The 128,966-nt window shown below is 30.6% G+C and overlaps 10 protein-coding genes and 1 non-coding gene across 21 annotated transcripts; 3 read left to right on the top strand and 8 right to left on the bottom strand.

The window, feature by feature from the left end:
- Positions 1–15,368: 15,368 nt before the first annotated feature.
- On the bottom strand, positions 15,369–17,286 carry LOC101209391 (BOI-related E3 ubiquitin-protein ligase 1). Its single transcript, XM_004147201.3, has 4 exons — positions 16,821–17,286; positions 16,606–16,703; positions 16,195–16,526; positions 15,369–16,099 (listed from the first exon to the last, which is right to left on the bottom strand). Exons 1-4 carry the CDS (start codon positions 16,865–16,867, stop codon positions 15,581–15,583), a joined length of 996 nt encoding a protein of 331 aa, XP_004147249.1. The 5' UTR covers positions 16,868–17,286; the 3' UTR covers positions 15,369–15,580.
- A 27,601-nt stretch (positions 17,287–44,887) lies between these two features.
- On the bottom strand, positions 44,888–44,961 carry TRNAV-CAC. The gene has a single exon. It is a non-coding gene; the product is annotated as a tRNA-Val (tRNA).
- Positions 44,962–49,155: 4,194 nt separating this feature from the next.
- On the bottom strand, positions 49,156–55,930 carry LOC101215791. The gene is made up of 5 exons (XM_004150127.3): positions 55,499–55,930; positions 55,141–55,202; positions 50,895–50,985; positions 50,307–50,409; positions 49,156–50,219 (listed from the first exon to the last, which is right to left on the bottom strand). Exons 1-5 carry the CDS (start codon positions 55,684–55,686, stop codon positions 49,497–49,499), a joined length of 1,167 nt encoding a protein of 388 aa, XP_004150175.1. The 5' UTR covers positions 55,687–55,930; the 3' UTR covers positions 49,156–49,496.
- A 5,500-nt stretch (positions 55,931–61,430) lies between these two features.
- Positions 61,431–72,791, top strand: LOC101213865 (lon protease homolog 2, peroxisomal). Of its 2 annotated transcripts, XM_004150119.3 has the most exons (17): positions 61,431–61,735; positions 62,257–62,369; positions 62,543–62,651; positions 62,871–63,040; positions 64,482–64,573; positions 65,663–65,842; positions 65,937–66,020; positions 66,888–67,012; positions 67,718–67,919; positions 68,008–68,214; positions 68,634–68,764; positions 69,541–69,754; positions 70,627–70,926; positions 71,242–71,436; positions 71,525–71,770; positions 72,062–72,163; positions 72,333–72,791. In XM_004150119.3, exons 1-17 carry the CDS (start codon positions 61,629–61,631, stop codon positions 72,414–72,416), a joined length of 2,661 nt encoding a protein of 886 aa, XP_004150167.1. In that variant the 5' UTR covers positions 61,431–61,628; the 3' UTR covers positions 72,417–72,791. The 2 variants fall into 2 exon arrangements, with proteins under 2 accessions (XP_004150167.1, XP_011650367.1); XM_011652065.2 differs by lacking the exons at positions 61,431–61,735; positions 62,257–62,369; positions 62,543–62,651 and having other exon boundaries at positions 62,902–63,036.
- Positions 72,792–75,510: 2,719 nt separating this feature from the next.
- LOC101216031 (protein N-lysine methyltransferase METTL21A) lies at positions 75,511–76,386 on the top strand. Its single transcript, XM_004150128.3, has one exon. It carries the CDS (start codon positions 75,536–75,538, stop codon positions 76,199–76,201), a length of 666 nt encoding a protein of 221 aa, XP_004150176.1. The 5' UTR covers positions 75,511–75,535; the 3' UTR covers positions 76,202–76,386.
- A 55-nt stretch (positions 76,387–76,441) lies between these two features.
- On the bottom strand, positions 76,442–87,423 carry LOC101214107 (regulator of nonsense transcripts 1 homolog). Of its 2 annotated transcripts, none has more exons than XM_011652064.2 (29): positions 86,723–87,423; positions 85,793–86,044; positions 85,532–85,702; positions 85,376–85,426; positions 85,027–85,119; positions 84,833–84,928; positions 84,323–84,373; positions 84,117–84,235; positions 83,801–83,909; positions 83,030–83,152; positions 82,867–82,938; positions 82,605–82,676; positions 82,437–82,503; positions 81,538–81,680; positions 81,386–81,457; positions 81,178–81,306; positions 80,805–80,960; positions 80,261–80,374; positions 80,083–80,181; positions 79,922–79,999; positions 79,324–79,458; positions 79,108–79,182; positions 78,906–79,023; positions 78,406–78,776; positions 78,252–78,314; positions 78,095–78,166; positions 77,778–77,909; positions 77,573–77,692; positions 76,442–77,392 (listed from the first exon to the last, which is right to left on the bottom strand). In XM_011652064.2, exons 1-29 carry the CDS (start codon positions 87,239–87,241, stop codon positions 77,258–77,260), a joined length of 3,807 nt encoding a protein of 1,268 aa, XP_011650366.1. In that variant the 5' UTR covers positions 87,242–87,423; the 3' UTR covers positions 76,442–77,257. The 2 variants fall into 2 exon arrangements, with proteins under 2 accessions (XP_011650366.1, XP_011650365.1); XM_011652063.2 differs by having other exon boundaries at positions 76,442–77,395; positions 86,723–87,422.
- A 2,306-nt stretch (positions 87,424–89,729) lies between these two features.
- Positions 89,730–93,104, bottom strand: LOC101214348 (haloacid dehalogenase-like hydrolase domain-containing protein Sgpp). Its single transcript, XM_004150121.3, has 5 exons — positions 92,863–93,104; positions 91,186–91,300; positions 90,841–90,992; positions 90,499–90,760; positions 89,730–90,407 (listed from the first exon to the last, which is right to left on the bottom strand). Exons 1-5 carry the CDS (start codon positions 92,895–92,897, stop codon positions 90,219–90,221), a joined length of 753 nt encoding a protein of 250 aa, XP_004150169.1. The 5' UTR covers positions 92,898–93,104; the 3' UTR covers positions 89,730–90,218.
- Positions 93,105–95,319: 2,215 nt separating this feature from the next.
- Positions 95,320–99,373, bottom strand: LOC101216269 (haloacid dehalogenase-like hydrolase domain-containing protein Sgpp). 3 transcript variants are annotated; one of them, XM_031881923.1, is made up of 5 exons: positions 99,224–99,373; positions 97,860–97,965; positions 97,186–97,337; positions 95,886–96,147; positions 95,320–95,809 (listed from the first exon to the last, which is right to left on the bottom strand). In XM_031881923.1, exons 1-5 carry the CDS (start codon positions 99,256–99,258, stop codon positions 95,621–95,623), a joined length of 744 nt encoding a protein of 247 aa, XP_031737783.1. In that variant the 5' UTR covers positions 99,259–99,373; the 3' UTR covers positions 95,320–95,620. The 3 variants fall into 3 exon arrangements, with proteins under 3 accessions (XP_031737783.1, XP_031737784.1, XP_004150177.1); XM_031881924.1 differs by having other exon boundaries at positions 95,320–95,796; positions 97,860–97,974; positions 99,224–99,367; XM_004150129.3 differs by having other exon boundaries at positions 97,860–97,974; positions 99,224–99,366.
- A 4,750-nt stretch (positions 99,374–104,123) lies between these two features.
- LOC101214587 (vacuolar protein sorting-associated protein 55 homolog) lies at positions 104,124–107,968 on the bottom strand. 3 transcript variants are annotated; one of them, XM_031883588.1, is made up of 6 exons: positions 107,654–107,882; positions 106,596–106,646; positions 106,359–106,491; positions 106,213–106,252; positions 104,833–104,917; positions 104,124–104,667 (listed from the first exon to the last, which is right to left on the bottom strand). In XM_031883588.1, exons 3-6 carry the CDS (start codon positions 106,455–106,457, stop codon positions 104,475–104,477), a joined length of 417 nt encoding a protein of 138 aa, XP_031739448.1. In that variant the 5' UTR covers positions 106,458–106,491; positions 106,596–106,646; positions 107,654–107,882; the 3' UTR covers positions 104,124–104,474. The 3 variants fall into 3 exon arrangements, with proteins under 3 accessions (XP_031739448.1, XP_004150170.1, XP_031739449.1); XM_004150122.3 differs by lacking the exon at positions 106,596–106,646 and having other exon boundaries at positions 107,654–107,968; XM_031883589.1 differs by lacking the exons at positions 106,596–106,646; positions 107,654–107,882 and having other exon boundaries at positions 106,359–106,510.
- A 2,088-nt stretch (positions 107,969–110,056) lies between these two features.
- LOC101214832 (probable methyltransferase PMT14) lies at positions 110,057–115,645 on the top strand. The gene is made up of 7 exons (XM_004150123.3): positions 110,057–110,376; positions 111,193–111,857; positions 112,080–112,290; positions 112,813–113,095; positions 113,682–114,068; positions 114,667–114,744; positions 115,076–115,645. The coding sequence occupies exons 2-7, from the start codon at positions 111,219–111,221 to the stop codon at positions 115,320–115,322; spliced, it is 1,845 nt and encodes a 614-aa protein (XP_004150171.1). The 5' UTR covers positions 110,057–110,376; positions 111,193–111,218; the 3' UTR covers positions 115,323–115,645.
- Positions 115,646–118,565: 2,920 nt separating this feature from the next.
- Positions 118,566–123,957, bottom strand: LOC101215069 (two-component response regulator-like APRR2). 5 transcript variants are annotated; one of them, XM_031882748.1, is made up of 12 exons: positions 123,744–123,957; positions 122,837–123,049; positions 122,291–122,370; positions 122,069–122,135; positions 121,944–121,990; positions 121,781–121,858; positions 121,147–121,692; positions 120,890–121,030; positions 120,403–120,678; positions 120,211–120,279; positions 120,044–120,124; positions 118,566–119,312 (listed from the first exon to the last, which is right to left on the bottom strand). In XM_031882748.1, the coding sequence occupies exons 2-12, from the start codon at positions 122,964–122,966 to the stop codon at positions 119,145–119,147; spliced, it is 1,683 nt and encodes a 560-aa protein (XP_031738608.1). In that variant the 5' UTR covers positions 122,967–123,049; positions 123,744–123,957; the 3' UTR covers positions 118,566–119,144. The 5 variants fall into 5 exon arrangements, with proteins under 5 accessions (XP_031738608.1, XP_031738610.1, XP_011650360.1 ...); XM_031882750.1 differs by having other exon boundaries at positions 120,044–120,121; positions 123,744–123,956; XM_011652058.2 differs by having other exon boundaries at positions 120,403–120,675; positions 123,744–123,951.
- Between the last annotated feature and the right edge of the window lie 5,009 nt (positions 123,958–128,966).

Here is a 128,966-nt window from a genome sequence, read left to right as displayed (position 1 = left end):
TCCAAAGGGATTCAAATTTGAAAGCGCAAGGTAACGACACAAGGCTACCATACCCATGGAAGTTCCCACACGAGAGGGATGTCTTTCCTTCTTCTTAGTCTTTGCTCCAAATCAAAACACTCTTTCCCCCCATATTCACACAATCTTAAATCTTTCATCAAATAAACATTTAGTTTTACCTTACACAAAAACTACGCAAAACTGACACCAATTCCTCTAAATATTCTACCTTCCTACCTTCAAGAAAGAAGTATAGAAGGGGTTAGACTTGTTCTTCATATCTCATAAATGTGTGTTTCTAGATATTCTTTCTCCCAGTAATTCATCCACATTTTCTTGTATCTAAACCATAATTTCACACCATCTTTTTTATTATCAATTATGAAAACAAGTTTCTTCTTTTTTTCTAATCAACTTAATATCAATTAAATAAATCAAATTAGATGTGCGTAATTCATATAAATTGATTTTTGGATGATTTAAAAAACCCAATTTATTCAATGTTGTAATTATAGTTTTCTTTTTTACTATGCTACTTTCAACTAACTTTGACATTTTGGCATTGTGGAAAATTCTTCTTTGGATTATTCTCAGTCAATACAAGAAGAAACTTAGTCTACACACAAAAGAGAAGTATATATATATTTATATATATATATAGGTCCACCAGGAATCATTTATTATTTTCAAATTTGAGTTTATTACTTTCATACCGTAATTCATTTTAGAAAATTCCAACCATAAATTCACAAAAAATGGCTTTGTTTTTCTTGTTTATAAAATGGTCCCTATTATTCATGGGTCCTAAACAAGTGTTGACCCCATCAAAATTACTTTAATGTTTCTTAATTTTATATCATAGTTAATCTTATAATATAACATTTCTCATTTATGTTTATTAGCTAATACAATCATGACTCTTAGTAATATCGGATTATTATTATAGTTTGTATTTGGTGTATATACTATTTTAGTTTGATAAAAAAATATATATAGTAAAGAATAAAAAAAAATGATAAAGGTTAGGAGTTTTGAAGATGTAGTGTCGGATTCTGTTTTAAAAAATTCAATTTTTTTTTCTTTTGAAAGGGAGCTAGTTGATATCAAATAAGTTGCATATGAATTTAACTTATTCAAAGTCTTAATTATTGTTGAGAAAGCAAGATCGAGCTTTTTCAACTATATCATTGTAGAAGCATGAGACATTTAACATGATCAATACTTTGACTCGTAACACATACGATACCTTCTTCGTTAAACCATCCCTCACACTTTTTTTATGAAAAAGAAAAACAAGAAAAGTTATATTTTTATTTTGTTTAAACACTTGCCTTTGAATTTAAATTACATGAAATTATTTAATACCCTTCTTTAATTAATTAAATGTCGTTTTTTTTTTCTTTCTAAAGATGTGTTATTGAGTGTAAGCTCTTGTGTGAGTGTTGATTTTTAGATGAATTGATTTTATTATTTTTCTTTTTTGTGGGGCAATTTTTTTCCACAACTTTGATCTGTGGCTAAAATTAAATATGATTTGAAGTGTACATTAAAATCTTAATATCTAAACTTTTATGATGTGTACATCCAAAGTATATATGATGTATAAAAAAATATCTAAGGTTTATAATATCGCATCCAATACAATTTGTATATTTGAATTTTGAATTTTAAATTTGTGTTACGATCGTCATTTTAGGAAATAATAATACAAAGTTTGAAAGTTTGGGTGAGTTTGATAGCTATTTGGTTAGAAGTTTTATTAAAATTTAATTAAACTTGTTTTCTCTAATTTATTTATAATATTTTATATTCTGTAATAAAACATTTGAAATTATTTTCCAAAAAAAAAGTGTCTAAAGTTAAAGTATCCATCCATTAATGCTTAATAAAAAGTTTAAATTACAAATTTAGTATATAAACTTTAAAGTTATAGTTTTACTTAATGTTAAATTTTTTATAAAAAAACCTTGAATATATACTAATTATTTTTTATAAAAAAGATATAATATATAATTTAAAAGAGAGAAAGAGAGAAAAAGGGTAATGAGTTGGGAGTGAAAGAAGAAAAGAGAGAGGTGGGGAAGGTGAAGGAGTGTAAAGGCGTAGACTTTGATGAAATGAAGAAAAAGACTAAATAAAAGAGTTGGTTTTTTCTTTTTAATTGAGTTCACGGGGTCTCAATTAATGCTCTTTAATACCATCTTCCCTTTTAACTATACCTTAGCTTCTATAATAATAATAATATCATATCATATCATCACCACTTTCCATGCTTCCCTTCCACTTTTTCTTTTTTTATTATTTCAACTTTTCTTTTCCATCTAAAATTTTGTTTCTCTTCTTAAACATCACAAAAATCAATTAATATATTTTTAAAAAATGGCAAAATTAAAAAAAAAAAGATCATATAACATTGTTGGTGTATGTTTATTTGATTTTGGTGTGTTGCTATATTTTATAAATACATCTTCTATCATATAAAATAATTTTTTTATTATTTTCTTCTTTTATATACTTTTATTTTTTTCAAAAAAGTAGTAAATTAGTTAATGTATGGAGTAGAAGAATTGAAGTTATGACTTTAAGAGTTAATTGAGTTGTTTTCTATACTACTTGTTAAATCTTGAAATATTTTTAAAAGTTATTTATACTATTTTCTTTATAAATTTTGAAAATATATTATTTACGTGGGGTTGTTTCAAATTATTTTTTATTTTAAAAAGTTTCTGTCATTTAAAATAATTTTTATTTTTATTGAATTAATTTACTTAATGACTAAGTTAAAATGTATGGAGTAAAATGGAATTAAATGAAATGTAAAGAATATGGACTTAAAAAAACATTTTAACTTAAAATTTCTTCTATGTTTTTAAATAGGATCAAATTGTATCTTAAATTTATGAATTTGTTTGAAAATGCTAATTATTATTTATAGTACAACAAGTGTGGATGGAGATATAAAATGTCAATTTCAAATAAATGAGTAGATGTGTTAAGAGCTAAACCGTTAATTAAAAAGGCTATTAATTAGAGAAAATTGTCAAACATATATGTGTAGTATGAAAGTCTCACCTTGTTGACATTTGGTTGTTTATCATATTCAATATTTGGGATATTTAAGTTGTATCATTAAATTTTGTTTCATTACTCTTTCATATTTGAGAAAAATATTTAACTCATAAACCTACAAAATTCTTATCTTACAAGAACTCAATCAATGGACAAATTCATGACAAACTTTGGAATTTAAAAGAGAACATTTTTTATAACACATGGATGGTGGGCGGATTATTGTTTCCTAAACTAGTTTGTTACAATTTAGTAAGAAATTATCAAATTCACGTGTAAAAATTTTATTACTTTGTGATACATAATGTATATAGTAAAAAATACTAAGAATATGTTGGAATGGCTTGAGAAATAAAAATGTTTTCTAAAAAATCCATTTTCATTTAAACATTTTTTAAAAAACACTCCTTAAAAGAAATACACATATGTTTGACAAATTTTTTTTCTTTCTAAAACTGTTATTTGGTAAAAACGTGTTTGATTTGTAATAAAGTAAAAGATTATATATATATATAACTTATCATTTGAGATTTTGATAGAAGTTCGACAATGACCATCGAGAATGGTGGTTTGAGGTGGTCAGGAACCATCACTGTAAAATGATAACTAGAGGATGGTGTCATTAAAATTCGAATGATGACAATAAAAAATGGTTGTTAGTCATTGGCCAATAATCGTCATAGAAAAACGATTAACAAAAGTTAATAATTGAGAAAGGTAATTATTGTCTCCTCAAAAGTTGGTTGGTAAAAATAAGGAAAGAAATTGGCCAAGACTTGATAATGTAATGCAAATACATGTCTCTTATTAGTTTTATCTCCTTAGTTATACAAGAAATTTCATTGGAAAGTGTAACGAAGTTGTGATGCAATTTGGATGGGAGGGGAGGTGTAGTACACGCTCTAGGAAGTGCAAATGGGAAGAAAATAAAATAAGTAACAAAATAATAACGATAATAAATAAATAAAATGGACCCCACAACCCCGGGTTTCACTCTTCCCAGATTCTTTTGTCCTCTTCTTCTCCTTCAAACGACACGTCGCCCACTCCCATTCTTTTCCCAGACGATTTGTCGTACGTCACTCTCTCCTGCCCGTTGTTGCCCGCTACCCGCTTCATGTCCTTTTCCGATTGCTCCTTACTTTACCAGGTGGCACACAGTTTTGATGCCACCGCTGCCTTGGAGGTCCCTCATCCATCGCCACCTGGATGTTGGACAGCCACGTCAGTTAACCGCGAACTCCCTTGCCACTTATCAAATTAATCCCATTTTTATTATATGTTTCTTCCTTTCCAGATTCGTCCAATTTCAGTTTTTTTCTTTTTTCTTTTATTTTTCTGATTAAAATGACCTAAATTTCCTAAACTTTCACATTTTTAAATAGTATAATTATGAGGTTTAAAAAAAAACAACAAACTACAAACAAAATTTAATTTTGTTGGATATTGACAATAAAATTAGTATTTAGACAAATAACAACTTTAAAAAATATAAATTTTAAAATATGGAGATGGGAAATTTAATAATCCCATGTCAATAGAAATGAATATTTTGCACCTCCCTTCAAATTTTAGTTATCTAATTTGAATTTGAATTAAAATTTTGTAAATTAAAAACGATCTTATAAACATTTTCAAACTTAGTAAATTAAAAGATTAATATTTCTAAAATGTAGAAATCAAAAGTAAATAATTTGAACATTCCACAAGTAAGATGATATATCATACTATGTACTAACATGCAACTCAACGCATAAATTGTTAAATGTAAGAAGTTTATTGTTAAACTTGAAAGAAGCTAAACACAAACACTGCCACCAAATTTCATTATCATAAAAACTTAACTTTTGAACAAAATAAAGTCGACTTTAAATAGTCTTATTTAAAAAGACTAAATCACTATAAATGGAAGACAAAAGAAATTTTAAAATTAAATTAAAGTTATAAAATAAAATATAAATAATAATTTAAGGTTCGCGAGTTGAACTCGTTTTTGGTATGAAAATTTTCATTAAATTTTGCAATTGGTCCCCATGATGTGGTCCTCAAGAGGGACCGAGTAGCAATATTTTCTTTTCATCACTAATTTTCAATAAAGGACATAATTAGAGAAAACATTAATGTTCTAACTCCATTTCTTTTTATAATAATGTTTCATGTAAGGTGATAATGACTTGTATAACATCTATTCCTCAAAGAAAAAAATAATAATTTGTACAATATTTCATTCATATTATATCAAACAATCTTTAGAGGTTATATATATTATAGAAAAATGACATTTAATTTTATCACTTAAAAAAATTAAATAGAGTAAAACCATTATTAAATTTAAACGAAACTTGAGATTTGAAAGGGCATGATAATAAAATAAAAAAGAAACTAATCATCACATCATTTTAGATATTCAAAAGATGTCTCGATCTTTGTTTAAAGATTTAAAAATTTTATATATTCTAAAAATAATTTATAAATATTTATTAAGTTTAAGAACGATGTAACAATATTTTAAATAATTTTTCAATAATAATTTAAAATATAAACTATTTACACTCTAAAAAAAATCAAATACATTTAACTATTTTTCTTTTTAAAACAAAAATAAATCTATGATAAAATTTATATTTTTTTAAATATTTTCAACCATTTTATATTGGTTGTAATAATTGATTCTATTATTATTATTTACATATATGTATATATATATACACATATGTACACATATATTCCCTATTTTCTTTAACAAATTTGATTGAATCGATAAAAATGAAATAAAACAAAGATATCAAATCACATTTAAACTATAGGATAACATAAATTATTTTGATACATTTTCAACAAATATATATACACAAATAGTTTGATTTTTAAATCCTATGATGTGCGACATTTTTTTTGACCAAATTCGTAGTTCCAATAATAATATTATTATTTTCAGTAAAATATGAAAATAGGGTTTTCTTCAAATAAATGTATAATAATTTATAACTTAAGCTATATATATACACACATATAAAACAAAATACCCTTATAAATTTGCCTCAAATGAATACTGAATCTTACCTTGTAATAATTGAAAATTAGATCACTACTATACTAAGATTAATTTCAGAGTTTATGAATATTATTGAAAATTTTGAAAATATATAGGAATATTTTTGTAAAACGAATGTCAAATTTTAAAATTACTTTTATAATTTAGTCTAAACGTGTAAGAAAAATTGTCCCTCTACCGTATTTAATATGAACTTTTTAATACAAATTATGCGAAGCCTTGAAAAAAAATTAGGGTAGTTTTATCTCGTTTTTGAAAGATAGGATAAAATGAAAGTAGTCCAAAATGTATTTTTGAATAATGCACGAATCAAACCAAACATTTTAAATTTAAAAGAAACAAAGTGAACAAACTCTACCAAAACTTGAGTATAAAAGGTAGGTTACGTATCGATTTAGTTTATGTTTGATTCATTACGAGTCTAGCATTTTAAATCAAAATTAGTAGTATAAGAACTAAAATGATCGAGTAGGACGGTAGTTAATTAAACTTTAAAATAACGGAATTATTATAGATATTTGATTTGAATTGATTTTGGTGGGGGAAACCCTAATTGAAGAATGTATAATAATGGAATGGAATAGGCCTTGGCTTGGGTTAGCTGTTTAGAAAGAGACATAAAATTGACTAGAGAAAAAAAAAAGAAGAGAGAGTGGGAATGGATGTGATAATTTGGCCCACATATATATCTTTGTCACATAAATAATAAAAGCAATAACAAAAAAAGAAAAGAAGAAAGGGACCAAATAGCAAAAGCTAAATGGGATCAATTTGCACAAAGAGACATTGCTTTATTAATTTGAATTTCCCTTTCACTCCCCATTCAATTATGTCACCAAAATAAGACAAGTTGGAAACCTCAAGAACAACCCATTTCCCCATTTCTTTAACCAAAACCATGGGTTAGGAATGGGGGAGAGCAACTCAAGTCTATGGGTCTCTCTAAACTTTTTATTTCAACTATTTTAATATATTCTAGTATAGACAGTTCATTTTCTTTATTATTATAAAAACATTATCGGCTATTACCCTTGAAGATGGAAAGCAGTACACTTCTTTCTACCAAAATTGTTGGCCACTCCCTCGGGTAAGTGAGAATGATATTAGGGACTAACTAGCTAGGGTCACCCATCTAAGACTTCAACGAACAAAATCATCACATAATTTTGTTAATTAACGATGGTCCCATGACAGGTGTACGAATTAGATCAACGTGTGGTCCAAGAGGTCGGGAGAGATGTTTCTTAATGCTTCTACTCCTTTCGTTCTATGAATCTCGACTAACATGGCTATGCAATAATGAATTTGCACATAGATATTAGAGTGAAAAGACCACTCCAGATAGATAAAGCTAATGATTTTCTCTTATAGATTATTTAATTTTATTTATTGTTATTCATTTAATTTTACGAAAATTATTGGTGAGTTTTGGGAGACATCCATTCATGGTTATTGGTCCTGTTGCACTTGATTCACTAAGTCGAGCAACAAATTTTTTAAAAACTCGTTCTTTTATGTAAAAGTTATTTATTAACTATAGATTTTAAAATAAATTTATAACGATAAGTCTAAATTGACCGACTTATAAAAATTATAAGTGATACAATTAAAAAACTTAGAAACTCTCTTTCTCTTTTTTTTTTCTCCACCAAAAATTTGTACTCTTCAAAAGTTTTCTTCAATCTCTCAAAAGTTTCTATATCAAAATGATGTGTGTTATTCAAGGGATAGGAAGAAAAACAATCAATAAGAATCGTCGGAGCAACTAGTATTGAAAGAGGGTCCGTAGGGATGGTGATGGTGAAGTAGTAATCATCATAGTGGTCCTTGCGTTGAGGAAATTCAATATCAAGATAGCAATAAGCAGAGACTAATGTGACTATTGTGTCGTTTAACGCATAGTGAGGCGTTAAGGCATTTATGAAAATAAGAAATCTTTTATTTTATGCAATTATATTCCTCAAAACATATTTTATTGTCATTCACTAAGCTATTAGCTTACATTGTAAGTTTTCTTTCCCTAGGTTAAGCGAAGAGGTGTCATCTGACAAGACGAGAAGGAGTTCGTTGCAAGTATACTTGATTGATGTGCTGAATAGTAGTAGTTAGGTTAAGTTTTGTAATTCTTTAAATTATAAGTTATACGATTATGTTGTAGCAAGTTATTAATATAAAATGACTAATAATTTTTTATATCGTCTGATGTTCTACTGCATAGTAGAATTAACTTTCACTAGCATGATCAAGTTTAAGATTTAAGTTACGTGTAAAAAAGTGCCTAGTCATTCTGATGTTTCACTTCAAAACGTCGGTTCATCCAAGTCATGTTCATACTCGGTACATAGAGGACACACGTTCCAAGTGAGGGCGTGACACAAGCTCCAACAAAGTCCCAATTTATTCTTATGCTTAATTTCATTAATAAGCTCAATACAATCAAACTCCACATGAATTGAGAAGAAGACTAACCAAACACAACAAGAAAATTAAAAACTTCCAAACCACACACTAAAACTAGGGTTTCGAGGATCTTGATCGACCACTTAGAACACGATGTTTACGAAAAATATTATACATGATAATTACTAAAAACAACCGTAAAAATGAACTGAAACATAATAATTAAAGTAAAAAAACATAATTATTATATAAATTAAAAGAACCCATGATAAAGAGAGAATAATTAATTCCCTTTAAGTAATTGATATTTTATATTCATAGGCCAACCTGTTTTTCCTTTTCTTATAAAACAAATAGGAATTACGTTTTATAAATTTATTGTCAAATTATTTAGAAATGTAGTAGAATATTATTCTATTTTGCTATCTTTCATCTATAGACAGTAAAATTTTAAATATTTTCAATTGATTTTGTCAACCACTGTTTTTAAAATAAAGAAATGGATAGTTAATTACAAATTTAATCTTTTAATCTTAAATAATGCTAGGACAAAAGAAAAAAAAGTTAAGGTATGTAAAACAATTATTAGAATTATGAGATTCATGAAAAAGATGGATGCCAAAATAAAGTCAAAGTAAACTTTGATTATTATATTTGTTTTTTAATTAAAAATTTCAAAACCTATAAATACAAAGTTACAAATAACACAATAAATATATATGAGATCCAAATTTTAAGATTTTTTAAATAAAACAATAACCTACACATTATTTATTGAATAAATATACAGAGAGACTGTTCAAAAACCAAAAATTTGAAAAACTACTTACACCCTCTAAAACAAAATCATTAAAATTTAAAACTTATTATCCTCCATGTTTGATCAAATTTTATATATTTTTCTACCATTTTTCTAATTGAAAAAATATAATTTACAGTATTTTTTAAAAATAGAAAACTTTATATATTTTAATATATATATATTCGTTGGAGTCGACCTAACAGTTGTTGTTTAATTAAATTTTAGTCTTCTCAACTAGAAAATAACTTCTTTAATAATGTTTCCTATTGAAAAAAGTAATTTATCTAAATGGTCCACACTAATAGTCGATGTGAATATATTTCATATTGCTGATGGATAAATCTTTTCAATTTATCTAAAATACATTTTTTAAACAACATATAAGAGAAAATTTTGAATCTTCAATCTCTCACAGAAGATATTACTATAGATTTATGTTCAATACTTTGTTTAAAATGTACTTCACAGATATAATTTCAGATCTAGGTCTTGACATGAGGTGATAATATTAGCTCTTCCATGAGCCTCTTTGAAAGAGAGTCTTCTTTGCCTTTTACCTAAACGGTACAGAAAAGGTCTAGAACCAACCAGCTCACTCCTTTCTATGCATATGATAACAATCATTTATTGGTTATTTGAATACCATGGTACTTCATTACGATTAGGTGCATGTACATCTCGATCTATACTAGTCCATTTATCATTATTTTAGTATTGATCTTTCTCTTATTGAGCATTAGATTGAACGTTGTAAAATACTATGACAATGTGTCAAATATAATCACTCCTATCAACATTTTCTCCCTTTTCATATAAACAATAAAAATAATCGATTTCTTATAGACAATTGGTGTTTACACAGGTTGAAATCTATTTTTTATTCTACTTAAGAAATTTCTAAACATAATTTTTATATCTATTTTTTATTCTATTTAACGATCAACTTCAGACTATGACAATTTATTTATTTAGAAAATGCATTTATTGAGATGTGAACATTTTTGAAATAGTCCAATGACTTTGGAGTCTTGTATAATGCAATGCAAGTGGTCTAACAACTACAATTTTTCTTTAGTGGTTTACCTAAGATACCAACTATGATATATAATAATGAAACTATATATATATATATATATATATATATATATATATATATATATATATATATATATATATATATAATCATCATTTTTATTGGGTCAAATTTGTAAACTATAATATTATTATTGATACCGTAATTTGATAACAATACTTAGTTTAAAATAATAAAAGTTACTAAGTAGTGTTATTTTTTTAAGACATTGCATGCATGTTTAAACAAACGAAAAAAAAGTTAAAGTGTGCTTTTACACAATTCGAGTTCGTAATATTTTATTTTATTTATTTGGTGTGATTCTTCTAAATATATTTAGATTGAATCAATCATAATTTAATGGTATAAATTTTAGAAAAAACAAACAAATTCACAGGTTTTTAATTTTGATAAGATTTATTTTTAGTGAAAACGAAATTAACATAATATTAAATATGGTGTTAAATATCTTTACAAAAAAAACTTATAAATTTAAATGAAAATCAAGTACATTTTAAATATTATTTGTATCAATCAAACGTAAGATTGTTTTTTAATGAATTAATAAAAGCTATCTTAGTGTAAAAAGTTTAGTTTGAAGTAAAAATTAGAAGTTAAATTTGTTAAAGGAGAGTGAAACTAGTTACTTCTTTCCAACATATAGTACACATTCAAATTTGCATGGTATAATAACCATATCTTAAAATATTCCATGAGTAAAAATATACCTTCTAAAAATATAAGGACTAAAAACCATATTCTATATTTAGAGTATTTACTTTATAACTTTTGGTAGGAATTAATATACATTTTATCAACAACAGTCCCTTGAAATGAGTGGAGAATCTGTATAAAAGGGAGTAAGCATTTTTTTTCCCTTTCTATTTTATAGATTTTATTTTATTCTTTCTATTTTATAAATATGAATATTAAATATTTGAGTGTTAAATAGACGTGATTAAATGTGCATGAGAGAACTATATTCTAAGCATTAGATGCTTGTATTTCTATATACACAAATATATTTGTTTGGTTTAGTTATATGGTTTTGTTGGCTCATGAGAATCAATTTTGGTTAATTATTAAATTAGGTATATGGAATAATAATAATAATCCAATGTTAATTAATACATATATATGATTTGATATTATAATGCGATATTATCATTAAATAAATACAAGTAGCACCTCTTTTAACTTAAAATTAAATTTATATTTTCGAAAGTTTAAAATCTTTTTTAATAATTTTTTATATTAAGTGGCAAATTATTTTTTAAAATTTTTGAATAAATGAAGACTTTGAGATTAAAGAAAAAAAAAAGTCCTACGTGGTAGTGATCACGTGATTTATCACGTGTCTCACACGTGTGTTTCCGATGGAGAAGCATGTCCTTCAGATGTGAAACACTTTGTACACAGTGACAAAATTACAGCTTTTTAACTTTTATTTTTCCTAGAAAAATATATTTATTTGTTTCTTTTGAAAAAGACAGAAATTCAACTCCAAAGTAAAATAAAAGCAAATTTTCAAATAAAATAAAAACAATTTAATATTTAATACTTTATACATTACCAAGACCCAAAACCCAAAAAATACAAAATCACCTTATTGGTTAGTTATATCAAAAATAAAAATAAAAAATTCCATGTTTGAAGGAATAGCATTATTGGCTCTTAAAACAAAAAAGGAAAAAATAAGAAAAAGTTTCCCTAATATTATTATATTGAAAGAAAAAAAATCCCCTTATTGGTTGATTTTTTCTATATACTAATGTATATATATAAAAATATATATATTTGTTTTGTATGTAATCAAGGAGACACCAAGAACCAAAAGCAATGAACCTAAATATACCTTGCTTTTGTCCTTATATTAATTATTTAATTAAAAGATATCATAATGTTGATTCTTTTTAATTAAACAAATCAATCAATCAATTAATTTAGGGTTTCCAATGAAAGCTTCAAATAAAGCATCTAGAGATTAGGGATAATTAAATAAAATAATAATAGTAATAGGAATTGCATCATTTGTGTTATGTTTTTAAAATACAACTAAAGATGTGTCACCCCAACTACCCTAAACTATAACCTTATTTAAATAATGCTATTTATAAGATTCATTTAATTAAAGTATAGTCTTTCTTAATATTATAAAACTTTACGTCTCATTCAACCATTATCATCTTTATCTTTTGTTCTTGTTTATTCAACACTTTAAAACTAGTTTTGTAGTAGCTAGTTTTATTTGGTTATATGAAAATTTTATTTCATTGATGTGTGGTTAAAAATGTGTTTAGAGGTGATTTTTTTTTTACAATTTTAAAATTATTCCTTCCATTCATATATAACTTTACACTTTTAAATTCAATTTTTATTTATTAAAATTGGTATGAAAGGTTAAATTTCAGTTCATTTTAAAAACGATAAGAGTGATTTTAACCATTTTAAAATAAAATAAAAGTAAAGTTTTTTTCTTTAAAATTTTAATTCTCTTAAATTAACTTTTTTAATTAAAAGAAAAAAAAATGAACAATCTCTATCAATAGGACCATAAATAATTTTTGTGTACCACATGCATCTCTCCCAATCATTTCTATCCTATATCATATGCATCCTTTTGTATACTTTTCATTAATAATGCAATGATGATAATCATTGTAAAGCTAATATAAAAACTTTTATTCAGTCTTTAATTTTAATTTAAATGATTAAAGTGCCTAAAGAAAAAAAAAAAGAGAAAAGAAAAGTGTACGTTGACAAGAAAGAAAAAAGGAAAAAGAGAGATGGAATTATCCAAACATTGTTGGAGGAACTTATCGTTTTAAATCTATCAAATTTAATCTTTACATTTTTAATAAATTTTAAATTTATTTAAAAGTTGAAAAATATAAAAAATTTACAAAAATTATCTTCATTTTTTATATATTTTAAAAAAAGTGTTTAATAAGTACTCCAGCGTATAACTTAATAGTCATATATTCACAATATTTTTGACTTGGCTAAATGATGGCATACTCAAAAACCGAGAAAACTCGTTATGTACAACAAATTCCATTAATATTTTTCTTTCCAAACACAAGCCTTCAAAACATGAAACTTCTCTTAAAAAAATCATCTTTAGGATTAAGAAGAAGTTTCAACATTTACACATTTACACTTTTAATGTTGATTTTTAATTGAATCAAACCTTTAAAAAATTGTTTATATCATATTGCCACCAACATTATTAGGCTAAAAGAAGTTTATTGGGCCTCTTTCTTTCTCACTATTAACCCAAAAACTTGCCAAGACTTGGGCCTGGCCCAATTAGAGAATCCTCTCTTCGAATTTTAACTTTCAAGGGTAAGAGAGATTGTGTTTTTTATTTAGGGAAAAAGAAAGAAGAAGTGAAAAGCTTTCTCTAAATTAACTTATTTTGTTAGTATCTATTTTTTTAGATACATCAATTATTAGTACCACAAAAATAGAAATAGTTTTCAATATTCAACGTCGAAATATATAATAAAATGTGAGAATCAAACCTCTAACTTTAAAGTTGATAGTGCAAATATTATACTCAATTCTCGTGAATTAGTAACACGTATTTAAAAAAAATTAAATTCAAAACAAATGATAGGCATTAAAAAGGAAAAGAAATGAAGAGATTGCCATGAAAGCACACATTGATTTTATAACCATTTGGTAGTTCCCATATGGTCTAAAATTTGACCTTGACTTTTTACATACTTTTATTTCTTGATCTTTGTTTTGCTTTTCTTCTCAATAAGCTCTTGGATTCTGAAACCTTCCTTCATTAATCACTAATTCATCAATATATTCCTAACTTCCTTTCCCTCTACTCTACTCCATCCCACCATTGTAATGTAACCATCACTGTGAAAATAAGTCTTAATTTTGTCATCTCTATCAATATGATTTTATCTAGACTTTTTCAATATTAGGTTAATTTGATTATCTCGATAGCTATAATTATGAAAGTGTATCGATGATTTGTTAGTTAGATTTTTTTTTGAAAAACTTAATGATTGAGTTAGGCTTTTAAAGAGCTACTCTGTCTTATCAAAAACCAAGGTGGACATTAAAAGGTATAATTGATTTGAAACGAAGATGTTTACTTCGCAACTAATACGACAAACCATGTTGAAGAAAAAAAACATAATAAATATTTGAAATGTATAGTAGCAGAAGTACCACAAGACAAAGTGGTATTAGCTAGGGTTTAGGTATCATTTTATCTTCTAGTACAACTTAGGTTGGGTATACCAAATTTTCTTTTTAACCAAACTTCAAATTAATAAATGATTAAACCCTATTGTACATCCCTCTAGTTAGGGATCACAAAGTTTTTGTCAAACTTGGCTTTCTAAAGATAACATTGAAGTGCAATGAAGTATATGATATTAATTAATGGTGTTGAATTTTTAAAGCTAGTTTTACCCCATTGTTTAAAGAAACTAAAAATGTACACCAGAATTTTGAAATGTTTACTTGATATTGATTTATATTTAAAGAAAAAGGAGTTTAATTTTGTGCTTGGAAATATCAAAAGGGCAGTGGCATGTGCAATGCACATGCATGATGCAGTTAGGATGTATTTGTGATTTGATCTCTACCAAGAAATTATTATTTAAAATGACTTCATTTTATTTTTTTAAAAAATAAAAAAAAGGAAGTTAAATGATAAAATGAAGATTTTAAGTAGGATTGTTATCAAAATATGAATGTAAAATAAAAAGGAAGGAAATAAACAGGAGTCAACCAACTGTATAAAGTGAAACAAGAATGCTAAAATAATTTATATGCAATTATTGAAAGCCAAAATTAGTAAATTAGGAAAATGAAAGGGTACCATATTAGTGATAAACATATATACCCCAAAATGATTCAAAATGAAATGAGACAGCAAATTATTTATAAAATAAAAGAATTTATATTTCAATTAAATGTGAACAACAAAAAAAAGGAAAAGAAAAACAATGGCAACATCAGTATGACCATTTACACCTCCAGGTATCAAAATGTATTTCCAGAAAAAGAAAAACCAAAAACAAAATGTGGTGTTGTGTAATTTTTTTCTTTTTTTTTCTTTTTTAAATAAAAAGTTTTTTTTGGGGGTATTTTTTGGGGTTTTACCATTGGGCCTGGGGGAGTGAGAAATGGGCCATGAGCCCAATGGGCTTCACGAGAGATAAACTTCAACACTTGAATTTCTCGAGGCCCGACAAAGCGGGCACGTGCGAACCACGTGATCACAAACCGAACAAACGCAGAAATGCCGACACGGCAACAAAACCACCGACGCGACTCGCTTCCGGCACGATTTGCAACTCGGTCCTGACTCGGCCAGTACTCGCTCTGGGTCAATGTAACCTGACTCAGCATCTTCCGCCGTGCAATCTCCTACTACACCACCATCTCCGCTCCCACCTATTCCGGTGCCCCTCATTATCGCTTGTTGCAGTTGAGCCTGCAGCGCCGCAGCCGCCGCCTCCTCCGCCCTAGCCTTCTCTTGCCACGCCGCCGCCTCCATGCTCAATCTGGCGGCACGTGCTTCCAACTCCGCGTGTCGTCGTGTAGCCTTCTCCACTTCCACTTCCTTCTCTCTCAACCTCCTTACCGCCCTCTCCTCCGCTGCAGCCAGTAGCTCCCGGTAATGCCTCTGCCGTTTCTCCGCCAGCGTCCTCCGCAGCTCTTCCTCCTAAAGAAAGAAAAAATCCGAATTTTTTTTATAAATAAAACAAAATCTCCACTCCTTTTTCTTCTCAATTCCATCTGGGTTTTCCAAATCCGTACCTGGGTTTGAAGGAATTGGTCAATTTCTTCACGGTGTTGTTTGATTTGAGAGGAAAAATCGTCGGAGATAAAAACAGAGGAAGAGAGAGAAACAAGACTGGCATGATTCTGCGACGACGGAGGCGGCGGTGGATGATGGTAAAGGTTAAGTGGTTGGTCACCGGAGGACAATCTGAGTCCGGTAGAAACGACATTGGAAGGATGGTGATGGTTATGAAGTTGAGAAAGATCAATAATCTGAGGTTGAAAACAGAGAGGATTGATTGTGGGAGGTGAAACTGAAACAGAGTTATCTCTTCCTCTTTTCCTTAAATTACTCAAATGATTCCCACCTGGATTTCAAATTCAAAAACCCATCATCAAAATCTCTTCAATTTCAATATTCAAAAACCAAAAACCAAAAACACCAACCTCCATTGTTGAACAGAGCATGAGACTGTTGAAGAATTCCTCCTCCTCCACCAGGTTGAGGTTGTAATGAATAATCATGCTCAGCATCTTGAATATTTCTACAAATTCCAACACAAGAAAAATTTTAAAAAAACCAAAAAAAAAAAAATCTCAAGAATTGAATTGAGAGAGAGAGAGAGAAAAAAACAGAAGAAAACAGAGAAAATTTAAGGAACCTGTTAAGAAGGAGGACATTGGAAGGGTATTGAGCTTGAACAGCCATTGAAATGAATCAAATCAATGAGAGGAAATGGAGTTTGTGATTGATTTTATTGGAGCCAAAATGAAAAAAAAATATGTATATATATATAAAGAGTGAGAATTGGTAGAGAGAGAAATGAGAGGAGAGAGAGATAGAGAGAGAGAGGGAGGCAAGAACAATAAAAGCTACCACAGAAGAAGCATGAAGGACACAAGGCGGACTCTTCAATGAGAGTTAAAGAAAAAAGAAAAGATTTTTTTTTTTAAAAAAAGGAGAATAGAGACAAAGATATATACTAGTATTTATAACGCCACCATGTGTGGTGGTTACCGGTGGCTGAGCCACCGTGAGTGGTGGTTGAGAGAGGAGTTATAGAGAACGAAAGTAAAGAAAGAAAATTTATGAGTGAGAGGCATTTTATATGGGTTTGGAGAGAAAGAGAGAGAGAGAGAGAATTGCTTATATTCTTTCATTTCTGTTTCTCTCTCATCAATGACTTTCTTTTAAAAAACAAAAAATAAAAAAAATGGAAATAAATTACTTTAACTTTAATCTCTTATGAATTTGAGTAGTTTGTTTGTTGTGTTCATGGGGGTGTGGGGTAGCCTTTTTCTTGACGACTCATCATTTTTTGTTTTCACCCATCCCAACTCCCAATTCCCAATTCCCAATTCCCAATTTATAATATTCATTTCTTTTTCTTTCTAAAATTATCTGTATTTGTTACTATAATATATGTACATTTTTACTATTTTTATCTTCATCTTTTCACTATTTAAATCTTCTCTCTCTCACATGTTTTTCAAATTTATTTGCAAATATCAAAATAATAATTATTGCCCTCCAAAATTCAAAACCTTGATTATTGTACAAAAAATGATAAGTTTTCTTATATATATTTATCATGAAAAACATATAATTGATACACTGTTTAACGGTCCATATATGTGATACTTCAAGTATATATATTGAATGGATACATTTAATTCATACATGGGATGGATTTTGCTTCTAAAATAATTGAAGCATTTACGTAGCTTTTCAACCCTCTCTCTTCTCTCTACAACCACAATTATCTACTTGTGAGCTATTGATCAATTTTCTACCAAAAAATTCGATTTATACCTCTAATTATTATATCAATTTTATCTACATTCGTAACGAATCCTTTAAATTTCGTTCAAAAAATATTGCGTAAAACTTACCGTTTGAGTCAATTAATTAAATTCATCAAATTTCATAAACAAATCAACTTATACCTGATTATGTAATTATCACTCAAAATCTCATGCAAAGGCAATCTAGAATTTTTTTTTACTAACAGTCTAAATCAATTCATTTATAAAAGTTAATTAGAAATTTAATTAATAATTCAATTTTTTGACCCATACAAAATACCATAATCGAATTCTTATATACTATATGTTTAGTATATATTGTTATTTTTGGTCGTTAACATTAAAGTTCTATAAAATGCATTTATAAATATAATTAATTTGTAGACCTAATATTTTTAGGGGCATGTTTATTGCATTTGGTATTTTGGGTCAAGAAAAAAATAATCTGACTTGAGATTTTTAATAAATGCAATAAATAAAGAAAATATGATTGTTTTGTTGATGTTGTTGTTAATGTTCATGAATAAAAATTGAACAGATTCAAATATAGAATAATTAATTTAATTAAACTCTTTATTTGAAAAAAAAGGATATTGAAGATTTTTAATTAATGGTTGGCTTTGAAATTTATGTGCTTAATTTATAATTATTAGTTAGGAGGTTGGGGGGGATGTATATATATATAATTTTTGGTTATCTGTCAATGACCTACAAATCCTCAACCAAATATATTGTAGTTTTATCTTAATTTATCCCTTTCATTTTTGTAAACACAAATATATTTTTGGTTCTCCCAACAATGCTTCTTCTAATTTCAATTTCAATTTCAAAACCAATTCTTAAACCTTAATCCCTAAGTTGTGTTTGCACGGTTGAACACAATTTCCTTCCATTTTAAATAGTGATTATTGTATTTTTAAGTGATTAGTAAGAATATTTTATCTAAATTTATTATACTAATTTGTTTTAGTAGCGAATCATTGGGGGTTCTTTGATAAAGAATGAAGTGGTTCGATATCAAATGTCACGTACGCTATTTTTGAATGGGTTATTAACATTTAAATCTAGATAATGGAGGCATGGATCATACACATTTTTGTTAATGAGTTGAACTTTCCTTCTTTTATAATAAAAAAATTTCCCATTTATTATTATTATTTTTGTGGTTGAAAATGAGAGATGTTAATTTAATTTATGTGAAATTGAAAGGGTGCCAAATGCAAATAAGATAATGGGAAACTCCAAAATACTTACGTATAATGGTGTGGCAATAATTAACAATAATAATAATAAAAAAGGAATAAAAAGGATGTTCACCAAAACCAACAACGAATTTGATATTAATCTAATGGAGAATGGTAAAAAATATAAGGGAATATAATAAAAACAAAGCTTTGTTTTCAATTTATACTTTCAAATGCTTTGGTGTTCTTCCTTTTATTATTATTATTTATGAATGTTTTAAGATATTTTCCAAAATTTGAAAGAAAAATTAAAGTTTGTTTTTGTTTTTGTTAATTTGGTTAAGATCATGAACACTATAGTAAAAGTTTGTAAGAAAACAAATACAATTTTTGAAAAATAAAAAGCCTATTTGAATTTTTCAAATTTAATTTCAGAAACTCTACTTACAAATTTCTATGTTTTGCTATCAATTCTCTACTAATGTTTTCTAAGAAATTAAACAAAAAAAGAAAATTAATTGATTTTTATTTCTATAATTATTTGATTGAATTAATTAATTAATTTTTATTTCTATAATTATTTGATTAGGAATTCATGTTTTCGTTTTTCAGAAAAAGAGGCGTAAATCATCACTAAAAATATTAAAATTTTGAAATAGTTATAAACACAATTTAAGACAAAAAATTTAGAAAGATTATTTAAATGGGACCTTTGAAGCTTTATATTTTTGTTAAAATATTAGACTAATAATTCAAATATATTCTGAGGAATACGAAAAAGAAAAGCTATTGTATAAGCAATAATAGCAATTATGAAAAAAAATTGGTAGATAGTTATGGAACGAGACACGAAATCATCAAAATATATAAAACCCTAGAAAAAAACAAAGTTTGGTTATACAATGAATTGAGGATTGAGATAAGAAGGTGTGTAAACAACTTAATGAAATATACAATTTATGAAAGAGAGAAAAAGAAAACAACAACAACAATAATAATTTTGAAAGAGAAATAATAATGGTTGGAATAGCATCTCCAATTTTTGTCTTTGCTTAAACCCCACAAAAGCAAAAACCCTCTTTTTCCTTTCTCTCTTCTTAACCCTTTTGTTTTCTTCTTCTTCTTCCTCTTCTTCTTTCTTTCCCTCTCTCTTTCACACCTCAAAGACAAACCCTTTCATTTTCTCCCATTGAATAATCCCTTTTTTCTTCCTTATGCATGGTCTCTTTTGCCTTTTCTCTTTAATGCTTTCTACCCTTCTCTCTTCTCTTTTTCCTTATCATAATAAATTGTCAAACATTTAAAACGCTAAAAAACGACTTCTTAACTTTCTTACCACGCCTAGTTACTTTCATGTAGAGAAGACAATTTTTCCCGTAATTATTAGGGAACAACCAGGACCAACCGTATTGTGGATATGCCTCGATCTATATTCAAAAGAATTTGAAATACGTTTCACTTTTTTTTTTAAGGTCCATATGTATATTGTATGAAATAAATAGAGAATAGAATAATGAATAATTTAGAAAAATAGTTGATGTCTATAATTTAAAAAAATAAAAAAAGAAAGCATTGAAAAAGATGTAGAATACAAGAATTTTGCTTGTGAGGACAAAGAATGAAATTCCTTTGTAGGGTCGGTGGGATGATGAAGGCCTTCCCATTGTTCTCATCTTCCTTCAATTACCATCCTCACTTTTATAAAAGCATTCTATTTTTAATAAATTATAAATAATAAATATGTAAATTACTATAATTTATAAGAAATATAATATTGGTGTTTCATGACTTTAAAATTAAATTACTTATTATTGAAAAAAAATACATATCTTTGTTTTTTTTATATTTTCTATTTGTTAGAAAGGTCTAAAATTGAAAAGAAAAAAAAGTAAAAGGTAAAAACGAAAAAGTAAAATTTATAAGATTACTAATCATGAAGAAATAGATACACAAATTTAACTAACTATTGTATTGTCTTTATGAAAAGAAGTTTAAGATTAAAAATGGTATAAAATAGTAAAAAAAAAAAAAGTACTAATGTTAAAAATATTTGTAAAATATAATAAAATTTAAAACTTTATCCCTATGAGTTTTAATAAGGATAGAATTTAAAATTTTAAATATTTTGATTCATTTGTACATGTAAAACTAAAAGTGACTTTAATTTGAAGAAAAGACAAATAATTAAAGGTGAGGGTATAATGAATATTTATTAGAAAGTGGAGTTCAAAATGAAGGGATAAAAATTCTCCTGCTTGTAACACCTCTTATTATAAATTATAGATTTATATGAGTTTTTTCTATTTTCTTTTTCTCAAATATATATATATATATACACACAATAAAATACATACATGTAATGAAATAAAACATATTAGAAATTGGTTCAAACATTAAGAAAGTTATTTGGATGATACAAGCTTCAAACATTTGAACTTGAAAAGTAAAATAGTCTCTATTGATCTTATTTAACGTAAGTTGACACATTTTACTCTAATACTACAATAATAATTTTAATCAAGATTTCTAACAGTTTAAATAAGACGTAATGAAAAACTGATCTCAAATGAGATAAATTATGAATTTTTAACAAAGGATTAACTTATAATCTAAACAACATTAATTCAGCTTAAAAAACAATTCGAAGTATCGTGATTTTATTTTTGAACTTTCACTCTCTTGATTATGGCTAGATATTGCTGAAGTAAATATAACTCAATGAAAAAAACAACATACATTTCTAACACTTGAGATTAGAGGTTTAAATTTGCAAACATATACGTAGTTTTATAATAGTTAATTAAAACTTGAAAATAATGAAAAAAATATGTATAATTTCTAGAATATGTATAACAATATTGCATTGAAAATACAAACAAAAAACTAAGACACAAAATACAAACAAACAGGATTGACATAAATGACCTTTGAAGGTTATCTATAAACAACAACCCTAGTGGATTAAGAGGGAAGAAGAAAAACAATCAAATTATTAAAATTGATACTTGAATGAATGACTTAATTAAGATTATTTGGATGAATATGCCGAATTGGTTGACCTTTAAAAATTGATATATATAGATATAGATATGAAAGATGTGTACATGTACCAAATTCAATTGAAGTTTTGTGTGTAAAGGGTAATTGGTGGGATTCTTTTTTTTTTAATTAAAACCTTTGAAATTATAACCTAATTCAAAAGAAGATAGAAGATGATCAATTGAGAGATTAAGATTGGGAATGCAAACTAAAGGTGTTTTCTATGACTATTTTTATATTTTTATTCTTTTTTTAATTTCAATAACCTACCAAGAAGAAGAATAATTATTTTAAACCATAAATTTCAAGTTCATTCTTGAAAATATATATGTTTTAACTAATTAAGTTAATTATTATTATAATTATTGTTTAAAAAGACTTAGTTTAAAGCTTCACATAAAAAAAATATTAAAACGAGTAAATTCTTTTAAATTTAAATTTAATTTCAAAATTAGCAAGTGAACTAGTAAGAAAGAAATCATTTAATACTAATCAAATTCTTTACTAAATTCTAACCTTAAAACTAAACTTGACTCATTCAACTAATTCTAGAGAGGATTAAAATAAATTGTGTTTTTCTTTTTTATTGTGAAAAAAAAAAGAGCACAAAAAACAAACATTTAATCATATTGGAGGAAAAATGAGGTTGAATATATATATGTGTGAAATTAGAGTAATGAATAAGAATATTGAGGCATATATATTTTGAAGTTTTATCAACACTTATTCAAGTCAACATATGATAAATGCCATGGCCGGCATTATTAAATTAACTTTGCTAAATGTGTCTATGTATCTTTTCTTTTAAATTTTTTATTTATTTTTCAACTTATTTTCTCAAATTTTCCTCATTTTTTTTTATCTCTATATATATCTCTATCATATTTTATAAATATTTCGGTTCATTTTGCTATATTTGAAAAATAGCCATCATTAAAAGATCATTTTCATCATTTAATTTTTATAGAAATAATACTTTAATTCTTAATCTTTAATTTTAAAAATTTATTTAGATTTTATATTTTAAAGAAAATTGATAAAAGAATATGACATTTGACAAAATATTATATAAAACTTAAATAGTTTGTCAATTGTTTTATTTTAAAAAAATCACTATTTTCGAACATATTAAAATATATAAACTATTTATGGTGAGAAATATCATAAAACTATGTGTTAATTTTTATTACATAATGACTTAATCATCATATTTGACAAAAAAAAATGATCCCTATCTATTTGTGATGCATGATAGTAATTTAATGATAGTAATTTAATAATGTCTATCATTTATAGATAATAACATTTTATTATATCCTGCATGATTTTATTATATCTCAAACAATTCTCAATTTCAATACTTTTTTTAAAAAAATCTTAATTTTAGTTTTTCAAAAGTAAATTTTAAGAAGTTGTTCAATAATAGAAAACTAAACTAACTATTTAACTTCATAGAAAAAGTCACTAAAAGACAAGTCTTTTTACTTTGCATTTGATTTTTTATAAAGGATAAATAATTTTAACTTTTTTTTATTTGTTTAAATAATGACAATAATTTTTCTTTAGAAAAAACATAAAATATTTGAATATTTATCCAAAATTTACAAACAAAATCTTAATCAAAGCTTTGTAATTATAAAGGAAAAAAAAACAACAACAAACTAACATCAAACACAAATTTAAGGATGTAAACTAAAATTACTTTTAGTGCAATTATTATACATTTACGTTCAAGATAGAAAGTATAAAGATTAAAACGATATTTTATAATCTTAAAAATATATGTGTATTATTTTTAATTAGTAAAATGAACCAAAATATTAAGAAAATATAATAAAATTTTTAAATCAATTAGTGAGACATTTTGATAAGTTTTTTTATTAGTACTTATTAAATATTACTTATAGACTTTGATGGAAGATTGTAAATTTATGCTCTTTTTGTAAATAATTATGACAGTTTTACCATTTACAATATTTTTTTTTTATATACAATTGATCTTTTAAAAATAAAAATAAAAATGAGAAGTAAATACCATAATCTTAAACAAAAAAGAAAAAAAACATCAAGACTTAACTCTATTTAAAAAAGAACAAGTAATATTGTTAGATCATTCCTCGTTTCTTTTGTAATTACAATATTTTTAGAAGGCTTTTTTCGAACCTCTTTTGTACTTTTCTCGTGAAGATTTTAGAACTTATCTTTTTATTAAAAGAAAAAAAAATACCACAATCATGACGTTAATTATTTTTATATATAACTTGTTTTCAAGTTTGAATTTTTTTTTTAAAAAAGTAGATTCATTATGTATTTACAATTCAAAATTTGTCAAAAAGAAAACAAAAGGTTTTCAAAAACACTTCTCTTGTTGATCACTTACCAATTCTCATATGGAACCCACTCTTCTTTTGTTTAATTCCCTCTTTTTTGGTGAGCCATTATTGGTAACCTAGAAAGAAAATTAATATGAATTAATAATTTTGGTTGCTTATTTTCAAGAATTTGCATTTTCATAAAACTAATTTTTAAAAAAATTAATCATAAACTTCTTCACATGCCAATTCCAAATTGAAATTATCATCTCTCCCATTTAATTCATTTTTTTTCCCCTTGATTGAAGGCACACCAACTTAGAACATTTCTTTAATTTCAATTCAATCAACTTCCCACTTCCTTGACCCACACTTTCTCATACACTTTGGTTTTAAATTTCTCTTAACCATTAATAAATTATTATATACTTCTTTCTCTTTAATAATAATTATGATTAAATTAGTTTTTAATAATTTGACTTTGTGTAACCCTAGCTAGTTTTGCTTACTCATCCCTATCCACCACCACCCTCTCCCCCTCTATACCCATTTTGTTTTTCATTACCCAAAAGCTAAACCCTAAATATTTGGTTCTAATTAATTATGTGTTTTTTTCTTCTTTTAACCAATGCTTAACCACACACTACCAAACAAATTAGGGTTGTGATCTTTTACCTTATTATATAGTTGGATATTATTATTATTTCCCCCCTTGGTCTTCTTTTTATCTTTCAATAATTCAATTATTGGGGTTTTCTTTTTATTTGTCATTTTTCAACTTAAAATATACTTTTTAGAAAGAGTGTGATGAGAGAAAGTAGATAGAGTCATATATATGCATGCCCTTTAGCTAGCCAATAGTTTTTTCACACCTAATTATCAAATATATATTTAGGTGTGTGTATAGCTATAGTGATATCTATCACCTTTCAATTGAATGGATGAGAATTATTTGAAAGGTTGGAATTAAGTAAATTAAAGAGTCATAAAATGTGTGAGGGTTTAATAGTTGATTAGACCTCTAAAGAGAGACCACAAACAATTTTTAATTTTCTATATATCTTTTCCAATTCAAGTGCCATAGCCATGAAAAGATTCTACATTTGTAATGATAATCAATAAATAAAAACATTAACACTTCTCTAGTAATTATTTGGTGTTTTTTTATATAAAAAAAATTAAGGTTATTTATTCTAAATACTCTTAGAATGGTTTACATTTTTATAAATAAAATAATTATGTTACATTTTAAACCAAATTTATATATAAAAAAGAAAAATAAAGATGTAATGGAATTATTGTTGTAGACTTAGCTTATGTCTACTACCAATCTGAAATCAAAATGAGTGGATTATAATGATATATAAGATGTAATGGAGTTCAATCATATGAATACTGAAATTGCTTTTAATCGGTTCACTTAAGTATGTTACAAATATAATCTTATTAGGATTGCAGCTGTCTACTTTGTACTTGTAATTGAATGCATAACATAATTTGACTGAAGTACCCCTTGGATTAAAAACAAAGGTGCATACGAAGAAGGAACTCTAGGTTTGCAAACATCAAAACTTTTAAAACCTCTTGATCGTTCTATAGATACTAAAGTTGATCATTTGACCATTTGATTAACAATAAGTACAACAATTTATATATTCATATATCATTGGTTACTCGCATAAAAAGAAACAAACAATAAAATGATTTTTTTGTTGAAGAGATTATTTCCCAGTCAACCCAAAGGTTGGAACGTTAACCGATGACATGTAAGGAAAAATATTGAAAAATTGTTCAAATGATGTAAAACAAACTAATAGGTCCCATGTAGTTTTCAAATACTAAAATCCAATTTATCATTCTTATATATGCAATCAAATTGCATTTATTACTATAGATTATTTAATCGTGAATCCTACACTTCGTTACAATTATATATATAAGTAACAACATAGACATAATAAAATGAGACCCACCTTTTAAATTACATTCTAAAATAAATAATATAAACTAAAAATCAAATGATAATTATTAAACAAGCTGCTTTCAGATTTTTAGTTGGATGTGTTTTACTGTTGAACATATATAATGTATATGACCCAAGTTTATACCGTCACTATTGTTCTATTTTGTAATTTAAAAATTAACAATACTTGAAAGATAGTTAGGTTGTTGTTAATTTTATATGATTTAATGACATATGAAAATGAACTCTATTATAAATTCAAAATTTCCTCTTGTTTGTATATGTGATTTCACGTTAAGATAAACGTTTTAGAGAGGAAAGAAAGAAAATAGTTGATACATGCTTTAATTTGCCCCATATATATAGTTTTAGCGAAAATTATTAATATTTAGGGACCTTAGTCGGTGATCAATCACTTTTCATTAAAGATAGACCTAAGGAGATGTCAATTTGAGTCCATGAAAAACATTGAGAGGTATATAGTAGTTGACGAGACATATAGGGCACTACAAATTCCCCTTTCCCTAGTTCAAACTCAAGTGTCACTTCATCAACGAAATAATAATCAACAAATTATGGATTAGATTCAAATACTTGATTAATTAAAATTAATATTAATTTGGTGATAAGATTTTATTATTGTTTCAAAAAACTAGTGGTTATTTTTGTTTTGTCACATTTAGTTTTAATCAATTTAAATGTAAATAAAGAACAACAAAATATCAACTTAATGAAATAATTCAATAACATACCTATTATTTTATCTCTTTTTAATTAAATGGAAAAAGTTGAATTTTTCCATTCTCATAATTATTTAACTAAAAAAACAAACTATGTACAACATATTGTCAAATCAATAATAGAGTTAATTTCAAACATCAAACACTGAAATATCAATCATTCACTAATCAATAGGGTTAATCAAGCATTCAAGACATAGAGGATCATCTTTGTCCACTTTACATTTAATACAACTATTCTTACCATTATAACACTAAACACCTTTCAGCCAACCACCCCTCTTCCTCCAAAACAAAAATAAAGAGGAGAGAAGAACATGTCATTGAAATTTTAAAAAATTAAATCAACAATTATAAGAGCACAAAAACAAAGAAATCATCCTAAAAAAGTAAAATAAAATAAAGAGAATATTGTTCGACTCAGTTGATCGTATTTTTGTTTTGAAAGATTTACTCGTGTTACAATGAAGAAAACTTACGAAGAATTCTTTAAAAGAGATGATCGATCTAGACAATAATGAATTTTTCATTCACACATTCATAAAAAAAAAGATAATTTAAAATTATGACTAAGAATAATAATGTTATAATTTTTTGAAGATTTTTTTTAGCTGCCTTCATTTAAATTTGTTTGAGTGGATGGCCTTTGGTGCCTTCAATTCTTATGATAATAATGCAAGTCACAAAGAAAAGTAGCTAACACACAAAGAAAAGAGGGAAAAAAAACTAATGAGGGTTAGATGAAGAAGCAACATCATAATGTGGGCAATATATATATATATTGCAGTTGGTGGGTCTCTCTTATTTTTTTGTTGCAAAGGAATCCTCTCTATGATCTTTTCTTTTATCTCCTCAACTCTCTCATTGATGATTGTGGGTTCAAACTTTTTGGATCTACTCCCTCTCAATTGACCCCATGCATATGGTTTTGCTTTCTAATGTTAATTACTATCAACAAAGTTGGACATCAACAGAATTTATTCTTGAGATAGAACCTTTCTCTACTTGAGGATTTGTTTGATAATGATTTAAGTTTTCATAAAAAGAGATTCATGTACTTCATCCTAATGATTTTCTCTAAACCTCTCAAAGTTTAAATTATAGCATGGTGTAATTAAGTCATATTTGGTAACATCTTAATAAACTATTTGTTAGGCCATATGTCTAAAATAAAAATATATTAAAGACGTTAAATTTGTGGTTAGGTTAAGACCCTCTTATAAGCGAAAAACCAATTAATTAAAAAGAAATTGATTTTCAAACTTTATTTTAAGTTGAACCATTTGAGAGGGTGGAGGTTGAAACCATTAGTATATGGTTTTGGAGATAAAATAATTTATGTTTCTTCCACTAAACTATATATATATATATATATATGCTCAAATATAATAGACTTATCGAGCAAGTTAGTAATAGAGACCGCACGATATATCGATTTTAAATCACATTGATACTTTGTACTTTGATAGGTCACCATTTAATATCATTGATTTTTCAAAAGATCATTCATTTCACATTAACGTATCAAATACTTTCCCATGGTTTGAGAGAAAGACGAATTCAAAGATATTATTCCTACTTGTTTGTATGTTTGCATGATTAAATCAAATTAACACGGATTTTGGTGTGAGTTTTAATTATGCGTGGTAAAATGGAGGGTCATAATTGCACAAAACGTATGAATCCCATTGATCCAATGGATCACACCATGGGACTTATCGCATTTATGATGGTAATGCACCCATCACATCATACCACTATCACAATGCATTAAACAAATCTCTTTTAAATATTTCTCTCTCTATGTATAAATCTAAGTCGACTAATCATGTTTGGTTAAAAGTTATAAATATATAATAATAGTGAATTATAGTTCAACTTCAACTAATGAAGGTTGAAATATGAGCAATCAACGTAGAGAAAAAGCTTAAATTGTAGATCAATAGATTAATGGGATTGTGATTGAAGTTTATACTTACAGAAGTTATATATTGATTTATATTTTCTTAAAAAAAATGTTTATGAGAATGTGCCTAACATACCAACTCTATTTTATTATTTTGCCCTATCATTACTCTCATGCAAAATTATACTTTCAGAATATTTGTAATTTAAATTTCAATTTTACGTTCAAAATATTTGTAATTTCAATTTTAATTTCACGTTCGGTTATAGTTTGTAAATATTTTAATTTATTTTACTATTTTTAAAAATACACCTAAAATCAATCTAAAATTTATTATAATTAGAAGTTAAATTAAGTTTAAGAGCCTTGTCTACGTGAGAGACTACTTTGAAACAATTTTTTTAGAATCAATATTATTTCAAGAACCATATAATATATTCGTACCATCGAAATCACTTTTCCACGCACACAATACACTCATAATTCTTTATATGAAAAATAGTTCAAGGTTAATTATTTTTAAAATCATCAACATTTAACTAAAAAACTAAAAGGGAAAAAAAGAAAAGAAAAGAAAAAGAGAGAAATGATAATGAAAGATGGAAGAGTTTGAGTTTTTTTGATGAGTTGCCATTGAAGAAGGCAAATGGGAGCATGTGGGTTTTTGCAGAAGAACAATAATGTATTCTTGTTAATGCTTAGAAGGTGATACACTTTTGATTTTGAAACAACACATGCTCCTTTTTTTCTTCTTCTTCTTTTTCCCATCATTTCATTCCATAGTTCCAACCCTATAACATTTATATATTCATCTTAGAAAAAGTAAACAATGCAGACTTTGGTAGAAAACGACTTAGTTCTTAGAATTTTAAACTTATAACAATTTAGACTAAATCATGTTGGTGTGTGAAATACATGTTAAGAATTGATACGTTGATGATTATCTAAAGCGATCTTTAAAATTATATGAACGATTGGTGGTGACAAATTTAAGTGATTTAAAGGGTTATTTAGTATAACAAATGAGTGTCAATTATGGTTAACTCATGTTTATGTAAACAATGATTTTGTGTTTATTTCAAATAGAATTAATTAGGTGAAAATAGTTAAAAACTCCAAACCAATAAATAGTTTAAATTTATCGTTCATCCAAAAAAAGTTTAGAATTTAAGTTATTGATGCAATTATTCGTTTGAAATTTTGATTAAGTTCGGTATATATAAATTGAGATGCATGTGATTAGTCCATTTCTAACCATTAGGATCGTTGTTGTTTTGTAATGCATATGTATTATATAATAAGACAATGCATGACTAGATGTAGGTTGAACCGTACCTAATTCCATGGATCGATCCTTTCTTTTGTACATAGTGAAACAAGAATTTTTTTTTCAAAATTTTACTATTGGACAACGATATATCTAAAATTGCACAAACAACACCCAAACAACACTTTTTTTTTTTTTTTTTTCATTAAGCCTTTCTCATTAAAAAATATATACTAATTTGCGTTGATGAGCTAATTTGAGGGAGAGATATAAATTAAGTTTAATATAATTTAGGTTTGAATTAGCTCTAGTCTCTTAATTTTTCTTTTATCTTCTAATTTTGTTTCTCAAAATATTTTACTTAATCTCCCCCATATTTTGATAAATATTCTTTTAAGTTTTTTAAACACCTATTTAAACTTTAACTCTAGTCACATTCAATGTTATGTTTTCTAGTATATATGTATGTATATGATTAATTTAATATTTACGAAGTTCAAATGGCTCTAAAGATTTCTCACTATTATTATTTGATACATATGAATGAAAACATAGATAATGGTGAAAAAGAGAAAAGAAGAAATTCATTTTGTTTAAAGTTTTAAAATAAGTGCAAAAGGAACCGATCATGACGAATATAAAACCCATCCCATGATTATGTTATTGATAAATGACCATAATTAAAGGCAACCTTGCGAGTAGCTCATAGTTGGTTGTTATAGCCAATTAAAAACCTTATTTAATTTCTTTTTCAACAAAACATTAAGAAAACACAAGATAAGTTGCACACGATTGACATCTTATCTGCCTACTTTTTTTTTAATCCACAATATGTTTCAATATCTAAAAATATTATTCGACATGATTAGCATAATAAATATATATGTTTGATAATTTTCCATGATAACACACGAGAGGCAGCAAAAATGATTCTTAATCATATAAACCTAATTTAAAGTTATAAATAGGTGACCAATTCCATTCATTATATCCATCTCTATTAAACAAATGCCAAACCATTAAGGCTTAGCTTGATGTATATATTACCCGATCTACATATATATATATATATATATATATATATATATATATATTTCATAATTTGATGCAATTAGATTCTATCTCTCATAAGTGCTTTTCAAAAAAGGAGTTTTGGATTGTCATTGGGGACCAATATGAAAAGGGAATCAAAGACAAGAGGGAGTTGGCATTATGTTTTTGAAAATGAATGAGTGGTAATGTTAATTGCCAAACCCAATTGACTTTGTACATACATATATATATATATACAAATGAATCAGTCCTCTCTTCCCCATCTTACAAAAAGATGTGTAATGCCAACACACCCATTAATTATTTCATATTTCATTAATTCACATCCTTAGCTTTATTTGTTGCTATTACTTAATTTTCTTTCTTTTTCCCTCCTATCACTTTCTTTTATTGTTTCTCTTTTGATGTTGAGTGAAGCAATAATTGTCACTTTCATATTTTCTCTTCCTTTGAACTTAAGAGAATGGTTTTGCACTCTCAATAAATAATACTCAAAATGGGGAGGGTTTCTCTCTCTCTTTTTTACCTCATTGTAAATTTAAATGTATTTAAGAGAATGGGTTGGAACTCTCTCATAAATAATGTAATTTCAATGCTACTTGATGAGCAACATTAATTCATGTTAGTGATTAAATTATGGCACTTGAATCTTAACCATTATTATTATTATTCCTTCTTGACAGAATAAATATATAAACTACTTTGATATAATTGGAAAAGTAGACCTTTGTAGTTTTTAATTTTTAATTTTTATGATTATGGGTCACAACTCTATAATTCAAAACACACTTTCAAATATTTATTTTATTTTAGTATGAAAATATAAAAAGACATACATTTAGCTAAATAATTATCCATATTCTTATTATATGGTCATCATATATAAAAATAAAACCAAGTGTTTAAATTTTAAATTTGGAAAAGAAAAAAATAATAATTGTAAAAACAATAAAAGGGTAGAAACTAGAAGGTGAATCTTGTAATTCTTATTAATTTTGTTGATGGACTTTTTACGTTACCTTTAATGATAAATTTATAATTTGAAGATCGAAAGAGGACGATGACTTATGCAAGACAAAAGAAGAAGAAGAAGAAAACACCGGTGTGGTGCATGCTTGCCACAAAATCTTTGATGTTTAAGTACTAAAAAGTCAAAAATAAGTTGGAATTAGGAAAAATGACTTTATTGTATGTTGGGTTGTCATGGTCTATTCGTAATAGAGTTCTGTTTGGGTGTTCCTCATTCCTTTAGGATTATGATTATTCTATCTCCTTTATCCATCGAAAATAGAATGCTTGAGGATTGGATTAATCCACTCAAAAAGGTTTCAATAAAAGATCTAGTATAGATGAGGCCTCATGTGCGGGATTTAATTTGTCAGCCTCAGGCTTGCCTCTAAGGAACTCGAATGAGTCATTAGTTTTCCACCAATTTTAAAAAAAATCATTTATGAAAATTAAAAGTAAACAAAACAAAAAAAGAGATGTTTGAGCTTGACCTTCTTTCACCTAAGGTAGAAATTTCAAGGTTTGCATGAGTCAATATCTCAATATTTCAATATGCTAATTAATAAATTTAAAGTTATGATTTTTCCCCTTTTCAACTTTTGTATATGATTTAATTAATGTGAGAAACAAAGGAATTTAAAATATCAATAGTCTTAAATCTTTTTATTCAATGCCAACTTAGATTAACGTGATTAATTACTACATAATAGTAATGGAAAGAAAAGGAAGAGAAGAAAAAAAAATAAATCAGAAAATGCATTTTTTATGTGTTCATACATATGTCACAACTTGTCGTTTATCATGTGTGATGTAAATTAATTAATCTCAAAAATTCTATTCAATTAAAACTTCCATAAACTCAATTCGTTTTTTATTTAATTTGAAATGGTTAGGAATGATTTTTTAACCGAAAGATATGATTGACATTTAGTGCAAATAAAAACAACAACAAAATCAAAAGTAAATCATGAATCAGTTCGAAAGTGACAAATAAGAACCAAAACGTGTCAAGGAAGGAGAGAATTGCCTCGGGCCTGATCCAAGCTATTATGTTTGACCTGAATTAGATTAAGGTTAAGGTTGAGGCCGAGCCTTGTCAAATGCATAACAAAACATGTTTTATAGAAGTTCGATCCAAGAGAGCATTTTAGGCTCGTGATATGGTCCAAAGAAGATGTTCCGTCTTAGCCAAGGTCGAGGTCAGCCCAAGCGAAAAGTAAAATTGAGTCCACTTTTAACTTGGTTATAAGTTATTTACTGATTTCAAGGTGATTCTAATATCCTTGGGAACAATCTAGATCAACTTTCTATTATGATTTAATATGAGGTAATTTAAGTTCTATTCACAAATGCTTTAGCTTCTTAGAAACAATCATGGTCAACTTTCACTCTAGACTTCATACACAGTAACTTGAGTCTTACTCTCAAACTCTCTAGCTTCTTAGGAACAATGAGGTAACTTGAGTCCTACTCTTAAACTCTCTAGCTTTCACATTCTTTCATTATCTAACTTAATTAAATTTAAGTATTCAAAGTGCGTAGTAAGCACCACACCAATAAGGCGGTAAGTATGTTTTTTCTTTTGCAAAAAGTCACGTTACTCTTATCTTCAAACAAACTCATTGCTGGTGTCACATGAAGAGGTTGTCATTTGCATTTTTCTCTATCCAAAAATTTGACATCAACAAAAGTATATATTTATAAAGTATTATAAAAAATATAGAGAAAATTTTACAAAATATTTACAATCTATAGTAAATTTTGTTACGGATAGTTATTGATATACTATAGTATTGATAGAAAAATATCATTGATAGAATCTAAAATTTTTGAATAGCTTGTAAATATGTTAATTGATTTTATTATTTTTTTAAATGCTTATAAACAAATAGAAAGACAACCAACCTATTTATTTATTTATTCTACAAAATCTTTTCTTTAATTTCTTTTTCTCTTTTAAACCAAAGTATAGGATCAAAACCTGTTTATTTGTTTGTTATTCAAACTTAGGCTATCAATAAAGTATCAATTAACATCATGAAAGTTTTGATGGTTTCATCCCCACCTTACCATTGTATTGATAAACTAAAAGGAATCAAATCATTTTTTAAAAGAAATTAAAGTGAATATTTAATTATATTTTCTAACCAAGAATATATATAGATAATTTTTTTTAAAAGATAGCTGTATAAAGAAAGAAACTAAACATTTGAGGTTATTTTCTTCAACAACCATTGACAATATGAATAGGGAGTATATGGCTGCCAATAATCCTAACCCTAATAATATAAGCTTGTTATATATGTGTTTCAGTTTTTCCAAAAATATAAAAAAATTAACAGATTATTTAAACTCAATCAAACAAAATCAATAACATTTATTACACTTCATATTTTATCAAAATGTTCTATTTTTTTTCTTTCTAATTTCTCTTTATTTTTGTTTTATAATTATCAATTCATTTTTTTATGTTCTATAATTTTAGTTTTAGTTTTCTAAAGCTAATGAATATTTAATAAAAATTATTTGACATCAATATTTAATTTAATAAAAGTCATTTTAATTAATTTTTAATTATAGTTTTCTAAAGTCAATGAATCGACCAAAATTTAGAAGACAAAAACGTTCTTTAAGTATTTAAATTTTCCATCCTACGCACTCAGAGATGTGCCTATTCTTCCTTCTTCCTCCTGTATCTATCTTGTTAAAAAAAAAAATATCTAATTGGAGTATATACTCAAACTAACTAAATTTTCTTCCCATTATATTTATTGATAATTTATGATATCAACCGAGGTCAAGATAAACTAAAATAGAGTAAAATAAATTGAAATATTTATGAAATAATATTATCGTCAATAATGAATCGTGATATATCTAAATAGACGGAGACATTTATTGTAATTCAATAAAATAATAAAATTTAAATAATGATTATCATCAATCTGACGTATATTATACAAAAACACTCACCATCTAAATCAACCCTAAGAAAACAAAATCCTACCATACTTAACACAAACAATCAACACATTGAAGCAAAAATAGTCACTCACACAGAAAAAATTAAAATTGAATCTCATCCATCCAATTTAATTTTTATTGTTAGAAGAAAAAAAAATATAATCACATATTATACACAAAAGCACTCACAACTTCTCTAATCTTCCATAAACCTCTAAGAAAACAAGCTAAGAAGGGTTTACTTTCCCATCCAAGTTTTGTGCATTTTGTTTTTCTTTTTCAGTCACTTTTATTAAATATTTTATATCTAATTAATTCTTTAAATTCATTAATCTTACTTTTTCTCTTAAGTTAAAAAAATATAAATTTTTTAAATAATTAAAATAATAATATGTTTAATATATGGGACGATTAAAAAAACACTATTAATAATCTGTTTGAACTTTCACATAATTATCAATTTAGCCTTGTATTGAAGCAATACAGTCAAAATTTAATAAAATTTCTTATAAAGATACAGAAAGAATTGATAAATATGTTTAATTAATTATAAACAACACTCAATAACAATTGTATAATAAATACCAAAAAGAAAAAAAGTTAATACATAATTTTGATGAAATTTGGCAGCAGTATATGCTTTGTCTTCTAACTCATTTTTATATTTTTGAAAAACAATTTCAAACTAAATAAATTTAGCTTGGATCGGAACTTCTTACAATTGAGATACTAAAAAGAAATATTCACTTTTATTCACCTTTTTGATGTTGTGTATATATATATATGTAGTATCTATCAGTTCTTGTAAGCTGCATTTTAAAACCATACGCATGCTTGTGTCTTTCCTACCCTTAACATATCTCTCATTCAAATTTGATCTGACTCTCCACTAAAATGTTACAGAAAGATCAATTCTGTAGTTGGACAAAAGTTCATGATCAAAATTGTTTTCTCTTTTAAACTATTTTATTAACTTAACATAAAATATCCTCTCTACATAGATGTAGTAAAACTCTCTTTTTCAATATATATGTGTGTGTGTGGGAAAAGGAGAGGAATTAACAACAATAATCATGAGTCAGAAACACACATGCAAATGTAAAAGCACTTTCTCTTTCTAACTTTTTTTTTCCTAAGAATAATCCAAAACCAAAGCTTCCAAACAAACAAACAACATATTGCTATAAAAAATAATAAAAGCATTTCCTCTCGTGCAGTATGAAACTTGATCAAACCCATCTTTTTCAATCTCTCTCATCTTCTATTAGAGTTCGGATCGAGATATGCACCTAAATATTCTAGGTTAACAAATCCATAGCATTCTTTTCGTATCTCTTTTCATTCGCTTCCAATATTCAATAATAAATTAAACACACATATGTAACATAACATGTGAAATTATGCACTAATAGTTTTAAAACCAACCTTTACTTAAGAGTTTAAATTGTTAATTTGGATGAGTGAAAGTTTTAATTTTAAACTAATATAATTATTAGTTTCGAGCTTTTAATTAATACATTACTTCACAAACCACACATGTAGGAGTAGAAATTGATTTTCCTTAAATTAGGGTTATATAAAATCAATTTTGATTGTTAAAAGTAGTACAAAATAATTCAGAGTTGAATTTTTAGAAAAGTGTAAAAACTAAAAGGGTATAAAACCAAAGTATATATAACCAAAATAATAAAATTCATTTTCTATATATTCTCTTCAATCATTGTCGAATGGGGTATGAGTTCATGAGATGTTTGGTTTTGGTCATTTTCTATCAAAAACTCTCTCTCTCTCTATTGAAAATGAATTACTATATAGTTTCAAAATTGAAGTAGGTTATATATGTATATATATATCTTGTTATATCCTTTGAAATTTAAATTAAATCTCTCTCTCTCTCTTTCTCTCATGATGTCTAGGCCTAGATGCTAATTCTATATCACAAAAATTCATAAGGGAATGGTCAATAGAGACCAAACTTTGTAAGGTCTTGTTTGGTTAAAAAGAAGTTATTTCAAAAGCCAATATCATTTTATTCTAATATTTATTATGTTGAATATCATCTCTAAACCCTAAAGTTGTCCAACAAAATAGGACCCATAGCCCTAGGAATAATTAATGGGGAAAGACCTAGCTACTTCACCCCTTTTAATTTTATTTTTTCCTATTTTCTTGTGAAATATCTAATTTAAAGTATACTATCATGATTTTTTTGAAATTGATATAGTTTTTTTTCTTCGTAAGACATTTATTATATAACTTTTACCAACACCTCAAAAAGAATGGGGGAAATTGCCTTAAAAAAGGGGAAAAAGAAATTAATTTCTATGCATCAAAATGTTGAAACCAAGATAGGAAAAGAGGCTCCCAATGTCACATGCATACCTTTACTTTAAGACTTGAGTGAAAATATTCAACAAATATTGCAAATGGTTGAATATGTACATGTAGGGTTAAATTAGTTTTCAAAGGAAGCATTTATGTACATACTAATCCTAATGCTAAAAAAAGATAAACTAAAATAGAAAATTATGAAAATTTTAAACTCGAAAGCGGGTTAATTGTTCGGTTTAAATATATTTTCATACTTAAATATTGATGTTTCATATCTTTTATCTAAATTACATTTGTACCGGAGATGTCTCGGTAATTTTTCATATTTATATAAATTAGACTCATACACGGAATGTGATAATTGATATATCATTTGGTCCAAATAGTTGTAACGGAAAAGAACATGAATATTCAAACATGTCTATACCATTTTTTTTTTCATTTGTGAATGTTCGGATCAGCTTACACGCATCTCGACTTATCTCACGAGATAACTCGCTTAATCCTACAACATTTAAGTGTCAAGAAAATTCATAGGATATTAAATATTAGAAAGATTTATGACCATATAGATTGAACTCATAATCTCTTAGCCACTTATCAAGGCAATGCTCCTTATTTACCACTAGATCGACTCACAATAGTTAAACATGTCTATAATATTATAGTTCACGGTGTTTCATCGCTACCGTCGATACCAAAGTTGTACATGTATAAAAGTATAAATTATATAAAGAAATATAAGGACAAAATAGAAATTTAAAAATTCTTTCCTCATAGTCCATTGTTTGTGTATATATAAATTATATCTCTCTTATCTCTCAAGGGACTTTTTTGGGTGTGGAATAAATTCTCACCAAGAAACCTAACATTCTATTTAAAGGGAATTCCTAGTGGTTCACAAGCAAACACTTTTTCATGTCAAACAATGCTTACAAAGCATTCTACTTTTCCCCACTTTGAGTATTTAGGGAAAATGAGGAGAAATTCATCACTTTCTTTTATGAAGTTCTAATTTTTTTCATTTAATATAAGTTTAACTGTAATTTATGAGAAAAAGAATAATTAAAAAACATAATGAAATGACACAAGATATACTTAATTGTGTTTCAATCTACGTGGGATGCGTTCGTATTTCGATGATCTTTATTTCTTCTATCTTTAGTATCTTGATAAAAATACATATCAATCATTTCGATAAAATAAAAATTAATTGTTGTACTACTATAACTTATTGATAACAAAACTATACATAAAAAAAAATTGTTCTTTCTCAATTATCAAATTTTAGTTCTTCAAAGTTAATTTTGACCTTCAATCATAATTTGCATGCAAATAAATATAATGTATGGATGGAGATGTTTTCAAAATTTATGGTAAAAATATTAATAGATAATTATTTTTAAAAAATTAAAAACAAATTAATTGTAAAATCAAATTTAATTGAAAAAGTATAGGGTGGAATTAAGATGATATTTTAATTTTTTTTTCAAAGGACATGAAATACAAACAAAATAAAGAGAGAGATGGATTCATGGAACTTAGTACAAAATATTGTTTCAATGATATCTATCATTTTTTAAGGAAAGAAAGAGAGGTAAAGGCATAATGAATGGATTGGGTTTTTTTGGGGTAATTTGTGTTTAATTTAAACATTGCTTATTTATTTCTTTAATTACAACACATAAATCTTAAGCATAAAACATAATTAATTAATTAATTATTATGGAATAATACTATTGTGTATAATAAAGGAAAGCATACTTTTGACTTTGAGAAATTAAAAACTTCCAAATTAAACACCATATCCCCTTTTTCCCACACCCATTTCAAAGCAATAAATTTAATTACTTTGTCAGTAATTTTCATTTCCTTTGCCTCTAAGTTGTCTTCTTGCTTTAATTTCTTGACCCCTCATTTTCACATGCTCTTCACACTCTTTTATTATATTATTCAATGTCCTTGGTCTATGTTTTCTTTAGGGTTTCTGGGATAATATTTCAAAGAATGCATATACATTGTATCTGACATATATAAAATTATATAGAAAAATGATAGTAAATGACACAACCCTAAAAAAAATATAACAACATTTGTTGTAAGATTTTTCGTAGCTAATTGTTGAAGAAAAATGTATAAATTTAATTAAATTTTTGGCTTTATATATGTATATCAAATCATTTATTTGTGTTATAGAAGTATAAGGGATAAATTGTTATATTTAAGATGTGCAAAGTTAAGATACTTATAGAAATATGACGTGTTCCAAAAGCACTCTAGTGGTTGGACTATTGTTAGGCAGTTTTATGTGTGTGGTTAAAAAAATCAATTTAATTTGCATTAAATTTAGAATTATGAATTAAATTAAATATTTAACTTATATAAGTAAGCTTATTTATGGGAGTAAAAAAATTTTTAGAGAAGGATACGAGATGGATCGGTAGTTGCACTCAACATTTTTACTAAACGAGCAATTTTTTAACATATGCATCGCCACTCTTCAAAATATATTCATTAATTAAAATAGATGATGAACGAGATAAGCTGTGAAAAACATAAGGAGACAATCCGTTTGTAAATATTCTTCCAAAATGTTATATATGGCTTTTTTTTAAAAAATGTATATTCGATGAATATTAAAGTAAGCTTGATTTGTTTAAATAGAAAGCAATCTTGAATGTTATTAATTTGTAATTATATGTATGTGTGTATTTATTACTTTTGAATTGATGTAAGAAATTATTTACTTTTGGATAAAAATATGCTATTATTTTTTTATTATTTAATGCTAATAGAAATCCTTATAACCTTTCTCTTCATCAACTTAGAGGAGCAATGAATTTGTCATGAAAGTTCATGCTTTAATTAATTATTTCATTTTTTATTTCAATCTTAATCTTCTTAGTTAATTGTCTTCCATTTTGAATCTTATCTAGTTCTCTCTTCTCTTTTTTTTTCTCTTCTCCATATATCCATTTAGAGTTTTCCATTGAATATCTTTCACAAAAACAAGTTTCCAAGAATTAAGCAACAAAATGTCCAAAAATTTGTAATGATAACTATTGATGATATATATATACACAATAAAATAATGAAGATATGGAAAGAGATTAGATTAATTGAACAGTCAAATGTTCCCTACTTTACAATCTCTTTAAGCCTTATTTTGTTTCTTCTTTGAAACAAAACTAATTAAAGTGAAATTCCTATCAAATATCCTCTTTATCAAGGAATCCAATAATGTCATCCACCTAAGTAAAAAAAATGTGTTTTTCTAGTTCAATTCGATTTACATCCAAATATTTTCAACCTTTAACTTCTAAAAACAAACATCTCAATACAATTTATTAAATATTTGCATATAAAATACCAATGGCTTTCTTGGGAGGGGGGATATTTCTCTAAATTTCTTTTAGCACATCTACTAGGAATGCAAGAAAAAAAACCCAAAAATCCATTTGAACTCGAAAACTTTATACAGATGACCAAAACACCACGTTGTTAAACCAAATTTTCTAATATATATTTTTGTTACATTAAATAACGTTAATAAATTTATTAAAAAAAACTTTTCAGCTTTGCTTCATGAATAAGACGATTCTACGTGGTTGAAATAGTGAGTCGTTTACACTGAGAAAGTTTTATTTAATTATTAATTAAAATTTTAATAAAAGAAAAAAGGTAATCAATCATATACTTGAATTGACTAATGAAACTAAATTCGTCACAAAAAAATATAAAACTAAATTTGTCACGTTAAATTATGGTTTAAACTAATTTGTAGTTTTTACGTGAAGGTTTTATTTAATTTTCATATATATATATATATGCTTTACATATCTACCTTTCTTTCTTTGATATATCAAATCAAAGATTTGAAATTCAAATTTTGAATTTGAAATATGAGAAGAATGAAGGTACTCATATATATATAACTTTCTATCATCCAAATGAATGCAACATTATAACTACCTTACTTTTCAAAAAATTTCCTAAATTCATAATAAATAGGTAAGATCATTTATAAAAGTATGTTCTTCTGGTCTCGTCATTCTCAATCAATTTGATTATCAAAATAAATATTTTGCATTTGTTTTTATTCACTTCTAATAACTATGCTAAGAAAATAAAGAATGTATCTTCTAAGTTATTCTTAAATTTTTTTCAATATCTAATATTTACATGTAGACGCACTCAAGCAAACTTGAAATAAATACGAATACAACTTAAAACATAATACAAATCTAGATCTCATCACTTCACTCATTTCTTTTCAATGGTAATGAGAATCAATTTCATCCTAAGGGCACACAAACTAAAACCCTATTTGTTGATCATATCCCACAAAGGCTTTTTCATAATTACTTAGAATGCTACATATCCCCATTTAATTTTTGTAGGGTTATTATTATTTTGAAATCTAGTTTTTAAAAAGGGGACAAAATGTTGTACCTTTATTAAAAAGACTTTGGGCAAATGATAAGAAAAAGTTTAGGGCCTACCTAAGGGCATTATTATTAATATTTAGCAAACAAACATGACCTTAAGACAAGGTACTATGGTACCCCAAAACCCATTTTATTTTACTATTATTATTCCATTAAATTGGATCTAAGTTGTCCTTATCATACACACACACCCACTTTGAAGAGAGGTTAAATTTAAAGGGTCCCAAATTCCCCACTTACCAATCCAATGGAAAACCATTACAAGGTGAGAAGATTTGTGAGATCAAGCACATCATGTGCTATAATGTGACTTTGGTCACAATTATTTCTCTCCTATATATATGTTTTCTTTTCATTAAATTGTTTCCTATTTGAACTTTTCATTCTTCTTATTACAAAAAAGAAAAATGTGGTGGATTAGAGATTCTAATTCAAAATGGATTTTTAAAATTATTTTCCTAAAAAACGAGGGAGGATGAAGTGCATTAAGACCTAAGTTAACTTATAATTTACCATCAAATTTATGTTGGGCATAACTGAATTTCAACCCAAATAGAATGATGGTAATCGGTTATAGAAACTTATAGAAATCTAACCTTCATATAAAGGTTAAAAGAAGTCTATCAATATCATCTATCAATGATAGAATTCGTAGAAGTCTATCGGTGTTTTGAAAATAGTTTGACACTTCATTATTGTAGTTTACATATGTCTTTTAACCTACGTAGTACAATAACAATAGGTGTGGATTTAAACTTTCAAGATCTATTGATCGTTAACACATATTATATGTCGGTTAAGTGTATGTTTGTTTAGATAGCGTACTATCATCTACGTTAGTCATCAACCGTTATTATATAATTAAATATATATTAATTATCAATATTTAATTTAATTTGTGATTAATATTTTCTTCAAAAGGAATTAAAATAGGCATATGGAAACTACAATATAATATTGTTTTTTTCCATTTTTCATGCAATGGATGTGATTAGTGAAATAACTCTTGTGAGAAAAGATTGAAAAGATTGGTTTTGGGACAAATTGAGTTAATGGAAAATTAATGAGGAAGACAGCTTGATTATGTTTTTTGTTTTTTTATGATTATAATTAAACAATATATATATTTAAAATGTCATAATCAAATATTTGTTTGAATTATAGCAAAATTAATTAATAGAAATTTTCAAACCTAATCAATGTTTTCTTTTTTTCCTTTTCATATGTATTCTAGATGAATGGATGGATTTGGCATTATCTTTTGTTTCACAATTTTTTTTCTTTGACATTTTTAATTTCTAGAAGAAAAAAATTGAGATTGATTTAGATGTCTAATTGTTGCTAATTTCCTTCACTAAATCCATTCATAATAGTGAAGTTTAATTATATTTAAATTTAAAACAAACTCCTAATTAATGCCATTATTAGAAATGTTTAATCAAATTTGATGATTTAAAATTTTGCGGATGATCGTAAGCTGTGAGCAATTCTTAATGTGACGTGTCTCGTACTTAATCATGTGTATAATGATGATTGATTAAATAAAACATAGGTTAATAACTTAAAAATTTTAAGCATAAAAGATTTTATATATTTATGTCTAATTGGTTCTTAAATTTGTTTAAAAAAATTATTTGTTAGGTCTTCAGGGTTTAAATTTCTTATCTAATAAATCTTCAAGTTTTAATTTATTTCTTCCCAACTTCTTAATTTTTCTTTTAAGTAAGATTTCAATTTTAAACCAAATTTAGAAAATTAAAACTATTTTTAAAATTTTCTTTTTTTGTTATTTTTTAATAGGACACTCTTGATTGAGGGACCAACTAATGTATTGGAATATCTTAACTAGGTCGATATATCTTTAGCAGTCTCATCGTTCCTTATTCTCTAAAGAAATATATTAGCATTAAAAGATATTGTGAAAAAGATATTACCGATCAGTAGGTGCATCCAAGCACGAGGGTGGATACCCCCTTAATACCATCATCATCCTCACTTCATTAATATATAGCAAAACAATATAGGAGAAGTGAGGCAAAAACGACCAACCAAAATACCAAGGGCTAGAGACAAGCCCAAAGCAAGAACAAAGAAATTAGAAAGCACTAAGATTGATGGCGACAAAGCTAAAGCTATAATTAGAAAAAAGAGAGGATCTGCTAGCCCAAAAACGGGATAGAGCACAAATGTCTTCCCAAAGGTTTATGGTAGAGTTGTTCTTGTCTTTGAAGATTCGATTATTTCTTTTCAACCATATTTTCCAAAGCACAGTCAAAATAGTGTTGAACTTGATGATACCTTTCTTGTGCTCTTGGTTAATAATGGTCAAAGCAAAGAGAAGAGACATTATTATGGTGCATTTTCCATCCAAGCAGATTTTCTATCTTCATTCACAAGCATTTGACATAACTATAGTTGGTAAATATATGGTCGATGTCTTTGGAGCTTTGATGGCATAATGAGCACCAATTTTTTAAAGTACATTTGACATTTGACGTAATTGCATTAAAATCCTTTTAACAGAAATAAGAGAGGTTAGTAAGTGCATTAGAATATTTCAACTAGAATGATTCTACAAGTTGTGGTTGTGCTTCTCTTTGTTTGTTTATGAAGTAATTAAAGGCATTTTGGATGAAATTGAAACTGCTACATTCAGTTACCCAATATCTTTATAGTAAAAAAAGAAAAATATTCATTAAAAAAAAAAATGTCTGAGCCCGGGTTCGAACCGGGGACCTCTAGTGTGTGAGACTAGCGTGATAACCAACTACACCACCCAGACAACTTGAGAGTCAATCTCCATTTTAAATACCAAACTTATTAGAAGTTCAAACTTAAGACGTAAATAAAAGAGAAGAAGAAGAAAAGGTATGAATTTACCCCAATTGTTTGAGTTGCTTGTTATATATTCTTTGGTACTTTGTAATTAAACATTACATCAATATAATATTTTTATAATTACTATTAGTACTACATCTAAAGCTTACAAAACTTAAACTTTACCTAAAACATCAAAAAGAAAAAAGAAAAAAAAAAGTCACAAAAACTCTCAATGAAATAATTTGAAATAAATCCAAAGAAACCCACCAATAAAGAATAAATCTTTGAGAAAAAAAAAAAAAAGTTTATGAATGTAAGCAACTTTTTTATTACAAAAGTTAGGGTTTCTTTCTTGGTGAATCTTTGATCCTATCCAAAATAGTTTCAAAGAATTACAATCACATTATTGCAAATGTGAGTTTAATTCATTTCTTAAAAATGGAGAGGGTAATCCCATTTCCATGGCCTCTCCCCACCTGCTTCTTTTAACCTAATCTTCAATTCCTTCAATTAATTAATGGATATGATATATAAATGCTTTTGTCAATTAACCATATTATATACATTGTCTCTAATCTTCTAAGGATAAGAAATATATATATATATATACACACACATACACACATTCATACACCTGTATGGAGAGGAAAAATTGCAATTTCTTTAGGGGAAAAAATTGAAGCATTTTTTGTGGAGTAGGGACCATATAATTATAACTGAGTTGCTAATGTGTGCTTATTGAATTATAAATTTGGTTTGTCTTTTTATCAAGATTTGGCCTAAACCAAACTTGTCATTTCATAATTATTCTATTTGTCATGTAAGTTTCTATTTTAAAATGAAGGGAAAAAAAGACAAAAGAATAATAGCACTTTGGTTTGAATTCTCTTGTATTGTACTAAAACTTAGAAATTGAAAAAATATGAAAGAAATTAGAACCAATACGTACCCACATTTAGGATGAGATCAGAATTTTCATACCTATCTAATATATATTTTAATGAGTTGAATTAGACCAATTATTTTAATACAATTTATGACCCATCAAAATTTGATAATGGAATGTTTATATTGAAACTAACATTTTTTTTAAAAAAATTTGAATTTAGTTTCAAATTTTGTTCATATTAGCAAAGTCAAGTTAGCCTGCATACTTAGAAATTAAGTGTAAATTTTCGATCAAATAAATATCAACCATATATATACACAAAACAAAACAAAAAATGGTGTCAAAGCTAGGGATTGCCTATTCTAGAATGTCCTCAATTTTTTAAATCCATTTTCCCAACAATTTTAGGCACCAAAATTGTTTTTTGTTTGGTATTAATAATAAAATGTACCCAAAAATAATCAATCATAAACCAAAATGTCGTAATTAAACATCAAAAGAACTAAATTTTTCCTCTCTTTTGAGTCTAACTAAAAGAAGAAAAGAACAAAACCCTAATCCAAGGCTATGGCTAATTCTCTCATGAAACAATGTCAACATAAACAATAATGGTTTTTTTTTTATGAAATTACCCTATTTCCTAACTTTCTACCTCACCTGTGATCTAGGAATGGAATGAGTTGAGTGATCTCCCCACAAAAATCATTGAATCAATCCAATCTACACGTTGATTTTTTTTATTTGTAATTGATTTTATATTGGACAACTCATCTAATAGAACGTTGATCTTTATAAAACAAAAAAATGTGATGGATGTCATTGGTGCATTTGCCAACGATATAGGCAAACGACTTCCTTTTATTACTGTAATCATTCTAGTAACTTTGTTGGCTATGCTCTAGCACTAAACTTTCCTAATCCAGGGCAGTGGAAATTGCATCAATCAGAAACTAACCCTAATAGTACAAACACACCCTCATTCCTGCTTCTAATTTTGCAAGACAAAACACATACTTCTCAACCAACCAATTATTATATTTTATATTTTATTTACAAATATATATATGTTAAAAAATAAAAACTACTAAACACTTCTTGGTTAAAATATCATTTTGATCGACATATTCAATTTATTTTACGATCACTCCTTAAAAGTACTTTTAGGTTAAAATCGACATATTCAATTTGTTTGAATTTATTTTATGCATTTTTAATTTTTCAATTTTTCATCTGCATATTCTTAATAAATTTTACTGAATTTGAAATCATATTCATATACTCTATTTTCTTGCATGATAGTAAATTATTATTGTTCTTTAATTAATTTTAGTACATATATTAACGTTCAAGAGAGAATTTAAGACGTATAGAGATTGAAATTAGACAATATTAGATGTTGAAAATTTAAATTAAACAATCTTTAAAGTATAAGAAAAGAATTGATATTTTAACCAAATTAAATTTATATATAATACATAGATATGTTATATATACACATTTAAAGGCTTTAATCCAACATAATTATAGCGAAACATTTGAAGAGATCAGAGGGACAGAGAGGGAGAGATTAGGTTGAAGGCAACAAAAGGAAAGCATGTGAGAAAGACATATTAGGAGTGAATAATTCATATAAATTAATTGTATTGTGGTTGTCCCATTTCCTTGACTTATTGATCATTATGAATAATAATAGTTTGTTCTTCAGAACGGTTTTATTTATTTATTTGTGTGTATGTGTGTAGTGAATTTAAACCATTCACTCAGAAATATAGAATCATATATAATGCCATGATAATGGGGTTTCATAAAAATGCCTAATGGCTTCTGAAAAAGTTAGATGTTGAGATGAGTAAAGCCATTGAAAACTTAAAGCATTTGACAGCTTTTTCTTCTTCCAAGCAAAAAATTAAAAAACAAAATTACTTACAAAAAAGTTTGAAAACCTCTATGAAATTTGTTCTTGGGTTTAGATTACACCTGTAATTGTGTAAAAGAAAAAACATAGCTAAAATTACAAAATTTTGGTCATAAAAAATTTATTCGATAATTTATGTAAAATGAATCAAAAAATTTATAAATATTTCAAAAAATTAATGATTAAGTAGTCTAAGACAGTGATGTTGAGTTATAAACGTTGATATTTATCAATTAAAGGAAGACAATAATAGATTGTTTATTAGAAAGTATTTCCCAACAATTGTTGAAAAAACAATTTCCCTTTATTTTAATTCCTTTCTCAAATTTCAAAATTATAAATTTAATTATTGGATACTAGAATTCATGAATCTATTAGAAACGTAGAGTTTATGGTTGGATTAAATTTCAAATTTATATCTAATAGTCAATTATCTTTTTAAAAGAAAATTATTGAAGAACTTTTAAGATAAAATTAAAAGTTTCTAAACCTATTAAGTTTTATTTTAGAACATTGAATTGATCATTATAATCTATTGGTTACAATAATTTATATTTGGAGTTCAAATTATTTGAATGTGGGATATAAAAGACGGTTACAAAATAGTAAGCAACGTAAACAATGAAGGTTTTTAAATAGTTTTATCGTAACTAAGTGTTTGAGAACTTCAAGAATTATAATGAAAAATTCGGATATTGAATCTGTTATGGCGAGTTAAGGATCAAAACAATATCTCAAATATTTACGATAGTTCAAGGTATTAAATAAGGGAAAGAAAAGTCGTGTTGGGGAACTAAACTTATAACTTGACCTAAAACATATTTGGAAGATTAAAGCAAAGAGAAAAGGCAATGCCCATCCCATTAAGAAACTCCAAATGCACACAATGGATGAGAAAAAGGATTTAAAAGATGGAATTCTTTGTCATAATTAGATCAATGTTTCCTATGGAACCCATATGGATTTTTTTTCCCTCTTTTCTATTTGGTCTTTGGTTGTTGGGTGGTGGGAATGTGCAAGCAACCCATCTGAAACAAATGACTTTGATTCAAAGATAAATAATGAATGAGATGTATGGTTGAGTTTGGCTGTCCCCATTAAAAAAACTTGCTAGTTTCAATTGTTTATCTTTAGCTATTGGAATGAACCAACATTACATAGCTATTAGTGGGAAGAAAAAATCATAGGAATTCCCTTTTCTTTGAGGCATCATAACAACCTCATTTTGTGACTAAACAAAAAGCCAAATATCTCTATTCTGTTGAAGAATAGCACATGTTGCAACTTTTGAAAAGAAATATCAATGATTAAGTCACAATGATACTATTTTAGGCCCATTTATTGCAATCTTATGGCCCAAAAAAACAGCCCATGTTACAAACTTTTCCTTTTCTTCAACATCCTTTTCACAAAGATCTAGCACATATCCTGATCTTTCTTTGAAAATTTTCAATCTCAAACACAAGTTCAAGGTTCACGATCCAACTGATCATTTCATAACAAATAAGGAAAGATCAGAAAAATGAGGTGTGGAATTTTGTGAAGAGACAATGCACATTTAATGCTGTTGCCATATAAACATCAATGGCTGTTGAGAGAATAAATTACATGAGGACATTACAGCATCATGTTTGGAGATTTTTAACCTAATGTCAATAGAGGGGTAAAAAAAAATAACAAGATCTGCATCAAATCATAGATTGCCTATCTGCTTGAGAGAAGAAAAGTGAGCATCAATTTGGTTCAGAGTTTGTTGATCAATGTTAGTTTTGTTAACCAACTTTGGCAATGAAAAACCCAATTCTTTCCTTGAGTCTAAATCTTTCTTTATAACTTGCTGCTCCTTGGACGTGTCAGTCTCTTCAGATTCTGCTTCACTGGATGTTGTTTTGTGTTGGTCAGAAAGCTGATGTTTCATTGCCAAGCAAGATTTTAAATCCTCCTCATTTCGGGCTTTGTTTAGCTTGTCGATGAGATCACCTAAAGCTCGAGTTCTTTTAGCATGCCAACCTTCTAGCATTTTGCATCCATCATTAGGATTTGTCTCGTCCTCACCCCTATCAGCTTGGGCATGGTCAGTGACCTCATCGACGTTATCAATTGTCTCGACTATTTTAATTTTTCTTAGTCCATCTTCAACAATTTTGCGTATCCTCTTTCTAGAATTGTCTGATGTCGATCCTAACTTTAACTTCAACCCAGGTGTCATTTCCTCGGGGTTGGCTTCTGTACCAGAGTTTACAGGGGGTCTGTCCTTAAGAGGCCTATCATCAATCATAGATTTTGTAGAAAAGACCTCTTCCAATAGATTAATATTCTTCATGTATCGATCAAAAGCTTCATTTTCTGCTTCAATATGCCTCTCCCGAAATTCCCTTAACTTGGAAAATCTCCATTCATTGATTGTGGCGGCATCCTAAAATCCTTCTCAAATTAGAATAAGGAAATTTACTTGTGTTCGATAACTACAAAGCAGAAGATAAATTGACAAATTATGAAACACCTTTCTGGTCAATGGCTTTGGTGAACGGATAGGGAGTCGCACATTGTTGAATTGGGAGAAGTTGCTAGAAAGTTGTCGAAGTGAAGCTACTCTATTTGAAGTCCTGAAACATAAAACCAACAAAAATGAAAATCTCAATGCCCAGAGCCAGAAGAAAAGCCTAAATATTGCTATTCAGACTATGGTAATGGTAGCCTAATTAAGCCTGGTCATGATTAGCACATGTTGAACAGTTGGCTGTAGGGGGTTGGATCCCAGAGAAGTAATCTGATATCAGGTTCAGGAAGGGAAGAATATTATCAAACTAACTTTAAAGGAGTTCACAAGACCCTAAAAATGAGTGAAAAAATCTCCACGATCTTTAGAACTCACAAATACAAATGTACAACGGCTGTAAAATCTTCCTTGATCTTAAACCAATAATATAATGACGAGTATATTGTTCAGTTGCCAGATGAAAAGACTTCAAGTTAAATAAAATAAGCAAGATTGTCAAAACCAATATCAGGAACAAAATTCATGGCAGCTGAGAAGACAAAATAAATAAAGGCATAAAGTGAAATCAAACGGTGTCTAGAACTCCCATACCCAGATGATGATGGATCTGGTGATTGCTTGTCAAATAGAGGAGAGCTAGAAGAAGGTGTCTTGTCTGGAAAAGTCGCATTTGCTTTTAACACTGCAGCATAAAATCAAAAATATCAGAATCATATAATAAGTCCTCAAACTAACAAAACCACAAGTCTTCCCTAACCTACCAGGCAAAACTGTCTGCAGACAGATCAACAACAAAATATGTACATAAGCCGATATTCCTATTCTAAATGCCCAGATTATATTTGATGAATGAGATAAATTTTCAAGGGGAAAGATCAATCTTTACCACTAACTTGACAAGACGCATCAAATTTTTACCACAAACTTTCAATGAATCAAATTTAACTTGACCTTTGAAAATTGTTGTAATTCTTATCTTAAAAGTTAATAGGTCTTGATGGACCATCAATAAAAATTTTGTCCAAACAAATATTCCATGTACCATTGATAAATCATATAAAATATAGGAGGCACAAAAGTTGATGAGACTTCTTAGGAAATCATCAAAAGTCAATGATCGTATTTAGCCAGTGTGGAACTTTATTACATTCTATTAGGATACCATCTAACAAGAAAATACTCGAGAACAAAACTACTCAAAAACTCTGAAATATGAAAATATATTGAAATAATCACCAGCCTTTCAAGAGGCCCTAGACTTTTCCAACATTCCCGAAGGAAATTACTATTTATAACTAAACCCTAACAAATTGTTGTCTAATTACTAATATGCTCCTCCTACAAACTATCTCCGTAACTAGGGGTCTTACACATTCCCAACAATCATCTCCTTGAACAAATGACCATCAAACCTCCCCTCAAATGGCCATCAATCCATCAAGCTCTTCAAGTCAACTCCTGTTGTCATTAGTATTCCACTATTCCTGTAGAGCTCTATCACAAATCTCCACCATAGCTATCTTTCAAGACACACTTCTTTATTTAGCACTCGAGAATTTTACCAGCATGGCTAGGTCAAAAGCATGACCCCGATACCACTTGTTAGAGACAACAACGTGTAAGGGCCCTAGTTATGGTTATATTAGGAATATTAATATGTTTATGAGTAAGGGCATATTAGTAATTAGCTAAGGACTTTATTGACGGTTTTAGTTATAAATAGAGGTAGTGAGTTTGGTTAGGGATTTCCCTTGTAGGAGTCTGGGAGAGTGTAGCCTCTCAAATGGCTATGATATATTGTAACTTCTCTTATATTTCAATACATTTTTATCTTTGAGAATTTTGTGCTCTTGAAACTTTCTTGTTAGATGGTATCCTAACACAACCCTCCAAATATCTCCATTGGTATGAGGTTTTTTGAATGAAACCAAAATCAAAGTCACGAGGAATTTTACTTCCTCTAAATCAAAACTAGAACTAAAGGGCATAGTTGTACAATCTTATTTTCATGGAAGATCAACATCTTCTTAGAATTCAAGGCAATAGTTGTACAATCTATAGAATAGAACAGATCTTGTACAAGTGAGGTCATGACATCTTCCTTCATCACCCAAGACTAGAGATGTTTGTATATGGACCACTTAATCCCACAGATTTCTCATAGTTCTTTTTCCTCTCCCCTATGTAATTCCCAGCCCCCACCCTACATTTATCCTCAGTTTGGAAGGTTAGAATTTCAGATAATGTCAAGTTTTTTGCCTGGCAATACATACACGACAGATTCAGTATAATTGAGCTTACCTAAAGATTGAACTCTTGCATCTCTTGGACCTCATTTGTGCCTCTTATGTAAGGGTGCTTCTGAACTGAAGCACGCTTTATAGAGATGTCAATTTTGAAATTAAAAATAAATAGATAGATAAAATAAAATAATGTGCATACCCACCCCAGGACTCTGACTTTGGAGATATTGAGGATTTGTCCTTATTTAAGCTCACTCAAAGCTTTGAACATGCAACCTCTAGGCAGGTGTTAGTGTTACTCAGAGATCGCAGGTCTTATAGAGATCAATTTTCAAGTCCAATTTGCAAGGTGGGGAATTTTAAAAGGGGCACAAAGCCCTTTTGAAGAGAAGCAAATCTTGATTAAGCCTAATGCCTACCTTTAGATGTCAATGAGTAAGGAGTTTAGTGATTACCTATCATCACTTTTCTAAATTATTACAGCCCTTTTGTTGTAATTTCTTTTATTTCGTTTCTCGCTTTTTTCTTGCAGTAAACATTTGTATTTTTTAATTAATCTTTAATGAAACTTCGGTTTATAATAAAAAGAGAGAAAGAGAAGCATAAAATACTCCACCCAATCAGTTATATAATGAGTTTAAACATTTCTAAGGAAAACTACGCAATTATTTCAAACCCCCTTTCCCTCCTATTTGCTAATAACCACCCCTTGGGGCAAGCCTAATATTACCCATTAACCATGCAACCTTTAAGGAGCCGTTTGGGCAAGCATATTCAAGACTATAATAACCATCTCTTGCTACAGTGAATACTATTTTATACTTTCCTATATTTCAAACCCCATTCCTCTCCTATTTGCTACCGTTTTTACTATTTTACATTCATTATTTCTTTTTCTTAAAATAGTTTACACCTCACATACATACTATTATAACTTAAACAAAAATAATCTACACCTAAAACACAAACTATTATAAACCAACTATAATAACCTAGGACTACGATAACCAACTTCTTGCCCTATAAGCCTCCTGAATATAAAGCCCTGTATTTATTACTTATGTGAGGAAATTGCCAAATGGAAATTTCAAGCTATCACAAATTCTCCTTAGTTCTTAGTAATAATGTCATATGGCGGTTTCATGCAGCCAACTTGTGTCTCGAATTAGACTCTCCTTCTACTGCCTTTCCTTCTTCTTTCTATTTATTATCAACTTTTCTGTAACTATTTACGTTCTTTTGTTCTCCTTCCAACCATTCTCTTCTTCTTTCTTTCTATTCCTTTGTCTTTTCTTTTATTAAAGAGGGAACTTCTTTCTATTCCTTTGTTTTTTTCTATACTTCTTTTTTTCTTGTCTCTTTCACTAGGCTTTTTTATTTCTCATGTTTTGATACATCAAAAGAAAAAAAAAAGGGAAACGAGGACAGGTGTTGATCTTATCTTAGGGAAAAGGCATATCAAGGCAACAACAGGGAACAGTTAGGCGAGCGTCTGGTTGAAGGAGCTTGCCTTAGCTGCATTCAAACCGCAACAACCAAAGATTGCCTCACCTCTCGCCTTAAGCGACCCAAGGCGCACGCCTTGAAACACTGTGTACAATTAGTGTCTAACACATTCATTGCACCAACAAGTGTCCAATATGTGTCCAACTAATGTCGGAGTGCTCAAGCGTCCAACACATGTTGGACTCAGACGCGCTAGCCAAACTTAGTATATGTGCTTCTTAGACGATAAGGATGAGCAAAGCAAAAGGCCCTAGGTGCACTTGATGGCTTTTGAATGTAAATCCATCTTTCACAAGAAAGATGATATATATTCTAGCTTCTATAGAAAGAAATAGAAGCATACAAGAGGCATTCCTCAAAATAGTTTAGCAAAAAAGCCAAACTAAAACAAAAAAAGGGAATCAGATCTCACAAAATAAGACCTAAAGAGTAATTACAAAATCATTGTACATCAAATCCAAAGAGAGACTATAGAACCTATCGAGGAACCATATATCTTCCAGGCAGTCTCAACCCCTCTAGAAATCAATCCAAATATAAAATTTGAATGTTTTAAATGGCTTAAAGCAATGTAAAGGATTTTTTATCCTAAGAGTGGTGCAATACATAAGCCTCAATTTAACTACAAAGAATTTATAAAAATCTTTAAGTGGACCAAAAATTACTGATCACAGTGATTACATAGAGAGAAGAAAATATCATCTCGAGTTTTCTTAAATCTTAACATCACCACTCTCATATACACATAAGCCTCTTTCAAACCAAAAAAATAGCAACTTTCAGTCCCTAATATGAGTTCCTTTCGAAACATTAAGTGAATATTGTGTTCTGAGAATCATTCGTTCCTTTTCTAGCTAGAGTGTTCCAAGGTTATAAGGGATGTATCCCCACCACAACCGCATAATCCCATCCCTATACTCAGAAAGGGCAGAGATGGAAGTGAAGATTCAACACACCACACATACACACACAAACACGAATAATCCATGATAGACAAATTGACATTCGCTAAAACTGATATCCCATGGCAAGAAATAAATAACAAAAACAGAGTAACAGTGTAGCCAATAGATAGATCAGTTTCTTACCGTGAATATAGCATGGGTTCTGGTTTCTCGCACAACAGCTCTTGCATGATTCATAAGGACACCTGCACGCACATTTCTGTTTAGGATAATATTGTTGGAGATTCTAAACAATGACTTGCAAATCAAATATCAAATCAGCTAATCAGCTAATGCAAGGGCCAAATAATATAACCAAATCTACTTATGAGAAAATGTAAGACAAGTAGACGTTAAATTCGAAAATTTCCCAAGTACCGTCCTATACATACTAAGCTGAAGAAAACAATCCACAAACAAAACAAATCTAGGGTTTCAAGCGCATGAGAGATGAAATTCAAGTCAAAAGGAGAGGAAGCAGCAAGTGAAGAGATTATTAAACCTGGAACGAGCAACATTCCCACAAACCCTACACTTGGGTTTGTTAAGGCCGCGGAGAGTCTTGGGCGGCGTTCCTGTACGGTTGGCCAAGTGATTGGGGGAAACAGCGACGTTAGCCGCAACCGCGCCGGCAGTGGTGGTGGCAGTGTCAGAGCTGTTGTTGCTAAGGGTTGGCGACGGAGCCGCCATGCAAGGGTTAGAGAAGAAGAAGAAAGAAGAGGAAAGGAGGGGGGATTTGGAGGGGAAGGGCTAGAAAGAGGATGGGAATTGGGAAATTGGTGAAGAATTTTTGAAAATTTGTTGAAAGGCGGGAGATTTTTGGGTTATTTGTTAGTGTTTTGTTTTGAGTTTGGCGGTAACAGATCGGGAAATCGGCGACGGTGGGAAACTGTAAAGAGATCCGGCGAGCATTCAGTCCCCCTTCCCTAAACGGTTTTCGTGGCATTTCCTATTTTTATTTTATGAAAATTAAATATAATCTTCCATTCGGCCCAACCCTTTGCTTTTGGGCTTCCTTTATTGGGCCTTCTCTATCGGCTCAACCTATATTGGGCCTCCGAGTTCGTTTCTCTTTCTTCTTCTTTTTTTCCTTTCCTTTTTGCATTTTAAACATATTCAGACTATACTACACAATTTAATTTGAGACTAAAATTACAAATGGTCCTAAGCATTTCAAATGAATTCTATTGCTTTATTGTTATCCTATTAAAAAATATACTTATTTAATATTATCACATTCTAGTTTTCAATTAATAAAAATCTCGATTATAAGTATATTAATAAATTTTTAACTTAAAAAAATATCCAAATTTTAAGGGCTTAACCGAAAGAAAATTCAATGTTGGCTTTGATGCCAAATAAACACTTCCAATCTAAAGAGTAAGTTAATCATAAAAGTTATAAATAAAATCATAATATTTTCCACATTTGCTTACTGTGTATGTATATGTAAATGTGTGTATATATAGAGAGAGATAGATATAATAATAATAATAATAATAATAATAATAGGGTATAGATAGGAATGAAAAATAAAGATGAGAATGGATAAGGGTTGGATAACATTTAATGCAAGAGAGATAAGAGCACCTCATTTTCATAAATCCATACATGTGGTAGATACTATTTAATTTATATATCCACATCTCTTTTTTCTTATTATTATTTTTATGTTTTATTATTATTATTATTATAAATTTTATTTTGGTTCAATTTATTGATTAGTTTAAATATTGCAAATTCATATTGTCTTAATGTTAAAATATTGAAATTGGAGGCTTGAAGAGGTTGGGTGCCTACCATCAATCAATGAATTAAATTGACGTCGAGTTTAAGTTTACTTAGCTTGGATAGTTTGATTCTGTCGAAAGTTTTGAGGTGATTTGAGATGAAAAAATGTTATGGAAGGTTGACGTTAATTTGGTGTTTTTGGTAGGGTTGAACTAAGCTTTAATTTGAGGATTTTTGTTATTAGCTCAAGGAAGATTTACTTGTTTGAATTATTTGAGTTAGAAAAATGTGTAAATGGAATTTTTTGAAAAAAGTAAAATGAATGGGGGAGTAGTTGGAGTGTCAATTAATTATTTCACCCAAATGAATTTAAATATACAAGATTTTGTAGTGTAATTACTTAGCAATTCAACTACTTCTAATTTATTTGTGTTTTTCATATAGGTCGATTACACATTTTTAATTTTTAAATGTAAAATTAATATAACTACATCACGAATTAGATCCGTGTATTTTGAAGGCAGTTTAAATAAAATAGAGATATATGTGTTATTGTTAATTAGGTTGATGCAATTCAATCATACCACATGTTTTCAATGATAACAAACATTTATTTATAAATGACTTAAGTGTTTTAAAACACTTTGAATCGCCCATATTTGACATTAAACGAATAAGTTGGTATCTAAAAGAGAAGTTTAGAATGAGAAATTTGATGTGGCATGCATTGACGAGTGATGGGTGGGTGGACGGTGGGCCGACCATATATAAAATGCCACATGATGGATTGTTGAAAAGTTGAAAATATTAACTTGAATAGGTTACTTAATTAATTTTTTAAATTCAAATTCAAGTTCAATTGTCACGTTTATATTCACGAGAATTTTAGAGTTAAAATTGGTAGACACTTATATATTTTTTAATATTAATAATAACTTTGAGTTATTTTAGGTAAACTTCATGAACTAACCTAATCGATAGGTTATCATTTATCTGAATCCAATCCAATTCAAATGAGTGGATAACTCAATCCAAACTGTACATCCATTTTTTTTTTTTTTATTGAAATCATAAAACTGAAAATATGCTTTAATCGAACTCAAGATCACACGTAAACATGAACTTAGACGTTCCTTTAAGTCGAGGTAGAATCTATAAACATTTAATTAATTGAAGAGTGGAAAATAGGTCCACCTAACTTCAAAAGTTTTCAAATAAAAAATAGGAATAAAATTTTCTTCTTCATTTATTAAGAGGAATAATACAAAAGCTAAGTAGGTCTAATTAATCACACACATGTTTACACGTACAAAGGCTTATCCAAGTCAACTTTAGAGAACCAAATAATTGACACACACATACAAGTTGCCATTATTTATATACATACATTTACTAATTTCTAGAAAAAGAGATTCAAACAAGAAAGTTATATTAAATATTGGTATATTTGATTGAGATATTTTTTCCAAAGTAGGCTTTGAAAAATGTGTAAGAAAATTATGATGGGGAGGTTGTTTGAAGTAATTTTAAAATAATTGTCCCCCAATCTTACAAAGTACATTCAAATATCGTGTAAAGATGAGACAAACCAAATTATATTATATGTTTAGTCTTTAAAAATTATTTATCTTCTATTCTTAAAATTTAAAAGAAAAAATATTATACGAAAGTATTTTATGCGGGTGTAGATATACATTTAAAATATTGCTCGACAAAAGAATACTAGAACGCTAGTATAATATAATGGTATGTGACATCCGACTAAATCATGATACTTGAAATAAAAACTCTATTATTTTTTTGAAAAGAAAAATCTCACTAATTAAACTATATGAGTTAAAATGTAGCTCTTAAAATTATATATTTGCATTTTAGGTTTAGGGTGGAATTGATGTTAGATTTTGGAAGAATCAAAATGTGATTGTGTAAGAAGTTTAATTGTTTTTCTCTTCTTTTTGTATTTGGTAAGATAAATTAAGATTAAATCTATTAAAATCACTTTTAAATACACATTCATTTCATACTCTTCCAGATAAGTTTTACTGTGAAATATATTCTTTTAGAAGAAATATTTTTAAAAATAGTAAAATAAATTAAAATATTTGCAAGTTATAGTAATATTTTGAATTTATAGTCACTGATGTATATCAATATCACTAATAGAAACATATTAGTGATTATTAATGTTTATTATTGATACAATCTGAAAATTCTGGTATATATTATAATTATTTTATTAAATTTTCTACTTTTTACGATTTTTTTATCTCTCACACATATATGTAATCTATAAAAAAGAAAAATTAAAAAGTGGAGTAAAATGAAAGAGAAAAAATGGGCATGATTAAAAAGTGATTTTCTTTAGACTAAACTAACCATTATATTTGACCAAAACCACCTCAAAATGATTAAAATCACTTTTAAACATTAACGGTAGAGAATTAGAGAATGAATTTGAATGTAACAAAATTAAAGTATAAAATAAAACATTTAATTAATTACGAAATTTAACAAAATTTAAAACGTAAAAAAAGAAGGAAAAAAAAGAACCCTTTAAATCAAATTGAAGTGGAAGTGGGCATAGAGTGATGTAGGAGTTGCTATGTCAGCAACTCCGATGATTGCCACGTAATCACCTGAAAGTCCAAGTAGGTATGAACTGAAGAGCCAAAACAAGGCGGCTGCCACCTGCTACACGTTATTTATTCTCTTTTTCCCTAATTTAAACTCCACGAAACTGTCTATGAAATTTCCTATATGGAAATATCATATTATCCATAAATCTACTAATCATTAAAACACATAATTATTCTCTTCCTTTTACTTTAAGTTATCCTAATTAAATGATAACAATAATTAATAGACTTTCGAGTGTAGTCTTTTCTTTAAAAAACTCTTCTTGCTTGTTCACCAACCCCAACTTTATTAACAAACCCTTGAGTATAATTTATTAAGAAATGTTCGAGTAAACTCCTGAAATACTATTTTCTACAACTTAACAATCATTTACGATTGTTTGATGTTTATTAATTTTTTTAAATATGGTTTAATATTTACTTTTTAAGCTAAAATAGCTTTTATAATGTAAACTATAATAATTTACCCAACGTTTCTAAATGTTTGATAAATGTCTAAACTTTTAAATTTGTAACTATTTAGTTACTTTAAAGGATTGTTTACTTGTGTTTTGTTATTTTAAGAAACTGTTTAGTTCAATCTGTTGAATGGTGTTACATGTAAATTACAAATAAAGTCAAATAAAATATATATTATATTTATTAATTAATTTGGATGAAAATCGATTTTAAAGAATTGACTGTTTTAAACAAATGAGAAATATGTTTTGAACAAACGAATTTTATTTTTTAAATCATCGGTCTCTTAGTTTATAATAATACAATGAAATCAGTTAAGCTGAATTTGACTTAAACAATTAAATTTATGGTTTATTAGAAACAAAAATACTGAAACTAAATACTAAAAGTGGTGCAAACAATTCAATTTTGATAATAGGTGCTAACACATTTATAAAAAGAAACTTAATCTTCCTATCTAGTTTTTTTCTTTCACATTTATCAAATAATTCTACCTTACGTTTTTTAATCTACATTTTACGATTATTGAGTAGGTAGGTCAAACATTTCATGAGTATCAATTGGTTGGAGTTGGCTTTCAAATTATCAAAGCGCTGCCAAACCAACAATGGTCAATTTAGTGATTGTCAATCAACCCAACTATGAAAAAGTACAAACTTTCAAAAAATTTAAAAAGTATTAGGATTAACCGCATTGTTGAATACTTTATCTCTGATCGACCACCTTCACTTTGGTTTATTTTGGTTGACCGACTCGATTTTTCGACTTATCACGCTCACTAGGTGTGATAGTTAGTTCAATATTGTCGAATTTAGAACTATCAAAAAAACAAATCAAATCAATTGATTTTAAACATAAAAAATATCCAAACCAATGTAAAAAAACAATAAAACAATCAATTGATTCTCGATTTTTGGCAATTCTATTTTTTCTTCCAAATTTTTATTGTTACTCTCCAATTTGTTTTGAATGCATCATTATTGCTAACTTTAAATTAAAACTGTCTATTTCTTTTTAATGTTGCTATTTGACATTTTTAATTTTTAACACTATTATAAATAAAAAGAACATGCATGTACATAATAATTGACCTTTTTTTTTACCCTAAAGATATAAATGCACCATAATAGTTGAAATACTAAAAACCACCTAATAAATAATTTAATTTTAAAAAGCATTCTCCAATCAAAATCGGATTCAAACCAATATTTTTCTGTTTCCTTCCAATACAAATGGAGAAATTCAATTTTAATACTAAAAAACCAACTATGATATGAATTTTAAATTAGTTTGTTTTCTTGTATGGCTCGTAATGGCTAATAATACGCACACGTAGCCAAAGGGTGCCCTAAAGGCTAAAACAAAAGGTGTACGGATAGGTTACTTATGGACCTAATAACAATAAATGAGAGGTGAGGGCAGCATTGAAGTTGGAGTTTGATCCAAAACTCCACAACCGCCTTATCAAGAAGATATTGTGTGTTTGTGTGTTCTCTTTTTTGTGGGGTCCGTTAAAGAAATTTCCAAAACAAACCGAGGTGAAAATCAAATTATGTAAGTCTTAAAGGGCTTTTCTACAAAACCCAACTCATTTTAAATAATTCCAACGACGAGAGGAAGAAAAAGAAAAAAACTGAATCGAAAGAGATTCAGAATGTTTTTGCAAACCTCAACGTCGTCGTTTTGATCCGTTAAACCTCCCCTACTCCATCTACACACCATTGCCACACACGTCTCTCTCTCTCTCTCTTAATTTCTTTGATTTTGTAAACTTCATTTTCTCTCTCTTCTTCATCAATTGCAATCATGGTGGAATCGGTTGAGTTACCGAGTCGACTCGGGATTCTTCCTTTCAGAAACAAGGTCCTTTTACCTGGCGCCATTATTCGGATTCGATGCACTTCATCCAGCAGGTATGTCTTAACAAATGCTACTGATTGCACCTTTATTTTTCTTTTTCTTGTGGTTGTTCCGGCGATGCATAATTTCAGTAATCATGATGTTGTTTTGTCGAGCTCCAAAAAAACTCTGATTGCCTTGGTTTCGGTTTCAGCGGTTTTGGCCTTTTTTTCTTTCCTGGTACTTTGGATCATCACTTAACTCCGTTGATATCAGTTTTTGGATTCTTGTTGAAATGAGATTGAGGAATTTGTTTGAACTGGAATTTTATTCTGGTCAATTTTCCTGTTTTTTTTTTTTTTCGTCTGTACGGTATAGCGTGGGAGAATTTTGTTTGTGTTTGACTTTTGTCTGTATCTTTTGATAATTAGTTCGTAGTTTAAGTTGGAGCTTAGTTTGAACCTTTTGAATTATTTTCTTTACTTTGAAAATCTGATGCTATCGGTCCTACTTTGATTCTTTTGTTGCGAAATTGTATACGTTTTATGGAAGTTGACTGAAGGTTGACTTGAAAAATGTTTTACTATGGATGCAGTGTGAAGTTGGTGGAGCAAGAGTTGTGGCAGCGAGAAGAGAAGGGATTAATTGGTATTCTTCCAGTTCGAGATGATGCTGATGCACCGGCAATTGTCCCTGTGTTATCTCAAGGTAGTCAAGTTCCTGGGTATTTTATGAATCATTTAGGCTTAGGTGGCTGCATTTTGGTTGGAAATCATGTTGTATGAGGAATTTTTTGTTTGTATGATCTGTTTGTATTGCTTGATTATGGCATGGCGGGGAATGAGTTATTAAACTGCTTCGGGAATAATTATAATGGTTAGGTGTGGGAAGTGATTCTGGAGATCGTAGCTCAAGGGTTCAATCTGGAACCTCTGACTCACAAAGAGTAGATGGGAAAAATCATCAGGAAGTTATTCAATGGCATTCAAGGTATAATGTCTATTTGTATTTTGTCATTTCATAATTTAGTTGTTTCTGTTTAAACCATCAGATAGGAGAATAAGTTATTTTCTCTTGCAACTTTTTCTCATTGTTTTGGATATCTCTCTTCTCCATATAATTCAATACACAATTCTGTATGTGTAATATTGCAAAATGAAAGATGGGGTAATAGTTGAGATGCTGGTTGTCTAAAATTCTTTCTATCAGGGGTGTTGCTGCTCGTGCCTTGCAGCTGTCTAGAGGAGTGGAGAAACCGAGTGGAAGGGTGACATATACCGTTGTGCTAGAAGGTTTATGTAGATTTACTGTTCAGGAACTTAGCACCAGAGGAACATATTATACTGCACGAATATCACCTTCAGAAATGACAAAGGCAGGTTGGTGGTTTAGTGCATTTTTATATGCTGTAAATTGATGGAAGGATGTAATTTTTTGGATCATTTTAATTGTTAGTGGAAATTTTAGTTTTCTTTTTTTTTCTTTTTTTTTTTTGCTCCATTTCAGTTTCTGCAATTTATTCATGTTGAAGCTTAAATCGCTTTTAGGTGATGCTATGGATATGTTATTATCATGTGAAACCCTTTTCTATTGTATTATAGCAAAGATGTCAGTCTTACACAACATTTATTTTTTGGGTCTGATATCATTTACTCTATGAGACAAGAACAGAATCCAGAGTCTTGGTTTGCAGAACTGTGTCCGGTTTTGATGTAAATTTTAGTTAAAGCTCAAGGATTTAACACATTACAAAGGCATATAATGAATTAGATTAACACAAGACAAGGGTATATAGTAAAGTGGACTTTATTCTTATTTTTGTATAACTGCTACTTTCTAAATATCAAGTATAAAATCCTAAAGCTTAAAGCTCGATTTAAAATTTGGGATCTCAATTTTTTGAAATCATCTTGGTGTTAGAATTTGAATCTCACAAGTTAAAGAAGGGAAATTGCGTTAGAAATACTAAACAATCACACACACTCACTGGATTTAAATCAAAAGCCCAAGGATGGTGTGTAGTTTTTCTTACCTAGGGGCTCTTGATTACAAGCAACCTTGACATAACAAATAAACATGCTGGAAAGTTATCAACTGCTAAATGAACATTAACACTGTAGCCAACTAATCGGACACTTCTTTAATCGTCAAAGTGCTTCCCCATTAGATAGACTGTTTTAAGCCAATAGCAGTTGAGAGTCTATATAAGTTTCATTTAGTATAACTTGTAAGAAAAAAATTGGAGATTTGATGTCATAATGAGTTTAAAAGTTCCGATATTTCAATTTGGAACCAAAAAACTTGATGAAAGTGTAATTTTAGTGCGTATACGTGAAAATTTTGAATCTTTATATATGGATCTGAAGAATTTACTGCCTTGAATGCATTACTAACGTTTAGATCCATATCTATGGATTTGCAGTATATATATATATATTCTGGTATTCCTATAATATATATCTATATATAATCTGGTATATATTGGACATCTCTCTTGTAATCACCTATAGGTGTTTTGGGTTTTTTTTTCTTTTCTCATTTATCAATGAAATGTTCCTTTATCCACAAAAAAAAAAAAGAAAAAAAAAGAAAATTGTATGACTAATATGGTCCATTGTCAGGAGGAGTCTGTAAAACACGTTAAGTGTTCTGGGTTCTAGTGTACAGTCCCTGAAACTTGCTTTGTTTTCTTGGCTTTATCATATACTTTTTCTTTGGAAGAGGTTTTCTATAGACTTTTTGAGTTTGTTGATTAAACAAATATGTTTGCCTTTTGAACTCATCTGCTGATGTTGCTTACTTCTTTCTCATCGTAATTAGAGATGGAGCAAGTGGAGCAAGATCCAGACTTTATTTCATTATCTCGACAATTCAAAGCTACTGCAATGGAGCTTATATCCGTTCTTGAACAGGTACCCGGTGATGCGATCTCTTTTGTTCTGTTACATGGTTATTATCTTTATTGAGGGTATTGAAAGATGGTGTGTTTCATGAAAGAAAGATATGGAATCAAATCATTAATTTTGTGGTCAGTTTGTATGGTGCCTAGAGGCAAAACTATTCCTAATGCTAATATTCTTTCAGACCGGACTTGCTATTTTTGTTGAAAGAATCCAACTGGTTATTCCTAGAACTGTATTTGATGAACAATTTGCTTTTGTTAGAGATGATGGGACTATTGAAGTTGTTTCTTTTTCTTCTTGAGACAATAAATGGAAGGCACATGGAAGGGCTATTTTTCTTTTTAACTCTTTACTGAATGCTGGTTCTATTTTCCTCAAAGTTAACAGGGTGTGGTTAAAGGCTGTTTGTAATCAAGATGTCCTGGAAAAGCTTATAATTTAGTTTGGTTTGTTCATTGGGTGGGGTTTAAATTTTTTAAATAGGTTATACAAGAAATGTCCTCACATAAATCTATCTTTCAATCTGCACTTTTGTTTTACAGCATAGGAAAGTCATGAATTTTTGTTCTTATAATATTGAATGTTAGACCCATACTATCACAATCTTTAGTGTTTCATGGGCTTTGATAAACGGTTAATGGGTAACACTTTCAGTTACTTTGAGAGCTGAAATTTAAAGGCAAAGCCAGGATTTTATGACTCATGTCATAATTGGAGTGGAAAAGAAAAAAACAAAAAGTTCTTTGAAGGGAGGTCATTGGAGTGAAGTGATAGGCGGGTCTAGTTGAAAGTTACTGGAGTGCAGTCACAATTTCTTTTGTAAATACTCTTCTAAAGTTGTGCTTCTTTTTTGGTTTAAATCTGTATGAGGAATTTTTTAACTGCTCTTGAAGGAAGTTACTAGTTGCTAGTTCTTTGTTAGTAACTGATTCAATGGAAAATTTTGTTTCTTTATCAAATGGAAATTTTACTTCTCTTGATTATATGTATTCCTCTATCTTTTAATATTGAGTCCATTCAATTTCATCATTTCTGTTATTACTATGCATATCTAAGTCATCCTTTGGAACAGTAATTCACACATTTTTCCGCTTCTAGAAACAAAAAACTGGAGGGCGGACAAAAGTTCTTTTGGAGACGGTTCCAGTTCATAAACTGGCTGATATATTTGTTGCCAGTTTTGAGATGAGTTTTGAAGAGCAACTATCTATGCTGGATTCAGTTGATTTAAGAGTAAGGCTTTCAAAAGCAATGGAGTTAGTTGACAGGCATTTACAGGCAAGTTTTGTATCAAAGAGTTAATGATAGTAAAAGTTCACCTGAATATTATCTTTTCTTCCTGTGAGGTCATGTTGTTATTAACTTGCAACAGTCGATACGTGTAGCAGAGAAGATTACGCAGAAAGTAGAAGGACAGTTATCAAAATCACAGAAAGAATTCCTTTTGCGTCAGCAGGTTAGCCTTCTCACAGCATTCAGCAATTATAGTTTATATGTAGTCAGACAGTAGAAATATAACAATATGTCCCAGGTTTTTGTTATTTTACAGTCTTGCTGAGTTTGTATTGATTATCACCTAAAGATGAAATGATGGGCTTTTGTTTCATGCTTTATCAATGGTGTCATGTCTAATGCCATGTTATTATATGCAATTGTAAAAATTCATAAGTATGTTGCATGGCTGTCAACCTACTATTTTAGCTATTCATGCATATGGTCTTATCTTTCACGTTATTAATTACCTTTGATAAGGGTTACAGACCTCCACATGTCTCCACAATTATATGATATTCTCTGATTTGGACATAAACCTTCATGGCTTTGCTTTTGGTACTACCTAAAAGACCTCACACCAATGGAGATAATTGTCCTCACTTATATACCCATACCCATGATCACTTCCTTAACCAATATAAGACTTTTTTTTGCACTCCTAACAACCTTTTATGTTGAATTCTATAGCGTTATTCAAATATTTGATGCATATCATTTCTACATTAGGACCAACTAATGATTGTTTCTAATAATTTAGTAACCTCCTTAACACTTTTAGTTTTAGCTGATTATTGTAATTGCTATGTTCATCAAATACAAATTGATTGTAGTATTGATTACTTGTTTGATCCAATATATTGTCATTCCCAAGTAATCTAATTTACCGTTCCTATTGTTGAGAACAATTTCATATTTCCTGAGATATCTGTTGTTGTGGAAAAGCACCTCCGTGAGAGGTCCAGGTTTCACCATGTGATTCAGTGGATGGTTGGGTAATACTATTTGTTCAATACCACCAGACCCTTCTCATTTATTGCATAATGTGTAGATGAGGGCCATAAAGGAGGAGCTTGGTGATGACGACGATGAAGATGATTTGGTTGCCCTAGAAAGAAAGATGCAAAGTGCTGAAATGCCTGCTAATATCTGGAAGCATGCCCAGAGGGAGTTGAGGTTTGACTTTCTGAGAAATATATTTAGTGTAGGATTTTTTGTGCAGTAAATGTATTAATTTGTTATCATAGTAAGCTAGCAGTTGCAAACCACGGGAAAAAATAGTGAAATAATATTTTTCTTTTTTGTTTTGTTTTTTCTAATTGTTGAAATGATGTTTATATCTAATCCTTTGGTGGATATATAGTGCTGAAATCTGTATAATGGCCTATTCTTATTATTGTTACTCAATTTGCTCGCTCTTATATTATTAGTCTGAAGTTACTTTGTTAAGTACTATTGTGTTGACTAACTGATAGCTTCTGTGGAGGGGATATTTTACCTCTCTAAACTCTTTAATATTAACACAATATCTTACAATATTATAATGGAATTATCAACTCAATATCTTTCAAAATGACGTCCTTATCTGGAGCAAATGATGCCACCAGTAGAGGTCAAAGAAAGATTATATGGACGGGTACCCTAGGAAGTAGGTTTGTGTTGCTATACACAAGATCAAACATGCACAATGAACCTTGAACGCTTGCTAGAAAAATTAATGTTTTAGGGGAAATTATCAATGACATCGGCGCATCTTTGATTTTGACATACTATATCATTGTTGGCAAACTCTTCTAGCTGATCAGATCTGACTTTTATGTGATCGGATTTGATTTTAACGTGTTGGCCAATTTTACACATTTAACTCTATAACCTTCATAGGAGCCTTAAAAAAATGCAACCTCAACAACCTGGGTATAACAGCTTGCGAGTTTACCTTGAGCTTCTTGCTGACCTTCCATGGAAGAAGGCTACTGAAGAAAATGAATTAGACTTGAAAGCCGCAAAGGAACGTCTTGACAGTGACCATTATGGTTTGGTCAAGGTCAAGCAACGAATTATAGAATATCTTGCTGTTCGGAAGGTAACTTGTTATATAATTTTTTTCCAACTCGGTATTTTCATATTTTAGTTCAAATGTGGTATTATATGACACCGTTCAACGTTTTCAGCTTAAGCCAGATGCAAGAGGACCTGTGCTGTGCTTTGTAGGGCCACCAGGTGTGGGAAAGACATCTTTGGCATCATCTATTGCTGCTGCTCTGGGCAGAAAGTTTGTACGTATATCCCTGGGTGGTGTTAAAGATGAGGCTGATATTAGAGGACATAGGAGGACCTACATTGGAAGCATGCCAGGGCGTCTTATTGATGGACTAAAGGTAGTCTTCTCCTCTTCTCTTTTTGGTCCAAATTTTAATTGCTCTTTCAGAATTCTTATTTAGCCAAAGCTTCGGTGTTTGTTTGCAGCAGATTCTTGGTAGATTAAAATATTGTTTTGGTGATCATTGTCTGTAGTGTTCAATGCTTCTTGTTCAATCCATTTTTATTTAGTATCATTTTTCTTTATCACCTTATGAACGTTAGTGTATGGGTGTTTTTCCTTTCATGAAGGTTAAGATGCTTATCAATGGTAAGAACCCTTTGTCAGTTATGGTTAGGAAGGAATAGGAAATCTTTAGTTGTTATTCCTTTCATCTAATTGCAGTTGATTGGAATTCTTTTATATCACTTGGCTTACTTAGTTTGACGCTTTATCTATCTTTCCCTTCCTTGAACTTTCTTCTTTGATATTCTACAGAGAGTATCTGTTTGCAACCCAGTCATGCTATTAGATGAGATTGACAAGACAGGTTCCGATGTGCGAGGCGATCCAGCTTCAGCTCTACTGGAGGTTCTTGACCCTGAACAGAACAAAAAGTTCAGTGATCAGTATCCTAATCTAATGGCTATTATTTTTATTTATTTGTAAACTGCTCGCATTTTGGTTATAGAGCTTGCTTTGGTGTTAAGCTTTTGTATGTATTCATGAAGGCAAGGATGAAGGTAAGGCTTATTTAAAAGGTTCTCAATAGATCAAAACATTAGGGGCGTTTGGGGGATGAAGTGATTTATGGGAGGGTTAGTGTTATGATAATCCTAGTATTATAATAGTTCTAGTGTTATGATAGTATGCCTTTGGGGGAAGGATTATGATAGTATGTGTTTGGGGGAGGATCGGGGAAGGAGTGGAATAGTGAAAAAGAGAGAAAGGAAGGATTATGGAAAACCTAAACGTGGAGTGAGTTAGTGTTCCTGAAATGCCACTCTCTCGGCATCAACTCTTGTTCTTCTGTTTGTGAAATTTGTTTGTGTGAATGGGCGGGAAGAAATAGAAGGTGCTTCAGGAACTAAATAATGTTTGAATGTCTATGTTTCATGGTTGGAAAGAAATATGTTACTTATTGAGAATGAGGTTGAAATATTTGAGTGGGTTGCAGTAATGATGTTCTTTTTTTGTAGGAATATTGTGTATATTAGCATTTTTTTCCCTTTATGTTGGGGTTTGTGCTGTTTAAATGTATAATTGGTGTTTGGCGTCTACTACTCCCATTCACACGTGACATCTAACATTTCTACGTATATAACTCTTCATGTTGTTTCAAATTCTAAAACTGCTTCTTTATCCTCGGGGTACTCATAGTGATTCCTTAACTAATGATCAATAGTTATTTGAATGTCCCATTTGACCTTTCAAAGGTCGTCTTTGTGGCCACTGCTAACAGAATGCAGCCCATACCTCCTCCTCTTCTAGATAGGATGGAAGTCATTGAGCTGCCCGGATACACACCAGAGGAAAAACTTAAGATTGCAATGCACCATTTGATTCCACGAGTTTTGGAACAGCATGGGCTAAGTGCTGAATTTCTTCAAATTCCAGAGGTAGTCAACTCTTAATGTAATGATTACAATTAATTGTTCTATTATTATGATGTAAATCAAAATATCCTTCTCATTGATATCAGAGCAAATACAAACTGGAAGACGTTTCAAGAGTATATTGATTATCTCTTCCTCGCTCTTTCCTTATCATTCCTTCTTGTACTGTCGTTTTCCCTACCCTGTGAATCGATTCCTACCCTCCCCCCACAAACCACACACTAACTCTGCATAATTACCATGTTCATTATTCCATGTTTCCCCTTTCCCTCTTCTTGTAGGAGTTTATATTTATGATCAGGAGCCTATTGCAATAGTATGTATCCTCTAAGAAATATCGTATTCTCTAAAATGTTTACTGCAACTACAAATAGTCTATAGAACTGTTGTCTTTGCTGTCTCTTAAGTCTTACATCTGGGTACTTCCCAGTTCCAATTTTACTGCTTTCCAGTATTTCTCTCTTCATCTCAGGCTAGGCATGCATGTGATGCAGTATGATTATGAGAAATCCATGTACCTTTGTACTATTCATGGTCAGGAATGTTTGAAGATTTTCAAGACAACATTTAGGGGCCGGGGGGAATTCTGTAACTGTTCTTTCCGTCTTCACCCAGGCTGTTTTTACTTTTCTCTTGTAGTATTTTCTTCATCAACAAGAATATCTGTTCTTTTCCTAATAATAATAATTTCTTAGGCTTGTTTGTTTCACATGATCCTACAGCAAGTGTAACTGCCTGTCTTCATGTAAAAAATGGGGTTCTTTCTATTTTTTCTCGACTTGCAGCATCAATGCTGTGCAGTTTCATATCTGATATAGAATTTGCTGATTCTCATTATATTTGAAAGCAATTTAAGAACCTGTTTGTTGTGATAGGCTATGGTTAAACTTGTGGTTCAAAGATACACTAGAGAGGCTGGTGTACGAAATCTTGAGAGGAATTTGGCTGCGTTGGCTCGTGCTGCTGCTGTTAGAGTTGTGGAAAGAGATCAAACTGTCCCATTGAATAAAGATGTGCATCAGGTTTCCTCTCCTCTGTTGGAAAACAGACTTTCTGATGGAGCTGAAGTAGATATGGAGGTCATCCCAATTGGAGCGGATCATGAGATACCGAACCAATTAAGGATAGCCTCTCCGTTGGTTGTCGACGAGGCTATGCTTGAAAAAGTGCTTGGGGTAATGATCCATGTCTCCTTCTTGCATGTGTTGTTAAATATGTGCCTATTACTTGAAACTATTACTGGCGTATTCGTCATGTCCATGAACTAATTGTGTCGTTTCCAGTTTTTTCTGCTTCACAAGTAGACATGCTAGGCTCTTTTCAACTGGTTAATGAATGTTTCTGCTCTAACTTAGACATTCAATTCAATTCAAAATTTAGTAGTTGACTCTGACCATTTAGTTGAACTCCCAAAATAGAAACCTTTTCTTATCCTTTCTTCTTCTCTCTTCCACGCATTTTAATCCTCTTTAGTTGTTACTGCAATGCAGCCTCCTAGGTTTGATGATAGAGAGGCAGCCGAGCGGGTTATATCACCTGGGATATCTGTTGGATTGGTTTGGACTGCCGTTGGGGGAGAGGTTCAGTTTGTGGAAGCCACAGCAATGTCCGGGAAGGGGGAATTGCATCTCACCGGCCAGCTTGGTGATGTCATTAAAGAATCAGCTCAGATAGCCCTTACCTGGGTGGGTACCTTATTCATCTTTCAAGTGTTTTCATGGATATAACTTTATCTCAACAATGTTCAACTTCTTCGCTGTTGCGTAATTACAGGTCCGAGCAAGGGCAACAGATCTGAAACTTGCATCAGCTTGTGAATCTAATCTTTTGGAGGGTCGTGATATTCATATACATTTTCCTGCTGGTGCGGTGCCTAAGGATGGGCCTTCAGCTGGTGTGACTCTTGTAACTGCCCTCGTCTCTTTGTTTGGTCAGAAGAGGGTTAGGGCCGATACTGCAATGACAGGAGAAATGACTCTGAGGGGTCTTGTTCTACCCGTTGGTGGCATCAAGGACAAGGTACATATCATCATCTCATCTCCCAAAAGTTAATGAATGTTTACAAATTTATTCCTTTAATGTTTAGTTTATTTTTATTTGGTTCAAGAAGTTCAAAAACTATAAATTTAATCGTTAAACTTTGATACTTGATTTTAAAACTTTTGTTTATTTACTAAACTTAAACACTAGACACTAAATTAAAGTATATTTTACAACTTTTTAGACACAAATTTGAAAGTTTGTTGTCATTTAACCTTATTTATACAATGAGAAGCATTCATGTTATAATGCAAGTGAGATGTCTTGCAGATATTAGCTGCACATCGTTATGGGATAAAGAGAGTTATTCTGCCAGAGAGAAATTTGAAAGATTTAGTGGAAGTTCCTTCGGGCGTGCTTGCTAGTTTGGAGGTAAGAAGATTAATGGCACTTTTCTGATTATTAACATCGGGTTTGGTAGCTTTGGTAGCTGTTTGGTTTATAAAAATAAAAAATCTGTACCAATGTAGATGAAGAAACAAAAAATATGGATACGGAGATGTTGTTCGATGTTTTTTACTTGTTTTCTTCATATATTTAGATATTACTAGCGAAGCGGATGGAAGATGTACTGGAGCAGGCTTTTGAAGGTGGATGTCCATGGAGACTACACTCCAAGTTATGACAAGCACAAATGGCACGAGCACTGTCGTCTAGAACCGAGTGATCGAGCACATTGCCATATCCATCGGGTAAACACTGCTAATTGATTTTGATCAGATTATTGTTGTGGAAGAAGGAAGATCAGCCCAATTCGCTGCAGAAAGTTACCATTGGTTTTGCACAAAAACCATGGTATGTAATATTATTATTCTTTCATCTTTTTCTTTTCTAAAATCTCATCGGCTACTGCAGTTTTTCCTTCTCGTGATTGTTCTTCATGTAATTATGAAAACAATTCTGTATTTATATATATATATATTAAAAAGAACAAAGATCACTTTTGCTTATAATCATAGTGATATGTATAGTTAATCTTACTGAGAATACTTCCTTTTCACTTCTGACTCTTTCATTTCCATTTGTAATCAACCTTTTTGCTTTCTTCCTTAATTTCTCCTCTTTCTTACTCTTTCTTCTAACGCCTTGAATTTGCTGCATGGGAATTGGCCTTACCATCCAACAATCAGAGCAATAATGTTGATAACAATAAAAGCATTCTTTTAAGAAAGGAAAAAAAAATAAAAAGCTGGTTTGAGATCTAAGGGATGTTGTTCTTTGAGTTCTCCCAGGGGAGTGTTTGATTATGTACTATTCATGATAAAAGGTAGTGTACTTATTATGAGATTTCATGGGTGGATCTATTGTTATTAGTCTCATTCGTAAGTGTGGTTAGATTTTTGAAAATTACTCAAACGTAATCTGTCTTCTTACTTGTACTGTTGGCGTTATTGTTTAGGACTATTATTATAATAAAAGAATTATGAACATTAGTAAGAGTCGTGAAAATGTCTTGGAGTACTGCTACCGTTATCGATTAGCGCTAATCATTATTGTGACATTTTCATAATACTAATATTGATCTTCATAATTCTTTTCCTCTAATAACAATAGTAACTATAACAATACACTCTTTGTCAATCAAAATGTAGGTTTTGATTATATACTTGGAAGTTGACCTTAAATCTCCAATTTAGAACGGTGCTAAAGGTTTCGAAAATTCACATCTAACCACTGGGTGGTCTCATTTTGAGTGACATTAATGTTTCTTGCCCATAAAAGTCGAATAAAAATATACGCAAGAGTCGGTTTTTATTTTCGTCCCAAAACGTTGAAAAAATGATCAATACTATAGCTTACGTAGAAAGGTCCCAATTTAGAACGGTGTTGAAGATCTCGAAAATTCACATCTAACTATTGAGTGGCCTTATTTTGACTGATGTTAAAGTTTCCTGCACATAAAATTTGAAAGGAGCATGCTCGAGAGTTAGTTTTTATTTTCCTCTCAAAACGTCGAAAAAATGGTCAATGTTATAGCTTATGAAAAAATAACCCAATTTCGAACGGTGTCGAACGTCTCGAAAATTCACATCTAACTATTGGGTGGTCTCATTTTGAGTGACATTAAAGTTTTTTGTCTATAAAAGTCGAAAAAAAAATGTCTGAGAGTCTGTTTTTATTTTCGTCCCAAAATGTTGAAAAAAATACTAATGGTATAGCTTACGAGAAAAGGACCCAATGTGAAATGTTAGGCTTATTTTTCATGTGACGTTTTTTTTTTTATTATGTTTCCACTAGGAGAAATGCAGGCATAATTAAAACGAAAGTGATGTAGGTATATGTGAAACTTAGTTGACAATTAGTCATGGCTCAAAGTGTTGGAACAAATTTGGGTAAGCACGTACAACTAACTATTTATCTCAAACAATGTTGTCATTATCAAATACAGCTATATTAACATTGCTCAAACAAGCAAACTACTTCAAGGTTAGTTAAGGACTAAACTATTAGTGTATTACACAGACTTGTTGGGATCACCACTCAATAGGCCTCTCTTTGGCCATATCTGCGGTGGGTGTTTCTGCTTCCTCACTGAGGTTCACGGTGATATACTTCTATTTTCATGTAGTTTCAACAACGAACATTTTTCTTTTATAAATGATCGGTTCTCTCTTAAGCACCTTATATGGGGAAAAATAGTAAATTAGTATCGAACTTTAAAGCAATTCATCTATTTGTTAGTTATTAGATACTCAGCAACACATTTTTTACATCTAAACGGCAGAAATACTTTGTTACTTCTATATTTCAAGACCTAAAGAAGAAAGGGAGAGACTATATTCCATGAAGATTAAAGAAGGGTACATTGTGTTTTTTCCACCCTTTAGTATGTCTAATATATATATATATATATAGACATTATATGTATATGTATATATATTAGTAATGTATTTAGAAGAGCATCATGAGATGCTAAATAGAAGAATAGTTATCCTCACCTTCGTAAAAGTAAAGAACCATGACAGAAGATGTTCTAAGGTATCAAATTTTTTATCTATAACCAAAATGCGGACAATTTTTTATATCTAAGAGAATCTTGAAATGTTGAAAACAGAAGAGTTTCCGAAGTAAAATATAAAAGAAATTCCCAAAGTAAAATATGATGCTATTGCATAAAGTGAAATAACTACGGAAGCTTCTCCCTTGAACCGTCCACCTCTCCAAGCATATTCCCCACCAATTCTAAATAACTCTTGTGATATCACAAATTGAAACGATTGAAAATATAACAAGGAACTACAAATATGACCATTTAGATTTGATTCTCAAAATAATAGTTGATATCACATCATTGAAAAAAGTCTAATAGCAGCGATTGAGTACAACACCATATATTTTGTTATATTTGCAATTATTTACAAATGATGTTTTACTCTCGGTTAATATTCTTTAAAAGTGGTACTTAATATAATTACCCTAATTTGTATTATTATAATAAATCAGAAATGGGAAAAGGACAATGGGTGCACAGTCACCAAAGGAATAAAGGAAACAAATTTGCCATATCTAAAATGGAAGAGGCAGATTCAATCCTCTTGTCGTTTTATTCTTCCTTCAACTTTGAGGTATCTTATTCCTACAAAACACTCTCGAAAAAGAGAGAATGGTATTTGATTCTTCAAAAATAAGACCAAAAAAGGACTTTCTTTTGTATGGAAGATTAAACGGTGGTTTGTCATATAAAAACAGTAAGGCTCAAAGAAAATTGGGGAAACAAAGGAAGAAGCGAAGAAAGGGAATACTATGGTTGTTAAAGAGTTCCAAATCAGTGATCGAAACATTGTAATCCATGAGCTTGACGACCTCTATGATTCCACAACTGGAAGAGTGCTCACCGGTTCCTGGGTCTGGAACTCGGCCTTCGTCCTAGCCAAGTGGATGGCAACTCAGTGCAACCTATTCGACTTCGACTTCCGGCAGAAGAACGTAATCGAGCTTGGCGCTGGGACTGGACTTCCTGGTTTGACAGCAGCTTTACTTGGTGCTAATCGTGTTCTACTTACCGATGTAGAGCCATTGCTTCCTGGGTTGTTGGAGAATGTAGATGCTAATGGAGTTGGCGATCGAGTGGAAGTAAGGGAACTCGTGTGGGGCTCAAACGACTTGCCAAGTCAAGCAAATGAGTTGGGGGAGTTTGACCTGATTTTGATGTCAGATTTGTTCTACAACTCGGAGGAAATGCCCCATCTAGCACAAGTACTAAAGATCATCTCTGGGACAGATACCAAAATATGGGCAGCATCGGAGATCCGACCATGGACTATTGAATGCATTACAGAGTTGATAAATCAAGGATTCAAGATCACAGAGTCCCCAGTTCAACATGATGAATCTCATGAGGAAGACAACCATAAGATTTTGGACTCGTTTTCTATATTCCATCTCAGACAAGAAGAAAGAAACCTTTAACTGTATCAATCCAATCCGAGTTCTGACCATCGACCATTAAGTGTAGAACAAAGCGAGTAACCAGTTCAACACAATGAACCTTGTGAGGACTCAACCCACATACCAATTTATACCCCTTTTCTATTTTTCATCTCAGAAGATCGAGATAGTTTCATAATGAATAGAAATTCAATTTTCAAAGCTCAGAAACATCGCAATAAACATAAAAAAAATGGCAATTGGGGCATGCAAGCTAAAAGATAGAACTGTTCAATAGCCTTCTCAATATTTCATTTCCAAGATGAGTTGAAACAAAATGGCATTAAAGATGGAGACATCAAGGTCTAGCTGAGTATGTGACGTATAATTCACTCTAACAAGCCCAAAGATGAAATATATATACCATATTCAAAATACATTCATTCCTGTGTGGGGGTGGTAGCAGCAATCACTAAGCAAAAGAAAAAATATATATAATAATTGTTCCTATAGTGTCAATGGCCATCCTCTACTTGATGAAATGATAAAGCAGAGTACAAAGGTACATGTCACGGGGAGGTGAAAGGATGATGATGATAAGGCAACTTTCACCAGCTTCTGCTGTACAAAAATGTCCATTTGATTGCTGTCTGCTTCGGTATTTTTTTTTAAAAAAAATGGAATCAGTTGCCCCAGAGTTATATCACACAAAATGTAGCTGATCCTACGTATTATGGAACCCTTCCGCCGAAACCATGCCATGGAGTGCTCCGTTGCACAAAATAACATTTCGTAGTTTTATTCATTAACACAAACCTCAAGTAGGAATTTATGGGTTTTCTTTTCTTTCTCAGCCCTGGATGTGCAGCCCTTGTTTTGCTGAAAGACGTGCCTTCGTCTTTTGTCCACTCTTTGAGTTATTAATGGATTGCCAAATCACATGTTACCAACAATTGTTGTGGATAGAATAATCATATTGACCAAAAAATGGCAAGGTTTTTTCTTCAACCAAGAGGTAGACAGTTGCATACAGATAGCACACACCAAGTTGCCGGATGCAAAGACTACCCATCACCGCTGTGAATCCTACACACTCTCTCAACCACTAAAGTGAATTTTCTGATTTTGGGAGCTCTGTCCCTGCTGAGGCTGCTGCTGTGGTGGGGCCTGCAGGGTTGAAGGCTGTGTATTGTAATGTGCAAAGGGCTGGGAGTAGAGAGAATTCATCATGCCCTGCTGTAAAATTATCATTTCTTCAGCAACAAAAGAAAAAGGCAACCAAAGAATTAAAATGATGCACGAATCCCCCCCCACCCGAAAGAAAAATGATAAAGCTATAACAAGCCAAGTGTTCCCACACCCTAACATTCAGAAAAATTTGACATTCGAAATCTGCAGAGCATTAAGAGAAACCTGAGACTGTAGTGGGTTTGCATTGGTCACATTGTAGTGACTTTGGGATGCTTCATCCAGTGAGGGATCGCTGAAACCAACTTGAGTAAATAAACCCTGTGAACCATGGTTCATGTAATCCTGTGTGATAGATGGGGATTAAATGTCAATGGAAACCTTCTGAAATAAAGCCAAGAAGAAAGGAAAAAGAAAAATAGTAGAAAACCTGTGACATGAAATCATTTCCTGTTCCAAAACGGGAATATCCAGATTGAGAATTCTGGTTCAGGAAGCTCCCTGGAAAGCCACCCTGCCCTCCTTGACCAACATAATCAATGGGATATCCAGTTTGAGATGCCTACGGATAAACCAAAAGAGAACGTTAATAGTTGATTGGATACATCCACCATCAGCCACAAACAGAAACAAAAGGAATCCAACTTATATATTAAGTATTAAACTTGCCCACTACTGCAAGGAAACAAATAAGAAATATTTGACAAGCGGGCATGGTCTAAAATAAGAATTAGGCTCTTGGGGTACCTGAGTGGAGAAATCAGTGACATTATAAGGAACATGTGATCCCTGGCTTTTAAAGTCATCGCCCAGGAAGTCCTGATTGCAATCATCAACATTACTTAAGAAAAGTAGATCGTGGATAAATATAGCAAAGCTAAACATATCATACACCCATAAGTACCTGGGAAATTCCTCCCATGGAGTACCCATCGCGAAATGTTTGAGTAGGTGGCTGAACAGGCATCTATTGGTTGAATAAAAAAAGATACTTTAGTGTTTTAGTACATAAGGTAACCGTCAAGGTGGATAGTCAGAGAGGGAGAAAAGATACACACGTTGTTAACAAACCCGAGTTGGGACAATGGACCACCCACTGATGGTTGGCTATTGGGACTCTCCAAACCAGGAAAGTTAAAAGTGGAACCGAGATTTCCAATATTTTGTTGAGAGCCTTGCTGATTTGGAAGCTGACTCCCAATAGGAGCACCTGCATTTCCCCGCCCTGCCCCGAAACCCCTACTTCCTGGTTGAGGAACATGAGGAACAGCACCAACTGGTCCATGTACAGCTCCACGAGTTGGAATTGCGTATGGCTGTGGGGGACCGCCGTGAAATGAGGGGAGGGGAACTCGAGGCATGGGATAACCAGATGCGTGCACACCAGGCTTTTGGGCACCATTCGGCAGGTGAGGAGGAAAGTACGAACCTGAATTAAGTGATTTCAGTGGTCAAATAAAATAAATTCCACATGTGCCCTTAAGAACATTTTCTGCAAAACAAAGTTGGGAGCTTGGAACTCATGAAATTGGTTAGATGTCAGGGATGAAAAACATACCTCTACCACGGCTACTTCTTCTATCAGCATTAGGGCCGGATGGAGCAACAGGTCCAAAATTATCATTTGGCACGACTCCAGGCCCACCAGCAAAGAAAAGACGTCGATCATTGTATATCTGAACCATAAAAGTAACCAATAAAAAACAAGACAATTAAAAAGTCCTCCCTCCCCCCCAAATGTCTTCCATCCAGTGGTCTACCTTTTTAGGCTTCTGAAACTGAATCATGCTTTGTTTCAAGTTATTCAGAGGGCCCTCAACCAAGCACTCGTGTTCCTACCAGACATTGATAGTAGTATAGTAAGCCAGAAATACAGCAAGTGCTTCGGATAGAAACAAAAGATGAAAGCATATCATAATAAATCAGGGATCTCAACTGCAGTGGTTTACAATAAATCATTAATTCATATAAAATACCTTGTAATGCGTCAATAAGCTATTCCACAGTGGTTGTTTGCTCAAAACCTTTGGGTTTCCTAGAATGACGATACCATATCGAGCTCGTGTTAAAGCCACATTGAGCCTGCGAGGATCATTAAGAAATCCAATGCCCTAAAAGGAATAGGCCTTTTCAGTTACTCCGAAATTATAACTTTATTTGAAAAAGAAATGAAAAGAATAACACAATAAATATTGCACAAGGCAAGTAAAATGTCAAACACCTTAAAGTCTGGGCCGTTGCTTTCTAGGATATATGTACAGCATCAACAAGTGTGCATTTTTAAAGTTTTCAAGTGAATTGGAGACAGATGATAAAAAAGACTAACAAGAAAAGGTACAAACTTAACAACCTTTTTCCAATAAGCATATAAACAAACCTTATATAAAAAAATATATTTACATGAGAACCCTCAAAAGAAACAATTTCAAGCACAGATGGAGGGAACAATTGTACCATACTTCATACGTTATCCTCCCTACAGGGAGAGAGAACCAAGGGGAAGAACAGGATGAAGTTGCATATATGATTTCAGTTAAAAAAAACAAAGCAACTACACCAGAAAATGTAACCAACCTGATGTTCATTGCTCCTCACACATGACAATATGATATAATCTTTTTCCCTTCCTTGAAATGAATCCACGCTTGCAACCTATTACCAAAACAGAGCTGAATTGCAGCTAGTAACAACAAACAAAACAAGGATATTGATGAACACTTTATGAGCAAAATTACCTCAATTTCTTTGTAAAGTTGCTGTCTGAGAGCACCATTTCTTGACATATAGTTAACGATGTAAGCTCTTTGCCCCTCATACGGTGTGATAACTCCAATCTGTAGCAATCAGGTTAATGACATAAAAAAATTGAGGGAAAGTATCATTCCTATTGCCGGAAGACTACAACCAATATACCTGACTAGGGACTACGCCACTCCTTAAAAAAGTGGTCACAATTTTTTCTACATTTGCTGCCTCAGTCCTATTTAGGTAGGAAGTTCCACTGGCACTTATCTCCTCTTGTCCCATCTATAAATATTTGATGTGAAAGTTCAGAACATGAATGCAAACACAACTAAAGACAAATACAACTTAGAAACACCAGACAAAAGGCAAGTTAGCTGATCATATGCTATGTAAAAACTGAAGAATTCTTTCACCTGTTTTTTTTCTTTTTTGCTTTTCTTAAACAACAGAATATGCATTTAAAAGTTTACAAACTCTGGACAATTCAAGTTAGAACATACATACAACTCAGGTTTTAGAAGGATGTGTACATCTCCAAACTCAGACCATGGGGCCATGGCCTCCTTTCAAAAGTATCAATTGTGATCTTTTAATTACTCATTTTTCCTATTGTTTATGATTGTACATTGTTTTGTAGCTCCTAGACTATGACCCACCCCCCACAGTTTGACAGTCCCTTTGCTCTCTTATTAACAAAACCAAAGACAAATACCTGAACATAGAAGAACATTGGACGGTTGGGAACAGGCCATGGGAAGTCAATGCCTGTTGATTGCCTTTCGTTGATGGTAACTCCATTTTGTAGTGTGCCCTCATAGAAGCTGTTAGAAGGAAATTCAGAAAGCGATGGGTGCATACGATATTGAACCTACAATAAAAGAGAAAAAACATAACATCAGCATATTCTAAGACAATTGGATGTTCATTACTATTTTGATAGCATAAATAAAACAAGATATAAAAAATGTAATGATTGTTGGATTCTAAGGCTTAAATTACAAATGTCAAAGTAGGATAAATTTACGTGGTGAAACTATTCTCATACATCCCTTGAATCATATGCAAGTAAAAACCATTTGTAATACCTGCAATCTAATTGGCTTCACACCAAGAAGAACAAGACGCTCAAAGAGGGATTGAGCCAGCCCTGCACGTGCCGCTTTTTTACACATAATGACAGGTCCCAGTTGGCAATGGTCACCAACAAGAACAGCCTAAAACAAGAAAAAAATCAGTATGAGAAAAGAAGCACAATTTAAATAGACGACAATGCGAATTGAAAACTCCACGTGCCTGCTTTGCTCCAAGAACAAGAGGAATGAGACATTCAGGTTCCGTGGCCTGAGTAGACTCATCAATAAGAACCTAAACCAAGATAGAATCTTTAAGTTTATAAGTTATTTGCTATTTCATATCAGTATGACAACAGCCAATATTGCTCTAACCTGACGAAATCTAAAATTTGACAAGCGTGGGTCTCCGGCACCAACACATGTGCAGCAAATAACATCTGCACTCTGTGAAATTTCCCTCTCTGTTGCTCTCTTAAGGGCCTTATATTTTTTCTCATCACTGCTGGACAACTCCCCTGTTTGGTTAAACAATGAGTATGCATTATTAAACAGCAAACTAGCATCTGAATCTTAAATGAAACAAGAGAAATAATGTCAACACACCAACCAATACAGCTGCTCACCAAGAAATACACCAAGGAACAATAATATTCATTGCGATAAGTAGACAGGAAGCGCTAACATTCAATGTACAACTTCTTTCGAAGCCTCTTTTCAATCTCTCACCGACAAGTAATTTTCAAAATCCCATTGCTTTATATAAGAAACCAACCTTTTCAATGAAAAGATGAAAGGACATACAAAGGCATACCATAAAAGAAGCCCAAAAAACAACCAGTCCTCACCCAATTACAAAAATGGGTCACAATCCACAAGAATATTAAGCAGATAAGAATAAAACACCCTATTAACAGACACCCTTAAAAGAACTAAATCTAATAAAATCCCAAATTTCCGGAATCCCTTTGTTCACTGTCAACTTAGGTAGAGCACAATGAAAAAGAACACTTGAGTCCAGTCCCAAGAATATCAACTTGTCAAAAAGGAATTCACAACTATGCACCTGTTTCGTGAAATGGAAAAGCAGGTGAGAGGTACTGAAGCCTAAAAAGACATGCAACTATTTGATATTTCATTGGGCTCCAAGACTAATCCACATACTCCAATCATTTTCTTACACAGACAATATTTCTACTTATAGACTATTTCAGAGAAATCAGAAAATGAAGAATGTCCTAATAAGAATATTAGTTAGAAAAAGCAAATCAGACCTTGCTCATCTTTCAATTGTTGCAGCTTATGAAGTTCACTTCTTTCCGATGTGTCAAGATGTCGAACCTATTAATAGATCAATCCATCAGACTTGACAATAAAACATGAAAATGAGCACAGTCACAGACTCAGTGCAGATGAGGACCCAAGTTACAATGATCAAATACCTGATAATGAAGGGTTAAGTGTTCCACAGGAGAACTTACAGCTTCCCTTGATTTTGCACATAGCCTAACAACCTTGATTCAGAAAGCAGTTATGAAATTGTGAATGATACTTCCAATAGCCTCAAATAGACAGTTGCAACAAAAAGTCATACTAGACATACCAAACGATAAACTTAAGAAACTAACTGTTACATGATACATCTGACAAACATAAGAGGCAATGTGGAAACCAAGGAGGAACTAGTAAATACTAATTCCTTACCTTCAATCCAGTTGCACTTATCTTCTCTGCCAGCTGATCCACAGCCACATTACTAGGGGCACAGACCAGTACCTGCGGAGTGGATGAACATCTTACATTCACAATCTGAAAGCTGAATATGAAAATTAACAAGCGAACTAGAAAAATGTATTTGAAGTGAAACCTGCCCTTGGCCTTGTTTGGCCATATGATACACAATGGCAGCAGAAGTTACAGTTTTTCCAGTGCCCGGAGGTCCCTGAATCAAGCTTATTGGCTTCTGAAGAACACTTTTGACAGCAAATACCTACAATAAATTTTAAGAAATGCCAATAAAAAATTTGTGGCCAAAATTGTAGATGTAAGATGGAGGGGGGGAACAACACAAATCCTACCAACTTTTCGTTCCAAGTTTGTCTAAAGGATTAAAAAAACAACAAATAGCATCATAAGAAGACATGCAAAAACTGTAGCTGTAAGAGTTCCCTCTATATAACTAACATGATTGGAAACCTGGAATAATTCCCAACTCCCGTAAACGGAAAAAAATAATAGTCACTCTAACTACGAAATGATCTAAAAGAATAATGGATTTTAAGAGATCATATTGGCACTGCTTATAAGAAAGGAAAAGAAAGCCCCCACTTATCATATTCAGTGTACACAAAGCAACAGCAACCGTGCCTTTCTACAAACAAATAAGTACATGGGCATCACAAAAAGAATACAAACATATTAATTGAAGAAGAGAAGAGATAACCAGCACCAATTACAAACCATTCCATACTACAAGAAGAACTCCCCCCAAAATAAAATGCTCCAGACTCTCAATTGCATTAAAAGAAGAATCAGATAATTTTATTCCGTGATTGGTAAACATATAGTTCGCAATTCAATATAGCATAGGAAATCCAAATCCAAACAAACTTGAGGTATTTTATTTCTAAGAGCATACTTGAGATGCATTGAGCTCTGGGAGACCAGGAGCACCAAAACGACGAGGAAGTGTATTGCGGACCATCTGGACCTCCACTTCATGTCCTAATAAGTGATGGTAGATATAACTGCACATAAAACATCAAAAAGTGCATTGTCATAGCTTGTTGAAATACATATATCAAGCAGCATTTCTTTTAGATAGAATCTCCGTAGGAAATTTACTAAAATGGGGAAGTGTTATCGCTGGACCCTAAAAAAGGCTCAGCTCGTTGAACCTAATAGAGCTATAAAAACTAATTTCCTCGTCCCCAAACAGTGCAGACAGTTCTTACCCACTAACACTGGTCTCATCAACAGCAAATGTCTTCATAGCTCCCTGCATTCGGTCGAAGCTTGTACTCTTCCACACAAAATCAACACTAAAACCATGGACTACATCAACTGGGACTCCCTATACACCGAAAAACAAAACAATCCTTAGCAAATGACTTAACCCAACAAAAATTAATAATAAATAACCACCAAAATCGGGTGCTACCTGGCTTGCACGAAGCTCAAGTGCAACCTCTTCCTGTGCAGTTAGCTTGATCTAACATGGCAAAACAAGATTATGTCAATATGATACAATCATTCTCAGTTTTTGAGACAATTCGGTTTCTCATTGTTCAATAATCACTAAAATCTCAGAAATGTCAAGAAAAATAAGCAGAAAAACTACGTAGGAAGAACCAAAATACTTCGACTGCAAAAATATCAAGCACTCCAGCTGTGAATTTAACAGAGCAAACTACTTATATCCAGTTTCTTTTCTTCCTGATTATTTTGCAACACAAAGGACCACCAGCATTTTACCCACTAGTATTTTGAAAAATAAGAATTGTCCAATAGAAAATAAGCAGCACTCAAGTAGGCAGCCCTCAAAAGATTTTAACCCACAACTATTTAAGGGATTCTTTTTGTTGGGCTACTTTCTAGCATGCCACTGTTAGTTATTACATATTTCTCCAGGAAAGTTAGGTTCCTCATCCCAAAAAAAAAAGGCACCTACCACATGACCAACAGAATGCCAAGCTGGATGAGCTGCATCACCAGAATAACGTAACCTCAACTCATCTCCAGGTACAAGACGCAATTCATTGTCCTCCTATATCAACAAATCATGCATATTTAAAAATCAAGGAAAAAAAGGAGCGGATTAAAGTGTTCTTTCAAGTTTTAACTAATAATAAATAACCCAAGTACCTTTGGAAATACAAAATAAGCTATCCTCTTCTTGTTAAGGCCAATGTCCCAACGTACAGTGACATTATCTTTGCTCTGAGATTCTTTCATCATCTATTATAAAAAAAAAAAATTAATAAGACTTTTCATCATCTAATATAAAAATGGAGCAGGGTATTATACAAATATTTCAAAGGAAAAGTTAATATGATATTACATCATTCATTTAAATAAAATAATAATAATAATAATCAAGGCAAGGTACAATTATGGAATCGTGAGGTTAGATATAGTTCGAGACCTAATTGAAATATTTTCCATAAAAAATAGGACAGAAAGGTAAATGAGATAAGGAGTCTTGGTACAATACTTTATCGTAGTCAGCTTCAAGCTTGATAAGAGGTGCAAATACGTTTTGATACTGTAACAGGAAAGACAAAATGCCACCTTGTTAATACACCAGCATCAATGTAAAGTGAAACTTCGCCATGATAGCAACTAACTGACGGTTTAGATACAAGCCCACCTGATAAGCATCTTCATATTTCAATGCTACAGGCTGTGGTTCATCATCCACACCAGGTTTTTCAAGATCTTCAAGGGATGCATCTGGGTTTGTTTTCCAAAGTTCCTCAATTTTATTTATTTGTTGTGCACTAATTTGCCGTGCCCTCAACTGCTCTTGCTCAGAAGGAATCTACAAAGCAAAACGTTTGTAGGATAGTGAGAATAAATCATATATAACCACATATCAAAGCTATAGATGTAATAGATCCTATACACAAACCTTAACCAGCCACTGCAAGAAGCACCTATCATCAATGAGAGGGCACCACTGACTCAAGTCCCAATTCATATCCTTGAGAGCATTTACACTTAAGCAAGGCTCCCTACAGAGTAGAACAACCACACTTTCTGTCTTTGCAGAAATAAATCCAAGGAGGAATACATTTCGGCAACCACAATTGTAGCACTCCAGAATTGTTTCTCCCAGAGGACTGTCCTTGTGAAGACAAACCTCCTTATGCTTTGCCCGGACCTAAAATCATTAAACAGAAAAACTAATGTAAGTTCTCTGATAAAAATCTCTTTAGCAAGAACCAATATCATTACGTACAAGAATCACAGTTCCCTAATACGAAAGTTAGGAAGATAAGATCCCATAAAAAATAAAATATGCTATTTTCTACAATCTACATCCACAGAGAAAAAAAAATCATCTTCTTTCCAATATTTAACTACTAGTGCTGTATAAGAATAAGGACTTATTCAATCATATTATAAAGTCCAATTAAAACCTCAAAAACCAGAAAACTAACACTGACATTGCGCAACAAACAAATTTAATGAAAATATTGCAGCAGAGCATAATAACGTAAATATGCAACGTGGTACAAAAAGCATTCCCCACTGCTTAACCGAAAAATCTACAAAAAAAAAAAAAAAACAAAAAAAAAAACAAAGAAATATAACAACGCCCTTTCTCATATCAATTTCACCTAGGCTAATCAGGACAGAACGTCCGCAACTTCCATATGAGGTAAAACAAATCCTGATATTGCACAATACTTTCACATGTTCTTCAACATTCACCGGGCAATTGGCCCTCATCAAATTTCCACGAAGGGAAATAAAAGGAAAATGTGTAATGTTTAAAATTATCCAAAATGAAACGGGATGAACAAAGGCCGAAACAAATAACGACACAGTAGCGTACCAGATGATTCACAATATGCGACCCAGAGGTGTTCCCTCGCGAATTGCAGAACCACTTACGACATGAGGGTACATTACACCTCACAACACAAGCCGGGTTCGACACCCCACAATACCTACAAGCATGCTCCGTGAAATTCCCTTTTCCAAACTCATAATTATCATCATCCCCAGTATCCTTAAACGTCAACCCACTCATCCCGGCTGCCAATGCATCAACCATTTGATTATTACCGCCAGTATTCCCCGAACCTCCTCCAGTCCGTCCTTTGGTGGCACTTCCAGGTGCAGCGGAAACCGGAGAAGCATCAGACTGGTGATCGGACCCGCCACCACGGTCCGTATGATCCGCTAAGGAATCAGAAGGAGTGGGCCAGGCTACAGGGGGCCTAATAGGGTCGCGAAATTCAGGGTAATCGAAGTCTTCCCCCTGTGTGTTGAACTCAAGAAATGTGTAAGCATCGTTAGCGGTGTCGGGTTGAGATGCGGTTTCAAACAAATTGTTCTGTTGCGAATCCATGGGAATTGAAGAGCAATAAGAATGATAGAAATCCCAAATAGAAATTGAAGGTGAAGAATCAGGATTTAGGGGGTTGGAGTTGGAGGTTTGGTAGAAATGGTATTAGAATTAGGGTTAGGGTTTGGCCTGGCATTACGAGAGGAAAAGAATAAGAAAAAAAGAAAAGAAAAGAAAAATGAGGAGGAAGTGGGAGAATTGTAAAAAGAGAGTTTTTAAAAAATAATAATAAAAAAAATATAGAGGGAGTGTTTTGAAGATCACGCGCCATATTGATTGGATAAATTTATGCGGTCCCACCATTACGTGTCAACTAATTACTGTACCAAGTTTGCGCGCACGTGTGGCGCGTGGAGTTCATGTTTGGCTACGGAGATAAACGGATGCGTCCCTTTCTGTTTTTCATTTTTCTTTTTTTACTTCAAAATTTATTCCTGAATTAATTAATTTTAAACTTTAACCATTTTTCTAGTGTTAAAAAAACCTATAACCCAATTAACCAACCCAAATCATAAGGGTTGAGTTTGATTAAATTTTGTCTTCCATAGAATTGGGTTAGAAAATTGAAGAAAGAAAAATTGAGTCAAATAGTTAGGTTGTGCAAACGAGGGGTCGGGTTGATTGGGCCCAACCCAATTCTGTAAGTAAATATATATATACAAATATGTTAACTTACATCTTCAATGATAATTTGTTCTCCTTGAATGATAAATTGCTCTCTTTGAATGAAAATTTGTTACAGAAATAAAACAAAAAAACCAACGAGTTGACTCTTGCATATTGAACTAATAGAATTTATTTTTTGTCAATCCAGATAGTTTGAGTAGTCCATAAATTTTATCTGACCCGACTTATGTGCACCCCTACATTTTTCTTATAATAATAATGACAACAACCATGTATGAAATTTTCACCAAATTAATTTGTGAACTTAGTGTTGGAAGGTTGGATTCATTCATCTTATGATTGTAATAGTAAGAGAATGTTAATGATCACATTAAATGTATGAGATAATTAAAACTCATAAAAAGTTTCACCTAACTTCCATTTTTCAAATCAATATCAACATTGTTCAATTGACACATATCATGTCTTAGTTGTTGAAAAGTTTGTGGTTCGAATCATTCCATCTCTATTGTATTTGAAGAAAAAAAAAAAACAAATTTTCATACTTCAAACCAGGATCAACTATTTAGCACAAATGACATTTTAGATAATTGTGTACACTATTTTGAGAGCAGATACATATTTCAATAACAACAAATCGACACAATGCCAATATTTTAAACGTTTGAAAACTCAATGGAGAATAAAGAATCGAGATGGTTACCGTGTGATATACAAAATTGCCAAAATAGTAAGTATTGCATTTAGATTTTAAAACTAAAAAGAAACAAATTGTAAAGGTTTTGGATTATGATATACATCAAGACGAAAGTTTTTAAGAAATGATAATTGTGTGACAGTGACACACTAGATTTGCGATTTGAATTCAGCAATTGACAATTCTAGCATCCTTTGAGGCCTGGTGACGTAATTTTTGTTTTTCTTAATTGCTTTTAAGAGTGATTCTTAATTGCTTTTAAGAGTGAAAGTTGGTCCACAAACCAACATGAGTTTTTTCATGGTGTTTTTTCCTCGTTAACATGCATTTTAAGAAAAATTCTTAAGATGTCACCTAACATAAGATTACTTCTAACTAAGCACATTTAATTTGATTGAATCATTAAAAAAAAAAGTTTACATTATTGGTATAGTTAGTGACTTTAATTCTTTTAAGCATTTCTCAATCATACTTTCATGTCCTCAAAATTTCTATAATATTGATTCATTTGTGTCTTCCTCATAACCTCGAGAGATTATAGTACGACAATAAAATAATTAAACACTTTCTTACTACAATAACTACGATGATGGAAAATCAAACTTCCAACTACTAGGAAAGGAAGGTTTTGCCAACTATCGTTGAACCAAGCTCGTGTGAAAACTTGTTAGTTAAACATACATCATTCATGGAAACACGGGTTCTTTTTCAAGATGACCATGAATTTTTAATCTACACTGTCTTGAAAATAAAGGGTAAAGTAAAGTTCAATTAAAAGCACTTATTATATTTATGATTTTCTTTCTCAAAGGATGCATTTCGTTTGTGTTTGTTCAATCCACGTCCCATTCAGTTTATAAGATTTTTGCAAATCTAAATTTACCATTTCCTTACTGAACCTTCTTTTGGCTGATACCATAAGATTGAAAATTACTCTTATTATTCTAAAAGTTGTAAGATTATCTTCCATGTATTGTTAATTGCCTTTGGAGTATGAAATGGTTAAAATGTTGAATGGAAGGTCAATGTGTATCTAAGTGTCATTATTTCACGTTTAATCAAAACAAATAATTTGTCATTATAGTTCTAACTTATTATAATTAGGTTGTATATAATATTTTAGTTAATATTTTAGTTTGAGAAAGAAATAGTAAACTCTGAAGCAAATAATAAAAAATAATAATGTAAAATAGTAAAAACGGTAGCAAAGTAATATTTACTGTAACAAGATATGGTTATTACAGTCTTGAATAATTATTGCCACAAATGCTCCTAGCTACTGCTCGAAGAAAATTCAAAGTCAAAACTATGAGAGCTCAAAAGCCTATATTGTTGTGAGCTTTTCTAAAAAATAAAAATACAAGGAAAGCAAAACAAGTAATACATCACTGGAAGAAAATAAAATTGATAATGGTAATCTTGTATATGTCTGATAGGCCTTCCAATGACTTTTCCTAATCTATTAACCATCTTGTTTTGATTGTATTAGGACTTTTCCTAATCTATTAACCATCTTATTTTGATTGTATTACGATTGGTGTTAAGAGCCAAAGCTGAAGAATGACAGGTTTGCTTCTACAGCTAAGTTATTCAAATTATTAGATAGCGAGTAGCAATGAATTGATAGACTAATTCATCAATATGATGCATTGATGATCATGCATTCTTAACGGTACCTCCTCTCTTATCGAGTTCGTCCAAAGCTGCCCACAATTTCAGATCATCGTAGTCCTTTACGACAAGGGTAGGCTTTGCTTGCATCAACAATTGCTCGGGATTTCTTGTTGCTATACCGACGACAGGCATCTCGGCTGCCACTCCAGCTTTGATCCCTGATGCAGAATCCTGGCAAAGCAAAGGAGTAAAGAAGTTAGATTCTAAACAAGCTAGTCAACTTTTGGGGAAAAGAAAATTGTACTTCCAAAAGATGGCAAACCTCAAAAATGAAAGTGTGTTCCTTTGACACTTTGAGTACTTCCAGAGCCTTTAGATATGGTTCTGGATGTGGTTTGGCATGTTTACATTCACCTCCTATAATGATAGCCTCAAAAAAATCCTTAAGACCAAGCATTGAGATCATAAGCTCAGCATTCGGCCGAGGGGCATTTGTAACTGCTGCACGTTTCAATCCGCGGTCTTCTATCCATTTCTTCACTTTATACAAGCCATCCACTGGCTTTAATTGTTCGGTGACCAATCTGTTGCATTAAGTTTTTCAGTTATATCGTCATCAAACATACCTATAAAGACATTCTAAGGTATGAAGAGAAAGACTTACCTCCTAAACATAGCCTCTTTCTCATCGCAAAATTTCAAACCTCTTTCGAAATCATCAGGGAACAATGCTCGGGCAATATCATCATTATGCTTGCCGGCAACATTTTTAATGAAAAACTCCTCATCAATTGGAACCCCACCATTGAAACCAATCTGCAAATCATAGCAGCATGTGTTACTGCCTCACCTATAACACTTCTAAAATTCTGCTATACCAAACAGTTGGAGCCCTTTGTTGTAATCTGCTTTTTCATGTTTTTCGTTTTTGTAAACTCAAGTCAATAAATAAAGAAGAAGACTTCTCTCTATTTTCTTTTCTATTCAAAGCATACAAAATAGAACAAACCTCCTGAAGCATTTCACGGAAGGCATAGTAATGAAGCGGATCTGAATCACATAATGTTCCATCTACGTCGAATAGAACTGCTTCAACAGGTGCAAGTGCAGCAAGAGAGCTTTTGCTGGCTCGACAGAATACAAGGAATAAGGAAAACAGAATACCACAGGCAAACCAAATCTTTTAAAGTAGTAATAGCTCAAGGAAATCTAAAAGAACTTCTGTTGACTTTGTTGGTCTTGTGATCAAGAAGAGTCATGACAAACAATAATTCGGTTCTCGTGCTCCTTATTATTTATTTTAAGACCATTAGAAATAGTGGGTTTGGATCATGTTGAAAGCCCAAGGGTAGTTTAGATTTACTCTGCCCTAATTTTTTATTATTTTAATTAGGCTCGTGTTGCCTACAAATATTTCCCCTTTGTACCTTTATTATCAAAAGAAATAATAATGAACATTTATACCATGGTTTTTCTCCCTGTACTAGGGTTTTCACATAAACATTGTGTTCTTTCTTCGTCTCTAATTTTCGATAAAAGACATTGATTAGGTTAAAATTACCATTTTAGTCCTTTGGTTTGTGTTTGGTTTCAATTTGTTCCCTATGGTTTTAAAATCGTCAACACAGCCAAAGTGGTTTGGTTTAATCTCTCAACCTGTTGTTCCATCATCAAGTTTCAAACATACTATTTTACCAAGTATGTTTTCTTTCGATGTGGCAAAAAGTGGCAATGAGTTCACATCTAACATTGGTTTTGAATCACTCTCTAAGTGCTTGAATAAGTGTTTTTAAGTGAAAAAATGTTTTTTATCACTTAAAAAGTCATTCCACGCAGCTAATTGTATGAGATATATCTGAAAGTTGGTTGATGATATGAGAAAAGGAGGGACATGTGGGTTTGCGTGTAAAGGAAGACTCATAACGTAATGAAGTATTGAGAGGTTTAACCAAACTATATAAACCAAATTGAAACTTATAAAACTATTATAACCAAATTGAAACGAAGCACGAGCTAAAATGGTAATTTAGCCTAAACAATGAATCTCAAAATAAACATGAGCAAAGAGCTAGCATTCATATATGGGAAGGCTAAACTGGTTGAAAGGGTGAAAAAAACTGGGACAAATGGGTTTTCAGGTAAAGGGATAATACTCCCAACAAGCAATTTCTGGTGTGGGCCGTCAAATTTTGGCCCTACCATGATCTAAAATAAACTAGCATCTTCTTCATGAGTCAAGATTAATGAGTTCTCTTCTTTTCATCCTAAAAAGTATATGATCTTAATCAATCTCTAGGTTCCCCAATTTGAATACAAACTTACGTGCAAGAACATCATAGTGGAAGGTTCGATTTCACAAACCCAGAATGAAGAACCCCATTTTCAATTGAAAGTGAAAATTCAAGGTTCAAATGAATGTATAGCAAAGCAGCAACCATGAGCAGGATAATGAAGAATCACAAGACTACAGAGGCAAATTTCAAAAGCCTCGAAATAATAGATCCAGATGCACAAATCAATAAGCAATCACAAATTTTAAATCCCAAATCTCAACAAAAGCCCCCATCCCAATGCATCAGGGAAATTCATTCATAATTTTCGATCACACATCACACACAAGTTTCAGATAGAAAACAACAAATCACTCAATCAACAAATAAATGGCATCTGCATGGTGGGAATTTACCTGTCGACTGAAATTTCATTTTTTGAAGCCGTCATCGTGAGCAGATATTGATGAAAGCTTGTGTTCAAATGTGGGAAATTTATGAAATGGGTATTGAGAACCGGGAAAAATGGAGATGGGTACTGGAAGAACAAGGCAAATGGTAGGTTTATAAAGGCGTATGGAGCTTGAGGACGAGAACCCACCAGCGACTAACTCACAAATGCGACTTGTTTTTTTCTTTGAGGATCTGTTCTGTAATTTGTGCATATATTCCTATTCGTATTCAAACAAAATCATGCCAACAACTTTACCTTTTATTTTAAAAAGTATCAATATTCTTTTCAAAGTTATAATATAATCTTTTGACATTTCAAAATGGTTCAAAATGATGTGGAGTAAAAAATACTTTAAAATATCCAATGAAAAAGGTGGCTTAAAAAGATATACAGTTATTTAATTTTTTTTTATCGACACATTGTTTATAGTTACAATTATGTACGACATTTTCACTTGAATATTAAATGTGCTTGTGGTTCACAAGAATAGAAGTTGATGTCTATTTGGTTATTGAACAATAAAAGTATATAAAGATAACGTTGTTTGTCAAACAAGGGTCGAAGAAGATGATCTAGTTCAAAGAGCGCAACTTTGAGAGAGGGTCAAAGTTGCAATGACATGAACATGTTTGTTCTCCTCTCGAGAGTTACAACAAAAAATGAGCAACAATATTAACAATGTTAGAATTACAATCTCCGTATCGAAAGGTCTCCCTTTTTAAAAGCTTTAACACCTCCAATACATCATATTTCACTTCAATAAAAAGGTTGTTATTATCATAACATTCTTCTTCTATCACAGATAACAAATCCTTCAAAAGCACTCCCACCTTATAAAACTAGTCCATGAAGCCAGAAGGTGATTATCATGTAGTACTAAAATTGATTTTAGAAAAATCTAAAACAAATTTCAAATTGACTGAAAATCAATCCAAAAATAGTTATCTAATCTAGTTTTTCTTTAAAATACTGTTAGTTAGCTATCTTTTTTTACTCTAAATATTGGAGAAAAATATGAGATGAATAGTTTGTCATTAAAATTATTAATAAAAAACAATTATATATGTTTTCAATATCTATTATAAATAACATTGACTATACTATCACCTCCAAAAGCAGCCTTAACCTAAATATTTGGTTGTAGTGATCATAAAGCAAGAAAGAAAAAGATGTTGTATCACTTTATGCAAAAGGTGATGGGTGGTGCTTTTGTGGTTGAATATAACAAATAATTGCTATTAATTTCCATGAAATTTGGGAGAATATTCTAAGAAAATTCGTAGAGGTGTTATCACTTTTATGGAGAAAAAGAGAAAACAAATGTTATGAGAATTTGGCATCATATCAGCAGCAGCCTTCATCCTCAGCCACATCTTATTTTCACCTGCCTTTTCTATCCTCACAAGTCTCTCTCTCTCGCTAGATGAATTATACTTATAGTTTGAACTTTGTCTCGCTATCATTAATTTATGTTAGATGAATTATGCTTATAGTTTGAACTATGTTTAGTTAAAAGTAGTTTTAGTCTGTGTATAGTTTTTCGAGAAAGTAATAAATTTGTCAATACTAAATTCTAATTTCAATAACTTTTACTGTGAATAATCAAACAATGGAAAAGCGAAAGGAAATGAGGACTTAGAGAAACTTTACGACAAATGAAGTATATAATTGATTAAAAGAAATAAAAAGCTTTAGAGCAGTGAAGTCAAAAGTGAAATAATAACAATACAAGAATCATATGTTTGTGTTCATTGATTTGTTTTAGTATGTATGGATCTTTTGAACCTCGTTAAAATATGTTTGTGAGTGATTTCAAAATAAGCGAAGTCATTTTAATTAGCTTTAAAATCTCTTACATGAAAATGAAATTCAATAATATTTGAATATGACTATATACATACATACATATATCGGATCTCATTATAGAGACCATGTCTTCATCTATAGGTTCCCAAGTACCTGGATCAATCAAAAGTTCGATTCTATTTGAACTAATCATTTTTAAATGGTATCCACATTCTTCACAAATATTCATTTTTTATTTGAAAAGTTTCTTATAATTGAACTGATAAAAATTTCGCATAGAACCCACAAATGGCTGTAGTTTGGAGTTCGATCATTATCATTAGAACTTTTTGTTATAGTCAAATTATTTCCATGCGTGCTAGTTCTTATGTTGAAACTCTCACTTTCACTACTATTTCCACCTTCACCACAAATATAACTATAGATGTAACTCACTTTAATTGTGACTACCACTTAAAATGTAACTATCAATACAGATTTGAGTCCGAAAATAACTGTTAAAGCAACTATTAATGAGATTATTCCAACTATAATTAGTATCATACATGTAACGATCATAGTGGAAATCATCACTATATATATATATATATATCAACTACCATTGGACAGAAGCTAAGGGAAGAAAAGACAAATTTTGATAAATAAGGCAGACAATATATCACACATAAAGTCAAATTCAAAATAGAAAATACAAGGAGAGCAACATATTATACATAGGGCCTTTAATTTTAATGACATTTCCTAATCAATTAACCATCCTATATTTAGTATTTTTATTGTAATAGGATTGGTATTAAGACCCAAAGGTGAAGACCAATAACAAGTTTATTTCTACAAATAACTTAACCCAAAGCATATATTAGATAGAGAGCAGGGATAGATTGATAGACCAATTCATCGTTACATCGATGATATCATGCATTTGCAATGGTATCTCCTCTCACAACTAGTTCGTCCAAAGCTAACCACAATTTCAAATCGTTGTAGTCTTTTACGAGGAGGGCTGGCTTTGCTTGCATCAACAACTGCTCAGAATTTCTCATTGATATACCGACAACAGGCATATCGGCTTCAACTCCAGCTTTGATCCCTGTTAGAGAATCCTAGCAAAGCAAAGCATTCAAGTTTTCAAATTTCGAACAAAACAATGGGGAGAAAAGAAAATTTCATATGACTGACCTCAAAAATGAAAGTGTGATCCTTTGATACTTGGAGTGCTTCCAAAGCCTTTAAATATGGTTCTGGATGTGGTTTGGGGTGCTCACATTCATCACCTATAATAATAGTCTCGAAAAAATCCGTAAGACCGAGCATCGAGATCATGAGCTCGGCATTAATTCGAGAGGAGTTCGTAACTGCAGCACATTTCAATCTGTGATCTTCCACCCATTTCTTCACTTTATACAAGCCACTCACCGGCTTTAATTGTTCAACAACTAATCTGTTACATTAAGTGAAACATCTCAAATTTTTACCAAATTTTTATCTTAAATTATTTATCAAATATTAAAAGTAGAAGATTTGGTTAATTAAAAGAGTTTGAGAGTTTGAGTTGATTTGGGATTTTGAGAGGAAAGGTTTGTTTTGATGGAATATGATATTAATTATTTGGTTTTGTATAAATAGTTAATATGGAAAAGAAAATTAATTATAGAGAATATAATATAGGAGAATTTTTAAAAATAGTAGATTTTACAAAATATTTACAACACCTATAGCAAATTCTATCTGTAATAGTTATTGATATGCTATAGTGATAAAACACTATTTGTGATAGAATCCAAAATTTTGTTATAGCTTGTAAATATTTTAATTTATTATTCTATTTTTAAAAATGTCCCTACAATATAGTTGTAACTATTGAAAAACAAGATGAGTTCATGAGTGAGATGATTAACGTTGATTGGAGAAGAGATAAAGGAATTGAGCAAAGAGAATGCTAATAAAAATATATGTGTATTTGTATTATATATATCGGGAAAGAAAAAGAAATAATAATGATAAAAATTATAAAAAATAAAACATTTCACAAAATATTTACCCTTCATACAAACATAATCAAGTGTAATAAATTTGATCTTTTAAGTGGTTTTGTTATATTCAGAGTATAAATATTTTGTAAAATTTACTACATTTGAAATTTTCCTTATTATTATTATTTGAGTTTATTTGAAAATTTTCCTTATTATTATTATTATTTGAGTTTATAATTGACATTGGAATGCATGAATCGTGAAGAAAAAAAAAAGTAAGTGGAAAGTCAAGATAGTGAACAATAAGAAGAATGATATCTGTGACTGACCATATGAGAACTATTTTATTTTATGATTTTTTTGGAAAATTAAAGATAGTTAGATCAGTAATAGGTAAGTTTGGAAAAAACTAGATGGTTACGTTAAATTCATTAGTTATATGTTGTCTCAATCAAAACTTATAATGATATATTATCGAAAGTATACAAAGATAAATATTTTATTACCTCCTAAACATAGCCTCCTTCTCATTCATATATTCTGCACCTTGTTCGACATCATTCGGGAATAGCGTTCGGATAATACCGTCATTGTTCTTGCCAGCAATATTCTTAATGTAAAACTCTTCGTCAATTGGAATCCCACCATTGAAACCAATCTGCAAATTAATATCAACATATGTTTACTTACAACTACTTACACTTAAATTAGAGCCCTTTGCTCCCATCTTTCCTTTCATATTTGGCTTTTGTAGATAGAAAAATATAATAGAAAAAAGTCAATTGTAAACCAACAACGCCTAGTAATAATAAAAAAAAAGTTTAATCAAGAAAATACCGTTACGAAAAAATCTATAATCTAGGTGAAGTATGTTGTGGAACACACTATATTTAAAGAATATACCTTCACTACTTATACTCATGTATTAATTCCATACTACTCTCCCATAATAAAACTACGCTTAACATAGCTTATTGACTTGTATGCTATAAAATAAACCTCTTGCTCGGTACTTTGAAAGGAAAAGCTTCTAGGTAGAACTAAAGAATTCAATTAAAAAGAAATAATTAAGAATGTTGTAAATGATATCAGTGATAGCTAGACACCAATAAACATTGATATTTTAGGTTTAATAATTTAAAATAAAAATAAGAAAAAGAAAGAAAGAAAAAGAAGTAACCTTTTGAAGCATTTCTCGAAAGGCATAAAAATGGAGTGGATCTGAATCACACAATGTTCCATCTACATCAAACAGAACTGCTTCCACAGGAGCAATCCTCCCAAGACTGCTTTTGCTGCTTCCACAAAAATATCAAACAAATATATGGAAACCACGACGTTTAGATGCATCATTTCACTCTCGGACTCTTTTGTAATATAGGTTAAAAGATCATCGTGGTCTTTAAACTTTTTTGAATGGCTAACAATTTTGTCTCTCAACTTTAATAAAAATCATGGTTTAAGTGAGACCAAATTTTCTTTTTTAACTTATTTCAAATGCACCTGAATATTATTTTTGTTTTTTTATAAAAAGGACAAAATTGGTACCCAACAAATCAAATAATTTAAAGCGGTAATTGCTAATCAAATGTACAACGAAAAAGAACTCTAGTGGACTTTTTAGCATGAGAGTCACGACAAACAATGTTTTAATCTCGTGCTCTTATTTCTTTCGTATGAGGATTAGGTTAGTTATCAATTTAGTTCTCATCCGTGTGTTTGGTTTTAATTTGGTCTCTATCTATTTAAGGCATCGAGTTGGATATTAATTATTGCAGTCTGCATGGTATAATATAGTTTGTGTGTTCGAGGTGCAAACTATTTTAGTATGGTTATACTACTATGTATTTGGGGTGCATAGTATAACTTTACTCTAACTAAAACATATAACAAACGTTATAACAAATAGAGAAAGAAAGGATAACTAGAAAATAATACAAACTATAATATAACAAAAAATAATAGTATTATTATAATTAATCATAGGTTATAATAGCAAGGAACAACAACACTTATAATCATAGTTACAATTAAAAGCATTTAAAAATACAAACATGGGTCTACTTTTAATTTTGGTCATTTTGGTCTCTATATACTTTAGTTGTAGTTGATTTTAGTCCTACACTTTAAAAATGTTCGTTTTGAACTTTGTATTTTGAACTTTGATTCATTTTATGGTCCGTTCATATACAACATTTTTCAAGTGATAAAACTGACCATATTTTGAAGTTGAACGACCAACAAAAATGAAAGTAATGACCACGATATAATGAACCAAAGTTGAGATAAGAAAACGTTTGTATCCACAATACAAAAGTAAAATGACCAAAATAAACCGTTTTAGGGGTTGAGAAGCAAAAATGAACCACAAAATTAAACCAAATAAAGTTAAATTTTTTAAAACTAGAACCACAGACATAAACCAAAATTAAAAGTACCCAAAGTAGCCAAGGTAATATGTAAACTTGGCAAAGAGGGAGGCCACCATGACAATGCATGAGGAAACGAATAAGAAATAAAGGAAAGAGATTATTAAAAGTTTACCGATGAAGAGAGTTTTCATCTTTCGAAACCGTCATGATATACACAAAAAAATGTGTATTATATATTAGTTTAGGTTAGAGAAAGAGAGGAGAAAAATGGAGAGATGTGTTTGTGTTTGTTGAGAGAAGAAAGCAAATGTAGGTTTGTTTATAAAGGGGTTTTGTTGGGGAGTAGAGAGTAGTATCCCCCACACCTTTAGCTTGCGGACCACAATGCACCACCCCCACTAGCTATGACACTATCTCACTCCTCAAACTATCCTCCCATTCCCCTCTAATTTTTCTCCCTATATTATTCATACTCATTCTATTTTCAAAACATGTCTAAATTTATATATACATATAAAACAAAACACATTTGTTTCTTTCTAATTTTAGAGGGGTCATCCAATACATTATATTATATAGCTCACACCTTCTTCAGCCAAACTTACTATCGGATACCGTAACTTACTATCCAAATTATAATATTATGTGTATACTTAACACATGTTATTATAACTTACTACCACATTACTATATATATATATATATGTAACCCTATAAACTATAATAACCAGCTTATTACACCAAATACTTTTTATAGAGTGTTTGGCTCAAGAAGTTGTGAAACTCTTTATTCAAACCGAGGATTTGATGGGTCTTGGTCCAATTTTATATATCTTATTCTTACACTCTATTGTGAGTCCTCTAAAATTATAATTCGTTGAATTTCATAACTTCTTACTTTGAACACCTTATTTTTTAATGGTGAGGATCAACCGAATAACTCTTTTGACCAACCAAGGAATAAAAGTTCATGACTCTTCCTTCACAACTTTGTCTTAGATCAAACACATCTTAGTTGATGATGATAGTATGCATTGAAGGTGCATATAATTATAAATAGAGAAGAGAATATGATTTAGAAATTAACAAAAAAAATAAATGTTATAAACGTGTTTGTTCTAGTATTTATAAATAAGAGAATATAATTTTTTTAATAGTTTGAATGTTGTTACGAGCTCTAACAAAATACTAACTCACTTTGCTAGAGACAAGTTGAAGCCTAAACACCTCAAAAAGTATTTAGTGATACTTTATGTAAACATTTCAATTCAATTTCATTTTGACTAATCTCCCTCCTTTCTTAACACAAGTTTAAAAGGCCATTGTATTGTACTTAATTATTTTCACTTTTTTTAAAGCTATTTGATGAGATTTTAAACTTAAAAATATATTTTCCCCTCCTCTCTCTTTCTCTCTCATATCATTAGTCTCTCTCAATCATTCCTATTCTCTTGTTTGTTTTTCTTTCACTTCTTCACGAGCATCAATGATCGCATCCACTTGCCTGGCTCTCCCGTTCATCTTTACAAATGTTTTTCTTTCCTTTTACATGTGCTTAATTGGCTTCACATCTACCAACGCAAGCCCTAGAAAATAAATAATCATAGCTAAGTTAAAAGTTAGCATGACGAGAGTTTGGACATGCATGTGTAACATTCGAGATGTTTAAATTGTAGTGGGGTGAATGGGTGATAATGAGTTATGTTGTTCTACATATGTGATGTCAATTTCATTGGTTAGATGAAAATTGATGGATTGTTTAAGTGGGAAAGGGTGTTGTAAAGAAATTTTGAAGTTTTTGACGGTTAAAAAATAGGGTATCGACTCAAATAATTGAGTTGGCTTAGAGCGTAAACTCAACCCACGAACACTCTTGATAGAAGAGATGTTGATAGAATAGAAGAGATGTTGATAGAAGAGATGAAGGAAAGAAAAGATGGGGAGGGGAGAGGAAGGAGAGAGAACAAATGAAAAAAGAGAGAATATGATTCATTAAACCGATTAAGATTTAAAATAATTAAAAAAATATTTGAAGTATATATATAATAATAACGACCTTTAAACATATTGAGCAAAATGGAAAAGGACTACAATTGACCGGCTAAAGTCTAATCAATTACATTTATTTCTAAGAATTCAGCAACTAAAAAAAGCTTTTTTTCTTAGAAAAGATCACAACATATTTGTCCATTTTCACATCTAATTTTCATATGCCGTTAAATTCTACTAGAAGTTTTGAAATACATATTTTCCTTTTTAAGAAAATATATGTATATTATAACGTGTGACAAAATTCAAGAGTATTATTTTATAACGTAACCACAGACAACATCTAATACACAACATATGCTTTGAAGATTGTAGATAGAAATTTCCACTCGAAATCAAATTAAATCTTCACAAGAAAAATAGGTGACAAGTGGATACAAATTTTTCAAAAACAAAAATAAAAAGGAGATTTTGTCTAAAATAATAGGTTCATGGAGTTTGAGTTTAAATGTGTATTTAATAGACAACTTGAATTCTATTTGTTATTTTCTGATTAATTACAAACCCAAAAATACTCTAATTACGGTAATACTATTTATGAAATTTGTTATCAAAATTTGAAAAGCTAATATTTTTATGTTTTAACTTTGAATTTTTAAAAATACCATTTGTCTTGTTATAAACAATTATTATTATTTTTTAAAATATAGAATATGTACTATGCGAAGTGTTATAAATTATACAATATATTAAATATATATATATAAGTATTTTTTAAATATAACATAATCAATCAAAATATTTACAAATTTTAACATAATTTCATTATTATATTATTATAGAAGTTTGTCAATATCTATCATTAATAGAATTTAAAAATTATCATAATATCATGTTCTATTAATATAGAAGTCTATCAATATTATAGTTTAAAATTTTGTCATATTATGTAAATATTTACAACCGATTTACAATAATTTTTTCACTATATTTTTTAAAAATATAAGTTATATTTGAAAAAATAATAATAAAAGTTTGTTATTAACTAAATATTAGGGAATAATTATAGTTTATGTTTACGAGTATATAGTATCAAACACATTGTTTTTTTTTTTGTTTTTTCTTTCACTTTTAATATTTTTTCTTTCATTTATTAATTTTTTTTCATGAGAACGTTAAGCAATATATTAGAAAAGATGACTAATTCGTTTGGCACAAAAGAAATGAAGAAGAAGAGAGGTGGATTAATTTGTTTGGAAAAAGAAGAGATATGATGATTAATTTGGAGAGAAAATAAATAAATGAGGAAAGAGAATAAGTAATAAATGAAGGATGAGAATGATTATATTAGAAAATAAATGGATTAAGTTAGAATAAGAGGGATTAAGAGTATTATTTTCCCTCCCTTTCATGTATGTACCGAACAAGGAAATGACTAAGATAGTTATTTTCTTTCGTTTCCTTTTCTTCCCCCAATCGACCACTTAAATACGCTTACTTTCTGCCACATGTGCCCCCACTTAGTACATCCACTCTACACATCCCTACAAAATTTAACAATTATTTTCTTTTACATTGTACTTTTTTCTTTTCTTTCAAATTTTTAACTTTTACCTTTCTACATCATGAACTTCAAAATATCTATACAGTCACGAAACATTTTCAAAAAAGTTGGTCATTTTGTTTTTTTGTGTTACTATCTTACATGTGATTAAATCATTTTTGGTTAATGTTTGTTCTAAAAGTGTACATATTTGAAGCCACATCAGAAATAGATCAAACTAAACTAAAACTAAAAGGTTGAGAAATAGAATAGATATTTCAAAAGTAAATAAACGAAACCATGTTGAAATATTTAATGTCGTATTAAAATTTTTATTTTAGTGAAAAAAGAAAAGAAAGGAATGGATTGTATGTCACTTTATGATTAGCCAGTTTTACAATATTGAGTGTAAGTAAGATAAATCTTTCTTACCATTGTAGGATCAATTTGCGCGCCCATTTTCTTATAAAATAATAATTTTAAAAAGAAAAGTTTTTCCAATCAAAATGGCAAGACTCTTTCAATGCGTCCTTAGAAGCATTGGACGTCTGGTCGAGAAATGGGCGTTGAGATACTCTCTCGACGGTGAAATTTCGCCCTAACTCCAAACAGTCGTTTGACTGCATCGAGAGTTTCATTCGCTTTTGCCACACCAATAGTTATGGCATCTCTCCACAGTGCGTCCAGAGTTGTACAGTTTTTTAAGGAATTCTTTTGTTATTGTTATTAATATTATTATTATTTTCTTAGTTTTTCATAATCTCTCTTCAAATATTGTTTTTCTCTATAGCCATTTATTTTTCAGGTATTTTCTTTTACATTCATTAAACCCAAAAAAAAAAAAAAAAAAAAAAAAACTCTCTTTTTTCCCTTCTTACATGAGATAAATCTTGATCTTTTCTTCAAAAAAACAATTCTACTGATTGTTAGAGACAAAATGTGGGAGGTTTCTTACTCTTTTTTTTTCTTTTTCTTTTTAATGTGAATACCTAAGATTAGAGGAATTATTTTTAATGATTTAAAGTGATAAGAGTTTCTTTTTCACTTTAGATTCACGTAAAAGTAATAATAGATTTTTCTTGAAAAAATTTGGATTTAGTTTAGATTTTTTTTTGCATGATTTGATTTAGAACCAAATGAAATTGAAATTTGAATCTCTTTATTTTCATCTCTTCCCTATTTTTATTATTCCTTGACATATAGAGATACTTTTTTGTTTTATTTCATGCACATCATGGTGTTATTGTGATGTCTTTCAATAGGAGATATGATCACATATACAAAAATAATAATTTACTGAGATTTGAGGTAAGATCAAATCTAAATTCCAAGTTGAAAATGAATGATTGTAAATAAATAATGAAAGATCATTTTCCAGATTTAATTTAATATCAAATCTAAATTTCATCCTTTTTCTTTTCTTTCTTAGAACATGGAACCTCTTGACTAGATGCTCCATTTTATTTCTTTAAAAAAGAAAAAGTTTCCTAAATAGAAGAAAGACTCATTACACTGAAGAAAATAGAAAATAATCAACAAATTTAACACAATAAATACAATCACTATATTAACAGACAACAAAATAATCAGCAGTACTGCAATTTCATTTCAAGCGCATGAAGTGAAACCAGTCACATTTCACATCTAGTTCAATGCCCATACCTTTCCAAATATACAAATACACTTTTCTTTTTCATCTCAATTTTGGTGTAAGAACAAATCTTCAAATACAACAAACCAACAAACAACAAATGAAGAAATATATAGTGAAAAATAATCTTCACCAAACATGTGCAGATGTGAGAGGTGATGTTCAGACAAGAATGAACAAAGCTCGAAGCCTCACCTGATGGAGATAGGCACAGCTTCATTGCCATGGAGATGGAGTATCTCAAAACATAGAGTAGTCGTCGTCTTCGCTCATCCCCATGAAACACAAAATGGCAACCACAAATACTACGAATGACGAGAGGTCCATTGCCATTGCCCCCCAGCCAATGATCCCAGCATGCTTCAGAATAACGGGGATGGCAATGCTTCCTACAGTCGAAGCTCCGGTCAAGAATTTTGTCGCATTGATCCAGCTGTCTCGATGATAATGATATGTGGGGAGAAGGGTAAGAGAACGTGAATTTTATGAATACAAAAGCTTGTTTCGGATAATCTTACAATATCTTAAAAGTACTGTTTTCAAATGTCAACTGATTGAAAAATACTTATCAAATGGGTTGCAGAGGCAAAAGTCTAACCTATCGTTAGAATCAGTATACAGCGAAGAACTATCTGACCCCGCAAAGAATAATAAAGGCATGGGGAGAAGCACATACATTATCACTGCAAAGAATGATGCCGTGAAATTAGTCAAGAAAAATACATCTTCTGACCTGGATTATGGCATAATGGAGAAAAATATATGTTATACATATACATAGCATCCACATATGTTCAACACATTTCATTCAGGTTGGGTTTTGAATCAAAACATGATTATTCTTTCCACTTTATTGTACCTAAAGAAAAAAGACGAAGAAAGAAGATAAATCTACATTCATATTGAAGAAAGAAGCCAACAGGCAACAACCAGTGAGAATAAGGGGACCACGGAATGAAAAGACATCATGTCATAATCAGTATGCACACCACAAATAGCTACAACCTTTACAAACTTCATTGGAATTACTGATAAGTCACAATCAAATGACCACAAAAACTCGACCCTGGAAGCTCATCAAACCTAGGCTGCCATGGCTACAATCTCTATAAAATTTGTGGTAACGACAATCAAATGGTATGATCATTTTGATTATAACTTTTAGCCTCCATAAATAATCAGTCTTAAAATTTATTGACATGAAACCAAAGTAGTATAAAAGATAGGAAATCGTTTTGTGATAAAAGAAAGAGACAGGGAAATAAAATGAATTGTTCTTTGGTTATCATTCCACCTTTCAACCATCTGGACAAGAGGCTGATTGTATAAAGAACGATTCAAAACCCTTACTCTTTCATCATGCAAGTCATGTCCAGTAAAAATGCTAGAAAGAGAGTTTCTCATCAAGTGGAGCATAATAGAGATTAGAAGGCATTTCTTGTTCTATCTAGCGATGTAATTTAATAGAAGAAACAAAGCTTATTATTAAAAGATTATGCATGTAAGCAGATGTTAAGTGGATGGAAAACATCCACACCACAGTGCTGGCAGAAACAAAGAAAATAATCAGTATGGTATGGCGTTCATAAAATATGATATGAAAAAAAAACCAAAACAAAAAACTTAGGCCAGTAACAATTTTGTTTTTGGTTTTTGAGTTTTAAAAATTAAGCTTACAGACATTACTTTCACTTGCAAGTTTCTTCTTTTCTTATCTACTTCTTACCAATGTTATAAAAAAACAAGCCAAAATTTGAAAACTAAAAAAATATAGATTTTAACAACTTGTTTCTGTTATTGGAATTTGGCTAAGAATTCAACCTTTGTACTTAAGTAAGACCAATCATTGTAAGAAATGGGAGGAAGATTTTTAAAAACCAAAAACGAAATGGTAACAAAATGGAGCCTTAGCAGCAGAGAAATTTTCATATTGTAAAAGCACTAAGAAAAGAGTCCAGGAGAAAATTTAGTTATGTACCACTTAGCATTGGCCACCAATTATTGTACAAGGCACATGCCTGCCATAAAACATGATAAATGAGACAACAAAAATGACTTTTAAAGCCAAGAATTGCAAAGATGTTGTTCAAAGAATCAAAAGTTTCCAAAGAGAATTCTACTGACCAATATCTGCATCACAATTCCTCCAGAAACCAAAATTGCTAAGAATGCCACCTTGCCCATACCCAGACAGGCCTGCAAAGAAGCTGGTAAGTCTGCCATTTGGTTGGATAACTCACCTCATGCAGGTCAAAGGCTACAAAAAAGAACTCCACGTGAGAAATCTACAGGAGGATGAGAGGTAGGCAAAAACCAAAGTTGTTCATCCGAAGTAAATCTGTTTTATAAATAAATTGGTACTTTTGAGTTATATAATTCTTCAATGAGTGGCATTGTTACACAAACACCCATCTACAAAAGGACAAGATAAAATTAGCAGAAGGGACTTGAAATTTTTTATATTTACGCCCAATGTGGCAAAAGTTTCCAGCTTCAAATGCAACACCAAAATCACCAGACCAATCTAGTGAATATAAATATGGTTTGTGAACATTTACAACAAAAAAACCTGCGTTTTCTTAAATAATAATAAAGGAAAGAATATATTGATATTCTTAGAAATCTAAAATGCTTCATGAACTTTTGAGTTAACTCCTCCCATAAGAATTCAACTCAACTGCACTATCATTAATCTTTTATTTTTCATACACGTGAGAGTCCAAGCTAGCTTACGCACATCTCGAATAAACTCACAAGAAAACATACTTTATCCTACAACATTTAGGTGTCAAGAAAACCGGTAAGATATTAACAAATAAGCAGGTGCCATCATGAAACAATATCCTTAAACTTAACACAATGATGCCACAGAATTCCTGTAGGATTCTTCATTGAGATAAATTGTTGCTCGAACACCCATATTTAAGTGACATTGTAAAACTAGCAAAATGGAGTAAAAAATGGGATAACTTTCACCAATAACCAATATGAAAAAACATTTCCAACTTCAAATTGAATCCTAAAAATCACCAAAACCAATATGGTAAAGATGAATGCGATGTATGAACATTCATAAGTGAATTGCTAGCATTGTTAAAAAACAACAAAGTAAATAAGAGATTGGTACTCTTAGCAATCTAAAAGATTACGTGCGTGAACAACGAAATTCGAAATAACTTCTCCCATAAGAACAAATACTGTTACTTCTCAACCGTACGGGGTGGAGGATTCTCAATCTCAACCCTTTTTTCTAACAAACGTCAATAATTTTAAGCAGTGGCAGAGAAAGTATATCCAAATTTCAGCACTAGGGTTTCGTAACAGTAAAATCAAGTGCTTTTGCAGACGAATGCTATCCGGAATATTCTCCCAGAAAACGCGATTAAGAAGCAAAGAAATTACGAAAAAAAAAAGGTTACCTTCTGATGGGGATTCGTGAAGAAATTCTCTCGTTTCTCCGACTCGCAGTCCAATTCCGATCACGGGCGGCGGCGTATCAGCCCCACTATTATTGGTATTTTTTTCAGACTAACTTTCTTGGTAGAAATCAGATGAAGACAAAAAAACCAACTAAGGTGATCGTAAAATTGTAACTTTGTAAGAAAACGATCGTGGGTCATCTCGATAATGCGACAAGTTTGGAAATTGTTAATCTTACCATCCTTTTGGAGTATGAATCTCTTGTCCACACACACTTAATTGTGTGATTCATTCTAATTGGAATACGAACCATACTTAGTATTACTAATCACAAGATCTCACTTTATTCTCTATTTCAGCAAAAAAAAAATTAGTTTTCGTTTAGTTTCGTTGGGGTGATATTTCTAAGTTTGTAATAGTCGGGTCGAGGTTTTTGTTTTCTATTTCTCTTAATAATGAGTCGATAAAAAAAGCATATAACAATACTATTACATCTTAGCTCATCATTCATGCACAAAAACATTATGTTAATAAAATTTGGATAGAAGATTTTTGGTGGTTGGTGTCCTAACCATTTATATTTATATAAGTTTTTTTTTATAGTACAAATGAACACCAAAGAAAAACAAGCTAAACAACTTTTAAAGAATAAATTATAACTTTATAAAAAGAATGTTTTAAATGATAAAATCATCCAAAATATTTGATAAATATAACAAAATTTTATAATCTATCATATTTTTTTTTCATAATATAAAAAAGGTTGAGATAATTGATGGAGGTATATACTATTTATGTCCATAAAGTAAAATCTATTAAATATTATGTGATGAAATGTATAAGTTTTTGACAAATTTTCAATAATAATTAATTTGATTTAATTGAGTTGGATAGTAGAATGGTTTGAAAAGATATTTATGGAAATGCCCATTTCCATTGGGAGCTATTTGTATTTGTCACCATAATTATTTATTTGAAAATAAGCATGGATGATGGGACCGTATTTATGACGTAGTAAATGCTTGCTACCAATAGGCTTTTAGAAAAAGCATTCTCATGTGTCGGTTAACTGTTTTTCTTTTTTCATTTATTCATTTTAATATTTTTTCTTTTTCAATAATTATCAAATAAAAATTAAGTCTCAATTGCTACTCTAATTTTATTTAATAATTCAATTTTATCCTTCAAAATTTTTATCATCAATTTTTCAAAATAACTTAGGGATGATCATGGTTGTATTGTTCGTTGTTCGGACTCATTTGTGAATAATCCATCCAATTGTATAAGTCACCTACTTAATTTGCAATAAGTATAATTACTAGTTTAATTTTGTTGTTTATTCACCTACTCAAGCTATGTACGAATGTTTTCTGGTCTGTCTTTTACTCCTATTCATAATAGTACACGTGAGACTCTTGATTTCCTTGTTGAGTATCATCTATTATTCACTTACCCTTTATTTATAAAGTTGTTTTTTTTTTAACTTAAATGTTAGTAAACAATAAAATAAATTAATATATGGTACATTGCACGTTAACCATTAATTTAATAAGTACATTAAACTTTTAAATATATCCCAAAAGCATTTATTTATGGTTAGTTCAAAAACAATGTAGATAGATTTCAACATTATACCATGGGAGATAGCATATATCCTAGCATAGAATTCAACTCATGTTGACAAGTATAGTAGGATATAATCATATCATTGCTAAAAAGAAAGTTCAAAAGAATGTAGGAAAAAAATTCTTACCTTCAATTTAATTACATTCCAAACAAACATTATCTAAAAAATGAAACTTTACATTATTATTAATTTTTAAGTATTAATTATCACTTAAATTTACATTTCAATAACTTTTTATAGATAAATTATGATAAGCGACAAAACTTTTAAAAATATTTATAAATATAACAAAAAATATCACAACCTGTGATAGACCAACTTAGAATGCTACTATAAACTCATGTAGTTAGTAGTCTACCTTGATTTAAGTGCTTCATAGTAAATAGATTAAAATATTTTGTTAAGTTTTGTAAATATTTTGATTTATATTGTTATATTTAAAATAAATTCGATTTTTTAAGTCGTTCACTGTAAATTTAAAAAAAAAAGTGAGAAAAGCAATATTTATATTTAAAGAAGTATATATTATATAAGAAAAGAATTTATTTGAAGGAAATATTAACAATATATAGAGACCCCAATAGAAAACATTCCATTGGACAATAAAAAAAACAATGGTTGGTTTGAGAAAAACCAACTAAAAAAAATAAGAAAAGTGGAAATAATTTGACTAAATCAAAATTATTATTATTATTATTTATTGAACAGATAATATGGGAATTTAATGGGAAAGAAAAAAAAGAGGAAATAACACGAGTCTTAATTCTTGAGTTCTCGTTAATCATAGATCTCTACAAGCAATTTCTGTCGGCGGATTGAGATTTGAATTATTTTTCCGATTCAGATTTAAATCCTCCATTTCTTCACAATATAAAGTTACTTTTCTTTTCTATTTTAATGCATCGTTCTCACTGATTCTTCAATCCCACTGTCAAGCACAAACTCTCTCTCTCTCTCTCTCTCTCTCTCTCTTTCCAGCTCAGTGGGGGCAATTTGGAAAGCTCGCCGGAGCTTCGTCGGAGATCGACGGAGATACCCTTTTGAAGTAATTATCATTTTGGTTGTGTAGTTTCAAGATCCTTCATACTTGGGCAGGTTCAAGTTTATTGATTCATTAGATCTTAGTTACTGTTTTCTCTTTCCTTAATTCTTCTCGATGCAATCATTTGAGCATTTTTTTAGCTTCATTTCACAATTTTCTTACTGGGTTTTGTATTTTTCTTCATTATGATGATCTTTGGTTAAATGGGTTTGATTCTGTATAGACATTGTATGTGATGAAATGGACGAAACTTGGAATTTGTAGTGAAATTTGTTAGGAGAAAGCATGTCTGATTTAGTGGACCCATTTCAAGTATAAATTTCGACCGGAGTTGTTAGCTTTGTACTGTTGTGTACAAAAATGTTGTTCGATCTGATTATTTTTTAAAGTTTGTTTGAGTTTTCCTGAATCTGATTATGACAGAGGTAAAAAGAAATTGAAGGGAAAAGTGAATCTGTCGTAACTTTTCTTGGAGAATGTCGAGTTTTAGACATCCTTTTATGAATAGATATGTATTGATTTGCTAGAAATGACAATGAATCAATGACCGTAATGTTACGTTGGTAACTTTCATTTATAGTTTTCATTTCTACTTATTCTAGTATCCAACTTGTAAATGATGGCATTCTGTCTGTGTGTTATAGTTTCATTATTTCTTCCACCTCTAATTTCTGGATTTTTGATAATTCTGATCTGACAACTATTGCCTATTCTGATCTTGAAATACCTAGCAAAGTGAAAATTATATATCTCATGTTGATTCGTGATTCCCATGAATTTTCTATTTTGGCTATATGTGAACATAATACAAATTATAATAGCATGTACTCCAAGTCCATGCTTCTAACAGTTAGATAAAATTGTTGCAGATTTAAAAGATCTGTCAAATTTAATAATGGGCTCGAAGCATAATTTGCCGGCCAACAGAAACCGAGGTCCGATATCTCTATTTGCTGTGATTGGTTTATGCCTTTTCTTTTACATTTTGGGAGCATGGCAGAGAAGTGGATTTGGGAAAGGAGATAGCATAGCAATGGAAATTACCAGGCTATCAAATTGCAACACTGTTAAAGACTTGAACTTTGAGACTCATCACAGTATCGAGATTGTTGAATCTACTGAACCAAAAGCAAAGGTGTTCAAACCATGCGACAAAAAGTTCACAGATTATACACCTTGTCAGGAACAAGACCGAGCTATGAGATTCCCAAGGGAGAGTATGATATACAGGGAAAGGCATTGTCCTGCAGTAGATGAAAAGTTGCACTGCCTCATTCCAGCTCCCAAAGGTTATATGACTCCGTTTCCCTGGCCGAAAGGCCGTGACTATGTTCATTATGCCAATGTTCCATATAAGAGCTTGACAGTTGAGAAGGCAAATCAGCATTGGGTCGAGTTTCAGGGCAATGTATTTAAGTTTCCTGGTGGTGGAACAATGTTTCCTCAAGGAGCTGATGCATATATTGATGAACTAGCATCAGTTATTCCAATTGCGGATGGTTCCATTAGAACAGCTCTGGATACTGGTTGTGGGGTATGTTTCTGACAAAAACTAATGAACTATCTTCCTGTATGAAAGTGTCAATAGAATGGTTGAGAACGTAATAATTGTGTATTATTCTATTAATGTTCAACAACTTTTTACACTGTTTTGGAGCACTCCATTTTTATTTCTTGACCTGCCGCTGAACTTGTTTTTAGACAGTAGATCTTAAATAATATTGTTGTCACTCTAATGACACCAAATCTGGCTCAGGTTGCTAGCTGGGGTGCATATTTATTCAAGAGAAATGTATTAGCCATATCGTTTGCACCGAGGGACAATCACGAAGCACAGATACAGTTTGCACTAGAGCGTGGTGTGCCTGCTTTTATTGGTGTGTTGGGTAGTATACGCCTACCATTTCCATCTAGATCTTTTGATATGGCTCAGTGTTCAAGATGCCTCATACCATGGACTTCAAATGGTTAGTATCTGGAGCGGTAAAACTCCTTGATATCTTGTTTTAAATTATATTTTTTGTAGGAAAAAATATAAAAAAGTGCAAAAAAATGTTAAGACAAGGCATCCTTCCATTCCGAAGAGCCAATGGAACTTAGAAGGAAGGGGGGAGAGAACTTCAAAACCGTCGGACAAGAACCATCATTTAGATGCATCAAAAGAAAAAAAAGATCAACAATAGTGAAAGAAAGGGTATCGTTACTAGTTTTACATAAATTCTATAGATCCTCTCTAGCCAAAGAACCTAGGAGGCAGCGATTATAGGTTCGATACATAAAATTGTCCTTTCTTTAAAAAGTTTACCTAAACCCACGGTAGAAAGAGTTTTAAGCCTCATTTAGATGACACCAAAATTGTACCTAACATGAAATTTAGAGAACTTTAGATGGCCATAATTATATTATGATTTCCATATCCTAATATAATTATTAAGTTTACATTGATCTAAACATTAATCCATCTCTAAGCTATGGACTTGTGGATACAGAGGGTATGTATCTGATGGAAGTTGACAGAGTCCTCAGACCTGGTGGCTATTGGATCCTATCTGGCCCTCCAATCAACTGGAAGACCTATTACCAGACATGGAAACGTTCAAAGGAGGATCTAAATGCAGAGCAGAAGAAAATCGAACAGCTAGCTGAGCAGCTTTGCTGGGAGAAAAAATATGAGAAGGGAGATATTGCTATCTGGAAGAAAAAGGAAAATGACAAATCCTGCAAAAGGAAGAAAGCTGCAAATTTATGTGAAGCAAATGATGAAGATGTCTGGTGAGTTTGTGTAGAAAACACTCTTCTGATCTTATGCATATTGTTTAATCTTTGTTATTGCTACAAGCTAAATAAATTACTTAGTGCATTGTTATAGTAATCATCTGTCATTATTCTGCCCTATAATTTTTCTTTCCAAAGGAAGGAAATAAGTATCGTGGCGTTTTCATTATCTTGCTTCTAAGCTTCAACTTTCGGCCTATTGATTTAGTCTGAAAACTTTGAAGTGACCCAAGATCAAATTATATCTGATCTCTAGACTAGATGGCATAGCGGATGGTCAAAGAAGTCATCTTATTTTCCTTGTTCAATTTGAAAAATTATGACTATATCTATTTAGCGAACAGAATCCTTTTATGTTTAGAAATGCTTGATTTGATTGGAGATTGATAATTTTTGAGAAATACCGTTTGGTATTGAATCCAACTCAATCTAATCAAAATAGTATCTTATCAAAAAAAATCTAATCAAAACAGCTGAGAAATACAAGATTTTAAAGTCAATACTTGAGTGAGTACTTTTCTAATTATGACCCTCGTTTTTTCATTCTCTTGCTCTCCTTCTCTTCTTGAATTATATTGTACAGGTACCAGAAAATGGAGACATGCGTCACCCCTTTTCCTGATGTAACAAGTGATGACGAAGTAGCAGGAGGGAAATTGAAGAAGTTCCCAGCACGGCTTTTTGCCGTACCTCCCAGAATATCCAGTGGTCTAATTCCAGATGTTACAGTTGAATCTTTTGAAGAGGACAACAAAATTTGGAAAAAGCATGTTACTGCTTACAGGAGGATAAATAACTTGATTGGCAGCCCACGATATAGGAATGTGATGGATATGAATGCAAACCTCGGGGGATTTGCAGCTGCAGTTCACTCAAAAAATTCTTGGGTGATGAATGTTGTGCCTACGATTTCCAAGAACACTCTAGGAGCCATTTACGAGAGAGGTCTTGTTGGCATGTATCATGATTGGTATGTTTTCTTCCTCTATCTCTTTCCTCTTCCAGTTAAAGCCATGTGATTGATTTTAGATTTTTGTATTTCTAAAGCAAGTTTATGAAACTAAATCGTATCAGTAGAAATTTAAAAGGAAACACAACATAGCTGTAAGTGGAACTATATTGACATGTTGAGTAATTTGGTTGCCTGATTTTTAGGCCTTCTGTCTCAGAAAAATAATCTTGTTTCACTGACATTCACTTTGATATATGAAGTTAGCTAGTTCTTAATCCGCATGTATTACATGAGATCTCTAAGATTTTTTTTGGACTACTTTAAGGAAGGAGTACATAAATTCACCAAAAATGTATGGGAGTAATTTTAAAATTGCTAACATCACTTCTTCAAGATCACTTAAAATCATCTTCTTAACATTCAAAATCAGTTTTAATTGTATGAAAACTGTATTTAAAAGAGTGAAACCAAACATAACCTGAGAGTGATCTAAAACTTTAAAAAAAGTGAATGTCAAAATCACTCCCAAACATGATTGAAGAGTGAACAGAATTAAAAATTTGTTGTCAAATAAGTTGATTGCCTTTAGTCTTAACTTGATCTTTCTTTTGTCAAGGTGTGAGGGCTTCTCTACTTACCCGAGGACATACGACTTCATTCATGGGAATGGTGTATTTGACCTGTACGAGAACAAGTAAGTATCTTAATCTTCTTCTTCATCTATACGTATACTTCAACTTTTCCGGGAAACAGAATAGGCTTATTCAAGTTCCATGAATAATCGAAGTATATTAATAAGGAAAATTGCATAAGCCACCCTGAATTGTTGAGTTGTTAAAATCACACCTTCAATCTATAAAGTTGATCAATCACCCCTGAGCTTATGAAATTTTTGAATTAAGTCCTATAGAAAATATTGAGATCATACTAAAGTCACTAAATATATCATAATCAATCTTAAGCTTTTAGATCTAAGGGTGATATCACAATCTCTAATTGCTTTCCACCTCTGAAACGATAAATAGTTGCAATCTTGAGGACATACTTCTAGAGATGGACCGTATTTTGAGGCCAGAGGGAATCGTCATCCTCCGAGACGGAGTGGACGTCATGAATAAGGTGAAGAAGTTAGCTGCAGGTATGAGATGGGATGTGAAATTAATGGATCATGAGGATGGTCCTCTTGTACCAGAAAAGATAATGGTTGCTGTTAAACAGTACTGGGTTGTAAGCAACCCACCACATAACCGCACTTCTTCAAGTGATGAATAGATGTGATTAGAGAGAGCAACAAATGCTAGATTCTTAGCAGCTTCTCAAAAGGAACTTTTTGTCTTTTTAGACTTTGATTCATGTACTGTAAGCTAGTGTTATTGGTAAAATAGAGAGAAAAGCTTGTAAAATTCTACTGAAGCAAAGAAAAACTGAGATTGATGACAAGGAGAATAGTAGGCAGGTTATGTAATCTCATCTGCCTGTGTATTTTGGTCAAGGATACTGAAGTGATCATTACTGGTACATGTAAGAAACTGAGATGCAATATTGATGATTCATAATTTATTATCAAAATGGTTCTTATTTATTCACCACGAAAATAGGCTCTCAAATTTTCTTTTCGCAAATTTGTCAAATTCATGCATTCAGTGAAGAAATCGAACTTCTAATGTCAAGATTGAGCTATGTTTATATTGTGCTATTGAAAGACATTTTTCTTTCCCTAACCTATGTGTTCTAGAGGTAAGTTGTTTTTGATCTCTTTAGATTATTCACACCCATGTACAAACATGCTAGAATCTACACGGTTTGACGCTTATATTCACTCAATCCAAAAGACACAAGTTTGAATCTCTCTATTTCATATGCCGAGCTAAGCAAAAAAAGAGAAAGACTATGGTTAAATCAAATTTAGTCAGTGAACTTTGAGATCAAAACTTTTGAAACTATAAATTCAGTCTCGGTGAGTTTTGCTATTTTTTTATATGATAATATTAAATTTATCTTTACCTAACAATTTAAGTTTTAAAGTCAATTCATGATTTGACATGATATCATATAATTATCGCTTAAGTTTTTTTATCAATAGATCATTTAACATAAATCAAATCAACATTTTTAGAAGTTTAGCGACCAAATAGACACATACCTTAAAGTTCAACTACTAAACTTATAATTTAGCCTAAAAAGAATCTTACATGTTGCTATCATCTTTATGGCCGAGATGTTTAACAGTTCAATTGAAAGATAAATGCAAATCATCTTAATTGAGCAACAGAAATATATACATTAGCTTTGTCATTGCCCTGATCTGATGTTCAAACTTCAAACACATTTAAAATATTTCAACCTACAGTTATACAAACTTTAAATCCTCTGTTACAAAGAGTAGTGTTGATGATATATATTTGAGGTGGTAACTTGTTATAATTTTCGAGCAAATTGACAAGTATTGGGATTATCATGCTTAAACAATAAATAAGGTGCAATCTTTGAGCAACCAAAAAGCACTGCATGCTTAGTTCACTTACCTTAAATAATTTCTTGTGAGCATAATTTTAGGTCTTACAAACTTAGAATGTTACAAGGTAGTTTGTATGGTTTGGTAAGACTTCATAAATAGTGCTTATAATTCAATAAATCCTAGTGACTAAATTCTCAAATTATGATAGCCAAATTTACGATCGAACCAAATTTATTGTGGATTGTCCAATACCAGACCCAAAGCTCATGGGTGGGCCAAAACCCATAAAGTATAGGAAGGAGGCATAAAAGAGTGTGTGTTGCAAATGAAAAATGTAAAAAAAAGTTGCCTCTAGACTAACACTGTGCAACCTCGATTGTCAGAAACGTCTCTAATATTGCTCGGATTACATATAACTAGAGATAAGTGTTAGAGGAAAGACTCATATATAGACCATTGCATTATCCTAAAAGGAAGAGTAAGTAACGTTCCAAAAGAAAGTATTAGTCTTAAATTTTTGTGAGCTTAGTTGAACTATACATTCCCTATACTAATATAAACACCAACCACACCGAAACAAAATCTCTAACGCAAGTCAGCTTGGAACAACTCAAAACCAAATAAAAAAGAGGCGGATGAGAGGTCAAGTCCACCGGAGATCCACAACTAATACCCAACACAAACAAGATCAAAGCCCAAACTTAACAATTAATATAGTACATGTTCAAAGGAAAACTTGTACTCATTGAAAGTGTGGTTTAGTCTAATGTATCCATGAAAAGTAAATCTATTCTTGTATGTATGTTTTTATCTTGTACTTCTACATATAATTAGTTGAGCTAGGACCCTGACAAATTTAGAGTTGGACTTTGCTCTTAAAACTAAGTGGGACAACCCTTCTATGTTTCATAAATGCTCTATTATCAACAATTTTCATCTAGGACAACTTGTGTAGCCTTATTACAATTAATTCAAACACATACTTGGTCAAGTCATTTTTATCATTTATATACCTTATAATAATGGCCAATGACTAAGTTCCAATTCATTACTTACATGAATAAGTGTGACAATAATAATAATAATAGCGTGAGTTGCAAAAATCAATGAAAGTGGATGTGAGGTGATAGTTGTAATTATATATATTCTAAAACTTTCAACGGTAAAAATTAAACCTTTAAATTCATCTAAGTGTTAAAATTGGACTCTAAAATTTACCATAGCGGTAAAATTTAAACCTCTACATGATAGAAACTGAACCCTCAAACTTGCTTTTTTTTGCAGTCGGCCCAAAACAGTCTCCCTTATTGAATATGTTGGAAATCAAGTAGAAATGTTCATAAACTTAAAACCAAAGAGAATGTTTAAACATCAAATTAAAATAGAAGGTTAAAACAAAAACAGGTTAAATCCAACCAAAAAATGAATAATTGTATGAACACTTGCCAAACTTTAAATACATAAATAAAAGTATGTGCCTCCCCCAAAATGTAATTAAATATATTATTAGTTTACTACTCTCTACAACTTCAAAAAAAAAAAAAAAAAAAATGGTGTGAACTTAAAAGAACTTAAAAGTTAGAGTTAATACGTCGGAGTGAAGATGTTTTTGTTCTAAATGCAAAGTTTATGTTTAAGGTGGAGAGTTATTTCTTTAAGAATTGAAAGAGGAAGAGTTAAAGATTAAAATTTCACCATAAATGTACGAATTTTGATGGTGAACACAGCTGAAGTTGATGTGGTTAAATTATGTTAACATGGATGAAGTCGAAAAGTTGAACACTAAAATATTTCACTGCTAACATTAAAAAGTAATTTTCGAAGCACAGTTCAGGTACTAGTTTTAAGTGGAAGAAAAATCCAAACTTTTAACCATTTAGTGAATAACAAATGCTTTATGTTAATTCAGTAATGCTAAGTAAATGTTTTTAAGTTCAAACATTTGATTTATGTACATAACGTTGTTCATCTTCTTCCTAAATCATTCAGTCCATGGCAATTATAATCTGTACTGTTCAAGTTTTTATGGTTTTCTAAGCTAAAAAAAAATCTGGACAAACAGAAAAAGACAGTTCCTTTGGAAAATTTATTATCCTAAGGAAACAACAGCATAGGTACCAAAAATTCAGTCATTTTTACATTATTGAACAAAGACTCAAAATCATGGTCCCATCACAAAACAACATATCACCATTATCATCTGATCTTCTCCCTCTCCTCAAAAAAAAGAAAAAAGAAAAAAAATCTAATGAATTCAATTATTACATCTTCCACTAACGCCAACACTCACCAACCCACCACTACCTCCTTTTTCTGCTATCTTCACGACCACACCTCAAAATTGTGGTATCAAAGTCACCTACGTGGCTCTTCCTCCACCGTCCATTCTGTTCTCCATCTGACTATTGTCAAAAGGACAGTACATCACAGCTCCCACGTGAGCCTGCACGTGCCACCATTGGTTTTAGGCTCCACTTGTCTCTTCTCTCTTTCTTTTTTACATATCAGATGATGAAAAATCAGATGGTCCAAATCAGCTGCTACAGACAGTGGAAGAGCCCACAAGCCAATTGGATTTTTCTTCTGATATTCTTTATGAACATGATGGGACCCTCACTGAGTTCTTTGAAGGACTTTCATTGGATCAGTTGAGAGCCGTTGATGTGAGAAGGAACGGTTGAGATGCCTTGTTTTGAGAGCTCTGATAGTACACTTTCTGTTGAAGGTGGCTTTAACCCCAATGGCAATGGTAACCATGGCTTGCTGATTGCCTCTTTCACCACTTTGTCAATTTCTTCATCAGCCTGTATCAACAAAAACAAAAACTTTCAGCATTTCTCATACTGATATTTCCTTTCACGCCCTTGTATCGATGTCGTTTAACAGAGTTCTCGAGAATTGACCTCTCTTGAGTCGTATTCACGTGAATATATATAATCATGGAAAGAATAGTTTAGGAGATAACATTAGAGACAATTTAGAGTCTTTAAAATATTCAAACAAGTGGATAGAAGGTAATGTGAGTTAAGAAAAGTCTCAATCAACAGATTTGATTCTCATCCCGTCAATTTGTTTCTCTTTCTATTTCAATTAGAGGGAAAAAAAAAATCTCAAATGATGTAGCCACCCTTTTGTACATTTGTATTATGCCAAAAATAAGCTTCCTTTTTTTGACATGATTGAGTTTATAAGCATTAAAGTTACTTTGTGCTTGTAAGATAATAGTGGTGTTTTATTTCCAAGTTTGGAAACTCTGGTATTTATGCTTTGCATTTAGATTGCCTACCGAAATATGTTTCAAAAGCATTTGTAAAAGTTGGTGTGACTTAAGATGAACAAATCTATAAACAGTGTTGAGCTCTCAGAGGTATCTGGTTTAAGACAACTAATAAACGTATAAAGCATAGGCTTGAATTTTCAGTTCCAACACTATATGAACAACAAATTTTTTAGCAAAAAGTGAGATCATGTTGACCAACAAAACTTAAAAAAGAGAGTACGACAAAGAGGTCGAATAAGATCAATGTTGTATTACCAGTTGAAGTTCGACAGGACTGAATGCAATGCTGTAGCTTTTATCATACGGATCGACGTTTTCAAATCCTGAAATATGCTGCTGATTCAAGAAAAACAAATGAGCTTATCAAATAAAACTAATAATCAACAAGTAAATGTTGAATATGCAAATAAAGCTGTACCCACTTGAGGATGAGAAGAGAGAGGGCTATGAGGAGGTGGTGTCACAGGGCAACCCCATGTATCGGCATGCATCTAAAAGCATGATTACATGTTCAGGAAGTTAAAAACTGCTCAAAATTCCTATAAAATTTTTCTGATCATGTGTTCAAGCTTTTTTTTTTCTTTTTTCTTTTTTCTATATAGTAGGAATGTTACCCCGGGATATGACTTCCACGGCCAAATTTCTGGTGGTCGCCATGGTGGATAGCCGGGTGGTACCCACATTTGGACACCAGGCGAGGGGCAAGCCATATGACCCCACGGCGGGTAGATAGGAGCAACTGGCATTATATGATTTGAATGATAGGGAGGGGGGAAGGCCATCACAGGTCTTTGTGGATAGTAGTTCTTCCTCATTGGATCCTTTGAATGAGACCAACTCCCATCTTCTTCTTTTGGCAAGATGTGTCTCTTATGCATACGATACTTCTGCTAGAGAACAAACAATAAGTATCGGGAGTCGAGTTCTATTTTAATAGTTTCAACTACAAATCCATGCTCTTTTCTTTAAGATAACAATGCTGAATCTAATGAAGTACATTATTTCAAAAATGTTTACTTTGGAAAAACTGAAACTTCTAGCAGAGAGGTCTATGCACAAATGTTATAATTAAGCATAAACAAGAGCATAAATGGAAACTACCTGAAGGTGACTTGCTACATTATGCCTTGTCAAGCCTTCAACTTTCATCAGCTCCAGAATTCGAGAAGGAATTGCTTGATTCACTCCTAGTTGTTCCACTGCCTGTACAAATTTTCGGTGCAGTTCAGGCGTCCAGTCTACCTGATCCCGACAAACAACAAGAATGCAGACGTTCAAAGAACATTCCAAGAAAATGATTTAGATTCAATTGAAATCAAGTATATATATACTTCTGAGTTTAAGTTAAGGATAAATACCTTCAGCTTCTTCCTACTAATTTTTGTCCCACAAGGATTACTGAGACCACATGGTATGCTCTTGTTTTTCTCGGAACTGCTAATATTGTCTTGATCATGTGTATCAAGATCAATGTTACTCGCAGCCCCAGAACCATCAGCAGAGTTCTCTTCCTCTTTTATTGCTTCTTGGTCAGGTAACTGAGAGTTCTCCACTTGAGAAGTACCTTCAACAAGTGAATTTATACAAGTAGTTTCGACGGATTTAGACTCCCCATCTTGCTCCCCACACTCTTTCTCAAGCGAACTGTTCAATTGATCCTGGCAGTCACCATCGTCGACCAGTCGCATTCCATGCTTCTGCTGAGGAGTTGAAGGAGCTGGATACTTATCACTTCCTTCCAGTAGTTCATGATTGTTGTCATCATCGCTATTCAATATTTCTAAATTCTTTTGGACTTGATTCTCGTTTTCACTGTTTTCTAATTCTAGATGCAGCATGGAGACAACGGATTCTTTAATAGGCTTTAGAGAATTGGGGAAGGCGCTACCGCCTGCATTGAATGCCTGCTTAGGATTAACAGATCAGAAAAATTTAAAGCACTCTTCACTGATGTTAATAGCTTTGAAAATCGTTGCCACAATCAAAACAGACCTTATGAACAACATGTTGCCAAATATTCCTCAATTTGTCATCAGAGAGCGGTTTCTGAAGGAACTCCATCGCACCAAGCTAAAAATAGGCCATCACAAACTCTTAATATCAAGGTTAAATTTTAGTAACAAGCCAGAATCACTTAAAGTTCAAGTAGATTTACCGCTATGCACTTCATCATCGTGCTTAGGCAATGAATATTTGAAATCACTGCTCAAAATTGAAACTCTTACATTAGGAGTCGCAAAATAGTAGGCAATGAACATAGTTTAGTAGAAATAAACATACTAATGGTAGGCAAGTCCTTGGCAGCTTCAAGAAACTTAAAATTTCCTTCATGGTTGCTTGTCGTTACCTGTGATCAAGTTCGTCATGCCATTAGAAAAGTACTAATACCTTATTAACTAAAGAAATTCTATAAATCAGTGCCGTGGTGATCCACCCAATCGGAGCACTTCTGAAACATATTCCATTAAACTTTAGATATTTTGATCAGTTGTCAACCATTACCTCCACAATGGCGACATGAAAAGTTTCAGGTTTGCTTGAAATGGCTGACAATGCATCATTCTCATTGCAGTACGTCACAACTGTAATGAATATGTCAAAGGTTTCAGATACATGCACAAACATATATAGATGAAAAGATCTCGCTTGCAGAATGAAAAATGGCACTGCAATTCGAGTAGCTAATTTTTTTCATTATATTTCCCAAGGTAACAGTTTCATGTCTGACAAAATCCAACTTACTATTTAGAGCAATGGTTTTGGCATGAATTACTTGATTAGCACTGTTGCTCTTCTTAAAGTATGATTGATCTTTAAAATGTTCTCTTCCATCAAGTACCAAAACAACCAAATTTACCAAACATAAAAGGGAGAGAAGAGAGACAGAAAAAAAGAAAGAAAAGAGCTTTAGTGGAAATGTGGGTCAAGACTGAAGACAGAAAAACACCAAATCAAGCAACTCAAGTGGTAAGGTGGTTTGGCAATAACACTTCCAAATGGGAAAGATTTTTATAAGAAGAACAAAGATGAGGGGAAGCGTTTTCTTACCAACATACTCCATTTCCTCAAGCTTTGTTTTTATCTCAGCGGCAGAACTGGTGTCTCCATCAAGGAGGAGAACTCTAAGCCCCTTTGGAAAATCTTTCCACCCATGTAAATCATTAGCAGTGCAAACCATAGCTCGTTGCGCATCGTTTCTCGAATCACTGAAAAGTGTTGTAGATCACTGCTTTTCAGCACCAAATCAACTCTCAGCAACCTCTGCAAAACCCACAAATAGTTCAAATGACATTTCACCATTATCTCTCCCATAATCTCAACAATTCCAATCCATACAAGTAACCAAATATCATTTGAATCCATATATTTATTCACAAAAAAACTCACAATAGATGTATAAAAAATATGGAGATCTGGCAGGGAAAACATATCAAATACACAAGATATCAAAAGTGTGGTGCAGTCTTTGAAAAGTGATCCAAAACAACTTGTTGGAACAATAAGGATCATATCATCTGCCATTGAACTGAGCTTCAAATTAAGCAAAGAGACACAACTGGTTGACTAACTGATCTAAACTTTGACTCAGCAACAACTAAGAGAAACAAAACAAGAGCTGAAAGTAGAGAAAGAGATCTCAAATTAAAACCATTCATTCTTACACTAGAGTAAGCCATTTCTCCATAAGAATGGAGTAAGATCTCCAGAAAAATAAGGAGAACAAACAATAAAATCATCCATTAAACAGAAAAGGAAATGGAAAGAGAACAAAAGGTTGTTCCTCTCATCTGAGTGAAGCAAAGACAAAGCAAGAAGAAAAGAACAGAGCTAAAAACTCAAATCCCAACTCTTCCATGCAAATTACAAGAACTTAGACCCATAAAAACTCCATTTCTCCCAAAAAAAATGAGGCTATGAAACAACATTACAACTGATAAGGTATAACTTTAACTACCTTCAGAGAGAGAAACAGTGGCTCTTGTCTTTTGAAACAGAGCCCTTCTTCAAAATTCCAATAAGAGAGCAAAAGAGAGAAAGAAAGCGAGGGATTTTATTTCAACAGCGGGTTCTGAAGGTTGTGTCAATGAGCACAGCCTCCCCAGCTTCAATATAATGTCACGGACCACAGAATATGCAAAAGGCTTCAACTATTAAAAGGTCAAAATTGCTTTTTTAAGGCACTGGCTTAGTTGCTTTCCCTTTTGATTGAATATCTCATACACCCAAAACCAAAAAAAAAGTTTTTATCATTATTTCAAAAAAAAAAAAAAAAGTTGTTTCTTTCTTCCATTTAAAAGATCCAACTTTTTCAATCTTCTTTTGCTAAAATCCCTTTTTGGCAATGAATCTCTTCATTTCTGTTGTGGAAACTCCACTAACTTAGAGAAGAAAATCAACCAAAAATTAATACCAGGTTTTACACTTAAAAATATTTGCTTTTTCAAGTTTTTGATTGAGGATTATGTATGAAAATTTAAAGTAGTTTTCAACTTCATATGTTTTACTTCATTCATCTACTCCCTTTTCATGCCCATTCTCATAGGAACCAACAAAAATAATAAATGAGACTTCCATGATTTCTATATTTTGCTTATGATTGTGAAATTTGAACTTATTTTGGAAATCTCAAAAGAAAAGGAAAGTATGGCTCTATTTAGTTGGTTGAGTTTTTTTTCTTCTTCTTCTTTCTTTTAAATCATGATGTGTTGTATATACATACAACAAAATACCATATGCTAATGAATATCCAATGATTGTTATAATTATTCCCCCAAAAAACAATATTCTTTTTTCTTACTAAAAAGAGACAAAATTTAAAAGAAATTAAAAAATGAACTTTTTACCCTTTTAAGAACTATCAATCTTTTCTTTAATTGTAATTTAATATATGGAGGGTATTTTTGTCAATTTGTTGTTGAGAAGTTAATCAAGCTTCATAATGGTAGTTAGTTAGTTAATTGTATTTTAAGTATTTTAAGCTTAATTATAAGGTGTGTGAAGCTTCATCTCCTAGTGGTATACTCTCACTGTTAATGTGGGCCAACTACCCATAGAACTCTCTTAAAGGAAATGTATTTTTAAAAAAATTATAATTTATTTTGGATATAAATATATGTGTGTAATTATTTAATATATGGATTGGATTGATCAATTATTGGCTTTTGTAGAGAGAAAAATAATAATTTTTATTTGGGTTGGATTGTATTTGTTGATAAGTAGAAAAGTACTTCAAACCTTTTTCAATGCTTGGGGGAAAAAAGCAATAATATAATTATGTATAGTGATAATTGATTATTGGGTTTTATGAAAACAAAATATAAGAAAATTTGTATTTTATGAAAACATAGAAAGCTATTTGCTTTAATAATTATTGGTATGTTTTTCAAATAAACTCATAAAATATAATATAGGTTAAGTTCCTTTTAGTTTAATCATTTGCTTTTACCTTTGATTAAAGTATAAAAGAGAAGAAAGTTAAATTTTACAATAAAGGAAATTTTTTGTTTCAAGGAAAAATCATGGACCCTAAGTAATCAACTACTTTACGTCTAAATAAAGAAATGGTAAACAAGATAAATTCGCACTACAATGAATGTTTGACTTGTTAAACCTAAAGTTTAGTATGTTACGTCTTCCTTCGCTAATTTTTATGTGAGCTAAGTACTGCAAAGTTTAGTATCTAATGGTGAAGAAAAAGTCGACGTTGAGGTCACTTATGACTAGACATGAAGCTTATAGCAGCTCTGACTATCCCACTCAAAAGTTGATACGACAACAAAAATGGTCATGGGTGTGCAAGCTGACAGACGAGGTAGAAAGTTATTGAAACATCAAAGCAACAAATAGTATTTCACATAGAAATGTACACATTTATAATCTCAATTGGCATCACACAATACTAACCTAAGATGTGAGAGTTGTTGATAGTTTGTAAGATTCAAATCAAATGTGATGTCAATTATATGTGTTGTTAAGAAAAAGTACATCTTTAAGTTATAATATTAATTGGAAACATATTAATATGCTTTGAATGTATCATATTTTAGTTTAAAAAACGTAAAGGAGACTATAGATGTAGAAAGAAACTAATAATAAAGTTTGTTAAGACTTTTTTTTTTAAAGAGTACAAATATTAATAAGTTAATTGAGTTAAATTTTGTATATGAGAAAGGAGAGAACAGTTTGAGTAGAGGAAGCAAATGATTAGTTTATAAACATTTCATTAAATTTATCTACACATCTTTTACCCCTCTACCCATAATACTATTCATATTTTTGTTTCAATAAATTAAAATTATTATTATTATTTATTTTATATATTATATTTTATCTATTTTAACCCTATTTTTGATGAAAATGTCAACAAAATATAGATAGATAGTCTAGAAAAAAAATTAAAATTAGTAAATAAATGTTTTAAATGATTTTTAAATAAGTTGAGATGCCTACTATTTATATTACATTTGCAATAGAGATATTTTGTTATTTACTTCTTTTTCATGTTTTATGATTTTTTCTACGATAAAATAAAAATATGGAATCGAAATAAAATGTAAGAAATTGGAAAAGGGTAATTGGTTAGAAAGGAAAAGTAATTTGGTGGAGAAGGAGGGATGAGGTCATGAGGTGAATCGATATTATAAAGAGTGGAAAGGGAGCTAGCCTTTCTCTCACGTGATATTCACGTGCTTTTTGTGATTTTTTCTACATTTTTTTTCTTTTTTTTCTCTCTCTCTCTCTCAAATTGTTGTAAATTTATTTGTTCAAACAACTTTATTATTAAAAACTATTTTTGCTTTCTTAAAATATTTTTGTTGTAATTTTATCCGATTTTTTAAAAAGGAAAACACTTAATTCATAATTTATAATTCTATACTTTTGAAAACTAGTTTTTCCTTTTTTATTTTTTTAATTAATAATAAATGAACATTCAAAACAAAATTGAAGATTTATGAAAAACAGGAGAATTAATATTGAATATTTGAAAGTACTATGACTAAAATTAAACAAGTTTTGAACTACATGTGAAAAAGAAACAACTGAAATTTACTAACAATATAATGTTGGATCTAATGTTATTACAAGACAATTAAAAAATGCAACAAAAGAAAATAACACAAGAGGTTGTTTGTTAACCCAGTTCGATAAAATACACCTATTTCTGGGGGTTGCCCAGTTGAGAAGAATGTTCACTAGAATTTATCATATGGATTACAAGTATGCAACTTAAATTTAATAGGTAATCTTAATAAATGACAAGATTAGGCTACACGGATGATCATTTAGACTTCTGCCTAAGTAGTTTTGATACTTGATTGGACTCTTCTTAATAATAGCAGGCTCCCTCATATCGTTCACCTTCAACACTATAATGTATATAGGCCCCTACTAAATACTACTACTCTTTCTCTTAAATGATGTTGAACAACTTGTCAATGACACAATGTTTTTGTCTTTGATCAAAGACTAGATCAGCAAAATGATAACTTTACAAGTTCAAAACCTTAGAACACGAAGTAGAACATAAGCGATCGTTCAACGTTAACACAGAAGTTTTTAATCTCTTTCCACATCCCACTAAAGCAAAAGCGAGACAATTTAATTGGAAAAAGACCTAACAACTATTAAGAAAATACGATCAATCAACCCACCATAATGTCAAAATCCTATATATGACCAAAACAAGAAGAAAAGAGTTCAAACAATCAAATAAGTAAAAGAGAATTTCTTTTACACCCAATTACAAAAATAACAACATGGACACAAAAATGAATTTCTTTCACTTAAATATAAAAATGTGTAAACACATATTTAAAAGGCATAAGATTACTAAAAAGTGCATTGTTAGAATAATGTTATATTATATATATATAAAAGTTACATTGCGTGATGAATAATAATGATAACAGAGTTGAAAGTTAGCCATAAAAATAAAAAGAAACTTACCTCATGATTGTGAAAAGCAAGTTTTTTTTTTTAATGAATTAACACAATTTATTATTGTTGTTATTATTATTATTTGCTAGCTATTGCACCAAAAGTATTTCATTCAAAAAGTAATTTAAAGGATCTAATAAAATGAAGTATTTGTACGGTAGTAAATTAAAAAAATTCAGAACTTTGAGACAAAGGGACATTAAATACAAATATTTATATATAAATGAACAAAAGTGGAAAATGCATTCACAATAATTCATTGGCTATTTGTTCATGCGTTATAATTAATAATTTTCTTGATCAATCTTAATTCTCTCCAGCCTAAATTGTTATTATAAGCCTGATATTCAAGTTTGTCCATATCTTTATTGATATTTTTTACATTTTTATGAAATTTTAATAATAACGTTACGGTAAGTGAATAATTTGTGTTTCTATTACACTATTAAAAAATTATAAAAAGAAAAAAACGAACAACAATATGTGGCCAATATAAATATGATAAGATACTAAACTATTCATTAACGTAGACATTTTATCAAAATTTCTATCGAATTTTTCATAAGATAAATGACATTAAAGTCTTGGTTGGCATCGTATTTTAAATCATGACCGAAAACATGTGTGTATATATATATAAAATAATGAACATAGAGTATAAGGGAGAAGTCAAATATGATTAGACTACGCATCTAACATGTGGCCAATAATGCATTCAAGACTCTTCAAAGGCCAACATTTTCAAACAACAGTGAAGAATATATATATAGGAATATGATCTCTACTTGTGTTCTTGGTAAAATAATTTCCAAGAAGCATAGTAGAATGTATATTACAAAACTAATTATTTCTTTCAAATATCTTTTTCAATTTTATTAATCTTGCATCTAACCAGACATATTATAATCTAGTTAATAGAATACAAGACTATTGATAAAAATGTCAAAAGTTCAAATCTATCGTGAATTGATCTAAAATAATAATTATTTACCGATATAATTATTAAATTATTTTTAAAATATAACATTAAGTTAGTTAAAATACCGTTTCGGTTGATGTACTTTAGAATTTGTTTCATTTGGATCTATATACAATCGTTACATAGAAAAAAAAAAGTGTAAATATATTTTCATAATGATAAAGATTTTAACTACATATACCCCTAATTTTAAGATCTATTAAAAAGATGTGAATTAAACTCATGAAAGTACAAAGATCAAATTAATTGAACAAAATCTAA

The sequence above is a fragment of the Cucumis sativus genome, chromosome 3 (genome assembly GCF_000004075.3).
Source record: "Cucumis sativus cultivar 9930 chromosome 3, Cucumber_9930_V3, whole genome shotgun sequence".
NCBI classification, from domain to species: Eukaryota; Viridiplantae; Streptophyta; class Magnoliopsida; order Cucurbitales; family Cucurbitaceae; genus Cucumis; species Cucumis sativus.
Note: the sequence above shows the minus strand (reverse complement) of the source record. Positions and strands in the feature narration are given on the sequence as shown.

Excerpts from the sequence above, each read along its gene's own strand:
- LOC101209391 (XM_004147201.3), bottom strand. The coding sequence starts at position 16,867 with ATGGCTGTTCAAGCTCAATACCCTTCCAATGTCCTCCTTCTTAACAG. Across the intron at positions 16,527-16,605 it reads TGCTCTGTTCAACAATGGAG|GTGGGAATCATTTGAGTAAT; the intron begins GTTGGTGTTTTT and ends TTTGAAATCCAG. Across the intron at positions 16,100-16,194 it reads ACCAATTCCTTCAAACCCAG|GAGGAAGAGCTGCGGAGGAC; the intron begins GTACGGATTTGG and ends TTCTTTCTTTAG.
- LOC101215791 (XM_004150127.3), bottom strand. The coding sequence starts at position 55,686 with ATGGCGGCTCCGTCGCCAACCCTTAGCAACAACAGCTCTGACACTGCC. Across the intron at positions 50,410-50,894 it reads CCAGATCCATCATCATCTGG|GACTTCAAATAGAGTAGCTT; the intron begins GTATGGGAGTTC and ends TTTATGTTTCAG. Across the intron at positions 50,220-50,306 it reads CAAAGCCATTGACCAGAAAG|GATGCCGCCACAATCAATGA; the intron begins GTGTTTCATAAT and ends GAAGGATTTTAG.
- LOC101213865 (XM_004150119.3), top strand. The coding sequence starts at position 61,629 with ATGGTGGAATCGGTTGAGTTACCGAGTCGACTCGGGATTCTTCCTTTC. Across the intron at positions 67,013-67,717 it reads CATGCCCAGAGGGAGTTGAG|GAGCCTTAAAAAAATGCAAC; the intron begins GTTTGACTTTCT and ends TAACCTTCATAG. Across the intron at positions 71,437-71,524 it reads CTCAGATAGCCCTTACCTGG|GTCCGAGCAAGGGCAACAGA; the intron begins GTGGGTACCTTA and ends GCGTAATTACAG.
- LOC101216031 (XM_004150128.3), top strand. The coding sequence starts at position 75,536 with ATGGTTGTTAAAGAGTTCCAAATCAGTGATCGAAACATTGTAATCCAT.
- LOC101214107 (XM_011652063.2), bottom strand. The coding sequence starts at position 87,241 with ATGGATTCGCAACAGAACAATTTGTTTGAAACCGCATCTCAACCCGAC. Across the intron at positions 85,427-85,531 it reads AATATGAAGATGCTTATCAG|TATCAAAACGTATTTGCACC; the intron begins GTGGGCTTGTAT and ends TTCCTGTTACAG. Across the intron at positions 78,315-78,405 it reads AACTCGGGTTTGTTAACAAC|ATGCCTGTTCAGCCACCTAC; the intron begins GTGTGTATCTTT and ends TTCAACCAATAG.
- LOC101214348 (XM_004150121.3), bottom strand. The coding sequence starts at position 92,897 with ATGACGGCTTCAAAAAATGAAATTTCAGTCGACAG. Across the intron at positions 90,761-90,840 it reads AAAGAGGCTATGTTTAGGAG|ATTGGTCACCGAACAATTAA; the intron begins GTAAGTCTTTCT and ends TTAATGCAACAG. Across the intron at positions 90,408-90,498 it reads AACACACTTTCATTTTTGAG|GATTCTGCATCAGGGATCAA; the intron begins GTTTGCCATCTT and ends TTGCTTTGCCAG.
- LOC101216269 (XM_004150129.3), bottom strand. The coding sequence starts at position 99,258 with ATGACGGTTTCGAAAGATGAAAACTCTCTTCATCG. Across the intron at positions 97,975-99,223 it reads GATGAAAACTCTCTTCATCG|CAAAAGCAGTCTTGGGAGGA; the intron begins GTAAACTTTTAA and ends TTGTGGAAGCAG. Across the intron at positions 95,810-95,885 it reads ATCACACTTTCATTTTTGAG|GATTCTCTAACAGGGATCAA; the intron begins GTCAGTCATATG and ends TTGCTTTGCTAG.
- LOC101214587 (XM_004150122.3), bottom strand. The coding sequence starts at position 106,457 with ATGGCAGACTTACCAGCTTCTTTGCAGGCCTGTCTGGGTATGGGCAAG. Across the intron at positions 104,918-106,212 it reads TTGGTGGCCAATGCTAAGTG|TGATAATGTATGTGCTTCTC; the intron begins GTACATAACTAA and ends CATTCTTTGCAG. Across the intron at positions 104,668-104,832 it reads TATACTGATTCTAACGATAG|CTGGATCAATGCGACAAAAT; the intron begins GTTAGACTTTTG and ends TCATCGAGACAG.
- LOC101214832 (XM_004150123.3), top strand. The coding sequence starts at position 111,219 with ATGGGCTCGAAGCATAATTTGCCGGCCAACAGAAACCGAGGTCCGATA. Across the intron at positions 111,858-112,079 it reads CTCTGGATACTGGTTGTGGG|GTTGCTAGCTGGGGTGCATA; the intron begins GTATGTTTCTGA and ends AATCTGGCTCAG. Across the intron at positions 113,096-113,681 it reads GCAAATGATGAAGATGTCTG|GTACCAGAAAATGGAGACAT; the intron begins GTGAGTTTGTGT and ends TATATTGTACAG.
- LOC101215069 (XM_031882748.1), bottom strand. The coding sequence starts at position 122,966 with ATGGTTTGCACTGCTAATGATTTACATGGGTGGAAAGATTTTCCAAAG. Across the intron at positions 121,859-121,943 it reads CGATGATGAAGTGCATAGCG|CTTGGTGCGATGGAGTTCCT; the intron begins GTAAATCTACTT and ends GCCTATTTTTAG. Across the intron at positions 120,679-120,889 it reads ATGTAGCAAGTCACCTTCAG|CAGAAGTATCGTATGCATAA; the intron begins GTAGTTTCCATT and ends TTTGTTCTCTAG.